General features: G+C 37.9%; 3 protein-coding genes and 1 long non-coding RNA gene across 8 annotated transcripts in view; 3 read left to right on the top strand and 1 right to left on the bottom strand.

The window, feature by feature from the left end:
- Positions 1-10,956: 10,956 nt before the first annotated feature.
- On the bottom strand, positions 10,957-54,169 carry tshr (thyroid stimulating hormone receptor). 5 transcript variants are annotated; one of them, XM_048179591.1, is made up of 8 exons: positions 53,097-54,169; positions 52,853-52,896; positions 20,404-20,478; positions 20,240-20,317; positions 19,776-19,844; positions 18,312-18,389; positions 15,562-15,750; positions 10,957-15,315 (listed from the first exon to the last, which is right to left on the bottom strand). In XM_048179591.1, the coding sequence occupies exons 6-8, from the start codon at positions 18,344-18,346 to the stop codon at positions 13,917-13,919; spliced, it is 1,623 nt and encodes a 540-aa protein (XP_048035548.1). In that variant the 5' UTR covers positions 18,347-18,389; positions 19,776-19,844; positions 20,240-20,317; positions 20,404-20,478; positions 52,853-52,896; positions 53,097-54,169; the 3' UTR covers positions 10,957-13,916. The 5 variants fall into 5 exon arrangements, with proteins under 5 accessions (XP_048035548.1, XP_048035547.1, XP_048035549.1 ...); XM_048179590.1 differs by having other exon boundaries at positions 52,853-54,169; XM_048179592.1 differs by lacking the exon at positions 20,404-20,478 and having other exon boundaries at positions 53,097-53,113.
- A 7,431-nt stretch (positions 54,170-61,600) lies between these two features.
- On the top strand, positions 61,601-64,527 carry LOC125261070. The gene is made up of 4 exons (XM_048179627.1): positions 61,601-62,190; positions 62,895-62,975; positions 63,194-63,274; positions 63,777-64,527. Exons 1-4 carry the CDS (start codon positions 62,039-62,041, stop codon positions 64,366-64,368), a joined length of 906 nt encoding a protein of 301 aa, XP_048035584.1. The 5' UTR covers positions 61,601-62,038; the 3' UTR covers positions 64,369-64,527.
- A 59,364-nt stretch (positions 64,528-123,891) lies between these two features.
- On the top strand, positions 123,892-131,376 carry LOC125261053 (integrator complex subunit 8-like). Its single transcript, XM_048179599.1, has 12 exons — positions 123,892-124,294; positions 126,838-127,022; positions 127,227-127,260; positions 127,363-127,422; positions 127,998-128,059; positions 128,206-128,324; positions 130,126-130,229; positions 130,366-130,416; positions 130,502-130,575; positions 130,658-130,722; positions 130,893-130,936; positions 131,180-131,376. Exons 1-12 carry the CDS (start codon positions 124,217-124,219, stop codon positions 131,294-131,296), a joined length of 993 nt encoding a protein of 330 aa, XP_048035556.1. The 5' UTR covers positions 123,892-124,216; the 3' UTR covers positions 131,297-131,376.
- Positions 131,377-134,022: 2,646 nt separating this feature from the next.
- Positions 134,023-144,179, top strand: part of LOC125261061 — a 10,229-nt gene continuing 72 nt past the window's right edge. Inside the window, exons 1-3 of the long non-coding RNA XR_007183204.1 lie at positions 134,023-139,442; positions 139,586-139,643; positions 141,325-144,179. The exon at positions 141,325-144,179 is cut by the window's right edge and continues 72 nt beyond it. This is a non-coding gene — a long non-coding RNA (uncharacterized LOC125261061). The remainder of the gene's footprint in view (positions 139,443-139,585; positions 139,644-141,324) is intronic.

Here is a 144,179-nt window from a genome sequence, read left to right on the forward strand (position 1 = left end):
AGGTTAGGTAAAGAATCCTAAAAAATGACCCCCACTTAATAAGAATCACAAACTGTGAAGCTGTGAAGTGTTGTAAAATACATGAATACTGTTTTTTATAGGACCAGCACCACATCTTAATGTACCACTGTTTGAAGGATTTATCTTCCAGAATCTGGCAGTAAGGTGTGGGAGTTTATTTTTAGTCCATCGCCTATCCTGAAAAGTCCGTCTTGCAGATATGGAATAAAAATTATCTTCCAAAACTTACTGCCAGATTCTGAAAGATAAAGATTGTCTTGACCTTTGCTGACATTCAGGGATGCTTTGTGGTTGTGTCAGGGTGCAGATCCACCACCTGGTCTAGATATGGATCAGGTCCGGCTCTCTATGGTAACCTCTGGATAAGGATGAGACAGAGAGACTAATGTTACCATATGTGCCATTTCTTTTATAATGTAACAAGTTCATTGAATGTTATGGAAAGTGTTCCCGGATCCGGTTGACCTAATTTATGCAGCCTAACAATCCTTTAAGGGATTTGAGTTATGGAATTGTGATAGAATGTTATGCTGAGTTAAAGATATGGGTATTTAATCTAGATTTAAACTGTCAAAGTGTGTCTCCCTCCCGAACAACGATTGGAAAACAACGATAGAAATTCTGTTCTAGAATTTGGGTGCTAAACAGGAAAAGGACCTACTGCCCGCAATCAATTTTGATATTTTATTATCAATTATCTATTATCTATTACTAGCAAGAATTTTGAGACTGCAATAGATGTGAAGGACAAATGGGATTGGAGTTTGTTCAAGTACTGAAGGAGCTAAACCATTCAGGGATTAATAAATAAATAAAAAAAAGCTTTATGATTAATAAATCAGAAAGCTTTTAAGAGGTATGCAATGCTTAATATGGAGCCAATGCAGTGATAACCAAACCGGGCTAATATGGTCATGCTTCCTGGTTCTAGAGAACTCTGCGAACTCTAGCTGCTGGAGTGTTTATTAACCCTCAGGGGTCTGAGGATTTTTGGGGCCCTGGAGAAGTTTTGACATGCCCTGACATTTGTACTTTTTTCAGTTGTTCATAAACATATTAATGGAAAAAGTGTCATTACACTGTATTCAGCACAAACTAGGCTACAATAATATGTGAGGAACATGTATGTACATGTTTGTATTTTTGAAGGAATTTTTCCCTGGGCGAAGCAAAACACCAAGTTAGGCAAATGTAACGTTAGCTCACAATGTCTTTACTTACAGATTTGGATCATCATTTTGGGCAAACATATACATGAAATCAGAGCTAACATGTCAAAGACAAATAATAGAACAGAAAAATATTTATTTAAAAACTTGACTCAATATTATAATGCAGGAATCCCCACAGCCTCAAGCGTTTTCTCCCGCACCACGTGCACTTCCCGCCCACAGCATTTCAATTATCTTGCGCTGCTACACGGTAAAGGAGGAATTAATTTTAAATTCGATTAATGACGATTCTGTTAGGATTCATGTCCACAAACAACGTTAATGAACTATAAAACACACATTCAAATGCTGCATTATCTAATATATAGAGTAAAATAAATTTCCAAATTCAACCTACCTTTCAGTCCGTGAAAATCGATCGATTCGAGCAGAAAGTTCAAGACGCTCGTGCGTCGTGACGTCAGAAAAACGTCTGACGCGGGATCCTTAAAGTGCAGGTGAAATGTTTGAGTAGTTGTGAATTTAGTGTTTAAGTTGAAGGAGTGTTATGTTATTATAATAATAATGTCCAGCTTTTTCATCTCACTGACTTCCAACTGGTTGGAGTTTATCTACACTTCAGTTGACAGGATTTTTATTTATTTATTTATTTTTTTGTGGGGCTAGAGGGAAGGGTCATGAGGAGCATGAATGCTAATGTGAATAAAGTGTTGAATGAGGGGACAGATGGATTGACATAGTCTAAGTTCCACCAGTGATGAAGCTGACCAAAAATCAACATTGATTCAATGTTGTCATTTTCAACACTGAAAAGCATTGAAATTTCAATGTTGATTCAATATTTAGCATTGAATTTTCAACCAAAATGATGATTCTGATGGAATTTCAACATTGAATCAAAGTCAACTTGCTATCTGGGTATTCATACAGAGGTGGGCATGGCCGATGGCGGCGTGAGTCATAAGACACAACTCAACCATGGAATGAGTCTAGATATAACCAACCCAGCTGGGCCAACACAGAGGCTATTACTTTTAACACCATGTGGCGCCAGCCCGTGGTCATAACAGGGCCCAAGCTCAAAGGGGACCAGCTCTAGACCCTACACGATAACTGTGGGTAACTAGTTACACAACCTGAGCTTAAGCCTACACATTCCAACAGGCAATGTACCCAGTACACAAATATGCTATCGCGGTCTAAGGAAAACCACCTCAAACAACGTGAGCATAAGCCTGAGGCAGTGCTAAAATACGTGAGCAAACTCGCGATCGTAAACCAACAGCGCCCAAAAAACAAGCTGTATTAAGAAAGAGGCTACAATAAAGAGCCAACAATCTAACAGCAAATGCAAAACAGCTGCTGTGGTCATGATCGACTGGGAGCTAACAGAGATCATACTATTCTAACCAGAATAAGACTCTCTACACTCAACCTGAGTGTGCAATCCAACAGGTGATGCACTCAGTGAAACACAGACCCTAACCAGGGAGTACAACAAAACACCACATTCATAGATAGAGGCTAACCACAGCCTGCTATCACAGAAATAGGTGTTAAACTGTGGCAGCACTAGAGTAAGCTCACATATGTATGTAGGGCTAAAGCTTAGAACCTTAAAGCAAACGCAAATGCTTTGTAATACATGCCATCCAAACAGGATAAATGTTTCACAGAACAGATCCAAGATCTGTAATGAACCCTAGAGAACGAAAGCTAAAATATTTAGCATCGTAATGTCAAACTTGAATATAATTCAAGGGGCCCATGTGAAGACATTATAAGAATGACAAAGTTCTAAAAAGTGGGGCTTAGCAGCACTGCATAGCTCATCTTCTCGAAGATAAGGGCCTACCACCTGGGAAAAACAGCACCAGGAAGGCTAATAACAGCCTATAACCTTAGCTGTTAACTTCAGCCATAGCACCAACATTTTCACCAACATTTGTCCTCCACCTTTTGCAAATGCAGATCAGGAAAAACTAAATCTGCTCTGCCCAGTGAGGGCTTTAGACACTTACTTCCACAGAGCTGCCCTGTGGCGAAAAACAGAACAGTTGTTTGTATGTTACGGGTCTCCTAACAAAGGAGGTCCGGCGTCTAAGCAGAGAATGAGCAAGTGGGTGGTCGAGGCCTTCTCTCATGCTTATAAGTTGTCCGGGCAGCCTTCTCCTTTGGCTATCAGGGCACATTCCACTAGGGGTATGGCTGCCTCAAAGGCTTTGATCTCGGGGGTTCCTCTCAATGATATATGTGATGCTGCTGGGTGGTCATCTCAGCATACCTTTATTAGGTTTTATAACCTTGATTTGGGCTCCACTCCAGGGTCCTCAGTGCTGTCATCCTGAAAGATAACAAACAGGCCTAGTTGGGTTAGCGTTCCCAAATCGAGTACGCAGCGTCGATGTTCCCATGAAAGGGAACGTCTCGGTTACGTCTGTAACCCTGGTTCTCTGAATAGGGAACGAGACGCTGCATAGCTTAGCCATACTCCCTGCACGCCTGTGAGCGTCTGCTTCATCCATATCAGAAGCTGGCGTTCTTTGTTCTCAGGAGTGCTTTATAGTTTCCTGGTTCATGACGTCACCCGCTCTGACGTCCCTTCACACTATTGGTTCGATTTCACGAGTTCTTCAAGACGTAATCATACAGAGGCGTTCCCAAAGCGACTACGCAGCGTCTCGTTCCCTATTCAGGGAACCAGGGTTACAGACGTAACCCGAGACGTTTATAGCCTACAGTATAAAAATCATTTTGTCTATTAAGTCCCCATAAAACATGGAAACCCAACGTGTGGTGTGTGTGTAAAACAAATGAATGTCTATGAGACATCTGATAATAATGCATTTTTAAACAATGGCACTTGCAACCATGTATGAATATTACAGTTTTTCTCAATTGCTTAAACACTGTAACCAGGCTTTTGAACTAAATTTTCAAAACCATAATGCCATTTATCAAAAAGCACACCCATTCCCCTAAACTATAAACACTATTTTTTGACACATGAGTCAGATTTGTTGAACTGTTACTGCAAAACTCTAGACACAAATCCCTTTGTTTCTCATTGCCTAGACCATGTGGTCATTTAGAAAGCAATAGCATTCAATATTGTTCACTCAAGTCAGCACAGCTTCAGCTCAATTAGCACATAAATACCCAGGTGGAAACACTAAGAGTCAAAATTTATCACACACCAGTCAGAACCTTCAATAGATAAAAGAGCCCCAGTCAGTTCATTCAGTTTTGGAACAATGGTTCCAGAGTGACGTGATAGAAGAGGTTGAGGACACCAGAGAGGAGGAGGAGGAAAGGGAAAAAGGAAGAGGATGAGGATGAGGATGAGGAGGAAGATGAGGAGGATGAGGAAAGAGAAGGGCAAAGAGACAAGCAGCCTTGGATGAAATTCGTGTCACTCTAGTTGACCATGTCCTTGTTGTTGTTCTTTTACCCCCGCCAATATAGCCTGTGATGTTCACAAGATTCTCTGGCCTGACCCAGACCAAAGACGGGATGCTGGGGTGGAGCAAAATATTTTGTTGTTGTTGTTTGGTGTATTGTACTGTACAGTATATTAAGCAATAAATAAAATGTGAAAATGTATACATTTGTTGTGTCTTTTGTTGTGTTGATCATGTGAAAAATGTTTTTGAGGGGGAGAACCAAGAAACATAACTTATTACTGGTTTTTGTAGTATTGTTTTGAATTTCTCACCAGTGTATAAGACTATGTTGTAGTGTGTGTGTGTTTTTGAGGGCTTGTGTGTCATGTCTGAGGGCAAAGTTTGGTTTTTCACCTAGACTGAAGAGTTTTGAGTGGAAAGTTTTATTTTTTACCTGAAAATATGTGTTTAAGCAATCGAGAAAAACTAATAGTTTCATATTACAGAGAACTTAGTATGGGCTGCTGGTGGTGCTTGAGACTTTATTAGTCATTTTGTGTTTCTGTAAAAAAAAAAAAAGGACTAACAACAATGAAATCCAAGGCGAAGAATACTCTAAAAGTTACTTAGGTGAAATGTGTTTATCTATTTACAACATTACCTTGAAAGATGACTTTCCTTTTTGATCATGTCTTCTCTCCGGGAGATCATGTTTTCTTTCGTGGTTGGATGATGGGCTCATGAACAATTATCGCGTTGTCTGCAGTCGCCTAAACTGATTTGTGGAAATCAAATCGCGGACGGTGAAGACCAAGTTGTGCTCGGTGAGCAATTCCTGCAAGAAATGAAAGTTTTTGATGAAATTGTTAATTTCCTCACCAGATGTCGCTATTTTGATGAGTTTATATTGCAAAACAGTGATCTTCAAATACTTATTTTCAAGTGCCAGGTGCAAGTGGTGCAAACATTATTCCAGACATTTGAACAATTAACATTAACATTTTGGTCAAAAATCCTTGCTTTCAAAAATCTAGAGAAAGAAACATGACTTCACAGTTTTAGCTTACAAATCAAATGTCTTTTGATAAACTGTATATCGAAATATGAATATGAACATGTAGCCTATTTTAAAATGTGAGGCTGAAGTAAGCACACTGAGGAAGAACATTTAAATCTGTTTGTAGATCTGTTACAATATCAATCCTCATAAGAAGCAAATGACAGAATGTAAATTGTTATCTTACATAACTAATAGGATAAATTTATTATAGGCTAAATTAGTGCTTTTATATATCAGACAATAAAGCAACTTCAAGACAAATTGTCGGCTTTATCAGACCAGTTTTGAGAGCTCTGTCGTGAAGAGTCTTTCCAGCCAGGGTAAAGATCTCTTTGAGAGCCCTTTAAGTCCTGAAACTCTTCTCATGTTGTCATAGCAACCTACTAAAGAACCACATTAAATGTTCAGTGTCTGGTTGGAGTATGTACACTTACTAAGCCAAAACTGAACATTACTTATGAAGACAGCTGCATTTCAAAGAGGCAAATGTTTTGGAAGTGATTATTGTATTAAGAGCCAGTCCAGTCTCCTTGGAGATAACACTAATATATTGCACAAATTTGTTCCACTGATTTTATCCCAGACCTCCTGAGTGAAAAAACATATTGTGTGATTTATGCTGCTAAATAACTGCAGTGAAAGTTCCCAGATGTATACATAAACATTAAGAGTTTAGGACATCATTTCAAAATGATATGCCTCCAATGCAAATGTGTTAAGTTTAATATAATAATATTATATAAATATAATTTAATTTAATAAATATAAAAAAAAAATAAAAATAATAATATTGGTACCTGAACATCAATCAAAACTGAAGTTGCGATAGTCTTTTCTTCCCTGTTGTGACTTGTATATTCAAGTGAAACGGCTTCTCGAACAAGTAAAAATGTAAGTCTGGACTGGAATTGATTGCATCGTTGGAGTGTTGTCATTTGCTTTTGCTGTGATCTCATGTGAGTGACAGGTTGTCCCGCCGTCACACCAGTAAACGCATCATTAGAGAAGAGATGTCGCTGCAAGTGGGAGGGGAAGTTATTTTGATTAAAGATTGTGATGGAGCAGGAATTTAAAATGATGTGCATGGATAAATCATTTATAATAAATCTTGTAAAATTCCATTAAAAAACAAACAAGAATTGTCCATTTTGATTTCATTGTGACTTTAATCTGTCATCCAAATTAAAGGGTTAGTTAAAATTATGTCATTAATTACTCACCCTCATGTCATTCCAAACTCGTAAGACTTTCGTTCATCTTCGGAACACAAATGAAGATCTTTTTGATGAAATCTGAGAAATGTCAGTACCTCCATTGACTGCATTTACAACGAACACTTTGATGTTTCAAAAAGTTCATAAAGAGATCGGAAAACTAATCCATATGAATCAAGCGGTTTAGTCTAAATTTTCTGAAGAGCTGCTACTGTCAAAGCGTCAAAGTGTTCGTTGCAAAGGCAGTAAATGGAGGAACTGACGACTCTCAGATTTCATCAAAAAGATCTTCATTTCTGTTCCGAAGATGAATGAAAGTCTTATGAATTTGGAACGACATGAGATATGGGAGTTTTTGAAAAATTGACACTTTCCATTGGCCGTATTTTCAATTTGCAACTTCAACTTGCGCTATTTGAAGCGTAATGGATGAATGAATGAAGCGTCTGGCAAAAGCTGCTATGGTCTGATGAGACCAAATTGACCTTTTTGGACTGAACTCCAAGTGCTATGTTTGGCGAAAAGCAAACATAGCACATTACTCAAAAACACACCATACCTACTGTAAAGTATAGTTATGGCAGAATTGTGGGGGTGTTTCTCTTCAGCAGGGATTGGATGATTGGTCAGGATTTAAGGGAAAATGGATGCTATAAAGAATATCCAAATTCTTGAGGAAAACCTGCATCCCTCTGCTAGACAGCTGAAGATGGGCAGGTCATTCACCTTTCAACATGACAATAATCCTAAAAACCACCAAAAGAACAACACAATGGCTTAAGGACAGGAAAGTGAATGTACTTGAGTGGTCAAGTCCATCTGACTTGAATCTGATGAATGTACTTGAGTGGTCCATCTAACTTGAATCTGATAAATGTACTTGAGTGGTCTATCTGACTTGAATCTGATAGAAGATCTGTGGATGGACTTGAAGAGAGCAGTCCATTGCCGCTCACCACGGAATTTGATTGAACTTGAGCAATTCTGTAAGGAAGAATGGGCAAAAATTTCACAATCTATACAGCTATACAGACATATCCCAAAAAGATTGATGGCTGTAATCAAAGCAAAAGGTTAAAAAAAAAAAATCAGAATTGTTGCCTTTTTCTTTTCTTTTCTTTTCTTTTTCTTTTCTTTTCTTTTCTTTTCTTTTCTTTTCTTTTCTTTTCTTTTCTTTTCTTTTCTTTTCTTTTCTTTTCTTTTCTTTTCTTTTCTTTTCTTTTCTTTTTTTTTGTTTGTTATAGGGCAAAATTTGTAAATAAAGCTGGAAAACATTTTTTTTTTAATTGGGTTTTGATTTCAGGCTGTACGACAAATAAAGTAAAGGGGGGGGGGGGGGGGGGTACTAAGTACTTAGCTTATTAACACTGATTTTTAAGGGGAACATTTTTTTGTACTTCATCCTTTAATAGTCTGAATCAAATCACTTTAAATGGAGCCAGTTTGTAACCCTAAACCCTACTGTAATCCTAACTCTAACCCATATGTAGTTAATTAATATTACTATCACATTGATTGTTCTTTACTTTTTCCTTAGAAACTTTATCTGACTGCTGGCTTTATCTGACTGCATAGCTTACATGATGAATGAGTTTATTTGGAATCTTTGTAAAAGATCTCATTGCTTCAACCTGCCCCAAAATCCAGGACAATTTACAGAAGATATAAACAGACTTCAGCATAAATATACAGGGCATTACATGAATAGCAGGAAATATGTCCCGCATTTTGTGCACCAGCCAAATATGGGGCATTCCTTACAATATATTGCATATAAGTACATAATCTCATTTTTAACAGTGCAATCATCCTTTTACCAAGGTTTTTGTAAGAAAAATTATCCCAAACTAGCTAGTCTCTAATAAGTGCCATCTTAATTTAGAACCCCCCCAAAATAAATAAATAAAAAGTTTAATGTTTCAGTAACAGTCAAGTTTACAAAATATATATGAAATTAATTTCTACATTTACATGTAGGCCTATACATTTCACAAAAAAATCAGCAGTCTGAAGGTGAGAAAACTCAAAGGCATGTCACCAGTGAAAGCACATGTGGGTGTTAGATATTCCATCTGCATTTCTTTGAGAACAGCACAGTTAAAATATTATCCAGATGTGGAATACAACATATTCTCCAAAAAGACTCCTATGATCATTCCCCTTCATTTTGCACCTTTGCTTGTTTTAGTTCTTACTAGCTATGGTTCTAAGAAACTGTTTGACACTGCAAGCTGGTGAGAAAATAGAGCTGTATTTGATAGTTCAAGCCAGGAGAGAATAATATGCCATCTGGAAGAACTGTCACATTCCACATTACATGAAGGGAAACACAGAGTTTATATTGTGAGTTGTATTATTGTACTTGTTCAAATTGGTTCAAAGTGAACAAAAATATAGATTAAATTATTTTTGATTATTCTTTTCAATGTCATTGTAATCTGATCAATTCTTTTAAAATATTGATGTTTTGTGGCACTGCTAATGGCAGGTATTGGATTGATTATAGGTGGGAACAGTTTATTTTAATTCAGGAAGTTTAAGGATTAAATGCAGAAGTAACCATCAATAACAGAAGTATCTGCGATCCCTGTCTACTGTCCAGTTTTGTGCTTTGAATCACAACTCAATAATAACAAACTGATTAAAAATAATAAATGATTTCCCTCAATGGAAAATAAACTGGTATTCACACCCATACGCGATTCTCCAGTCAATTAGTGTCAGCTGGAAAGTTCAAGAGGGTAGTAAAAGTGCAGCCATATGGAAAGAAACAAATGGAGGCCTAAAGAATTAAACATCTGATTGTTACCGTAATATGAAGAAACGATTGCTTTGTTAAGACAGATAGCAAAAATACAAGGTAACACTTTAGTTAGGAGATCAATTCACACTATTAACTTGCTTTATTATTATGCTTTTTTATTAACCACTTAGCATTTTTGTAAATTTGCCTAAAACGCCTAAAAAGGCTTACCCAAAGTAAATTGCATGGTGTTCTTGATCCATTTGGAGATTATGCATGGTTTTGGTCTCTTTTGAAAGGTATGTGTTCTGCGGGCAGTACAGTGGAACACTAAAAGTTTAAGGCAAAAGTCATAGTTAATAGTGAATATGTGTTCCCTAATCTAAAGTGTGAGGCAGTCAAACAGCTTTGAGGCCTCTTTTTTATTTTTTATTTTAATTGTAATTATTCCCTACTGGTTTAAGTTTGAACAAAGCCCTGTTGACCAGTCACTTTAAATTATTTATAATTGTTATAACATCATTATGTAAATTAAGATGTATCATATGGGAGTCATTCTGAGCTGGATATGTGTCATATGGCAAAGCTATCACATGGCTTCATGACTCTTGCAACATATGCTTGTGGTTGTCTATTGTGATTCAGTGATGAATATATATATATATATATATATATATATATATATATATATATAAATTTTTTGCTTTGAATCGACACAAAGCTTTTCTCTTTTCCTTCCTTCACTGGGGGCATTGATTGCAATTTTCCTCCATTTGGGCGATCCTCTTCATGCCCGTAGATCGCCAGAGCATTGTTGCACCATGTTCTGTTTGTCACATGTCCTCTGTTTAGTTTCCCGCCTTTAGTTAGTTGTCATGGTTTCTGATTTGATTATCATACTTAAAAAAATTAAGTGTCCTTGTTTATAAATTTAAAAAAAAGTTGACAGCTTTGTGTGTCTTGTTTATTATCTCATTAGTTCCCTCATTAGTTCTTGAATAAGTATTCCTTGGTTTTGTTCACTTTTTGTCCTGTCACTGTTCTATGTTGGATGTGTTACTCTGCTGTTTGTATTTTGGCTGTGTTACTTGCCTGTTTTGATTTATCATTAAACCTTTGAGTTCTTTTGAAACCTGCTTCTCCTGCCTACTTCCTCCTGTGATCACATACCATGACATTATGCAGAAAGAAAGTAAAAAAAGAAACCATGAGTAATGGGTTTTTATTGTCGTACAATCATGAGCATATCCTAACAGGGTGGAAATATTGTACCGTTCATTTCATACAGATTACCTAATCAAATCTGATATGCTCAAGCTTTGATTCTTGTTTCTCTGCACAATAAACATACAATACAATGTTACAATATTCAAACAATTTTTTATTCAACATTCTATGAGGCAGATGGGGTGTAATTCCCTCCCCAGTCTGTTTGCCGTAGGGCCCCGTGCAGTCCAAGGGACGGCCCTGACTGCTTCTATCCTCCTTGATCTTCAACTTCTTCCTTTCTTATTACAACCGTATTTTCTGAGAGCATATGCAAAAAGGCTATTATACTGCCTGCCAGTAAAGAACAATAGTGGCAGCTACACATAAAATATGTATCATCTGGAAGAAACTGATTTTTGGTCTTTGAGTTATTGATTTTACAAAATATGTATTAAAATTACCCCAAAAAATGGTAGAAAAAATATCAATTGTACAAAAAATATTTCAAAAAATATCATTGTACATCCAAATGTGTTTTCTATGTATTTCCTAGTCTAAAATGATCTCACAATGGAGCCTTGACAGTATGTGACTCATGTCTACACTTCCTTGTTGCCAAAAATATCAAGCGCATGGCAGATTTTAATTTGAATTTGGCTGAAGGGGTATCAAATGATAATACTAAAACATAAATTTTTTTTTGGTTGAATATTATTATTATATTTTAAATACAATTATTTAACTCTATGGTGTATCATCATTTATAAATGACACAGAGAAAATTGCAAGACGTATTGGGGCTCTCCTGGAAGTTTGCTGAGGCCCCCTGGTTGAGAACCATTGTTTCACACCATGTCTAAATATAAATAAGATGAAATGTGCCATTTCTGTGCCACATGGAATTACAAAAATAATGACCAATGTTGAAGAAGTTTCACAAACACTCCTCCTGTTTGTAATTAGTCAGACAAATAGATAGTCCCGGCACAAATCAATGGTTGACCCAGAGTGGCTATGTCGGCTGCTCAAACAAAAATAATAAAGTTTTAATAGCGACACAGTTTCAGTTTACACTATTCAGGATTTACAATGGGTTTTCCAAAGGCTCATTGCTTATATTATAAAATTAGAGCTTGGAAGCTTGGAATAATATGAATAATTTTAACACCAAAACAAATTACCATGCATCACCTTTAAATACATAGAAGTGGCATATTTTATTTTTAACTCAATTACATATGAAGATAAATTACATGAATTTAAATGTATTTAGATGTTTTGTGATTTCAAAGTCAACATTACAGTTTAGAAACAGTGCTACAGGCTAAAAAAACAATATCTAAGCCCACATCAACAAATCTACATGCAAGCTCTTATTTTACAAGAACATGAAGCTTAGCAACAATGTCCATTAAGCCTGTTTCACATAACACACTCACACACTGTGCATAAGCAATGCTATACAGAAAATATACTTTCTTAGTTTCAGCCATGAATTATAAGATGGTTATTGCAGTTGGGTCATTAAAAATTGTTACAATCTTGATTGTGAAATCTAATTTGCATGATGAGGGGTAGCAATACATTCAAATGACAATTAATCTACTCAGAATGGAACAACAAAGAGCAGTTTAAATAATCTGGATTCAGTCAAATTTACTGAATAGAGTAAAAAACAAATAGGCCTGGTTTCACAGGGTTTAAATTAAGCCAGACCTTACTTCAATTAGAACATTTAAATAGCTTTTATAAATGTGCCTTAGAAAAATACATTACTGGTGTGTGTCTTAGGACAAAACAATGGCACTGACATATTTTAAGATATGTCAGTGCAAATTGCTTTCAGTTAAGAGAGCTCAAATGTGCATTTTAGTCTGGGACAAGGCTTAAGCCTTGTCTGTCAAACCGGCAATTGTGTTTTTTTGTGTGTGTGGCACTTGTGCATGCATTGTTTGAAAAAAAGTCAAGTAATGTTGCAAAAATAGGCTCAGTGACAAAACTGTTTTCATCTATGCTTGTATGATTGTGCTGCTTATACACATAGTTTAAATGATTTGTTAGTTGTTAAAATGGGTGCTGGAATAACTATGCATTGCTTTTGTGTGTGGTGTTAAACAGGCTTTAGATTCCACAACCACCAGTGGTTCTTCACACTTTGTTATGCTTGTGTTAAATGAACAAAGCCCAATGATCAAGCAATGACTTTTACCAGTTCAGCATACTATATTAAAGGTGCAATAGGTGCAATAATAATGTTAAACTGGTTGAAAGTCTCCTCATATCCTGATAGCAATCACTATGTTAAATGGTCAAAATGTATTTTTATAAATATTTATCATCTGTGGAATGCAAAGTACCATAAAATGCTCATCCAATCATTATATTCAGTCCGAATGAAATAATACGATGTCCTACCTGCCTGTCAACATATGTTTTTACATACCCTCATGCACCCTGTTTGCGCAGACATCATACGTCATCAGCGCGTTTCATGCTGTGCAGAGTTTATGTAGAAAGATATCAGTCACGCAGTCACTGAGCACCGCAAACAAACAGCAGCCACCTTTTACAGTTCCTACCAGATCAAAACAACAAGTTTGAGCTGCGTTCACGTCATAACTACCATAATTAAGAGATGGCAACCCGTGACGTTCTAACGGGAGCTGTTCATGTCCTCAGACTCGGAATTAAGCGTTTCCATGTATCAACATCGAAATCAATGTGCAGCAGTCAGGTATAAGCTCACTAAGTTGTTTGCGTTCATTACGTTATTGTAATGTTATGTGCTTTGAGACATGAGGTAGTTTAACGCCATCTCTTGTGACGCTTTGCCAAGAGCAGCTGTGTGTGTGTGCCTTCATGTGTTTTGGAGGAGGCGTGGCTTTGAGACACTCTGAAGGAAGGGTGTGATCTTATGATTTGAAAGCTAGCTCTGCTTGCTAGCCTCTCCGAAAATGTCCTATTGCACCTTTAAATATACAAACTAAAATTCACTAATTTTTTTCAATGCAGACCTTTCAAGTAATTCATTAATTTTCTGTGCTGCAATTTAGTTTATTGGACTCCAGCCTACATTCCAGTTGTTGTTGCCTGGACTCATATATATTGTAGGCTTCAAGTGTCCTGCCCATCACTGTCCTCGTGCTGTTGGGTGGCTGGTGGGTTGCCTGGATATTCTAGAAGGGAAACAGGGGTCTCCTTGGCTCCTGTTTGCTCCCTCTCACGTCTGGTGATTCCTTTGCTGCTTGCCTTCGAAGACACAGTCTGACCTCGGAACAGCTGAGCCCGACGTTGACAGAGACCCACTTTACTGAGCAGTATAAAGACATCTCCTTGGAAGGCCTTGGTGAAGATAGCATAGAGGAAAGGGTTAGCACAGGAATTCAGAGGATAAAAAAGCACCAAGAGGATCTTGGAGTTTGACACAGTGATGAGTGGGTGGTGCAACGCAGCTGTAATAGCATACATTGAAATGGGTGCTATGCAGAGGAAGTCAGTAAAGATGAGTACAGCCATACGTTTGGCAATGTTGGTATCTTTGTTGGCAGACTGATGACTTGGGTTGTGAATAGCACAATAGATCTTGATGTAACATGCACAAATGACTACAAAAGCCAGGATGTTAAGAACAAGTACACATAGGATGTAGATCTGGTCTACAAGTGTCTGGGTGTCCATGGGAAGACAAATGCTGACTTTCTGGTAGCTGCTGACCCCAATGAGAGGCATAAGAGCCAATATGAGGCAAAAGATCCAGCCCACTAGCATGATGATTGAGGCATGGGACAGACGCAACTTACGGTCCAGCCGCATGGCATAGGTGATGGCATACCAGCGTTCCAGGGTAATAGTGGTCAGTGTGTAGACCGACAGTTCACTAGCAAAGACGGAGAAGAACCCAGCTAGGTTGCATCCTGGACCTGTTTGCCAATCAATAGCATGATTATAGTATTCAGAACGTGTGTGGAGGTCCACGGAAGCAATGAGCAGCAGGTAAATGCCCATGCAAAGGTCAGCAAAGGCCAGGTGGCACATTAAAAACCTTGAGACAGACAGTTTGTAGTGGCTGGTGAGCAGCACCAACAGTACAAACAGGTTGCCCAACACAGCAAGCAAACTGACAAACCACACAGATACTCTTAGAAAGCTGAAACCCATGATGTCCTCACAAGGGTTGAACTCATCAGGAGCAGGGAAACAGGCAACCTCCTCTCCCTCCTCACACACAATGTAGTCATAGCGACTGTCAAACTCATGGCTGGTGTCTTCCTGGGGGTTCTTCAGTGTTTCACCAAAGCCCACATCATCATCTGGGTGTCCACCAAAGTATGTGTGGTAATGCAGGCTGCTGTAAAAGTCCTGGTGGTCGTAGGTGTCTCTGAAGATGTTATCTCCTGAGTCAATGCCAGGTTCCATGCTGCTGTACAGGCCAGGAAATTTAAAAGTTCCAACAGATCTCTTTTGAAGTTGATTATACCTAGCAGTCAGGTTACAAATGATGTCCTCTAAGTACCTGCCAAAGAGCAAAAATCCTTATGCTTGCATGCTAGAAAATACACTTTTAAAAGGAAGGTCTTAAAGCTTTTTGCATTATCACTAAAACTAGCTTAATATTTAAAATCTTTCATAACATTAGACAACCAATTATGTGACACGACAGTTCAGTCGTAGTCAAAAATACTACAGATCTTTACTCATGTAACAAACACTCATATTTTCTTATTCTCGATTATTGCAATGAATAATCAAAGCCACAAACCCTCTTTTTTTCTTCAAGTTCTTGAATGCACAGCAGTGGCTGGGGTAGGTCAGGTCTGCTGTAATTAGGTGTCTGAAGGTCTTGATCGGTGGTAGTTTTTTGAGGGCCCAGACATTCCGAGCACAGAGTTCACGAATTGACTCCAAGCCTCTGGTTGGGAGGGAAATGACAGCCGATTCTGAAACATCACTAATTAGAAAAAACAAACAAAAAAACAGACTTTTTTTAACCCTTGTATGGCCTTTGATGTTTCCCTCATTAAAAAAATGTTCCCTTCATCTCAGTGGGAGAGATTTTGTGACTTTTGTTACATTATCTATCCAAACACACACACGTTTGTTTTTGTGAATTGTGGGGACATTCCATAGACGTAATGGTTTTTATACTGTACAAACTGTATTTTCTATCCCCCTACACTACCCCTAAAAATACCCATCACAGAAAACTGTGCACATTTTTACTTTCTCAAAAAACTAATTCTGTGTGATTTATAAGCCTTTTGAAAAATGGGGACATGGGGTAATGTCCTCATAAGTCACCCTGTCCTTGTAATACCTATGTCATACCCATGTCATTATACAAATTTGTGTCCTGATATGTCACAAAAAAGAGCGTGCACACACACACACACACACACACACACACACACACACACACACACACACACTTGATTCAGTTGTTCTGAAGGTAGGTAAAAAAAAAAAAAAGTCTTCTGGGTTGGAATGGACCCCGCATTGAAAATGAATGGGAAAGGTGAAATTTTTTTTGTTTTTTATTTTTCATTTTTCAATTAAATAAATAAATCTGGAGGCAATGATCACCTCACATTTTTATGTATTATTATTTCCTTGCCGACACATCATGCTTGTCATGTGACACACTGCAGCCACAATGGCGCTGTGTGACTTTTGTAGGAAATTGGTTTTACATTTTTTATTTCACTTTCCTTTTTTTATTCAAAACATTTCCAAACTTGTAAACTATATCATGAAAGATCTGATATTCCCATTCTCAAATAAGCCTACGTGTAAGTAAAATGTATTGTTATTTAAAACACCACTTGATCTATAATGGGCGATGGGCGCCGCTGCAATTCAGAATCAGAGTTGTCAGATTTACATGTAGGCCTACATTTTACCAATTCTCCCAAAAGACATGAAAGTAAGTGGCCATTGAACTAGGAAAAGAATTGAGTAAACTTTATAATTACATACACAGTGTGTAGCTGTGGAAAAAAACAAAAACAAAAAAAACATGATTATTATATCCTCAAATTATAGCTATTGGAAAGGATTAATATTGCTGCTTCCAAAGACCTCATGTGTGTATTTTATATATTGTATTTTTTTTTTTTTTTTTTCGCTAGTAGGCTACTGTGTATTTAAATATCAGAAGCCTTGTATCTTTCACGGAGGAGCTCTGGGAGCAGATGACAGTGGAGGAGAGAGAACCAGGCCTGGATTGTTTGTTTATTATATAAACAAAAATTTGTGAAACATTCACCGGTTCCCGCCTCCTTCTTCCCTGGACACAAACCGCTTTACACTTATATACATAAACAACAACCATTTCTGATGTTTTCACTGATCACTGATCTTAAAGTATGTAAACAGCAAAACAGCTTTATGAGATGAGATTTTTATGCATCCAATCTGAGCCTTTTTAAAATGTGGTTCGAGACTGAATTCATATCTGGCATCTGGTCTACATGTAAACAGTGTATTTGATTCTCAGCTCAGGTGGAGCATCATAATGGAGGGCAGTCAGTGGAGCTCTGATTAAGACAGCTGTTTATTCAGTCTATGGGTCGATGTAACAATTACAGTACATTAAAGGGTTATATCTTGCTCTATATGAAGACATTTCACTTTACCAAATCAAAAGCAGTAGCTTTTCTAAAGCTTTTGTCAACCTCTTGGCTTTTTGTCAACCTCTAAAGATATTTTTTAAGACCATGGACATGCAATAAAAACATAATATTTAGTTTGATTATATGAGTTTGTTGTTGTTTCTGTTTTAAATTGATGTTCCAACGAGTGTATTGTGCAACATGACTTTAAAATTAAGTAAAAAAAAAATAAAAATAAAAAAATAAAAAAAAACCTTGCAGCCAGCTTGTCTGATTTTGTCATTTTGAAATAGTTAGCCAGTGACCTCATAGCAATGATTTCACACTGATCTGACTCCTGAGAGGGTAGCTGAGGGGCCACATTATTAACTTATTAAAGAACTATGATTTCAGCAGGCCCACATTAGCAGTCAGATAAAACAAATTTCAGATGAGAAGATATTTTTGCACTTTTTTAAGTTAGTAACACCAGTCAATAGTAGGCTAGCTTTACATAGTCTGTATTGAACAATAATACATAATCTTTGTCTAATCGGTATAACAACCAGTTGTTTTGATGTTCCAAGAGTGCAAGCATTAGAAATATGTTTTCCATTAAGAGTCAAAGAATAAAAGTATTGTTTTGATGCATTTTAGTGTCTCTAAATGACTTTTTTAATAAAACATATACCAAATATTTAAAAGTCATCTTTAACAGCTCTACATTCTTATCATAATAGTAAAATCTCATAATTTTTTATAATTATTATCTTTTCTAATCTTATAATTTTTCAGAAACCTGTTCCCCAAAACACAACAAAATCATTTATGGACAAGGGCTGCAAACTCTGAATAAAAGATCTCAGAGGGACCTACAGACACTGAATCTCAAGTGCTTTCAGGAGAAACAAAAGGCACTCACAGGAGCATTGGTCCACTGCTAGTCCCAGCAAACATTCTCTCATCTAGCCTTGTCAGCAGCTTATTTCTATGCAGGTACCTGGAAAGAAAAGGAGTGAAAATGTCCAGTTTGAGGATGATAATATATAATGTCATTAAATGTTACAAGTAAATATTAGATTTTTCTGTGGTGCTTGTTAAGGCACAAACAATCCCACAACCAATCCTTTAAGTATTTAGTAGGATAATTGTTCCCACAATATTTGTGCAATATAAATGAATAATACCTGTGCTGCTTGCAAGAAATGCAAAATTAGATGGTAGATAGTAACAGGCAAACATCCTGCAGACTTATATTAAAGAAGGGATATAACCACACAGGACAAGAATATCATAAAGACTCTTTGGGGCCAGGAAGAAACCACTTAGCAAAATGCCACAATATCTTAGCATCACATTTTCTTAAAAATCTTCAATAATGTTATTCTAAATTATACTATTAACTACACTACACTATTAACAGCTGCTCCACTGCACTACATAAACATTTTAGGATTTTTAGAATTCTGAATACAAGGCTTGCTAGAGGAGCCCACTTTTACAAGCAAATTAACAATCTAGAAATTGAGTTTTACTATTGCACTTTCATTAGTGCCTTTGTCCTGGTTTAGCAGTCCAATGTCAACATGCAAAAGCCCAAAGACATTAGCAAGAGATTACAACCTAAGGGAGATTGAGATATGAGGGGGATTGACACTAATATCCCATATTCTCAGCAGAAAACCCTTAGGAGCAGAGGTTAATGACACACGTATCCAGATTTGTGAAACCTCAATAGTGAGTAATAGTGCCCCCCAAAGTGTTCTTTACTCAAGTAGGCCTTTACACTTTTCCATGGTTCTACTTTTCGATCTTTTTCTCGCAATTACGAGTTTACATCTCGCAATTCTGACTTCGCAATTATATTTTAAATTGTTTTATTCCGTGGTGGGAACAAGCTTCCATGCTTTTCCCATGGGAACTGATTGAGAAGACAATGGCATGTTATCCAGACTATTGAATCAAGTGAATGAATAGTTCATCCAAACATGAAAATTATATCATTATTTAGGCAATTTTTCAGGTGGGATACAAAAACAATATTCCCTCAGCTCATACAGCGACAGTTTAGTGACAGTAATTGTGTGAGCTACAGTCTGCTTTTTATTGCTTTATTTTATTTTATTTTATTGCTGTTTTTGGTGTTTTGGAATGATGTATGGCAAGGATTCTTCAATAATTTTCTTTTAAAAATAAAATAAAATTTTGCAATGAAATTAAGGTGAGTAAAATAATTATATAATTTATTTTTTATTTTTGGTTAAAGTTTTGGTAATTCTGTTAATGATCAATGCTTCATAAATGTGGTGCATCAAACTTGCATTTATATGGTTTTAGATAAACTTTAAGCATTTTGGTGTTATACAAGTTTTATAAAGAACTTTACACTGAGTCCAGCTTTGTGCCATTGAAAGCATGATGTTGGACGTTTGTAAAGCCATTGCTGTAGAGCCTCCTGTTGAATGAAAAGCAAGAAATAACAGTCATGGCCTCATGCAAATTTCTTGCTAATAACAACAGTAATAACTATAATAATAAGTAATAACAAATACTTGGCTCAGATTTTGACAATATATGTTTAAACATGTTTAAAGAGCCGACATGAAGATGCTTGAGTCACTCAGTGTACAGCAAAGCATTTATAATTGTACCAGAAACTAGAACAGGTTTACAAATAGCCTTCTGCTAAAAGGGATTTTTTCATTTAATCAACATAATCCCTCTAATATGCCCTATATAGTTTAAAAAAAAAGAGCCAATAATGGAGGAAATAGACAAATGACAGTTCAAAACATTTTTCTCTGTTAGTATGACAAAAATGTGAAAATGAGGGAATTTGACAAGACTTACACTGACAGCAGATCATTGGTAATGCCAAGAAAAGCATTAGATGGAATTTCAGCAATATAGGGATTATCGCTAATTTCTCTGCAGGAAAAGCAAAAATAAATGAAAAAGAATACCTTCAAAAACACTGTTCTGTATGAAAACTGCAGCATTAGAACACTTCTCACAGTAGGAAGTATGAGTCATGAGCCTGGATATTGGTCAGGTCAGGGAAGATGGTGAGGCCTGTGTTGAATAAGCCTCTGCAAATACAACACCTCCTGGTTATCATTCTATTGTTTTATGCACTGTCCACAAAGACATATTGCTGGAGGTAACTGTACATTTGGTTTGAGTGCCCTTATGTTATTTGGTGGGGTGCATAAAAATGTAACCAATGTGGTTCAAACGACGGATGTGTGCTGCAATGCAACGGTTTCAGGAAACAGCTGTAACTATCAAGTTAAATTCTCCAGCGAGGCATTGTAGTATGCCAGTTCAGCAGTGAGTTACGTCGTTATACAGGAAACTCACCCCAGGACAAGAAAATGTTTGTTTATAAACTATAACATAATATCATGTTGTCTATTAATTTTATTACATGCCTGCATATATGTGTGCAACACGTCAATGAAACTGAACTAGAACTTTTATAGCCTCTGCAGTGATTTCATTGGAATGTGCACGAGTCAGAGGCTATAATTAGATGTGCCACAGGTGCATCGACAAGATATTTTGTCTGAAGACCAGTCCTTGGACATCTTCAGTGCGGCAATGAAGTGTAGCACTGGAGGTGTCTGGACCCCTTACGATTGTGTAGTGTGTGCTCACAAGAACGCGAAAAATGTCTCAGACATGAGCTTGCGATGTCGACTTAAGGACATGAGAGCCCAGAGTGGCATGAACATCCAAACTATAAAATCTTATGAATGTGTGTGGAGAGGACCAGCCTGCCGCATCACATACATGCTGCAGGGGGACACCCCCCGCCAAAGCTCTAGAGGAGGTGACCCCCTCCCCAAGTAGAATGAGCCCTGGCGAAGATTGACCACGTGCCTCATAGGCAAGAGCAAAAGCATCCCTCACCCAATGTGAAATTGTCTGTTTAGTGGCGAGAGAGAGTTACCCAGTAGAGTAGAGGGGACATTGCACTGTCTGTTGGGAGGCAAAGAGGTCCACCTCTGCTTCATAAAATCTTAACCAGATTTGTTTCACTACCTCAGTTAGTGATTCCCCCATCGGTATTTTCTGTCTGGACAGTAAGCCTGCTCTATATATACTGCCCTGAGTGACAGGAACTTGTCCTGCGCCCAGAGAAAAATCTGCCGCACTAGTTTGTTTAGGTGGCGCAAACGCAGACCTCCCTGGTGATTTATGTAAGAGACTGCTGCTGTGTTATCCATCTGCACCAGGAAATTGGCAGCCTCTCAGCTGATGGAGGAAGTATTTCAGGGCCAGAAATACAACCATTAACTCTAGGCAGTTGATGTGCCAATTGAGCTGATGACTCTCCCACTGCCCTTGGGCTGTTGGGCTGGACGGCCCTCTAAGACTGCTCCCAAGCCTGACAGGTTATGCGCCGCAGGCTACATACCCTCGCTATGTGGCTCAGACCCTGGTTTCTAGCCTTGGGTCCCACTCTAAGTATGCCTTGCCATTGCCTTGCATAACCCTTATCTACCTTCGGGGATTGGCCCTTGGATTCATCCTCTGGCTTTGAGCCACAACTGAAACGGTCTCATATGCAAAAGGCCCATAGGGATCACCAAGGACGCAGATGCCATGAGACCTAACATTTGTTGATACTGAAGAACAGTACAATCTTGGCCTAGCCTGACTTTGCTCAGGGTATTGTAACCTGACTCTCTCTTTGGAAGAGGAACACGTTCTATGGCCCCTTTGATCAGAAGAGATTGCAGCTCTTGTGACAGCAAGTGTGCCTGCTCTGGCTTCATGGTAGAGGCAACCACGCCATTGGATTCTGTAACCTATTTCTACTGTCTACTGTCTACTGTTTTTAGAACCCACATAGAAATGCCTGGCAGTGCAGTAGCTACTGGGCGACAACAGGAAACTGAACACCCAACATTTTGCTGGAAACCACTGCCCCCCGAAACCAGAGGCAGCAGGGATGGTACAGAGATTTCTTGGGGGTATCGGGAAGATGCTGGTAGATATATAGTTGCATGAAAAAGTACTTGCAGAATCTGTGAAAATGTGAATAATTTTTAACAAAATAAGAGAGATAATACAAAATGCATGCTATTTTTTATTTAGTACTGTCGTGAGTAAGATATTTTACATAAAAGATATTTACATATAGTCCACAAGACAAAAAAATAGCTGAATTTATTAAAATAACCCCGTTCAAAAGTTTGGGAACCATTGATTCTTAATACTGTGTGTGGTTACCTGGATGATCTACGACTGTTTTTTTTTTTTTTTTTTGTTTTGTGATGGTTGTTCATGAGTCCCTTGTTTGTTCTGGGCAGTTAAATGGCCCAATGTTCTTCAGAAAAATCCTACAGGTCCTGCAGATTCTTCAGTTTTCAAGGATTTTTTGCATATTTGAACCCTTTCCAGCAGTGACTGCATAATTTTGAGATCCATCTTTTCACACTGAGGACAATTGAGGGACTCAAACACAACTATTAAAAAAGGTTCAAACATTCACTGACGCTCCAGAAGGAAACACGATGCATTAAGACCCGGTGCGTGAAAACTTTTTGAATTTATAGATGAAGGTAAATTGTACTTAATTTGTCTTCCGGAAAACATGCAAGTATCTTCTGTTGCTTCCAAAGGGCAGTACTAAATAAAAAAAAAAAAAAATAAAAAAAGATATTTCAACAAAATAAGAAAAATTTAGACATCTTCATTCTGTTCAAAAGTTTTCACCCCCCGGCTTTATTTTAATCAATTCAGCTTTTTTTTGTCTTGTGGACTATATGTAAACATCTTTTATGTAAAATATCTTACTCAGGAGAGTACTAAATAAAAAATAACATGCATTTTGTATGATCTCGCTTATTTTGTTAAAATTATTCACATTTTCACAGATTCTGCAAGTGGTTCTTTTACATGCAACCGTATGTGCCCCGTCCCGAGGGGGCTACCCCCACAGGGCTGGGTGCAAGACCATCAGGATATATATATATATATTTTTTATAGATATAATGGTCCTGAGGTCTTGCCTTTTTGGAGGCTGCTGAGGGTGGTGAGCCGGTCCCCAGTCTTGGCGAGGGGGGAGCTCGACTCGCCACACTCTGTTTCTGAGCCTCACGTTTGGAAGGACCGGGGTGAGGCTGGGTGGCCAGCAGCCCCTTCCCCTGAGTGCGGCGAGGAAGGAATTGCACAAAAGCTCCCCTGTGTTTCTTCGCCTCCCGAAACCTGCTGACAACTGTATTTACAGTCGCCAAATCAAGCAGGAATACTCTGTCCTTATCTTTGATGCCCGTGAGGTTCAGCCACAGATGCCTCTCCAATGGTATCACTCGCACTCAGGTCCTTCAACAGGTCAGCCTGGTATGCTTGTAACACCCGTAACACTGCCATGGTGTGCAGTACTGCACCAGCCTGACCTGCAGCTTGAAAAGCATTGAGTATTTGTGGGGAGTGTTGGTCTCTTTAATGATGATGCCAAGCCAGGAGAGAGATTGCTCACGAGCGTCTCTTCAACTTGTGGCATTATCATGCCTTAGCACAACGATAGTCAAATATGTTGACATCGAAGACACAAAAACACAGGAATTATAAGGTTTCCCCCATGAACGAGTTAACTTGTCATGGAGGTCTTCAAAGAAGGGGAGAGACTGATGTTGTGGTCCCTCCCCCTCGCACAAGCCGAAGAGGTGCATGGATCTGGAGCACGATTGATAGGGACGAACCAGTCTCATGCGTCTCAGCCAGATCCATTCGCGAGTCCCACGGTGGAACAGTGGGTGCTGGCCCTTGGAAGTAACCGAGATGAGAGAGCAGTATCTTAACTGTGAACAGCTCATGCTCGCACTCGCCCTGTTCCAATGCAAGGGCAGCATGCTCTTCCCCCAAACAAATAAAACAGTACTGGTGTGTGTCCGATTCAGCCATTGGACGTGAACACAGAGACGTACACTGTTTGTTTTGTTGATCGCTCATATTTGCTTTCTTTTTCCTTTACTTGTGAGACAGAGTGAAAAGAGAGAAAGTCTCTGTGCACTGCCTATCAAATCTAACTCCTATCAGAAGAAACAGAGAGAGCTTGAGAAGAACACACACACAGTATGGTCTGAAGACAGAAAGACCTTTCGATGCACCTGCAGCACATCTATATATAGCCTCTTACGTGTGCGCATTCTGATGATGTCACTGTTCTAGGTAACAATAATAACAATTCTAGGTCAATTTCATTGAAGTGTTGCACACACATTCACAGCTGGTCACACCAAAAAGTGTTACCATAGCTCTGAATCAAGCACAGCATTGAGTATAGCTTTTGAAAGGTAACATTGAGATCGCTCAGCATAACATATTTCTGTGTTGCAGACACTAATGTCAGAGTAGACGGACCACATGAGCTCCACTTACTCTCATTGGTAGTTGCCTTATTAATTTACTGTTTATTGTTTATTAAATAATGTAGTTAAACTGACCATGCTTTCAGCTACCAATAAGAGTGTGGTACTCTCAACTCTGTTATACAGTGCCCTCCACAATTATTGGCACACTTAGTAATTATGAGCAAAGGCGGCTGTGAAAATAAATCTGCATTGTTTATCCTTTTGATCTTTCATTCAAAGAATTCACAAAATTATAACCTTTCATTGAAGGAAAACAGTTGAAAGTGGGGGGAAACTCACATTATGAAATAAATGTTTTTCTCCAATACATGTTGGCCACAATTATTGGCACCCCTAGAAATTCTTATGAGTAAAATATCTCTGAACTATATTCCCATTCATATTTACATTTTTTAGCACACCAGTGTGATCATGAACATGAAATTGTCCAGCCATGACTTCCTGTTCCACAGGAGAATAAACATGAGGAAACACAGAGGCCAAATTTCCTTAATCATTCATCACAATGAGTAAAACCAAAGAATATAGTTCTGATGTGCAGCAAAAGATTGTTGAACTTCACAAAATAGAAAGTGGCTGTGAGAAAATAGCTAAAGCATTGAAAATCCCCATTTCCACTATCAGGGCAATAATTAAGAAGTTCCAATCAACTAAAGATGTTACAAATCTGCCTGGAAGAGGATGTGTGTCTAAATCGTCCTAATGTGAAGTGAGGAGGAGAGTTTGAGTGGCCAAAGACTCTCCAAGGATCACAGCTGGAGAATTGCAGAGATTAGTTGAGTCTTGAGTCTCAGAAAGCCTAAAAAAATGATCAAACAGCACCTACATCCCCACAAGTTGTTCAGGAGGGTTTCAAGAAAAATCCTCTGCTCTCATTCAGAAACAATCTCCAGCATATTCAGTTGTCAGACACGACTGGAACTTCAAACTGGACCGGCTTCTATGGTCAGATGAAACTAAAAAAAGAGCTTTTTGGCAGGAAACCCACCAGATGGGTTTGGTGCACACATGGATAAAAAGTACCCCATGCCCACGGTTAAATATACTGCTGGATCTTTAATGTTGTGGGCCAATTTTTCTGCTGGAGGTCCTGGACATCTTGTTCAGATACATGGTATCATGGATTCTATCAAATACCAACAGATAAAAAATCAAAATCTGACTGCTACTGCTAGAAATCCAATAATGGGCCATGGTTGGATCTTCCATCAGGACAATGATCCAAAACAAACATCAAAACCAACACATAAATGGGTCACTGAGCACAAAATGAAGCTTCTGCCATGGCCATCTCAGTCCCCTGACCTGAACCCTAAAGAAAATTAGTGGAGTGAACTGAGGAGAAGAAGCACCATCACGGAGCCGGATTCTGAAGGATCTGGAGAGATTCTGCATGAAGGAATGGCCTCTGATCTCTTGTCAGATGTTTTCCAAACTCATCAGGCATTATAGGTGAAGACTCAGAGCTGTTATCTTGGCAAAAGGAGGTTGCAAAAAGTTTTGAATAAAAGGGTGCCAATAATTGTGGCCAACGTGTTTTGGAGAAAAACATTTATTTCATAATGTGAGTTTCCCCCCACTTTCAATTATTTTCCTTAAATGAAAGGTTATAATTTTGTCAATTTTTTGAATGAAAGATCAAAAGGATAAACAATGCAGATTTATTTTCACAGCTGCTTTTGCTCATAATTACTAAGGGTGCCAATAATTGTGGAGGGCACTGTAGCTTGTTTAAAGCATTCCACATGATCCCATGGATTTTCACCCAAAATCAGCACAGAAAATTTGGAGATTGTAGATATGGACATACTCATAACACAAATAATAATATGAAAAATAATTTTGTCCTTAAAGACAAGATAGAATTACACTATATTGCCAAAAGTTTTGGGACACCTGCCTTTACGTGCACATGAACTTTAATGACATCCCATTCTTAATCCGTAGGGTTTAATATGGAGTTGGCCCACCCTTTGCAGCTATAACAGCCTCAACTCTTCTGGGAAGGCTTTCCACAAGGTTTAGGAGTGTGTTTATGGGAATTTTTTGACCATTCTTCTAGAAGCGCATTTGTGAGGTCAGGCAGTTTTGTTGAGATCAGGACTCTGTGCAGGCCAGTCAAGTTCCTCCACACCAAATTTGCTCATCCATGTCTTTATGGACCTTGGTTTGTGCACTGGTGCGCAGTCATTTTGGAACAGGAAGGGGCCATCCTAAAACTGTTCTCACAAAGTCGGGAGCATGAAATTGTCCAAAATGTCTTGGTATGCTGAAGCATTAAGAGTTCATTTCACTGGAACTAAGGGGCCAAGCCCAACCCCTGAAAAACAACCCCACACCATAATCCCCCCTTCACTAAACTTTACACTTGGCACAATGCAGTCAGGCAAGTACTGTTCTCCTGGCAACCTCCAAACCCAGACTCGTCCATCGCATTGCCAGACAGAGAAGCGTGATTCGTCACTCCAGAGAACACGTCTCCACCGCTCTAGAGCCTAGTGGCGGCGTGCTTTATACCACTGCATCCAACGCTTTGCATTGCACTTGATGTAAGATAAGCTGCTCAGCCATGGAAACCCATTCCATGAAGCTCTCTACACACTGTTTGAGCTAATCTGATGGCAACACGAAGTTTGGAGGTCTGTAGCTATTAAGTTGGCGACTTCTGCGCACTATGCGTCTCAGCATGCGCTGACCCCGCTCTGTGATTTTATGTGGCCTACCACTTTGTGGCTGAGTTGCTGTTGTTCCCAATTGCTTCCACTTTGTTATGATACCACTAACAGTTGACTGTGGAATATTTAGTAGTGAGGAAATTTCAACCTCACTACTACCTATGAACCTATCACAGTACCACGATTGAATTCACTGAGCTCCTGAGAGCGATCCATTCTTTCACAAATGTTTGTAGAAGCAGTCTGAATGCCTAGGTGCTTGATTTTATACACCTGTGGCCAAGGAAGTGATTGGAACACCTGGATTCAATGATTTGGAGGGGTGTCCCAATACATTTGGCTATATAGTGTATGTGAAAAGCTAAACTGTGAATGATAAAAATACATTTCAGAGAAATAATTTTATTATTTGCATTTTTTGGGCAAGTTATTTTCTTGATTTATGCATAAACCTCACTAAGATATTTAAAACAAGAAAATCAAAACATGATGTGCAGGCAAAACAAATGACAGTATGTGGACAGTCTTTTGCTCACAAATACTGTAAATTAGGGAGATTCTTTAAAGCCTCTGGATGGATGAATGTCAGATTCCTTGTGTTCCTTATTTCTCTGAAAGAGAGAGAGAGAGAGAGAGAGAGAGATATATTGATTGATTTCATTAATTGAAAATGTACTTCTTGAAGTGCAGTGTGTAATGTCTTCTTTCACATGACTGAAAGAAATATGAGTATTTACAATACCTTTTTACCTTGGTTGGACATTATGCTTAAATGTAATAGAATTTCACAATATTTATGCAGATGATGGGAATAACAGTTCTTTGACCTCATTTGCTCATGTTCAGGTTACTCAGCCACATATGGTAATTGAAAGCACATTTTCTGATACAATAAGAGAAAACCCCAACAAAGAATAGGTACAGAGGCAAGAAAAGTCACCAAAACCTTCTTTGATGGACAAGATAATACCAGATGGATGTATTTAATCAGACACTCAAAAACAACAACAACAACAACAACAAAAAACAAGTAAAATTAAATTTTATGCAACTGTTACATAGCTTCAGTTCATTCATTGAAATTAAATTAAAATGTCATTTACTGAAAACAAATGAGATGTGTGTTTTTTTTTTTAACAAACATACATCGAACTGAATGTGTTCAGTGATAATTAAGTATTTTTAAGGAAATAATTAAGGGAATAAAATTACTTAAATAAAAGTTTAATATAATTGTTACACATTATATTACATTATATTTATGTAACTGTGATGCCAGGTAGGTCTACTGTCAAGTCAAGTCAAATTTATTTCTATAGAGAATTTTACAATACACACTGTTTCAAAGCAGCTTTACAGAAAGTCATACTGTGTATAATGTCTTAGTGCTTTACCATATAGAGCATGTTTTAGGGCTTTTATAACTGTGATCCAATGGCAGTAGTTCACATGTTTACAGTAGTACACGGATAGTAGTTCTCTCTCGAGTCAAGACTCGGTTAATGGTTACAACAGTCACCAGTACTCTGAACCGAGGAAACAGTTTGGACTCGAAGAACCGATGAGCTGTTGACACAAGCATGTGTAAACCAAGCAGTTGTCTTAAATGAGGGAGTGAAATGAAAGGGTTTGTCAAGGTTTTATAATATAATGAATTGTGGGTCCAATATGTGTTAATATGTCATAGATATGGCCAAGAGAAATTTACAGAGAACAATAGGTATAGGCTATTAAAACACATTAGTACTCACTGAGAATATCACACAAAATTTTGTAACATGTAGCCACCCACAGCCTAACCATAAGCTCTACTCTTGAGCAATGGTAACCTCAAAACATTACAGAAACTCTTTTAAATGTGAAACTTAACTGAACAAGTATTTCCCTAAAAAACAACAAAAACAAACAAACAAACAAACAAACACATTAAATAGCAATTAATTTCAACATTTACTCTCCTGATCCAGCCCCATCCACTGCCCAGATTCAGTCAATGCAACAGAAATACTTCATGTTGTCTCACCACAAATGGATTAAGTTAAAACTTTACAACTTCAATATATTATGACATAATAAAATTATGTGCAGATGACAATTAAGTAAAAAAAAGATTTGTGTTACTTTAGCTCCTTTAAAAAAAAAAAAAAAAAAAGTATTATAAAATATGATTGGTTGTCACAGATAAAAAGACTGAAAAAATCGGAAAAGTCTGATGCTCTGGCACACGCCTGACCTTTCACAAGTAATACAATTAAGCTGTGCACACACTTAATGATTGTAAGGCCGATTATGAATGTAAATTGATACTTATGACTTATCGCGTCAGTTGCGTTCAGTCAGTTGCGTTCAGTCTGCGATTACAGTCGGTGTTCAAATTCCATATATAAGTATTTAAATCTGCTTCAGTCGCAGGAAACAATCGCTGTATGTTGAGCACAGTCTTAGAATGTTTTAGCTAGTCGTTAAATGTGTGCCCAGCTTTAGTAACGTCTCTGATTTCAGGTAAAATTATATTTTTGATGTCATTTCTTACAGGGTTACTTATATTGAGGTAAAAAATTTTGGTTACAAATTACTTATATCATGTTAAAGACCACTAAAACAGAGGTAAATTACCCCCACACGGTAACACTTTATAATAACGCTCAGTTATAAGTCATAAGTCTAATAAATTATTAGTTATTGATGAATAAATAATTCATTTACAAAACATGACTATACATTCATAAATGCATAATAAGTGATAAACGAATATTTTATTAAACTAATATTTAACGTTTTGGTAACACTTTCTATGAAGACCATAAATTATAGCTCCATTTATACTTATTTATAAGCAAGTATTACTATTTTAAAAACATATTTACAAAGACTCATTAAGATCTATACCGCATTATAAGAACAGTTATAGATGCATTTTTATTATTTTTATAATTACTTTCCTTTTCAATGCACATGATCATAATCCATTATACACTGATTTATAAGTAAAATTAGTATGGTCGTATGGTTCCATGAATGTATTTATAAAGATGCAACCTGCATTGCTATTGTAGCGTCTGCACAGGATCAGATTAGCAAGTCAACTATAAACTTTGTTTAAGTTTTAACTTCTTGAACTTTTGTTTGTAAATCTCACATTGGCTACGGCCTGGCTGACATTAACAGCTCACTTGACACATTTTATGGCCGTGTCGACGGACCCACGAATCTCTCCCTTGTGATTTCAAATGATTGTGGTCAACTCAGATCGAATTACTGTGAGCCATGCGGCCGCATTCCAGACATCACCAAACTCCAATACACGTAGACGCACACACAGAGGAACATACCAGGACTCTCTTTAAGTCACATTCATTAAATATGTTTAAAATGTAATGCTGTAACCATATATTCCAGTTTTAATCATGTATTTAATATTAAGTTACGACTATAGTTGTGTGAATTGTACCCCAAACCTTTATATGCGAGTGTAAGACTGTATCTATGTCTTTATGTCTTTTGCACCCTGGCATGTTTAGTCTTAAATGAATTCTCCCAGGATGCTTTAATTAACTATTCTGTTACGATACCATGCATTAGTCTATTTCTAAGGTCTTTTGGAGTAAAAGTTACCAATTCTAAAACCATCATAAATTATGTAAATTGAGCCGCAAGACAAGACAAAGAGAACTTTTCCCTCCTCAAAATCCACGCTGGACATTGGCTGTTCACCCAAGGAGGCATTTTGGCTTGTTTGTCCTTAAAAAGACAACCACACGCACGTTCCTTTGTCTCTCGATTGTCTCTCAATTGTCCCTCGCCATCTCATGCACTTCTCTCCCAGACGTCTCGGCGACTGCGCACCCATCACATGCTCCTCTCCTTCTTCGGGACGACCACCTTCGGCGAAACAAACTTTCAAGTTCTCAGTTCGAACTTCCCGCGGAGACGGAAGAAGCCAACGAACTGCACGGACGCACTGAATCTTCACCTGTATCTTTTGAAACTCAGCATGCAAACTCATGCAAGTACCTTCTATCTATCTTAGATGCGCTAAGTTAAACGCCCTAACCAAGTGAGACTGATTCTTTGCTGGCTCTTAAAGGACTGTCTATAAGTTTCGCTGTCTTCTCTCTTTTCCTGTCTTTACTTTCGCTTTTGTATATATGCACTGTAAAAAAAATTACGTAGTTTTTACAAAGTCATGACCTCTAATGCAAACATTAGCCATTAAAGACATAATAACTACGTTGTCAGAGAAGCTTACATATAGAAGCGGCAGAGAAGCGGCAAATAGGTAACAGCTTTTGTTGCAGTTTGACTGTATGTGTCCCCTGAAACAGAGTATTTTTTCATTCATATGGAAGTTGAAAACGCTTGCTCTTCTCCTAGTGCTCCGCACCAGTTTTTTAACCCGTGGGAGGGGTTCTAGCAGACCAATCACAGCGCTTGCGGTCCGCGTAGAATTGACGCATTGTTACATTTTTGGAAAGATGCAGGTAAGGCTACGTTGTAGGCTATGCGTGCTACACACAGTCTACGCCATAGCTACTGCGTACACTCGACGCAGAAGTATAAATCAGCCTTAAGTCTTAAAAAATGTGTAAATCATGAAATAAATTAAACATCATTAGTAGGTGGTTTATCAGTTAATAGTTGATACATTATTTATCACATATATCATTGAATTATTTATGTCAATTGTTTTAGTATCATTATCTCAATAAAGAATTGTTAATCATGAACAAATGATGAACTACGGAAGCCCTGAACCGCATGGTGAAAAAAAAAAAAAAAACTTGGTGGGGAGGAAAAAACCCCCGAAAACTTATCTCGTTATTTCAACATAATAAGTCGTTATAACGACATAATATCTTGTTATTTCAACATAAGTCGTTATAACGACATAATATCTCATTATTTCAAGATATTAAGTCGTTATAACGACATAATATCTCGTTATTTCAACATAATAAGTCGTTATAACGACATAATATCTCGTTATTTCAAGATATTAAGTCGTTATAACGACATAATATCTCATTATTTCAACATAATAAGTCGTTATTTCAACATAATAACTCTTCATTATCTATCAAGTATGATAAAGGACATGCACTTACCAATGTCCTTAGTGGCGCAATGTTAAAGTATTGGACCGCCAGTTTAGCTTTTACTGCGATCGCCGCGGTTTCGAATCCGCCTTTTGCCGAGTTCGTTCTTCTCTAGTTTCACATCACATATCAAAAAAGGCATTTATTTTCAATAAAAATTAAAACTATGTTATAAAAGTGCAAATAACCTGCTTAACGAGTGTTTAATAACATTAAAAGTATTTATTGGGCAGGGTTAGCAGCATGTTCGATATTACCCACTAGGTAATCAATTAAAGAATGCAATAGTTATGTTGAACTACTGTTACAATTTAAATTTATTAGACCATAGTAAATAAAACAATTTACAGTGCAAATGTCAGGGGTGTCAAACTTACAGCCCGGTGTCCAATCTGATTTGAACTATAATAAAACATAGAGATGCACTAGTCCAGGGGCCAAAAACGTTTTTAAGCGGGGTTTTTTTTTATTATTATTCTGGGCTTGCAAAAAACTGCTTTGTAATATTTTCCCAAAATTTCATCTGTGTATTTACGAAGTATGTAAGCAGGACTTTAACACGCTGAATACGGACACAAAGAGAACAGACCCACCAGCAGAGGAACTACTGTACCATGCACAAGCTCACTGTTTGCGAAAAATAGGGAGAATAATATAAATATTACAGTGGGATTGATATGAATATATCTCCGAAGGCAACTGTTTTTAAGAAAAGTTTTGATGGCTTTTCCTCTTATCTCCATATAAAGTAGTAATATTCATTCAGTCCGTCTGCTGATTTTGTTTTGTTATGTAGCATAATTTCACAAAGCTAAAGTCAGACCAGACCTAGTTTTTGCTGTTAATCTTGAAATTATTCAGTAATTTAGATTAAAAACAACTGCTCATGCTCATGTGCATAACATCTTTGACTATGATAAAAATGCCTCTAATATCCAAATGCCAGTGTTTGCCTCTAATGTCAAAGAGATATTTGTTTAAGGCCAGTTTGGCCTGTGAAAAAATAAACAACAAATAAATTTGCTTTAAAAAAAATCTGCAACCAGTATCAGAATCAGACGTTTTGCTTCTTATAAAAATTGAAACTGGCCATGATAAATCAAAATAGATGCTAATAAAAAATATTAAATAAAAAATAATTTTAAAAATAGAATAGTCTTTTCAACTGTAAAAAAAAAAAAAAAAAATGCAGTTTTCTTGCAAATTAATTTGTTGTTCATATGTTTAATATTAATGTAACTATCAGCGCACTAAAGTTATTATAAGAAGGTAATTCGGCCCGCATATGGTTCATTTCTTTCCAGTCCGTCCCTCAAACTAAAATGAGTTTGACACCCCTACTGTAGATGCTATTTACACTAAGTGAAAATACCGATACATCCTATTTATACTAAATGACAATAGCAGCATTTTCACGATATGCTATTTATACTAGGTGAAAATAGCGATATATTCTATTGTAAAAGTACCCTATCAGTTCTTTGCAAGAAGTGTAAATAGTATTTAGATGCTGTAGGCTGGTATTGGCAGATACTATTTGTACCTCAGTATTTTTGTACAGGATGCAATAATATCATATAGAGTCATTATATTTATTAAAATTATTAAATGGATGCTGCATTATTGGGAGAATAAAACCCCTCCACTTTCCACCAACCCTACTCAATGAACCCTTTTAATATTATTAAACACTTGTTCACATTTTATTTCCACTTTTTGAACATTATTTTCATTTTTTTGAAAATGTATATGATGAGAAAATAGGAGTGAGCTCTATTATTGGGTGAGCTCTGCAAAATGCTGATTCGACCCTGCAGCGATCGCTGTAAAAGCCAAAATCTGAAACCCTACATGCTATTGTTACGCCACTGAATACATCGAATTACAACTGTCCCTTTTTAAACTTCAGTGGCCCAACCAGACATTGGAGCTATACTGTAAAGAGTGTTTGCACTTACTGTAAATAGACACTCCGTGTCCTATTATTTCAATATATTAGCACCTATTTTGATTTTTATATCTTTAGAAAATACAAAGCAGTTTGTTTGCAAGCCCAGAATAATAATAAAAAAAAACCCCGCTTAAAAACGTTTTTGGCCCCTGGACTAGTGCATCTCTATGTTTTATTACTTCAAATCAGATTGGACACCGGGCTGTAAGTTTGACACCCCTAATATTTGCACTGTAAATTGTTTTATTTACTATGGTCTAATAAATTTAACCTCAATAAAGGTTAGCCTGGGATGAACGCAAATTCTCATGATAAACCTCTGGGATTTTGGAGCACCAAATTGTAACAGTAGTTCAACATAACGATTGCATTCTTTAATTGATTCCCTGTCTTATTCTGCCCTCTAGTGGGTAATATCGAACATGCTCCTAACCCTGCCCAATAAATACTTTTAATGTTATTAAACACTCGTTATACAGGTTATTTGCACTTTTATAACATAGTTTTAATTTTTATTGAAAATAAATGCCTTTTTTGATATCGGCAAAAGGCGGATTCGAAACCGCGGCGATCGCAGTAAAAGCTAGACTGGCGGTCCAATACTTTAACATTGCGCCACCAAGGACATTGGTAAGTACACGTCCTTTATCATACTTGATAGATAATGAAGAGTTATTATGTTGAAATAACGGCTTATTATGTCGTTATAACGAGATATTATGTCGTTATAACGACTTATTATGTTGAAATAACGAGATATTATGTCGTTATAACGACTTATTATGTTGAAATAACGAGATATTATGTCGTTATAACGACTTATTATGTTGAAATAACGAGATATTATGTCGTTATAACGACTTAATATCTTGAAATAACGAGATATTATGTCGTTATAACGACTTATTATGATGAAATAACGAGATATTATGTCGTTATAATGACTTATTATGTTGAAATAACGAGATAAGTTTTCGTTTTTTTTTCCTCCCCACCAAGTTTTTTTTTTTTTTTTTTTTTCACCATGCGGTTCAGGGCTTCCGTAATGAACAAACCATTAGTATCAGTATATGATTTATTGATGAAGTTCTAAGCTGGTCTGTGTTCAAAAGCACAAATATGCAGGTACGCTAAAGCCCTATTTTTAAGAAGAGTAATTTATTTGCTTGGATAAATATTTATAAATGACTAACAGTCGGGTGATTCAAGTGGGTTCACTCATCGGCACAGACCATAAAGTGAACCTCTGAACCAGTTTTACCTTTTTAACTTTTGAATCACTATAATGATTATAGAGTATAGTGAATAAGGAATTTATGAATTCACTATGTTCGTGTTGTATATGCACTTAGGCGCCTATTGCCAACAAAACAGGCATTTGATGCAGTTTTACTCACCACCTCATGACCGGGATCATTATCACTGTGACCGCTCCATCTTTCAGTTTCAAACGATCTGTAAATCCAGCGTGGAACTGGGCCTTGTTTATGAAACCATAAGCGCCGATCCTGAGGGCTCAAGCAGCCTCGGAAAAACACGAGATATTCTACATTCATTTTAACCAATAAAAAAGTGATTGCAACTTGATCGTTTCTATGGTTATTTTAATAACAAATGTCAAGAGCACATCAATGTAATGCGAGAGCACAAATCTCTCAGCTCCACTTAACGCTGGGTTCTTTAGGAAGCAAGGTTATCTTTCATATGGTTATCACCATACTGACTTCATCAAAGAATTTGCTGATTTTCTATCAGAGTTAGTACTGGCTGCGGATAAAGTCCTTGTTGTTGGTGATTTTAATATCCATGTAGATAATAATAAAGACGCATTTGGATTGGCATTTGCAGACATTTTAAACTCTATTGGAGTTAGACAACACGTGTCAGGACCCACTCATTGTCGTAATCATACCTTAGATCTAATACTGTCGCATGGAATTGATATTGATGCTGTTGAAATTCTACAGCAGAGCGATGATATATCAGATCATTATTTAGTCTCGTGTATAATACAGTTAGCCAAGGCTACAAAACCACCACCCAGCCATAAATATGGTAGAACCATCACTTCTACCACTAAAGATTGCTTTATAAATAATCTCCCCGAGCAGTTTCATCGCCTTAGTATACCTGACAACTTAGAAGAACTCGATGCTGCAACAGAAACTATTGGCTCTCTCTTTTCCAGCACATTAGATGCAGTCGCTCCTTTACGTCTAAAGAAGATTAAGGAAACTAATCCAACGCCGTGGTATGATGAGCACACTCGGGCTCTAAAACGAGCTGTGAGAAAAGCTGAACGTAGTTGGAAGAAAACAAAACTAGAAGTTTTTCGCCTTTCGTGGAAAGAAAAAATGATTGAGTACAGAACGGCTATAAGAAATGCTAGATCTACTTATTTTTCAAATCTCTTAATAGAAAACAAACATAATCCTAGGTATTTATTTGACACAGTGGCTAAATTAACTAGAAACAGAGATTCAACTGCTGACGTTTCCAAAGAGAACAGCAGTGATGACTTTATGAACTTCTTTACTTGCAAGATTGACAATATTAGAGAGAAAATTATAAACATGCAACCGTCTACAGTTTCGCTTCAGACAGTGCACTGTAGTGTCCCTGAGGTAAAACTAGAATAATTCGCCGCTATAGGAGAGGAAGAATTATCTAAACTTATCAAATCATCAAAATCAACAACATGTATGTTAGACCCAATGCCGACTAAACTACTGAAAGAAATGCTTCCAGAGGTCGTAGGTCCACTTCTTGATATAATTAATTCATCTTTAACACTAGGATACGTGCCAAAACTTTTAAGCAGGCTATTATTAAGCCTCTTATTAAAAAACCTCAACTAGATCCGAGAGATTTAGTAAATTACAGGCCAATCTCGAATCTACCTTTTCTGTCAAAGATACTAGAAAAGGCAGTTTCAACACAACTGTGCTCCTTTTTAGAAAGAAATGGAATCTGTGATGATTTCCAGTCAGGATTTAGACCATACCATAGTACTGAGACTGCTCTCGTTAGAGTTACAAACGATCTACTCTTATCATCTGATCGTGGCTGTATTTGTCTATTAGTGTTATTAGATCTCAGTGCTGCTTTTGACACTATCGATCACAACATTCTTTTAAAAAAGACTTGAAAACTATATTGGCATTAGTGGAATTGCTTTGGCATGGTTCAAATCTTACTTATCTGACCGTTATCAGTCTGTAGTAGTTAATGAAGAGATGTCGTATCGATCACAAGTTCAATATGGAGTACCACAAGGATCAGTACTAGGACCGTTGCTTTTCACTCTGTACATGCTGCCCTTAGGAGAGATAATTAGGAAGCATGGTGTTAGTTTTCACTGCTACGCTGACGATACTCAGCTCTATATTTCCTCGCGCCCTGACGAAACCTACAAATTCACAAAACTAACAGAATGCATACCTGACAAAAAACTGAAATTTCTTATTATTAAATTCAGAAAAAACTGATATCCTAATCTTTGGACCAAAAACTTCCTCACGAAAAAACCTTGAATACTCTCTAACACTTGACGGGTGCTCCATTAAATCTTCGTCCTCAGTTAGGAACCTGGGTGTGCTCTTTGATACCAATCTTTCATTTGAAAGTCATGTTTCTAGTATCTGTAAAACCGCCTTCTTCCATCTAAAAAATATATCTAAATTACGACATATGCTCTCAATGACAAATGCGGAACAGTTGGTTCATGCATTCATGACCTCAAGACTAGATTACTGTAACGCTCTACTGGGTGGTTGTTCTGCTCGGCTTTTAAACAGACTACAGTTGGTCCAAAATGCGGCAGCTAGAGTTCTTACTAGAACCAGAAAGTATGACCATATTATCCCAGTTCTGTCAACATTACATTGGCTCCCTATTAAACATCGTATAGATTTTAAAATCTTGCTACTTACTTATAAAGCTCTAAATGGTTTAGCTCCCCAATATCTAAGCGAGCTCTTGGTGCATTATAGTCCTTCACGTCTATTGCGATCTCAGAATTCAGGCCAGTTGATAATACCCAGAATATCAAAATCAACTGAAGGCGGCAGATCCTTTTCCTATTTAGCACCTAAACTCTGGAACAATCTTCCTAGCATTGTTCGGGAAGCAGACACACTCTGTCAGTTTAAATCTAGACTAAAAACACATCTCTTTGCTCTTGCATACACATAACACATTATCAATACATTGACATTTTTCAAATCCGTTAAAGGATTGTTAAGCTGCAATAATTAGGTCGGCCGGAACCGAGAATATTTCCTATAACACTAGATATACCTGTACATCAGAATAAGAATGGCATCTACGCTAATATCAGTCTCTTTGCTTATCCTGAGGTTTGCCGGGTGCTGGATCCAGGCCGTATCCAGATCAGATGGAGAACCTGTGTCTGGACCTGACTACAACGTAGCCCAGGAGACAATGGGCCTACAGATCCAGTTCTGGCTGCATCTATAATTCAGATTTTTAATCTCCGTATCCGCTTACATATATTTATATATAATCTATTTTTAATCTCTATAATAAAAATGTATAATTCAGATTTTGATCTCCATATCCATTTACATATATTATATATATCTTCCAAGGGGTTTTTTCCCTCCTAGGACTTTTTTCCCAGTGTTAGCACGCTGGGTTTTTCTCCTAGGGGGTTTTTTCCACCCCTGGGAGTCAGCCGACATTGGCTTAATGTAGCACCATCTTGTATATGTTACATATTACCATGCTTGCTTGTACAGCTTATTTATAACCACTTCTCTTTTTTCTGTGCTTCTAACATGTAAAGCTGCTTTGAAACAATTACCAATTGTAAAAAGCGCTATATAAATAAATTTCACTTGACTTGACTTGACATGAAAAAAAGACCCTGAATCCTGTAAGGATTTGGAAGAGAATTTTTGGCACAGAAATACTTGTGTTTTGAAACTTTGGCCATGTTTAGCATGAGAATCCAACTCTTTAAAAGTGTAAATAAGTCAGAATACATGAAATAACATTAAACCCCCCCTTTAAAGACTGTGTCAGAGATGACAGCTGTCTATACCCTCACCAGTCAGCACAGTCAACACTGCAGTACACACTACAAAGTCTTCAACACCTGTTGTAGATGATGTGTAAACACATGAATAAATCATTTCATGAGTTTGTGTGCCCATATAATCTTAGCATAAGTGGTAAACAGATTTGGCTTGCTGTCTGCTATAGAGGGGATATTCTACTCAAGCTCCGATTGCCCCCCTATAACAGGCAAAATTGTATAAAAAGGAGGAGAAGGGGAGGAGGAGAGATGCCTAAAGAACTAACAACAGGAAGAGGTAAGATGCTGGTTTTATACCTTGGTATTAATTGTAAGATTAGATGGCTGTACACCTCCCAAAATTACGTTTATTAACTTCACTTCACGAGTTCTTGTGCCCATATAATCTTAGCGTAAGTGGTAAATAGATTTGGCTTACTGTCTGCTATAGAGGGGCTCGGAGAGAATATTCTACTCGAGCTCCGACTGCTCCCCAAAAACATAAATGCTCTCCAAGCTGTCCAGTAGGATTGTAATTTTCTGGGTAAGATGGCGTGGAATATTGAATCCAGAGATGAGGTGTGGAGATGTTTGAGTGGGTGAGTTACAGGAAGTCTGAATAGGGAGGAACTGGGGTTGGGTCTGGGTCTGCCTCCGGGGCTAATGCTCTGAATTTCTGAAACGAAAATGAGAGAGTACGTCAGCGATTTGGTTTTGGTGGCCTAGAATATGAACGGCTTTGAGATGAACTGTTGAACAGATGAACAGGCGGATAACCAGGTGAGGCATCTCAAGAGGGGCATGATTTCAGGGGAATTTGAACGGCCTTTGTTAATGCAGTGAACAGTGGCCAGATTATCACAGTGGAATTCTATGCTTTTAGAAGACCATTCGTGACCCCACAAAAAGGCAGCTATAACGATCGGATATAACTCAAAAAGAGCTGAAGATGTGGCACATTGATTTGACATGGAGAGCTCAGGAGGCCAGGTTGAAGTGAACCAATGTCTCTTGTAAAAACCTCCAAAGCCTACTGAGGGAGCGGCATCTGTAAACAGAGGGAGATCACTAGAATAAGATTGAATGTCATCGTAAAAGAAGGTAAGGCCATTCCATTGTTTTAGAAACATGATTCATAGATTCAGATCGGCGGGGCAAGATGGGGTTAGAGATGTGGTATTATCTTATTCCTGAATGGAAGATGCAAGAGACAGCAAGTGGGAGATGAAAGGGCATCCTTGAGGCACTATACACATGGCGTAGTTTAAGTGGCCAAGCAGGGATAGCAAATCTCGTTTGCTGCACTGATGTGCTTTCAGCAGATTGGAGGAGATGGCGATTGTCCTGTCTATTTTGTCTTTGGGAAGGGAAGCTTGGAATTTAACAGAGACAAGGTTAATTCCAAGGAAATCTAGGGATGTGGTAGGGCCTGATGTTTTCTCTGGCGACAGTGGAACTCCCAATTTAGAAAAAACTTCCTGAACGGTGGAAAGGTGAGCAGCTGGAGGAAAGAAGCTTGAGGAAATGGTAAGAAAGTCATACAGAAGATGCACCAGGTAAGGGACTGCATAGTTGTTTTGCAGGATCCAGCAAAGTGCTTCTGACAGCATGTCAAAAGTTTTTGGCTACTTTTGCAGCCAAAAGTTAAACGCACAGCAAAATATAATTTTGTTTTCCAGCGAATGCCAAAAAGGTGCCAAAAATCTGGATGACTGGGCATGACTTTGAATGCTGAAGTAATGTCAACTTTTGCTAACCAGGCTCCATAACCAGCATTTTTAATTAGATGAATGGTTTGGTCTATGTTATGGTAGCACAAGGAGAATTCTTCTAGCGGGATGAGGCTATTAATGCTTGGATTAGTGCTGTTGTGTGGAGCAGAGAGATCAATGATCATTCATCATCGCATTTTCCCTAAAAATTTCCTTGTGGCTACACCGATGGGACTTGTCCAAAACAATTTGAAAGGAGGGGAATCAAAGGGGCCAATCATGAATCCAGACTCTAGCTCTTTGGCTATTAAGGTGTCAACTGCTTCAGGTTCAGCTATTGCAGACTGTAGGTTTTTGCAAATAAGGCTAGTGGTAGGTAAGCTTTCCAAACCAGGGTTAAAATTTTCCTTTAAACCTGTAAGTAGATACTGTGTGAAGTTTTGGTCTGGGTGATTCACCAGTTTGTGTGCTAAAGAGGAGACAATGATAGGAGAAGACAGATACTTTCTCAATTCTTTATTGGAGTTTGCTGAGGAGCGATAGACAGGGCATACAGAGCGAGCATGAGCTCCGCCACAGAAATTACACACATGTAGATATTTGCAGCATTGTCTAGTACAGCCAAACTGATTGAAATTATTATTACACACTTGTCTGCCTGAAATGAACCTGAAATTGCGGCTTTTGGAATCGCCCCTGGACTGTGGTACGTAAGATGTGGAATTTAGAAATTGAGAAGTGCCTGGATTAGTGCCCAGATTGCTTGGAGGGGCGGGATTGAAAAGGGGGCAAGAGGACGGCTCATGCGTGGCGGAATTACACAAAATGCAAGAGATGCTACAGCAACCTAGAAAAACCTTATTGTACAGCTCCAGGTCAAGTGCCCCCCGATAAGGACATTGATTCCACTGGGTGACTCGAGCTGCGCATTCGGCTGGACCTTTGCGGAGGCGACCTCGCGCTTGGGTCTGCTCCGATAGCGGAGGAGAAAGGAATGGAAGAGAGGGGGTAAGGGTGCCGTTTGCAAAGGTAGCCTCAAATTTTGATTTATTCCATGGCTAGATGGATTAAACTGAGACTGAAAGACAGGAGGAAGAGAAATATTGGAAGTGTGGACAGAGGAAGCTGTGAGAGACTCACCTGTGGGAGGAGGAAAGGTAACAGTAATGGTCGGAGAGGACGCGGAACTATCACGAGCGGCCGCGATAGACTGCCGGCTGAAATGAGCGGCGGACGAGGAAGCTGTGGCCGCGGCTGCTGCGGGCTGAAACTGAGGCGGGTTGGAGGCGAACCGTATGGATTGTGCTGCTGTTTCATTTGAAACTTGGCGGGACGGAAGGGCTTGATGCTGAAGAAGATGATGATGATGATGATGAAGGACGAGATGCATCATGAAGAGGATCGGCCAAGCCCCGTGATGAATCTAGATGGAGGAGGAGAAAGAGGTCTTCTTGAGCGAGGTGTGTTGAGCTGGCTTGTGGAATGGTGAAACCGGCAACCTGGGTAATCAACAGGTGAAATATGAAGTGAAGGAGGATCCAACCTGTTTGGGGAAAAACGTGCAGGTGTTTCTTGCACATTAGAAAGCTTGTCGTTGGAGGGAAAGTTCGATTTCCTGGAAGTCAGTCATGATGCAGGTTTGGGAGGGCCAAATGCCGAAAGAACTAACAACAGGAAGAGGTAAGATGCTGGTTTTATACCTTGGTATTAATTGGAAGATTAGATGGGCGTACTCCTCCCGAAATTACGTTTATTAATTTCACTTACAAAGCTTTCTGCATCACCTAATCACCTTTATTTATATAGCGCTTTTTACAATGCAGATTGTATCAAAGCAGCTTTACATTGATACATTGATAATTCTCTTCAAGAATAGTGTCAATGTAGGCAGATCAAAGCACTGTTGAATAAATGTCAAGAATACTGTTGAATATCAAATGTCAAGTCAAATGTCAAGTGTCCCCAAGTAAGCAAGCCAAAGACCTAATCTAAAGTGCAAACTATTCATCACTTGTAAATGTGTTACATATCATTTGCAGACCTTTCTTACCTGTTACAAATTATTTGTATATGTATACAAATCATTTATAATGCTTTCTGCATCCCCTAATCTAAAGTGTAAACTATTCATCACCTGTACATATCATTTGTGCTTTTGAACACAGACCAGCTTCATCAATAAATCATATAATGAACATTTTCTAATGGTTTGTTCGTCATTTGTTCATGATTAACAATTGTTTATTGAGATAATGATACAAAACAATTTTGACATAAATACTTCAATGAGTGATAAGTGATAATGTATCAACTAATAACTTATAAACCATCTACTAATGATCTGTTTGATTTATTTCATGATTTACACATTTTTAAAGATAACTTACAATACATTTGTAAATCGTTAGCATACCATTAATTAATCATTTATGAACATATAGTCATGTTTTGTAAATGATTAGTTCATCATTAACTAATAATTTATAAGGGACTTATAACTGAATTAATAAAACAATACAATGTTAACATATCACTTATAAATCATTTATAAATGTATAGTCATGTTTTGTAAATGATTAGTTCATCATTAACTAATAATTTATAACTGACTTAAGACTGAACGTTATTATAAAGTGTTACCGCTGTAGCGTCTGCACAGTGTCGAAAGTGAGCAGATCCCCCCATAAACTGCATGTAAGCCTCAATTCAAGAAACTTTGGTCCATAAATATGTTCTCCCGACTGCCCTGAATCATCCATCGCCCACTCACGCACGTCTCCCCCGACGTCACGGCGACGTGCTTCCATCGCGCTCATCCCGGGACCACCATCTCTTCGGCGAAACTAACTTTCACGTCCCCAGTTCAAACCCTCCCGCAGAAACGGAAGAAGCCAATGAACTGCAGCAGCTCTGAACTGAAACCCAGCAAGCAAACTGACGCAAGTACCGTTTCTGAATCTTAGATAATGAAACTGATTTCTGTGCTGGCTTTCAGACTGTTAGGTTTTGCTACTTGTTTTCTCTCTTGACTTTCACCCCTGTATATATGTGTATATTCTGTATAGCCGTATAACCTCTGTAGTCGTAGTTTGCATATATAAAACACATTATTCATGCTCGATTGTTCTTTTTGTTCCTTCAACAAAAACCAAGTCACTTTAACGTTTAGATCCTATCCTTGCTTTACGTTTGGATGCTAGAATAGGAGGTCCTTCTTATGGCCAGAGAAAAACCTTCCTTTGATAATATTCTATGAGGAGCTTAGTTTGCAGTTTCTCTAAATAATTATTAAACCAGAACTAATCATATATATAATTGATTATAATTCTTTATAATTAATTCACCATATATGGTTAATTCCCCCTTGGGTCGGTATGTGCATAATAATTATTCATAAAGCTTTATGAATTATTATATTCATATTCCACCCATAAATTTATTAATAACTGTACAACCGCTACACCGCCCACTTTAAGTAAAAAGGCAGCTGCTAGAAAGTCAACACATAATGAAAGCCAGAGTCGACCGTGGCAAGGAACGAAAAATTCCATTTTGGTGGTAGCATGAGGAAAAAAGAGAACCCAGGCTACACTGGGGGAGAGTCTTATCTTGCATCTGGAAACCAAAACCTTTAATGAGCCAATTTTATTTACTCTGTCTCTCCCTGAATTAACTTTTTCATCTGCTGAAGCTCAAACCCAGTCTCGGTACTATTCATCTCACTTTAACTCTGATTTTAATGTGTTACACAATCTGATTTTAATGTGTTATACAATTATTCTTGGATTCGCCACTTCCTGATCTGGATGTCAACCAACATCTCAAGTTGCTAAATGATGCATGGCTGGACATTTTAAATGTGACTGCTCCTTTTAAGCTGCTTAAATCAAAACCAAAATCTGACTGCTGGCTTACTTTTGACACTCGCTTGCTTAGACAAACCTGTAGGAAAGCAGAGCGAAAATGGCAAAAGGACAGACTCTAATCCTCCTATGACTCATTTAAGGTCTGCCTTTGGGACTTCCAGAATGCGGCGAAGGCTGCAAAAGCTGCTTATTTTTCTAATTTAATCTCTATCAACTGTCATAGACCTAAGGTCTTGTTTTCTGTTATAAACCCTCCTGTTAACCATATTCCTAATTCCTCCAATGCTCTTTGTGAATCCTTTTTGCGTTTCTTCATTGATAACATTTCAAATTTTGGATCGCAGCCGATATTTTCTCAAAATGAGCCTTGTGCTCCTACTCAGCCACTTGCTTTTCGATTCTATATCGTTACCTTATCTCACTGAAATTATTGCCTGTTACATACAGAGGAGGTCGGAGACACAGGTAAGGTTTACAATGTTTATTGAGACAACCAGAGCAGTGAGCAGGTGAGTGAAGCCAGATAAAGTTAGTGATGATCGATGACAGAGATACTGATACTTGATTTCTTCTAGGAGTTGTGGATGGCGGATGGTCCTTGGAGCTGAAGACACACAGAGACACTCACGGGAGACAGGAGAACACGGAGGATCTAGGAAACACACTGGAGACAGGTAAGTCGTCGTTCGAGGAGTCCGTAAGGTAAGCATTCGGGTAAATATGTGTTAACGAGACCGGACAATGACTGTGTGGCTGTGAGTGTCTTTTATAGTGCTGCTGATTGGGATGGTGATGAGTGTCAGGTGTGTGTGATCAGAACTCTGGTGAGGGAGTGCGCCGTGATTGGGTGAGTGAAGAGCCTGGCGTGTCTGTGACATTAAACCCTGCGTTAATCTGCGTCTCCTGAAGGCCCGTTGAAGTTGAAGATGAGCTGAGTCCCAGACCCTCTCGCTCTCCCGGAACCAGTAATCCACTGCCGGGACATCTGATGGTTCCCCATCCCAGGGGAGGAGTGGGGGCTATTAGCCGAGTACGCACTGGAAAGGGGTGAGACCAGTGGTGGACTGACAGAGGGAATTCTGGGCGTACTCGGCCCAGCCCAGGAACTGGCTCCAGGAGTCCTGGTGGCCATGACAGAAGGTATGCAGGAAACGGCCAATCTCCTGTATCTTCCGCTCCGTCTAACCGTTCGTCTGGGGATGGTATCCAGATGAGAGGCTGATGGTCACATCTAGGAGTTTGAAGAAGGATTTCCAGACATGGGATGTAAATTGAGGTCCTCTGTCAGATACAATATCCTCAGGCAATCCAAAGTATCTGAAAACATAATTGAAGATAAGCTCTGCTGTGACCATAGCCGTTGGAAGTCCTGGGAGAGGAATCAATTGACATGACTTGGAGAACCACAACCATCACGCAAGTGTGTCCATTGGAGACCGGGAGATCTGTGATGAAGTCCACTCCTAGATGTGACCACGGGCGAGTTGGAACGGGCAGAGGTTGTAGTTCTCCGGAGGGAAGATGACGAGGGCTCTTGGATATTGCACATTCCCTGCACCCCTTTATGTACCTCCTGACATCCGCTGCTATGTTGGGCCACCAGAAGCATTGTTTTAACAACGAGAGGATTTCATTGACCCCTGGGTGGCCAGTGCCCAGTGACGAATGAGAGGAGTGAATGATGGGAATGCACTGTGTCCTTGGGGACAACCTGGCGGGGTGTTGGTGGAGGCATTGGACTCGGGCAGTGTCTCCTCTGACCAGGTTATGGGACTGACAATGAGATTCTCTGGAAGAATGGACTCTGGATCTTCAAAACTTTCTTCGGGACTGTAGATACCAGGATGATAGGAAATGGTAAAGTTAAATCGAGTAAAGAACAATGCCCATCTTGTTTGACGTGGGTTCAATCTCTTTGCATCACGCAGGTACTCCAAATTCTTATGGTCTGTTAATACCAGAAAGGGATGACGGGCTCCTTCGAGCCAATGCCTCCACTCCTCCAGGGCGAGCTTGATGGCAAGGAGCTCTCTGTGGCGCCACGGAGATGTTCCAGCGCAGATGGAAAGGAAGAGGGTATCTGAACTTGTCTATTATTTTATTAAGGGCTCTGTAATCAATGCAAGGCCGCAAGCCTCCGTCCTTCTTGGCAACAAAGAAGAAGCTGGATGCAGCAGGGGAAGTAGATGGGTGGATTTAACCTTGTGATAGAGCCTCAGTGATGTATTTCTCCATGGCCTTCTCCTCCGGGATGGACAAGGAATAGATCTTTCCTCTGGGCACTGGCTCACCGGGGATGAAATCAATGGCACAGTCCCATGGCCGATGGGGAGGCAGTTTGGAGGCCTTCTTCAGACAGAAGACGTCACTGAAGTGGGAGTAACAGTCAGGAATATCTGTGGAGCGTTTTTCTAATGGACTCTCAATAGACGTGACACAGACTTGGATCTTCTTAGAGCTAGGATAACTTGGAGCAGAACTTGGAGCAGGACTTGGAACTGGACTTGGAACTGGACTTGGAACTGGACTTGGAATTGGACTTGGAATTGGACATGAACCTCTTCCTGATGCAGAACACCGATCTGTAGTTTCAGAGGTCCCACCATGTAACGCACTTGACAGAGAGGACGACCCGTTACTGAGTGGATCTGGTAGACTTTCGGCAAACTGATGGTCTTGAGGTTGAGCTGGCGACAGAGGGCTCCGGAGATGAAGTTTCCAGCTGACCCAGAGTTGATGAAGGCGTTAACTGGAATACAAACATCAGCAGCAGTAAGGTTGGCAACCATAGTGAGTGGATTTTGATGATTCAACGAAGGCAGAATGACACTCACCATAGCTTGCACTGGACGAGTGGGGCATTCAACTCTGAAATGCCCAGGATGGCCACAATATAAGCATAAACCCTGGGTCAGCCTCCTCTGTCGCTTCAGCTGGTGAAAGACGTGATCTGTCGATCTGCATTTCATTGCTGGCTGGTTCTGGGGAGCTGATGGATTCGGGCTGGCGGAGGAAGGATGGAAAGAGTTGCTGGTTTTGGTGCTCTTCAATGCACAGCTGCATACGAGTTGCGAATCTTATAGAAAGTTGGATGAACTTCTTGAGCCCGATGGTATCCTCGTATGCAGCGAGATGCAACCGTACACATGGATCCAAACCTTGACGATACCTGGAGATGAGGGCTTGTTCGTTCCAACCACTCGCTGCCGCTAGGGTTCTGAACTGTAAAGCATAATCAGAGACAGATAATGAACCTTGTTTTAAATTACATAGTCTCTCACCAATGGACGAGTCCCATGCTGGCTTTCCAAAGACTTCCTTGAAGTGACTTATAAAACTTGAGAGTGATTGCACGACGGGACTATTCTGAGTCCAAAGTAGTTCTGCCCAGCGGAGTGCTTTACCATCTAGTTGCTGAATTATGAAAGCGACATTTGCTTTATCGTTAGGATATATGTGCGGTTGCATCTCCAAAACCAGCGAAAATTGCAGGATGAATCCATTGCAATCCTCCGCCGAGCCAGAGAAGGGCACCGGTTTGGCTATGGGACTGGCGAACACAGACAGCGAAGAAGTTGCAGCGTGGAATGCGGAAGTGCCACCCTCAAACCCACTTTTTGTCCTCACCATCTGATACATCCCCGGTATTTTAAATTGGTAATAGAGTCCGTTGGCCCTGGATTGTTATCCTTTCTGAATAAATGTTTATTAACTGGTTCAGTTCCAACTTGCCTGAAAGTGGCCACTGTTACTCCTTTACTAAAGAAGCCCTCTTTAGATACCTCTGTTTTAAATAACTATCGCCCAATCTCTGTGGTTCCCATTTATCTCCAAGATAATGTAAAAAGTTGTGTTGTGCCAACTTCAATCATTTTTGATTCAGATGATACTCAAATCTACTTGCCAATGAAAAGAAATGACCCTTCTGCTTTACATATTCTATTTTCCTGTCTCGACGAGGTTAAACTCTGGCTAGCCAATAACTTTTTAATTCTCAATGACTCCAAGATGGAGATTACTGTCTTTGGTCCATCTGATAAATTCGAATTTAATAATTCCACCCTGGATAACCCGTCTGCTTTTAATTCAAACTGTGTACGTAATCTTGGTGTTCTCTTAGATAGCCGGCTTACATTAGAAAAACATGTCTCCACTGTTGTTGCTTCAAGCTTTATTCAGCTTTGCTTACTTGCTAAAATAAAGCATTTTTTATCTGAAAAGTCTCTTGAGATAGCTATCCACGCTTTTATAACTACGCGGTTGGACTACTGCAATTCTCTGCTCTACGGTATCTCAAAGACCCAGGTTGCTCGTCTTCAACTGGTGCAAAATGCTGCAGCTAAATTTTTAACAAATAGTCAAAAATACGACCATACCACTCCCATTTTACAAGCGCTCCATTGGCTTCCAGTTCAATTCAGGATCAATTTAAAAAAAAATTTATTTGTCTACAAATGCCTAAATAACCTCGCTCCAAATTATCTGTCCGATTATCTGTGTCCCTACAACCCTCCCAGAAGTTTAAGATCTGGTAATCTTAACTTACTTTCAGTCCCTTGTTCAAGGCTAAAACGCAGAGGAGATAGAGCCTTTTCGGTGGTAGGGCCGAGACTGTGGCCCCAGAGACTGTGGCTTGCCTGTCCATCTTAGACCATCTCCTTACTTATCAGTTTTTAAATTTCTTCTTAAAACTCATTTATTTTATTTAGCCTTTAATACTTGTTAATCTTTGCTTGTGTTTTGTTTCTATTATTTTTTATTACTTTTGTTGTTTTTATTTTTTACTCACGTACAGCACTTTGGTCAGTCCTGTGGCTGTTTTAAAGGTGCTTTAAAAATAAATAAACAAACTTAATGTAAATAATTCTCAGTTTGTACTGTAAGTGAATAAATCTCTTGTGTTATGTTTGTGCATTATTGCAGTTCCTGTGTGTATTTGTTTCATTTTATCCTGTGTTTTAAAGTGAAGTATGTAATTTATAAACCTATAAATGGCTTAATTTTAACTCTCTGGAGTCGGGTAACGCGTCGGCACATTTGCAGGATTTTTTTCACATTGCAGCAAAACAGACATAAAATACTCTGTCATTTTTTTGTCATAGAGACATAAATAATATATCAATTGAAACTATAGAATATCTTCTTTTATTTGTGTACACTCAGAGTAAAAACAAAATGTTGTGCTTTTTGTAAAATAAAGAAAACTAACATGATGCGTGATCTCTCGTCTCCCTCTGAAAGAAGTCCAATCTGATAGTTCTCAGAAAATGAACTGTAACTTAAATATTAATGACAAAAAAATTAGACTTATGTCTAAAGAAACATTGAAATGCCAGGTTTTAAATCGTGTAAGTCAAATCAAAAACAAAAGATCTCTGTTTATGTAATCTTTATGAAAAGAGAGCCATGTCAGAAGTTCGCGATTCAGCTCATTATCCGCTAATGCGGCCACGCCCACGGAGCCAGCGCTATTCTGAGGCAAATTCTGAGGCAACACATGCATACATCATCTCAATCGTGTATTTATTGTCTTGAAAAGTGTTTATCTGGATGTTAAAGCCATGGTTAGCGACCTCTAGAAGACATGCCGTTAGTTCCTGGTTCCTGTTCTTCTTTAGATGAATTTGTGGACTAAAGGTGCACAGAGCGCCCTCTGGCTGCAAGTATGAATTGAAAACACAGTATTCAGCGCTCATAGTGATGACAATAAATATTGAATAAATATTACTCCTCTGTATAGAAAATTGACAAAAATATGAGAATCCACCAATATTTCTCCAAATGTGCATGCTTTTAAGCTAAAAGCCTATATGAAATGCCATAGAGGTAACATAACTGTTCAGACACTTTGCATCACAGAAATACATTATATTTTAAAGTATATTATAGAATACCATTATTTTAAATTGTAATAATATTTCACAGTATTGCTGTTTTTTCTGTATGTTTGATATACACCATGATGAGCTTGAGACATGATCACATTTTTTCACAGCCTACCTGACTGAAAGGCCTCATTATTATGCAAGTCATTAGAGGTTCTTTATGCGAATCTTTTGTCTTCTCAGGTGTAAATGGCCCATTATTTGTTATGATTCACGCCTCCACGCATACTGTGTTTCTTGACAAAAAGTGTCTTACAAAAACTAAATCAATATATTGTTTTATATGAAGAGTAGGCAGCATAATTTTTACATAATTTTGAAGCAAAAACTCTAGTCTACAACCTCCAATACCCAGAAGTCTTGTGAACACAGATTTAATATATTTTTTTGGCTTTATTTCAGTGACTTAAGTTTTTTGTTTTTTTCGATAACCATGCATAAACGTTATTCCTTCCAAAACACAAACATGTACATACATGTTGCTCACATATTATGGTAGCCTAGTTTGTGCTGAATACAGTGTAATGGCACTTGTGTCATTAATATGTTTATGAACAACTTAAAAAAGAACAAATGTCAGGGCATGTCAAAACTTCTCTAGGCCCCAAATCAGCCTCAGACTCCAGAGGGTTAAGTTTCTGCATAATATGCCGGGATAGGATAAGGATGTTACACTTTTTTCAAATTGCTTAGACACTAAACACAGTTCTTTACATTAGACACATCACTCAAAACTAACAGCTCTTGTGTTTCATTTGGGAAACACTGCCATTTAAATACCACAATAATTTCCCAATTACCTACACCCAACGATCATGTGTGAAAACTCTTATACATAATAAGTTCACTTAGAAATCAAAACTCAGTGTTTTGAGAAAGAAAGACATTTTTTTACCCCCCTGCATTTCTGTTTATAGTGTAAATATATGTGTGTATATACAGTATGTATATACACACACACATAATTGCCATCGGCCAGACAGAGAAGAGTGATTTGTCACTCCAGAGAGCACGTCTCCACTGCTCTAGAGTCCAGTGGCGCTGTGCTTTACACCACTGCATCCAACGCCTGGCATTGCACTTGGTGATGTAAGGCTTGGATGCAGCTGCTCGGCCATGGAAACCCATTCCATGAAGCTCTCTATGCACTGTTCTTGAGCTAATCTGAAGGCTACACGAAATTTGGAGGTCTGTAGCTATTGACTCTGCAGAAAGTTGGTGACTTCTGCGCACTGTGCGCCTCAGCATACGTTGACCCTGTTCTGTGATTTTACGTGGCCTAGTTGCTGTTGTTCTCAGTTGCTTCCACTTTGTTATGATACCTTTAACTGTTGACCATGGAATATTTAGTAGTGAGGAAATTTCACGAATGGACTTATTGCACAGGTGGCAACCTATCACGGTTTCACGCTTGAATTCACTGAGCTCCTGAGAGTGACCCATTTTTTCACAAATGTTTGTAGAAGCAGTCTGCATGCCTAGGTGCTTGATTTTATACACTTGTGGCCATGGAAGTGATTGTAACACCTGAATTCAATGATTTGGAGGGGTGTCCCAATACTTTTGGCAATATAGTGTATCTTAATATCCTTTTTAGATTCTAAAGTTTCTTCCTTTTGGTATCTTCGTTTTAAAGGCCCTCAATGGTTTAATCCCAGAGATATGGAGATCTTAATGCAGCTCCATGAGTAAATTGGTAAATTGTACACATTTTCAGTGATCGAAAACCAAATGTGGTTCACTTTGCATACAGCTGATCCTTTTTTTCTTTTAAAGAAGAATATCTGATGAACAAATAATGTTGAAACTAGAAATGTATCGTGTTTGTCTATCAACACAATTGCATAGAACATACCTGTCAGAGTGTCATAAATATTCCTTTTCCAAAGTTGCCTGTAACTGTAACAGAAGGGAGTAAACTGGAGGCGAGCGTAGTGAGAACCCAAGCGCAGTTTAATGAGAATAATCCAAAATACAAACATAAACATGAACAGGAACAGAAACGTGGCTTGACTTGAACAGACTTGAACGACTTGACAGACTTGAACAGACTTGAACAGACTTGAACAGACTTGAACAGACTTGACTAAATGACTCACCGACAGCAGGTTACATTGATAATACACAAACAAGGAACATGGGGAAGATAATGGCTATAAATACAAGAACTAAGAGAACACATGACTAAGACAACCAATGGGGAAGTGACACAAGGAACATGAGGACCAATAAAAGAACAGAACTGAAAACCACATGACCATAAGCAACCAATCAGAACATGACACATTGACTAAGGGAGAACATGAGGAGCAAGGGAAGCATGACACAAACAAGCAACATGAAACAAACTACAAAATAAAAGACATGAAATACAAAACATGAATACAAAACCAAAACACCTTTGACAGTAACTAAAAGTATTCAAGATATCTTAATATCCTTCTAGATTATCATTCTTAATAAACTTTACTTTTTGAAATCTTCATTTGCAAGGCCCTATATAGTTCAGTCCCATAGATATGGCGATATCAAAGTAGCTCAATGTTCAAATTGTTGAATTTTACCTATTTTCATTTTCGAAAACCAAATGTAGTTCACTTTGCACACAGCTGATACTTATTGCACATAAAGAGGAATGTCTGAAGAATAATGTTTAAACTAGAAATGTAACTTGTTTCCCTCTATCAAAAGAATTGCATAGAACATAACTCTCTGAGTACCAAAAATTCACTGAAATTGGTTCAGGTTAAGTTGAGGCTCTTAAAAGTGTATTTAAAAGAATCTATATTTGAATCAGTTTTAGGGATATTTGGAAGATGGGATTTTGTTCATTTTAACAGAAATGAAGCTACCAAGAGTTCAAATACGCAGTATCATAACTACACGTTACCACATTGACATCCCTATATCTATAAGACTGAATTATACAGGGTTCAGTGGTAACACTTTAGAATACTGTATCGTACTTACTGCATAACTAATAAGGAATTACTGCAGAATTAATCGGTAGTTCTTCATTAACACTCAAGTAACTACTATTAACTACTAAGGAATATGTGTTAACTAATCAGTATGTCATAGCGTTTTTTAATTGTGTTAAGTAACTATTAGTTAATCAGTAACTAATCAATTCAGTCATGCCTCCTGAAGAACTACGATTAAGTAACTATTAATTCAGCTTCAGGAGGAATAACTATTAAGTAACTATTAATGAACTGTGAAACTCAGTATCAGGTTATGGCCCTTTCTTCTTTACTACTAATGTTAGTTGATTTACTTAGATTTATGCCTACTGTACTGATATATATATATATATATATATATATATATATATATATATATATATATATATATATATATATATATATATGCTCTGCAAATATTGTTAAACATTCGTTCATTTGCGCCACTGTATGTTTCTGTCGGTGGGTGCTATAATTTTGCACGTCTTGCATCACATGCAGGTCAAAGTTTGAGCGCACACATGTAATATCTGTGAGTTTTGTAATATCTCCCGTTTTGCAAGAGAAAAGGGACTGGGATTCCAACTGTCAGCGGAGAGGTACATCGCTCTCGCATTATAACAATGAGCTGGCGACACTTAAACTAAACACTGTAGCTACCACATTAATGAACTGTAGAATTAGAAGAAAGTTGTTTATTCATTTATGTTTTTTAAACGAATGGTGAATTCTTCGTGTTTTTCCTCGTGCTCGACCATTTCCGTGGATGGCGCTTGAGAGTGTTAATTTTTTTATTCAAGTGTTGTCTGCAACCAGAAAATCAGGATGGATCCGTGACCTGCCAATACCTCAGGTATGTTTATGGCCTTATATATATATTGTGTCTGTTTTTACTCAAGATATTTCACATTACTATTATAAAGTGATGCCAAATGAATTCTGTATTTAAGGCAATGATCATTACCACATCATGCTCAAAGAATTACTTCAAACCCACTGATAATTAATAAAGAATTACCACATCATTCTCAAGGAATTACTAAGAACCTGGAACAGTATTCTAAAGTGAAAACAATGGGAACCCATTGATAATTAATGAAGAATTACCACATCATTCTCAAGGAATTACTAAGAACCTGGAACAGTATTCTAAAGTGAAAACAATGGGAACCCATTGATAATTAATGAAGAATTACCACATCATTCTCAAGGAATTACTAAGAACCTGGAACAGTATTCTAAAGTGAAAACAATGGGAACCCATTGATAATTAATAAATAATTACCACAACATTGTCAAGGAATTACTAAGAACCTGGAACAGTATTCTAAAGTGAAAATATCCTTGTGCATAAGTAATAAAGCCTAAAGTAATACTAACATAAAAAATGTAATTTCACTTTAAAAGATGACACATTTTAAGAACATTTACATTTATTGCAGTGTTAATAACATTTAAAAAAAAAAAAAATTCTATTTCCATACAACAAAACAATGAAAAAAGTGAACACTAAAACAAGAAAACAATACCAAAATTTTACATCAGATTACTAGGAACTTACCAATGTGCACAAGGAAGAATGGCATGCTTATTGACCTTTGCCAGAAAAAAAATAACATGAATTAGATGTATTAGAGAACCATTGGCTGAAAGTTGAAGTTTAGGCATACACATATTTGCTGTCTTCTGTTGTTATGGTATTATTGGTATGTAAAATTTTGGTATTGTTTTCTTGCTTTAGTGTTCACTTTTTTCATTGTTTTGTTGTATGGAAATAGATTTTTTTTTTTTTTTTTTGAAAATGTTATTAACACTGCAATAAATGTAAATGTTCTTAAAATGTGTCATCTTTTAAAGTAAAATTACATTTTTTATGTTAGTACTACTTTAGGCTTTATTACTTATGCACAAGGATATTTTCACTTTAGAATACTGTTCCAGGTTCTTAGTAATTCCTTGAGAATGATGTGGTAATTCTTCATTAATTATCAATGGGTTCCCATTGTTTTCACTTTAGAATACTGTTCCAGGTTCTTAGTAGTTCCTTGAGAATGATGTGGTAATTCTTCATTAATTATCAATGGGTTCCCATTGTTTTCACTTTAGAATACTGTTCCAGGTTCTTAGTAATTCCTTGAGAATGATGTGGTAATTCTTTATTAATTATCAGTGGGTTTGAAGTAATTCTTTGAGCATGATGTGGTAATGATCATTGCCTTAAATACAGAACTCATTTGGCATCACTTTATAATAGTAATGTGAAATATCTTGAGTAAAAACAGACACAAAATATATATAAGGCCATAAACATACCTGAGGTATTGGCAGGTCACGGATCCATCCTGATTTTCTGATTGCAGACAACACTTGAATAAAAAATTTAACACTCTCAAGCGCCATCCACGGAAATGGTCGAGCACGAGGAAAAACACGAAGAATTCACCATTCGTTTAAAAAACATAAATGAATAAACAACTTTCTTCTAATTCTACAGTTCATTAATGTGGTATCTACAGTGTTTAGTTTAAGTGTCGCCAGCGCATTGTTATAATGCGAGAGCGATGTACCTCTCCGCTGACAGTTGGAATCCCAGTCCCTTTTCTCTTGCAAAACTCACAAAACTCACAGATATTACATGTGTGCGCTCAAACTTTGACCTGCATGTGATGCTGTGATGCAAGACGTGCAACATTATAGCACCCACCGACAGAAACATACAGTGGCGCAAATGAACGAATGTTTAACAATATTTGCAGAGCATATATATATATATATATATATATATATATATATATATATATATATATATATATATATCAGTACAGTAGGCATAAATCTAAGTAAATCAACTAACATTAGTAGTAAAGAAGAAAGGGCCATAACCTGATACTGAGTTTCACAGTTCATTAATAGTTACTTAATAGTTATTCCTCCTGAAGCTGAATTAGTAGTTACTTAATCGTAGTTCTTCAGGAGGCATGACTGAATTGATTAGTTACTGATTAACTAATAGTTACTTAACACAATTAAAAAATGCTATGACATACTGATTAGTTAACACATTTTCCTTAGTAGTTATGCAGTAAGTACGATACAGTATTCTAAAGTGTTACCGGTTCAGTCTCTGTGGGACTGGACTATATACAGTGGGTACGGAAAGTATTCAGACCCCCTTAAATTTTTCACTCTTCGTTATATTGCAGTGAAGGGATGGATTCTGGAATCCACTGCCGCTTCAATATATATCTTTTAAGTTATTAATCAACATATATCTTTCTGTTAAATTATTTGAATGACTTCTTCAATGTATGTTAAAGCATCTATTTTCCTCTGTACCTCTCCCTGAGAGAAAAGTACATGTTATCAGTATGTTTTGGGGAAAGTTTCCTGCTCAGAGCAGAGCTCAGATCAACTTCAACCTTGAATCATGTATCTGTGTATGTGCGCTAAGTGTTCTGTGCAGATCCTTTGTTACTGGACAACTGGCACTCTGCTTAAGACCAGCAGACGTCATGTTGTGACCCCAAAAGGACATCCAGTACCTAAATCCAGAGTCCCCTCGTCAGCATCCTGACGAATAGAGATATGCTTCTTATTATCTGTCCACATGTGGAAAATTTCTAATCTTGTCTAATTTTCTTAGCCAATCAGAATCATCCATCCTGAAGTAATGATGTAGTTAGTTGACTCTGTTAGAGTATAATTGTTATGGAGATGTGAATGTATGCGGAGCGGCCTACAAACTCCTTGAGAGACTTGAAGCTGGCTTCTGCTGATGAAACTGCAAACTATTCTTCATTAAATTTTTCTTCAATTCATTATTTTTTTTTTAAACTTTGACTCCGGGTCTTTATTCAACATATCTGGTTTCAAGGGTCCTAAACTGTTTATCCCCAACAGTTTATGGTGGAGAATGCGGGCAATCATTCTTCGGTGACATCCCTGGCTAAACAACAAACAAGGTAGGAAGGTGTTTTATTATTTTGTTAGGGCTGTCTGGTTGGAAGGGTTGAGAGAACTGGGAAGTGAGACGGTGAGTTTACGTACACACTCAGACGTAAGTGTGGTGCACCAGATCATTGGATACAGGCTGGTGTCACGCCATCTGAGGGAGATGGTGGGTGATAACTCCACTCCATTGAAGAGTTGGAGGACTCCACTCCATTGAGGTAGTCGGAGGAACACTGGAAACCAGAGGCAGAAGGTGTTGAAATAACTCCTTCCTATTGAAGGGTAGGAGGTCACTAGTAAGCCAGTTTGCTACTAGTGTCTCATGAACCAAAGTTCTCTGACTCCTCCATTCAGAAAGGGCGCCCTGTTTAGTGATTCAGGAAGTTAGAGATGAAGCTTTTAGTTAAATGCGACTAAATAGAGATAGGGATAGGGTTGGTTGGTCAAGGATGCATCAGGAACGATCCTGACGAAAATAAAAATTTTGTGACCCTAATTGGCTTGGACCAGTATGTAACTGTGATTTTGGAGTATACTTTGCAGTGTCATCAAGCAGAAGCCAAAGCTGTGTTGTTTAAAGATCGCCGCCTCCATCTATTTCAGGTGAGTATTAACTTTGACTAAGATATGGCTGACAAATTGAGTAAATTGATCAGTAACTTGATCAGTCCTTATACAGATAATGAGACAGAAGAGAGTAAACACTGTAAACAGCTCTGCTCTGAAGCTCTCACTTCAAAGACATTTGCAGAGATTATTAAAGGTGCTTAAGAGGATGTTTTGTTTTATACATTTTTGCAATATTACTTGAAACTGTCTTTACTAACTGATAAAAGACTATTTATTAGGTGCACTGAAAGGAATAATATTAATATACATCATCTGTGTATAGTGAACAGTACATTCTAGGGCCCAGTTTATGGCCGGGCCCCTCTCTGTCCATAACAGTGGACAAAGGTTTGCTACATTTTGATTGGATCTTGGTGGACTAACACAAACAAACTGTCCAACGCCATCAGATAAAGATGTAAGGACAACATCCAGACCTCTCTTAGAGGGTAAGAAGAAGACCTCTTGTACCAAGCCTGGGAAGGACAAGACTTCTCATTGGTCGACAGGCAGTTACTGCCCTTCACCCATCTAGACACTACTTCCTAAGGTTGGCCAGAGACTGCCATAAAAATTCCTCGGGACCTTAGCAGCAATGGGTAAAACAAAGAGAGATCACAAAGATCCATCCGAATCCATTCAAAACTATGTTTGAAAACCTTAGAACTGATGCAAACTACACATCCATTTCATACTTATTCACAGAAATAAGTATTCTCAGTGACAGCTATTTGTAGTGCAACCTCTGATGCAAATTCAGCTGTTAATGTACAATTGAATGACAGTTCAATCTTTTTCCATCATGTTTAGTCTCTATTTGTTTAGAATATTGCCATCTGGTGGTGGTTTGGAAAGTGAGAAATGCATTGGTAAACTTTAAAGACACTGTAAAGACTTCCAACTTTGTGCTTTATGCAAATTAGTTCCACAGGGGAGAGAAGGGTGGGCCACACTGTGTGTGTCCCCTCTGATGTCAGCAGCCAATCACAGCACTCGAATGGAGAAGCGCCAGAATGCAATCTCCTCCTCATCGGAAAGGGATAAAGGTACCCTTTCTACAGACACTCCTCGTTCTGAGTCTGCCCGTCAAAGGGTAAAGACACAACAGTTACATGGTTCTGGGTCCCAACTCTGTAAGGAGTGAGACATTAACAGATATTGTTCTGAGTCTCCCATCGGAGGAGACATAACAGATATACCGTTCTGAGTCCCAGCTTGCAAAGCTGAGACACATACATCGTTCTAAGTCTGCCCTGCGAAGGGAGAAGACATAACAGATATACCGTTCTGAGCCTCTGGTCCATCCAGAAGAGACAACAACAGATCCCGTGATCTGAGCCTACAGCTTGTGAGGCAGCAACAGAGACGACCACGTTCTGAGCCTCTAGCTTGTGAGGAAAGAGACATCAACAAACACTACGTTCAGAGTTTCCGTCCAGTGAGACAGTGACGACATCTGCAACAAGGTTAAGCTCAGGAGAGCAAACCTTCACTCCAAGGTACCTTCGTCTGCATGTTCCAGATTGTTAAGGACCTTCTGCACCTACACTAGGGCCTCATCTGCGTGTTCCAGATTTTAGGACCCTTTGGTGCTCCAGGAGATCAGCATCCCACAGAGCTTTGTGTTCAAGACTGTTGAAACAGATTCTGGCTCCTCTCCCCACTGCACTGTCGCCCAGCACAACCAGTGGAAGACGTCACCATCATCGGACTCGACCAAGTGGAACGTAAATATCACTTAACCAAACCTCTTTCCAGAGACCTTGGCATTGTTGTATATTATCAGTATATAACTTCCTAATTTCCATTAGATGTAATATAGCTGATGTTAGTTAATAACAAATACTCTTTCGTTTATTTGTTTGGTGCATAATAAGGTTCTCCACCTTATTATTTTCAGAGAAACAGTTTATCTTTCAATAAGATAACGTAACTCTTCCATAGCCACACCCAACTTAATCACTTGTATTCTATGTAGCTTATGCACTTTATTCCTTTATCATTCATAGTATTCATTTAGTAGTTGTGTTAGTTATTCTTGTTTATCTTTTTGTTAATAAAATTTATTTTTATTACACTTGTGTCTTCCTTGTGCTGATAATACAGAAAAGGCTCTACAAGTTAGCAATTTCACCAATCTTTCAGATAAATCAGCTGACCACTTTACAATAATTCTAAATGAATGAAAGCCCCTGTTGGGAGTGCTCTCATACTGCCAAGGTGAAAGACATTGACTGGTGCCCTGAACTAGGGAAAGAGGGGAAAGTGGTCATCTGATGTACTCATAACCACACCTTAAGAGACGTGTGATCCAAAAATCACAACATCAGCGGTGACGTGAGTACCAATCCCTATTTTACTTCACGTCCTTGGATGGACAAAGTAAAAATCACTACATGTGCATGAGGTAGGGCCTTAAAAACATCAACCAATCGTTTACGTGATCATCGCGTAAACAATTGGCCCTCTGGCTTGTCAATCACTGCCATTACGTTCCTTGTAAGAGACGTGCGTGGATTGGCCCTCTGGCTTGATAATCACTGCCATGACGTTCCTTGTGCGAGACGTGCGCGGCTGCGCGCTCCAGTAATGCGGCCACGCCCAAGGAGCCAGCGCTATTCAGAAGCAAATTCTGAGGCAATACATGCATTCATCATCTCAATTGTGTATTTATTGTCTTGAAAACTGTTTATCTGGATGTTAAATCCATGGTTAGCGACCTCTAGAAGACATGCCGTTAGTTCCTGGTTCCTGTTCTTCTTTAGATTAATTTGTGGACTAAAGGTGTACAGAGCGCCCTCCGGCTGCAAGTATGAATTGAAAACAGTATCCAGCGTTCATAGTGATGACAATAAATACTGAATAAATATTACTCCTCTGTATAGAAAATTGACAAACATATGAGAATCCATCAATATTTCTCCAAATGTGCATGCTTTTAACACTCTGAGGTCTAAAAACGCGCGTTTTGGAGTTTTTTTTTCACATTGCAGCAAAACAGACTTAAAATACTCCGTCATTTTTTGTCATAGAGACATAAGTAATATATCAATTGAAACTATAGAATGTCTTCTTTTTTTTGTGTACACTCACAATCCAAATAAAACTTTGTGCTTTTTAAAAATAAATAAAATATACAAGGTGTGCTGTCCTGCCGTCTCCGTCTCTGCAAACATCATTCTAAAACGTCACTAAAAGTAACTCAAATAGATGGCTTATACATGCTACATGGACATGAGAGATATGTCTTTGGAAAGCTTTAAGTATCTACTTTTAAACAAAACAAATAAATTCTAAAACAAATATTCTCCCTTTATGTAATCAGTATAAAAGTAAAGAGAGGTACTGTTTCTCCTGTCTGACCTAATTATCTTTAATGTGTGCCCGCCCACGCGCAGAGCGCTCTATTCATAAGATAATGTGCTGAGGCGATCTATGCAAACTGTAAACGCCCCTAACAGCGTCTTAAAAAGCATCAAGTTTCATCAGATTCATTCGCTTTCCTTCGCGTTTGGAAGATGGCACACTACACAGGTGAGCAGGCTCTTCAGATGGTCCTGGACAGTGAGGAAGAGTTCACTCTTTCCTCGGAAGAAGAACACGACTCTGACGATGAACGTCTGCATTTTGAAGAGCGACTTGATCCAGCTGAAGATACAGTTTCTGATGAGTAAGTGATTTAGTTTTACTTAAATTATTTGACGTGTTTTTTTCTATATAAGCGTACATATATATTTGCCTTATATTTACATCTATCTATATAACTATATATATATATAACTTTATCTCATAAAAACGCTTATAAATAGAATGCTTTTCTGTTGATATAGGGCCTACTTAAATTATTTATATAAGCGTACATCTATATTTGCCTTATATTTACATCTATCTATCTATCTATATATATATATATATATATATATATATATATATATATATATATATATATATATAACTTTATCTCATAAAAATGCTTATAAATAGAATGCTTTTCTGTTGATATACTTAAATTATTTGACGTGGTTTTTTTTAATATATAAGCGTACATCTATATTTGCCTTATATTTACATCTATCTATAAATATATATATAGCGTATCTAAGTAGCGTATATGATAGGCGTGAATGTGCTAAAATATGCTTGGTTGTGAAATGCGCGAACATGTTGCTATTTGCTAAATGTGCTAACTGATATAGCAGACTGTAAACGTTTACACATTCGCACACTTTGTCCGGTAATGGCCAATTGACAGACATATACAGCATGCTTGTATACCTGTTACTTTCCTGTCAGTTATGCATAGCTAATGGTATGAGAGTATTATCTTATATGCTAATAATAACAGTTTTTTTTTTTTGACAATTTTTTTTTTAGGAATGTGGATCCATCACTCTCACATTCACCTGCAATTCCCACTAGGAGGGCACGCAGCAACACAGGCGGAAATGAGAAAGAGTAAGTACACGTTTACCCACTATATGTGCAAACTGATATAGCAGACTGTAAACGTTTACACATTTGCACACTTTGTCCAGTAATGGCCAATTGACAGACATATACAGCATGCTTGTATACCTGTTACTTTCCTGTCAGTTATGCATAGCTAATGGTATGAGAGTATTATCTTATATGCTAATAATAACAGTTTTTTTTTTTGACAATTTTTTTTTTAGGAATGTGGATCCATCACTCTCACATTCACCTGCAATTCCCACTAGGAGGGCACGCAGCAACACAGGCGGAAATGAGAAAGAGTAAGTACACTTTTACCCACTATATGGTAGGCCTATATACACTACCGTTCAAAAGTTTGAAATCTGTAAGATTTTTCATGTTTTTAAAATAAGTTTCGTCTGCTCACCGAGGCTGCATTTATTCAATTAAAAATACAGTAAAAACAGTAATATTGTGAAATATTATTACAATTTAAAATAACTGTTTTCTATTTGAATATATTTCACAAAGTCATTTATTCTTGTGATGTCCAGCATCATTACTCCAGTCTTCAGTGTCGCATGATCCTTCAGAAATCATTCTAATATGATGATTTGCAGCTCAAGAAACATTTATTGTTTACAATTGTTCAGAAATGTTTCATAAGTAGCAAATCATCATATTTGATGATAATATTTGATGATAATATTCATAAGATTCATATTTGATGATAATATATATATAATATATTTGATGATGATATATCATATATATGATAAATCATCATATATCTGTCTGTTCTACCATCCATGCTGCTTATAGTGGAGACACTGTGCAGAGGAGGGTGAAATCACAAGGTACATGGAGGACAAAGACATTTCCGTGTCCTGCACCTGTGACTGCATACAACCAACACATGGGGGGTGTCGACCTGTCTGATCAGCTGACACAATACTACACAACACAACACAAAACAATGAAGTGGTACAGAAAGATCTTTCTACACTTCCTGGACATTGCTGCCACAAACGCTTTCATTATACACAAAGACCTATACGATACCATGACCCATAAAGAGTTCATAGAACAGCTTATTGCAGAGCTCTGTGGTGTGTCGTCACAGAAAGCAGCTCCAAAACAGACCAAAAGTGACCATGTACCGGTTCCAGGAGCAGAGCTGACATCAGATGCAAGGAATAATGCCACCGCTGGTCGTCGGAACTGCATGCTTTGCAAAGTACAGCTTGGTAAAAGGCAAGACACACCTTGGAAATGCCAGGCATGTGACATTTACTTGTGTCTTCAGTTAAAAAAGGAACTGTTTTCAAAAATGGCACACAGATGTGTGACTGTTCAGATTCTCTGTTCACCACCTCTCACTGACCATTGGGCTGCAAAGATTATCTATATGTGATCAAGCAGGTTATGTATAGGGTGTAAAAGTGGGCTTTTTTTTATAAACCTTACCTTTATTTGCCTGTATACACAAAATGTGCCTTTGACCCTAGTTTATATGTGGATTATATTGTTAACTTTATTTTAAATAAAAAAGAAAAAAAAACAATGATATGTCTTGTCTTTGCATTTTCTTAGTTGACTCAGTCACATTCCTGACTGAATGGCTCATTATGCGGCTCATTAGGGGCAGGGTCTTAATCTCCCCAGGTGTAAATCACTTCATTATTCATGAAGAGTCACACCTCTTCGCATATGGCCTACCTAAACAAAAAGTGTCTTAGAAATTTAAAATCAATACAATGTTTTATGTGTCAGAGTAGGGAGGATCATTTCCACATCATTTTGAAGCAAAAACTCTACACTAAAATATACAATTCTCAAAAGTTTTGTGAAAAAACATTTAGTATGCATTTTGAGGTATTGTTTCAGTTACTTTTTGTTTTTGTTTTTTCAATAACCACGCATAAACATTATTCCTTTAAAAACACAAACATGTACATACATGTTCCTCACATATTATGGTAGCCTAGTTTGTGCTGAATACAGTGTAATGACACTTTTGTCATTAATATGTTTATAACCAACTGATAAAAGCACAAATGTCAGGGCATGTCAAAACTTCTCCAGGGCCCAAAATCAGCCTCAGACTCCAGAGGGTTAAGCTAAAAGCCTATATGAAATGCCATAGAGGTAACATAACTGTTCAGACACTTTGCATCACAGAAATGCATTATATTTTAAAGAATATAATAGAATACCATTACTTTAAATTGTAATAATATTTTACAGTATTGCTGTTTTTTCTGTATGTTTGATATAAACCATGATGAGCTTTGAGACATGATCAACAGAGGGTTTTTTCACAGCCTACCTGACTGAAAGAGCTCATTATTATGCAAGTCATTAGAGCTCTTTATGCGATTCTTTTGTCTTCTCAGTTGAGAATCACCCATTATTCATGATGATTCACGCCTCCACACATACTGTGTTTCTTGACCAAAGATGTTTTAGAAAATTTAAATCTCTCTATTGTTTTATATGAACAAGCAGGCAGCATAATTTTTACCTCATTTTGAAGCAAAAACTCTAGTCTACAACCTCCAATACCCAGAAGTCTTGTGAACACAGATTTAATATATATTTTTTTGGCTTTATTTCAGTGACTTAAGTTTTTTGTTTTTTCAATAACCACGCATAAACGTTATTCCTTCAAAAACACAAACATGTACATACATGTTCCTCACATATTATTGTAGCCTAGTTTGTGCTGAATACAGTGTAATGACACTTTTTCCATTAATATGTTTATGAACAACTGAAAAAAGCACAAATGTCAGGGCATGTCAAAACTTCTCCAGGGCCCTAAAAATCCTCAGACCCCAGAGGGTTAAACAACAACCAGACTAAGGGCCCTTACGGTGACTATAAAAGACAAGTAAAAAGAAATCCTGGGTTGGGAATCATTTACAAGGACAAGTGTGACCCAAGTCAAACAAAAACCTGGTAAAATCCCCTTAGAATATGTTGAGCGTTTCCATGCAGCTTACGAAAATTACTGTGCTGCTAATGATAATGATGAAGATTATGATTCGGCTATTTTGATTGAATCCGCCACTGGTGGACTGTCAAAAGAATACAGAGAACTGCTTATCAGTGGTTCTGTTGACATTCCAAAAATGGGACTCGCTGCTATCATGGTGTGCTGTAACTTGGAGCCGTTTACAAGATCACAAAGATCAAAATATAGGCAAATTGTCAGCTGCTGTGGTTAAAGCTGAAACCCATCGACAAGATGACATGAAATGTTACCAGTGCAATAAGAAAGGGCATATTGCTCGTTACTGGTACGTGAAGCTTTTTAAATGCCACAAATGTGTGTAGCGAATTAACTCAAAGGGGAAATATTAATAATTATTCATAACTTAATATGATTTATTAATTATGATTAATTATGAATATGTAAATCTGTTAATCAGATTTACTGGATATAGCTACATTAATCTCAATATTACAATCAATTAACCTGTTGTCCAGGGAACACTTAGTGTTGATTGTTTAATAATTCTAAGAAATTTTCATTTCCAGGTTATGGAAAAATAACATTCCTATTGCACCGTGCTACTTAGAGCATAGGTTCGGGATCTAAATCACTTCAGAGGCAATTAATTAGCAGATGGAGTCAGAACCAAACATATATTGTGCACAATCTTTATTAACTAACTCACAAACACATAACATAACTATAGCAGCCATATCACCCTGTAGCCCAAGACTGGTTGCCCACTGAAGCTAAGCAGGGCTGAGCCTGGTTAGTACCTGGATGGGAGACCTCCTGGGAAACTAGGTTGCTGCTGGAAGAGGTGTTAGTGAGGCCAGCAGGGGGTGCTCACCCTGTGGTCTGTGTGGGTCCAGCTCCAGTATAGGATGGGGACTATACTGCAAAAAGCATTGGTGGTTAAACCGGTTGTGGTCATTAAAAATCCCAGGAGTCCTTCGAAAAGAGTAGGGGTGTAACCCCGACTTCAATTTGCCCATGTCTGTCCAATGGCCTCCTAATCATCCCCATACACTGATTGGCTTCATCACTTTGTCTCCTCTCCACCAATAAGATGGTGTGTGGTGGGCGTTCTGGCGCAATATGGCTGCCGTCGCATCATCCAGGTGGATGCTGCAATTCGTGGTGGTTGAAGATTCCCCCTTCAATATGTAAAGCTTTGATACAGAAAAACGCTATATAAATGTAAGGAAGTATTATTATTAATTAATTAATTAATTAATTAAACTAACCAACACATAACATACAACAAAGGTCACACACACATTCACACATTCATACACACACACTTGGTTGAACCGGAGGAGGTACTGTTACTAGAGCTATAGGAAAAGGTCAAAGACAGTCTGGAAAGGAATCATCAGTTTCTTCCGCAATAGCAAAGGTAAGTCTTACAAATTAATACTAAATCGCTGTTTAGTGTTAAAATGTACGATACTTGCAAGACGCCCTTAGGCTGAGGAGCATCGGCTCTGCCATCTGAGGAGAGATCTTGAGGATTCAGTCCGAAGTTGTAGCCAGTCTTTTCATGTTGGATGATGAGCACATGGCTAGTTTGTAGGCCGAGGGCGACAGGCCTTGCAAGTCGGGCCTAGAGAGGCCAGCCGCAAGGAGACCCGTTCGGTCGTCCAGAAGCAAGGAAGAAGAGGGCGGCAGGCATTGCAGGCCGTGCCTAGAGGAAGGAGAGGGAAGAAGGAAGAAGAGAGGGAGTGGCATTTTTCGCTGGCTTTTAACCTCTGGTCAAAGTCACACCTCTCAGTTGTTGACCGGACCAATGAAGATGTTGTACTTCCGGGTGACAACACCCCTCCTGTCAGGGCTTTTCCAACCCAGAAAGATTAACAAGCTGAGTTCTTGAATAAGAACTATTAAAGATTCTTGTAATACTGATGTGTTGCACAGGTATGGACATACCGCACAAACAAGCATTTAAATCTTCCCGCTACGAACGTATAGACACTAAACATGGCATGATTGAAGTTACCTTAAGTGTCATAAAATGTAAAAATCATAAAACATGTAAATACAATGACTGCAATACAACACAGTAATAATAGATACCATTTCCTGAGAATATGCCTGTTCATTTATAGAATTAATGCAGTAACGTCTTTGTTCTGTGTGGAAAATGCAGGGAAGATGCAGATTTCCTGTGTCTCTTCTCTGCTCTCAATGTGGCAGCATGGTGCAATAAACTTTTAACTGAGAACTTCTAGGGGGATGGGGACAGTCAAATCCCAGAGTGAGCTTAAAACTATTGGTGAACTAACAAATAATTGTGTCTGATTTGTCTCAGTCATTAACATAATTCTCCCCTTTCGCTCGTTGTTGTCTCTCTTATGGCAACAGTGAGCGACGTTGAAGGTGCATAAAGATCAGACACATCACTGACACACAAGGCTGGAAGGCTGTAATGGGCCCTGGTTGTATGTGTCTCCTGGAGTGGTGGTCGTTCCCTGGCGGTTGATGCAGACAGTGGGCAAGCTAAATTCTCTGAGCTGGTGCTGCAGGAATCGAGGCATCCAGTGCCTTGATGGTGTGTCACCTGTCACCCTAAAGTCAGTTAGTGCGGGCGAGACGTTTGCTGGTGGCAAGGTTCAGGTCTTTGGGCTTGCTCAGCAGGTGTCGAGGTATCAGGTGCCTTGACAGTGTGTCACCTGTCATTTGGACACCCGTGAAGCAGGTGGTTGCAGGAAGAGGTTATGGAAGTTGTAGTGTGAAGAGTGTTTAGGACTGATTTGGGATTGATGACAGAAGGAGTCTGAAGTTTGTTGTGTCCCGCTGATCTTGTGGCGGCGCCGACTTGAGCAGGTCTGAGTGGTGTTGTGTGAGTGGTCAGAAGTTTGTGTTTCTGAGCACTCCTCAGATAAGTGCTGTTCAGGGAGCTACTACTAATGTTAGAAGCTCCTACAGGTTCGATGCAGGCATTTCCAGTTGCCCTTGAGCAGCCTCTGGGTCCGGTAGAAGTCTTTGGCTACTGGAGGCTCTACTGCTGATTCCATGTGGGTGAGAGCGATGTCTCTCCTGCCGTGGTTTTTTCTGCTGCGGGTAAGAGTGTCTCAATTCTCTTTGGGTCATGTCAAGTTCATCTTTGGTGTTGTCAGCTGCTTGGTCAGAGCTTCGGTCCCAGACATCCAGGTGATATTTACAGGCCCTGATTCTGGCGTTCAGAATTTGCTGTTTTTAGCAGTGACTCTTTCTGAAAAAGTTCCTTTTCCTTTTTTTTCAGGTACTCTCTGGCTGTCTTTTCAGCTGTCAGAGCGTTTTGAAGTCTGTGGATTTTCTCCTGTGACTCCAATCTGCCAGGGACACTGTCTCTGTCCTGAGTCTCTCCTTTCTAGCTGGTCTATGCAGGCTTTTAGCATGTGTCAGCTCCTTGTGAGATCCTGCAATCTGAAATTTGAGGTCGTTTACCTCCTGTTTCAAACATGTGAGGTTGTGGGACAGGAAGAAGTTGGCTTCAGCCAGATTTTTGTGATCATACCTCGGGTTGGAGTAATCTGCCTTTACTTCGCTCCCATCGTTGTCCAGTTGCTTTTGGCTTTGGTGCTGCAAGTGATCAGCAGCCCTGGTTAGGAGGGTGTTCCTCACGACCCTTAGCCAGTCCTTTAGTCTGCCATCTGGGCAGTTAGGCTGAGCATTCTGCAACATTTTGGCACACTTGTGGTGAGAGTAAGGGCAAGGGACTAATACAAGATCAAACAGAGTTTGGAGCTGAAGGCACAGTGTGCAGCTAGGTGTATAAAATACAGCTAGGTTAATAAATGACTTAAGATGGTTCTTAATGTCAAATTATTTATCATAACTTACTGATGGCTCACAACAGGCTCGACCTCTGAACGAATGGAAGAGAGAAAGGGAGAGGAAGAGGAGAGCTTTCCCATTGGATTGTGTTCATTAGTGGTGCTCAAAATTATGCCATAGCAATCGTTCAGATTACTTTTGTAACTGGCTCATAAAATTGAAGCAACTGTTATAAATTAACAAAATCAAGAAGGAAAGTATGTCTAGATACTTGTGGTCCTATTGGGGAAATTAAACCACACGAGGAGAAAGGAAAATGTAAATAAATCACATAGATGAAAGAAATAATACTAATAAAAATTAATAGCTGATGGCTATAATGATTACAAATCAATACAAAGATTTAAAGAACTGATTAATACAGCAGAATGACCACCAATTGGGAATAGTCAATAGCACTAGTGATTAACAGCCGCAGCATGTTCAGAACCAAACCATTTGTGTTTTGAAGTTTAGTTTAGCGTGCTATTGACAAGTCTCAATAACTCCTAGAATTCTTCTTTAACTAAATAGTTTACATGTAATTAAATTTAGATTACCCTAGTAACTGCAGATTTAGCGTAACAGTGTTCAGGGAGAAATGCAACTAAGTGCAGATGAAATTAGCTGAGAAGAATTCAAGGTAAGGGAAGTGAAAGGTCAGAAAACCATTAGCTTAGCTCTCCAGCCTGGTTTGTTTACAATATGATGTCACAAGGTGTTGAGTTTGTACTTCCTTTGACAAGTTGCTGTCATGAGAAGCAGTGCATGTCCGAGCAATTCTACAGTTCATGAAGAATGTCTGCACATTTGAAACGAGTTATACTTCAATAATTCAACCTTAAATTCAGTCAGATGCCAGTATGGTTTGACATTTGTAAATTTTACTCATGTAAAATTCTTCTCTCTACTTGAAACATCTTTTGACTAATTTAAAGAGTAGTTACCCAGATTTGATGCGAATCAAACTGGTCTAGGCGCGCAGAAGTCTCGTCTTGTGAATAGATACTGATGTTTCTATTGGCCAATGAAACATAGTATTGATCACCCGGTGGTTATGCTTGTAGATGCAGCTAAAGTTTAGATGAATGAGTCTCTCTGACTATAATTTCTAAGGCCTTTGCTCTGTAGAAAGGATGCCGACATCTAAATCTACATTCATATAACACTGTACTGAGATTTTTCATCAGACACAGATTTAGCAATTCTGCAATTGGTATTTCTTCAACCAAAGTAGAATAATTACTGGTACAGTTTACATGCTGCTGAGCTGAGATTCCTTCGTCAAAACAGACTTACGCTCTAATACTGAAATTAGGTTGTCTTCGCTAAAATCAGATTAACTTTACAATGATACCATTTGACCTATTCAAATGTGGCAAGCCTCTCTCTGTTACAGCAGAGGTGTCAATTCAAGCTATAGTTTTATCTGCATCTAGCAAGCCAGAACCACCGATCTACATGCGAATCGAACGTTGTGTCAAATGTCATTTCGGAGCTATACATTATTAAACACTCTTTTAGTTGGACGGTGGTTTAAGCGAGTGGCGTTAGGCCGTGCTAACTTAACCAGTTAAATCTAGTGTCATAGTGCCGTAGCTGGAGTTACCATTTCCTTTGACAAGTTGTTGTCATGGAAATCAATGTACCGTGTGCTTTATGCATTATGCTAACTAGGAACCTTTGTAAAAGCTATGTGGAAGGCAGTGTGTTTGCAGTTCAAAGTCATTGGGGTCTTGAGAACCCCTTTTGAGGGGCCTTGTGTGTTACAGGCCTTTTGCGTTAGGTCACATGAATGGCATTGTGTGAGGGCAGGTGGTGCTGCCCAAAAAGATGACTAACTGGTATAGGAGGTAAAGGTCTTGTTGGTGTTGGCGATGTGGTCTTCTAAGCTGCAGGCTCTGGCCCCTCCCCCCTTTGTGTAGGGCTGGGGGAGCTTTTGTTGCTGCTGCAGCTGCTGTGAAGTCCATCAGGTTGCAGGTTCCTTGTGTGGTCCATTTGCAGTTGTTCGGACTGTTTCAGTTCTTTTCGGACCACAATGTGTTTGTCTCTCACGCTGCTGAAATGTGGAGTCAGTGTTTGACTTTCAGTTCTGCATGCGGATGGCCTTCAAGGGCCTTAGCTTTAGTGTCTCTTTAAATTCAAACAGTTCCTTACGTTCTTTAAATGGCAAAGTTCAACAACTGTCCGAGTTTCCTGAAGAGTGGTGACCTCCCTCAGTTGCTCTACTCTGTCATGGTCCTTGCATCTGTCCTGTGACTTCTCACGCTGAGTGGGTTGGTTCTCTGTGGAACTCAGTGATTTTCAGTGTTCGTTCAATTACCTCCTGTTGGAAGCCCTTATGAGCATGGGCTAAGGAGAGGATGAAGCTCTTTGTGGCTTAGGCCAGGTGTCCAGTGTTCACTGGTGCTGCTGATCTTGCTGTCCCTTGCTCTGCTGTTGCAGGTCGTTGACTGCTTTAGCTGAAGGGCAACCATCACATTGTTCCGCTGGGACTCCAGGGGGTCCTGGATGGCAGGGCTGGATGTCCGGGGCAGACTGACACACTTTGGGGACATGAGAGAGAGATGGCACAGGCAAATGCAAGTTCGTACAGCTATGTGGGCCATGTAGGGAGTGAATGGCTGAAGTGGGGGAAGCCGATATGAGACTAAGGGGTTTAACTATCTTGGATGACGGCTGTAAGCTGTGTTGACTGATGACGGGGCTGGTTCACGTCATTAAACTATTACTCAGAATACTGATGGTTCCTTTGCAGAAATTATCACCATAAGGTAAATGAATAGAACAAACTGGTAGAAGAGAAAAAAAAAGAAAGAGGTTTTTACCTATTTAGTTTTGCTAGGAAATATGGTTAAGCAGGTGTCACTGGTTCAAGTAATGACCTAATCTCTAGGCTAACAGAGAAACGCCAGATGCCTTGAGGTCAGAGGAAAAGAAACATGGGAAGAGTTTCTAGTCCTTTCCGGAGCCAAAAGTGCACTGGACGGCGGCCGTACTTCATGTACTCAGCACTAAGGAGTGAGGAGGGGTAGCTAAGAGATAGACATTAGGATAGTAATAACCTTTAACTCATTATGCCTCATTAAGGAAACAACAGTTTCTAGAACTACTGTAATCCTATAAAAAGAGGGAAGATGGTGATGGTAAAATAACAAAAACAAAAAAAAATAGGGTAAAAACAGAAGATTGGGAAGGTGAATACCCAAGTTGATTTAATTAAATGCTACGTTTAATTAACCCTCTGGAGTCTGAGGCTGATTTGGGGCTTGGAGAAGTTTTGACATGCCCTGACATTTGTGCTTTTTTCAGTTGTTCATAAACATATAAATGACAAAAGTGTCATTACACTGTATTCAGCACAAACTAGGCTACAATAATATGTGAGGAACATGTACGTACATGTTTGTATTTTTGAAGGAATAATGTTTATGCGTGGTTATTGAAAAAACAAAAAACTTAAGTCACTGAAATAAGGCCAAAAAAAGTATATTAAATCTGTGTTCATAAGACTTCTGGGTATTGGAGGTTGTAGACTAGAGTTTTTGCTTCAGAATTATGTAAAAATTATGCTGCCTACTCCTTCATATAAAACAATAGAGAGATTTAAATTTTCTAAGACACTTTTGGTCAAGAAACACAGTATGCATGGGGGCGTGAATCCTCATGTATAATGGGTGATTCTCACCTGAGAAGACAAAAGTATTGAATAATAATGACCTGAAATGACTTGCATATTAATGAGGCCTTTCAGTCAGGTAGGCTGTGAAAAAACCCTCTGTGATCATGCTGATAACAGGATTAAAGTCCACTCAGGACAAAAAAAAAAAAAAACATGATTTTTGTGATCTCATGCATGCACGTATTATTGCACATGATATGAAGAAAATTGTGTATAGGCCTATGTTAAATTACACTACCAGTCAAAAGATTGAACACATTGCCATTATAATGTTTTTAAAAGAAGTCTCAAGTCTCTTACCAAATAATGGTTTTCTATTTTAATATACTTTAAAATATAATGTATTTCTGTGATGCAACGCGTCTGAACATTCCTACCTCTAGGGCATTTCATATAGGCTACTATATTTGTTATATTATAGAGCCTAAATGTTGATGTGCAGTTTACAAACTATACATCATTAAAAAGATCTAAGACTCAAGCTTCACATTTTGACTTAAAATCTTATATTGACCATAATTTCTTAATATGCTTAAAAGCATACACATTTGGAGAAATATTGATGGATTCTCATATGTTTATATCAATTTTCTATACAGAGGAGTAATATGTATTATTCTATATTTATTGTCATCATTATGAGTGCTGGATGCTGTGTTTTTAATTCATACTTCAGCCGGAGGGCGCTCTGCCCCTTTTGTCCACAAATGCCTCAGTAAAAGAAGAGGCAAATCATGTGACAATCAAGGAACTAACAGAGGCAAGAGATCGCTAAATATGGCTATTCAAAACACTTTTCAAGACAATAAATACACGATTGAGATGATGTATGCATGTATTGACTGAATTTGCGTCTGAATAGCGCTCGCTCCGTGGGCGTGGCCGCATTAGCAGATAATGAGCTGAATCACAGACTTCTGACATGGCTCTCTTTTCATACAGATTACATAAACACAGAAGGTTTGTTTTCGATTTGACTTATATGTTTTAAAACCTGACATCTTAACGTTTTTTTAGACATAAGTGTAATTTTTTTGTCATTAGTATTCACTAAGTTACAGTTCATTTTCTAAGAACTATCAGATTGGAGTTCGTTCAGAGGGAGACGAGAGATCACGCATCATGTTAGTTTTCTTTATTTTACAAAAAGCACAACATTTTGTTTTTACTCTGAGTGTACACAAATGAAAGAAGATATTCTACAGATTAAAATGGTGTATAACTCTTAATTGTATGTGCAACATTGACGGAGTATTTTGAGTCTCTTTCACACTGATAAGAAAAAAACCACAGTGGTATCGCCGGCGATACCTTCAGACCTCAGAGTGTTAAAACCAACTTGGCCGAATAGAGATATTCAGGCTTAAGCAAAAGAAGAATGAAACAAAATGACACAAAGAGGAGGAATAAAGTCGAAATAAAAATGAACTTAGAATTTCCTTATAGATTTAGGAATCTAAAAGGAAAGGTAAATAGACAAAATTGATTTGATTTAATTAAATTTTCAATTTTAACTAAATTCAACTTGGCTGCATAGGGATAGTCAGGTGAATGAAGTATTAGAATGAAGTGGAAATAAAATAGAGGAATAGGGTAAAAAAAAAAAAAGAGTAAACTTGGAGCTCTAGGAGATTGGAAACTGTACAAATTGATTTAATTAAATTTTAAATTTAATTTAAATTAAACTTGACTGGATAGAGATACTCAGACTTAACACAGTGAGTGACACCACACACACACACAAATGGTTTAAACCAGAGATGGGCGCCTTTGAGGTGTGCCTTGTGAAGCTTCGGACGCCTGTGAATCATTTGTCTTGAACCAGTGATTTGGAGCGTGTGTCGAACTGCTAGTCATGTGATTTCAGTAAACGAGGCTCCATGATGCGTCATAGCGGTTTCAAAGTGATTTGAAAGGTCTATGGTTCATCTCTAAGTCCCATGAACCCATGTCTATACCTGATTTGTATATGAAATGTGTTTAACACATTTAAATGACGCATTTGACAACGACAGGAGATGTATTGTCATGTTTGTCTGGTATAGTCCAGTTTTCATTAACAAGCTCTACAGTTTACTGAAATATCATGTCTTAACAGAAACCTCATGTTTAAGGATATTGGATGATTCATTGATCACTTTTAATTGATTACAACTTCAATAAAACATTTGTGAATGGTTTATTAAAGATGTCTCTTTAAGTCTTCGCTACGCTTACTGTTCTGACTCGCAATTGGCGGTTCAGTGAATCATTCCTGACTCAAATGATTCGTTTGATTCCGAGCTTCACAATGCTTCGTGTTCCCATCAACAGTTCAAATCAAAATCCCTTCTAAAAGGGATCCCAAAGTCTATAAAGTCTTCGGCTTGAATGCTTCACGCTTGCACCCGTCTAGGTGCTAGCAGGGTGCTAGCAGCTTTTAGTCGAGCTAAAGGGTTTTAACTTGTAGGGTGTACGTGTAGGATTTCTATAGAGCTAGATTTGGCTACACGAGGTTTGTTGTTTGCACAACAGTCTGTGATGTGGGTGCTGTTATCAGACTTTCAGAGGTGTCTGCTCTCCACGCTCTGTTGTCATGCGTTGCCAGGAGACCAATGCCAGCCTGCAACACGATCAGAATAGAGCAGAATTCTAACCGTGCTGCAAGTCCGCATTGAGAACTCCAGTGTTGTCATGCATAACTCACAAATCACAACAGCACATCACTTCACAGACAGTGGTGATTGCTAGTTAGCTAAGCTAGAATTTACACCACAAATTCGTTGCGTGTGTTTCATATGTGCGGTCCAGTGCATTAATATGAATACAGTGACGTAACGAATAGTAAAAAGGCATTTAATCGGTGAATGGGGAGTCTTGCCCAGAACACCATTACAAACTCTGTAGTGACATTTCTTCGTCACACAGGTAAATTTATGATGCTTAATCTGGAATTCCGTAATCAGAAAAAGGCTTATGCATTTACCGCTGAAAATGGGGATTTCTTCGCCTAAGATCAGGGTAGTTTATTTGTTCGTTCTACTAATCTGAGATTCCATCGTCAGGGGATTTCTTCGCCCAAGTTCAGGTAGATTTATTCTAATACCCTTTGTATGCGCTGCTAATCTGCGATTCCGTCGTCAGAAAAGTCTTACACTCGTTTAGCAACTGAAATTATGATTTCTTCGATAATTTCTGGTTAGCTTCTTCGTACAATTTAAATATGCATTATAGCATTGAGGAACGTTCTGCCATTCAAGGGAATGCGCATTCAAGCCCCAGTTTTGCTGATTTTATCAGAAATTTGTATGTGCATGTATAAGATGTCAATAAAGATTATCAAAACACATGATTGATTACTGGTCCATCTGCAAACAATTGCTTAAAATGATACCGCATTCTCCACCATTTGTAGCAAATTAGCTCAAAATAAATATGAATAATTAACCATAACTAGTTATAATTAATTATTAATATTTGAATCAGTTAATAAAATTAACTTAATGTAATAAAATTAATATTACAATCAATTAACCTGTTGTCCAATGAACGCACAGTACTAATTGTTTATTAATTCTAAGAAATGTTCATTTCCAGGTTATGGGAAATAACAATCTTATCGTACAGTACTACTAAAAGCCTGTAGTCAGGATCGACATGAATAGGGACTCCAGTATATGAGCGCAAAACACAGACAACTTTACGTGTGACATGAACAAGACTTTATTAACTAGACTAAACACTTAACTACTCTAACATACACACACATACATGCATACAGTTTACCAAGAGAGAGAGAGAGAGAGAGAGAGAGCTAAAGCAGAGTACAGGAAAGCAAGAAGTTACAGCATTGTTAGACATTCAGCAGATCAACAGCCTTGAGCAAACCATCAGTTTAGTTTTAACAGGCTCTTCTTTATAAGGGGTAAGGATACTCAATGTATCCGATAATGAGACTAAGTTTGATACTTGCATGTCTCTCCAAGTTGAATTAAAACTGTCCTGATGCAATTTGTGGAGGCTCCAGTTGAATCTTTGCTGATATTGTCTTGATGAAAGAGAACCAGTTGGATTCAGAGGATCTTTGGTGAATGGAAGGTCTAGGCCGAGGCCTGGCACAAGCTTGGGGTTCCTTAGAAACTTCTAGCTAATTAAAGTGTCATCTTGACATCAGCATTTGTCAGTAAAAGTAGGTAGGTATTGTAGGCCCACAATGGCGGTGGCGCGCACAGACGCAGCAGCTCTGAGCTCTCTCGATTGGCGTAAGGTTTTCCTGGTGTTGTTGATATGGTGCATTTTCTCACACATCCATCTGGCTGAGGTACAGCCGTGCTGAACTCCTAGAACTCAACATTGGGGACACATGTCGTTTAAATGCGTACTTGTTTTTTATCCCTCCTGAGATCGTCAGAAGACCTTTCGGGACACTCGCAGCAGCAAGACCGAGAAGGAAACGCTGCGAGCGGCGGCAGAAGAGAGGTAAGCGGGCCGGTGTGTTAACTAGGCTAAAGGCTAACCCGTTTAAGGGCCCTACCATCTTCCTCTCTAACGCCCGATCAATCCGCAATAACATGGATGAGATTCGACTGCGACTGACAATGCAACTGTTGCAGCATGATCTTCACGGAAACCTGGCTGGATTACACCACCCCAGGCACGGCTATCGAGCTAGCCGGCCTTACCTCCTACCGAGCCGACAGAACAGTTGATTCGGGTAAGAAGATCGGCGGAGGCCTGTGTATTTATATCAACAACTCTTGGTGCACAAATGCCACTGTAGTTGAAAGACTCTGTTGCCCTGACGTGGAGTTTATGATGCTTAAATGTAGGCCGTTTTATCTCCAGAGAGAATTTTCTGCTGTATTCATCTGTGCTGTGTATATTCCCCCTGACGCTAATGCCAATTTGGCTCTAGCACAGCTACACGACAGCATTAATAACAGCCTGGCTGCACATCCCGACAGTGTCTTTATAGCAGCAGGGGATTTTAATCATGCTGACTTGAAGACTGTACTCCACAAACTCCACCGTAATGTGAACTGTGCAACTAGGGGAGACAAAACACTGGATCAAGTGTATACTAATGTGGCCAATGCTTACAAAGTCCAGGTATATCCTCATCTGGGTTTGAGTGATCATATATCCCTCAAGTTTCATTCTTGGTATATACCCATTATTAACCCTCTGGAGTCTGAGGCTGATTTGGGGCCTGGAGAAGTTTTGACATGCCCTGACATTTGTGCTTTTTTCAGTTGTTCATAAACATATTAATGACACAAGTGTCATTACACTGTATTCAGCACAAACTAGGCTACCATAATATGTGAGGAACATGTGTGTACATGTTTGTGTTTTTGAAGGAATAACGTTTATGCGTGGTTACTGAAAAAACAAAAAAACTTAAGTCACTGATATAAGGCCAATAAAAGTATATTAAATCTGTGTTCACAAGACTTTTGGGTATTGAAGGTTGTAGACTAGAGTTTTTGCTTCAAAATTATGTAAAAATTATGCTGACTACTCTTTCATTTATAACAATATACTGATTTAGTTTTTGTAAGACACTTTTTGCCAAGAAACACGGTATGCGAGGAGGCGTGAATCTCCATGAATAATGGCTCATTCTCACCTGTGAAGACAAAAGAATTCAATAGTAATGACCTGAAAAGACTTGCATATTAATGAGGCATTTCAGTCAGGTAGGCTGTGAAAAAAAACTTCTGTGATGTCTCAAGCTCATCATGGTATATGAAACATACAGAAAAATTTTATTACAATATAAAATAATGGTTTTATATTATACTTTAAAATATAATGTATTTCTGTGATGCAAAGAGTCTGAATATAGGCTTTTAGTTTAAAAGCATGCACATTTGGAGAAATATAGGATTCTCATATGTTTATGTCAATTTTCTATACAGAGGAGTTATTTTTTATTTAATATTCATTGTTATCTCTATGAGCGCTGGTGTTTGCAATTCATACTGCAGCCGGAGGGCGCTCTGTGCATTTTAGTCCACAAATTCACCTAAGAAGAAGACGATATTCCATGAATGGTGTTTACCAATTCATACTACAGCCGGAGGGCGCTAAAGAAACAAAAACTCACTTAAAAGTTATCAATAGAAGAAAACAAACAGGAATTTACTGAATGTCTTCCAGAGATCGCTAACCATGGCTTTTTCATCCAGATAAACAATTTTCAAGGCAATAAATACACGATTGAGATGATGAATGCATGTGTTGTCTCTGAATTTGCCTGTGAATAGCGCTGGCTCCGTGGGCGTGGCCGCATTAGTGGGTAATGAGCTGAATCACGGACTTCTGACATGGCTCTCTTTTCATACAGATTACATAAACACAGAATGTTTGTTTTCGATTTCACTTGCACGATTTAAAACCTGACATTTCAACGTTTTGTTAGACATAAGTATTAATTTTTTGTGATTAGTATTCACTAAGTTACACTTCATTTTCTGAGAACTATCAGATTGGACTTCGTTCAGAGGGAGATGAGAGATCACGCATCATGTTAGTTTTCTTTATTTTACAAAAAGCACAACATTTTGTTTTTACTCTGAGTGTATACAAATAAAAGGAGATATTCTATAGTTCCAATTGATGTATTACTTATGTCTCTATGACAAAAAATGACAGAGTATTTTAAGTCTGTTTTGCTGCAATGTGAAAAAAAACCTGCAAAACGCGCCGGCGCGTTTTTAGACCTCAGAGTGTTAAGACTGCTGGGCCCACAGTGAAGCCAGCTAGAATTTGGCCAAAAAATGCTATCCCTGAGCTACAGGACTGCTTCCACCACACAGACTGGGATGTCTTCAGAGACCGGGAATTACTAACACGCCAGGCCCTAGATGAATACACCACAGTAGTTATGGATTATATAAATTTTTGTGTGGACAGAGTTACATCCTGGAAGCTGTTCCATGTTTTTCCTAACCAAAAACCATGGATGACGCATGAGGTTCAGGATGCTACTTAAAGCCAGGGATGTAGCATATAGGTCTGGAGACAGAGAGGCCTACAGTACAGCCAGGAGTGCTCTTAAAAGGGGCATCAAGTCCGCCAAACTGAATTATAAAAGGAGGATTGAAGCCCATTTCAACATCTCCAGGAACTCCCGGCAGGTGTGGGAAGGAATAAGAGCGATCTTGGACTACAAGTGTATAACATCTGCCTCTGTAAATGGTTCTTCCACTCTAGCAGAGGACTTAAACCTGTTCTATGCCCGTTTTGATAGGGAGAACAAGGACACATTGTGGTCCCTCCTGCCCACCAACGACAACACTGCACCGGTCCTGAGCCTTCATGAAGTAAGACTCTGCCTGGGTAACATCAACCCCAGCAAGGCACCTGGACCAGACGGAGTGCCGGGCCAAGTGCTAAGAGACTGTGTGGACGAGCTTGCAGAGGTCTTTACTACCATCTTTAACCTGTCTCTGACCAAGTCATGGGTCCCAGCTTGTTTCAAAGCAGCCATAATCATTCCTGTTCCCAAACAGGCCAAGGTCACATGCCAGAATGACTATAGACCTGTGGCACTTACACCTATCCCTGCCAAATGCTTGGAGCGGCTGGTTGTGAAACGCTTAAAAAAGGCCTTACCAACCGCTCTTGACAAATACCAGTTTGCATACAGGGAGAACAGATCCAGAGGATGCCATTGCCATTGTGCTCCATATGCTGTTGGAACACCTGGAGCACAAAAACACCTATGCAAGACTGCTTTTTATGGATTTCAGTTCAGCCTTCAATACAATCCGGCCAAACAAACTCCAGCTGAACCTCGGTCTGAACAACTCATTATGTAATTGGATTATGGATTTTTTAACCAACCGCTCTCAATGTGTGAAAATAGGCGAGCACGTTTCAAACAGCATATACATCAGCACTGGTGCCCCTCAGGGTTGCGTGCTCAGCCCATTACTTTACACACTTTATACACATGATTGTTCTGCCTCATCCCCCACTAATTACATCATTAAATTTGCAGACGACACAACTGTGCTCGGTCTCATGACAAACAACGAGACGGCATACAGGGAGGAGATTGAACGTTTGGCAGGGTGGTGTAAAGAATATGATTTGACTCTTAACATCAAAAAGACAAAAGAAATCGTTGTTGACTTTTGTAAATCAAATCATCCTGGACATTCACCACTCTACATTAATGGAGAGGTAGTGGAGAGGGTGCATAGTTTTAAATTCCTGGGTCTCACTGTGTCGGAGGATCTGTCCTGGGGCAGTAACATCACCTCAGCTGTAGGAAAGGCCCAGCAGAGACTCTTTTACTTGAGGAAGCTGAAGAGAGCCAAACTCCCCCAGAGGCTCATGATAAACTTTTATAACTGTGCAATCCAAAGTGTGCTGACTTATGGGCTGTTAGTGTGGTTTTCTAGCTGCACAACAGCTGATCTGCAGAGGATTCAGAGGGTGGTTAAAAATGCCGGGAAGATCATCGGGACTGTTCTCCCGGAGATTTCTACTGTGTACACCTCCCGCTGCCTGCGCAGGACACACAACATTATAAGAGACCGGTCACATCCAGCACACAGTCTGTTCCACCTGCTGCCCTTGGGTAGGAGGTATAGGTCCCTCCAGGCCAGAACATCCAGAATGGCCAACAGTTTCTATCCCCAGGCAGTCAGACTGCTGAACAAACATTGTCCCCCTCTGCCCCCCTCACTCACTTAAAGTATAGTAGGTATGATGCACCATCTTCCAATGACTGCAATAACTATGAACTGGACTTTGCATTGCTGCAGCACACTCAATTTACACTTTTTCCGGTTATTATAGTTTATTTATCTTATATATTACACTCCTTGTTTGCTACATGTTGTACTGTTCTGTATCACGTACCACCCTCCAACAACTGCAATAGCTGAAAATCTGGACTTTGCATTGCTGCAGTACACTCAACTATACACATTTTTCCTGGCTACTAGAGGTTATCTATCTTATGTTTTACATTCCTTGTTTGTCACATGCTGTCTGGGTTATATATTGTGCTATTGTAGATTTTGTACACCTTATAAAATCGATTGAATGCTCTAATGTAATCTCGTTGTATTCTTATAATGACAATAAATTATTATTATTATTATCATTATTATTATTATTATTAAAAGAGAAGAAGAGAAGGAAGAGCCAGTTTGATCTTGTGATCAGTGAATATAAGGGGTGAAGATGTCACACCCTCTTAAGGTGTCTGAGCCAATAAGGAGTTGCCCCCTCGGAGGGAAGTTTTACAAGTCTTTGTTCTGTAGCAAGATATTAGCATAAGACACTGGATTGGATGAATGAGAAAAGAACCCTCTAGATTCTTATAATACTAATGTGTCACAGAGTTAGTAACATGTAACATAAATTGCCAAATAGGAAACGAAAGTTGGAGTCCGTAGATACCAAACATGCTACTAGTGTGATTTCAGTTAACTATACATTTGCAACTATGGAACATTAATGCCAAAATAGTTCAAAAGAGAGAATTAATACACAGAATAAAGCCTATAAAAGGAAAGTCATGAGATGGGAAAATTGAATACATGTTTATACATTTCCCAAGTGGTTATATAGAGAATACATAGGATTAAGAGAGTTTATTTGTCATAGAATGAGTCACTAGTCTCTATAGCATTCTTGCTGATCATAAAAGTACCATATATCTGTAACAGGACAACTAGTTGTGCCTGTGTGCTAGCTACATTTGGGATGCTGGTTGCAGTTTTAGGGGGATGGGTTCACAGAACTTTGATAAAGTGAGTTCATAGGTAATTCATTAAATATATTGAATAATTTTGTGTGCCTGATTGATCCAGACGCTACATGTGGAAAACTTGGACATATTCGAAAATATTGTAAACAAAAGAAAGGAAAGAAAGAAACAAAAAAAGAGACTTCCACTCGGTCTGAGAATGAGCTTGTGAAATTGAGAAATAACAAGAGATAACAATAAGGTCAAAAAGATTGTAGTCTTAAGGAATTACTTTTGAAGGAAATATCTATAATAATAAGTTTTATATTGAATGGACAAAATCAGGCTGATGTAAAATTACAGAAAATAGCCAAAAAATATATATTAAATCTTTGTTCACAAGACTTCTGGGTATTTGAGGTTGTAGACTAGAGTTTTTGCTTCAAATTGAGGTAAAAATTATGCTGCCTGCTTGTTCATATAAAACAATAGAGAGATTTAAATTTTCTAAAACATCTTTGGTCAAGAAACACAGTATGTGTGGAGGCGTGAATCCTCATGAATAATGGGTGATTCTCACCTGAGAAGACAAAAGAATCGCATAAAGAGTTCTAATGACCTGCATAAATAATGAGCTCTTTCAGACAGGTAGGCTGTGAAAAAACCCTCTGTTGATCATGTCTCAAATCTCATCATAATGTAAATCAAACATACAGAAAAAACAGCAATACTGTGAAATATTATTACAATTTAAAATAATGGTATTCTATTATATTCTTTAACATATAATGTATTTCTGTGATGCAAAGTGTCTGAACCTCTATGGCATTTCATAATGCCTTTTAGCTTAAAAGCATGCACATTTGGAGAAATATTGATGGATTCTCATATGTTTGTCAATTTTCTATACAGAGGAATAATATTTATTCAGGATTTATTGTCATTACTATGAGCGCTGGATACTGTGTTTTCAATTCATACTTGCAGCCGGAGGGCGCTCTGCCCCTTTTGTCCACAAATGCCTGCTAAAGAAGAATAGGCAATCCAGGAACTAACCGAACTAACAGAGGCCAGAGATCGCTAACTATGGCTATTCAAAACACTTTTCAAGACAATAAATACACAATTGAGACGATGTATGCATGTATTGACTGAATTTGCATCTGAATAGCGCTCCTTCCGTGGGCGTGGCCGCATTAGCGGATAATGAGCTGAATCACGGACTTTGACATGGCTCTCTTTTCATACAGATTACATAAACACAGAATATTTGTTTTCGATTTGACTTACACGATTTAAAACCTGACATTTCAACGTTTTTTTAGAGATAAGTCTATTTTTTTTGTGATTAGTATTCACTAAGTTACAGTTAATTTTCTGAGAACTATCAGATTGGAGTTCGTTCAGAGGGAGACGAGAGATCACGCATCATGTTAGTTTTCTTTATTTTGCAAAAAGCACAACATTTTGTTTTTACTCTGAGTGTACACAAATAAAAGAAGATATTCCACAGATTAAAATGGTTTATAACTCTTAATTGTATGTGCAACATTGACAGAGTATTTTGAGTCTCTTTCACACTGGTTAGAAAAAAACCGCGGTGATCACGCCGGCGTGACCGCCGACCCGAGGGAGTTAACATGCTCAAAAACTCCTGAAAATTGGCACACACATTGGAATCTGCGGCCATTAGGACGCCCCAGAAGCTGGTACCCGGGCGTGGCAGGGGGGCTCGACAGCGCCCCCTTGAAAAAAGGCTGAAATCTTTGTCCATATATTTAACACACTTGCATGTATTAGTATGAAACTCGGTACACATATAGACCTCATCGGGCCAAACAACTTTCATGCTCTAAGTTAAACGCCACCCCAACAGGAAGTCAGCTATTAAGGGTTGTTTGAAAAACGCATGCTCTGGAATTTGATATACTCCTCCTAGGCGATTAATCCGATCACCACCAAACTCGGTCAGGATGAAGTCAAGACACTGATGATGAAAAATTGCCAGCGGATTTTTGATATCTCGAACGGTTTGGCCGTGGCGAGGCAACGAATTTATGGCGAGAAAAGAGAAACAGGAAATGTGAGTAGTAATATGATGCACCTTGTGTCAAAATGATTTATGGCCCCTTTGATTGATGACTTGACAGGTGTGACCTTTTGCCCTTCCGTTTCCGGACTGTGTTTATGACAGGAAGTGTGACCTTATGCCCTTCCGTTTCCGGACTGTTTATAACAGGAAGTGGAATGGTGTTGGGGGTGTTTATACAGGTGGTGGGCAATTTGACGATTGCACTGGGTGTGAAATGGTGTGGGAATGTTCATACAGGCAGGGGCAATTTGATGATTGACCGTTTTGAATGTTTTTGTCAGAATGTGCAGCATCCAGCCATAATGTCTGTGAATGAAACAATACAAACAAGATTAATAAATAAGAAGCACTGTTGTTAAATGAATCATATGAAAGTGTTTATATGAAACAGTATTAAAGAAAGCATTGAAAAAAACCTAAAGCTCATTATGACTTCTCCTTAAATAAAGGAATAATAAAATATGAAATAGTGTTTATATGAAATAAGATGAAATAAACTGAAATTATTATTATTAAACCTTTATTTAAAATAAAACTTGAGATTTAAAATAAAACTTGAGATTTAAAAAAGGAAATAAAACTTGAAATTTAAAATCTCTTTTACAAGAGGGCCAAGAGGCAGCACATTTAGTTGAACATATAGCAAAATACAATAATTTACCGAAATACACAAAATCACTCAAAAACAATTACAATCAAATGACTCAGAAACTAGATCCTTTAAAATACCCTTAAAATCATTTAGTGATACCAACCCTTTTAAACGTAAAAGAAATAGAAATTATATGAAAAAAGTATTTTGAAAGCTTTCAGAAGTTTGTTTTCCAGCTTATAAAAATACTGATGTTAAATAATGCAGTTGAAATATCAATTTTATCAATTAAGATAAAATAATGTTTTTGAAGCTTTAAGAGATTTTTAACTTTAAGAAAAGTATGATGAATGATGATAAATGAAACATATGAAAGGGTTTATATGAAACAGTATTAAAGCATATGAAATAGTGTTTATATGAAATAAACTGAAATTATTATTATTAAACCTTTATTTAACCAGGAAATAAAACTCTTGAGATTTAAAATCTCTTTTACAAGAGGGCCAAGAGGCAGTACATTTAGTTGAACATATAGCAAATACAATAATTTACAGAAATTACACAAAATCACTCAAAACAATTACAATCAAATGACTCAGAAACTAGAACCTTTAAAATACCCTTAAAATCATTTAGTGATACCAACTCTTTTAAATGTAAAATAAATAGAAATTATTATATTAAATATATGTATTTTGAAAAGCTTTAAGAAGTTTGTTTTCCAGCTTAAAAAAGTACTGATGTTAAATAATGCAGTTGAAATATCAATTTTATGAATTAAGATAAAATAATGTTTTTGAAGCTTTAAGATATTTTTAACTTTAAGAAAAGTATGATGATAAATGAAACATATGAAAGGGTTTATATGAAACCGTATTAAATAGTACTGATGTTAAGCAACGCAGGTGAAATAGTAATTTTATGTAATAAGCTGAAATAGTATTTTAAGGCAACTTACTAGTTGAGTTGAGATGCATGCAGTCCATTTGCTAAACTGAAAATGAGTTTGTTTCCCGTATTGCTGTGGGCCGGTCCAACTCTGTCTGCGGATGTGATTGGTTTGCAATGTGTCAAACTATTAAAAGTGAGTTAGGGTGGATATAACACCTCTTATGGTTTATTATCGAGGGATGAAAGCTAAATCTTCCTTCCTTCCTTCCTTCCTTCTTGGCTCCCCTGACACTGACAACCTGGGAGACCCCCCAAAAAATGACACCTCATTTCTGACACCTACTGAAGATATTCCATTTGTTTTATTTTGTTTTTATTAAGACTTTTACTCTCTTTTTCTATTGCATTACATATTTATAGTTTACATGACAGAGATCTTACCAAACATTTTAATCTTACAGTTTTTAAATTGTTTACACACTAAAAGTGTTACTCTAGGCCTGCTCAATGAATCTTGTCAATACCTTCTCGCTATGTTGCAAGTAACAAAAATAAGATTCTAATGAAGAAACAGTCAGATCAAACCATAAGAGATATTGTGGTCATGTCCAGACATGTAGGGGTTTCCATGTTTCCACATTTCAAGTAATAAATAGTTCAAATAAATAAAATAAATAAATAGATTTTATAAGCTGTTTTGCTCATGGGACAAATTTCGCTCAGTTAGCACAAACACACACAATTGGTTCTATAAAAAGGAATTTCTCTCTAGTTTAAATTAAATGAATATAAATAAAATATATAAGACAATGAATAATAACAAATATGTTACTAACATTTATTTAAACCTTTATAGTTATAGTTTTAGCTAAATTAAAATATAAATACAAATAAATAAATACCATAACTTTAAAATGTTACATCAAAAAGTTCATTCAAAAAACATACACTTCTTTTAAACGATTATAAATATTATTTATGATTGTATATAACACTCCCTACAATAAACGTGCTACTAAAACAATGTTAAACATTTATTATAGTTTTTAGTTAAATAAAAGTATAAAAGATCTTATGTTTTCAGAGAGTTGAAGATGTAACTCCTTAGGCTATATGATGTATATTTATTGAATGCAATAAGTTGAAACATAAACTCTCTCGTTACCCTATCTCTCTAACCACTTCTCACACCAAGGTGTGGAATGTGAGACAGTCACAGCAGTGGGGCAGGGAACAATCTGTGGATACTTCCACATGTGGGGATTCCATGTTTTATGGGGGGTTTTCCATAGACATGATTTTTTGTAGTGTAACTGTATATTTTAGCCCATACACAAACACACGAACCCTCACAGAAAACTTTCGGCATTTTTACATTTAAGTAATAAATAAATAAATATATTTTAAAAGCTGTTTTTCTTATGGGACAAATTTTGCTCATGGGTAAAAATGGGTGGTATTACTATACTTTTGGCCGCATTTTGTCCACACAATTAAAAGCAATTCATCTCTATTTTAAATGAAATGATTATAAAAAAATATATAAGACAATGAATAATAACAAATATGGTACTAACATTTATTTAAGCCATTTTAGTTATAGTTTTACCTAAATTAAATATATATATATATATATATATATATATATATATATATATATATATATATATATATATATATATATATATATATATATATATATATATATATATATATATAAATATATATAAATATGAAAACAACTTACATTTTCAGAGAGCTGACAAAGTAGTCCTTTATGCAAAGATAAAAAATAAAATAAATAAATAAAATAAAAGTGAAATAAATAGTTGTATCATAAACAAGACACTCCCAGATCCTCCCATGCAGGGATAAACTCCAGTGTGAAATGATGCTTCAGACCCTCACATGGACGGGTGGAGTCAGACTACATGAGCCTCTGTGTCACAGCATATGTTAAGACCGCCAACTCCTTTCCAGTGAATGTTTTTGTACTAAATTTATTTCAAAGCACAATCTTAAATATGATCTTTTAAATTGTAAAAGGTTGTTTAAATCCAGTCTTTAAAGTTTTAATTGAATTCAAATATTCTTCCTAGAAGTCTGCTGTATAAAGATAACAACTGACGAACGATGGTAATAACGATTTGCTTAAATTTTACCTAAAGTATTATTTTTATTTTTATTAATCAAGAACTGTAAAATGTTGAAATCATAAACCTGTACTTAGTTGTCTTAGATCTTATTTCTCAAAGATTGAAACAGTATTTTCGTCCATGCAACACACAAAGTTTTTGAAAAATCTGTGTTTTTAAGATAAACTGTGAATGTTTAATTCGATTTTTAAAAATCCAAATGTGAAGGTGTCTGTGTGTTTGATGCCTCACAACTCTCACGTAACCTCGAACGAGGGCTTAACATTGCTCTTGTTTAGCTTAAGTTGTATCTTTAAGAAATTCACACATATTCAAACAGAGACCAGGTGTTCCTCTGTGCTGTTCCCATGAAAAAATTTGTCTTGAGTGAATATTTAATTTTACTCGTCTTAATTCGAAGCATTATATTATTTTAAACTTCAAATAAAAAAAGTGGTCATATGTTGTCATATTCTTATGGTGTGCCTGAACTCAGCATCTGACATAAGTGCAATACTAGATCATGGCTACTGCAAAATAAGTTACATTCAAAAATTAACTTTCACTGTGTTAATTTCACTCAATCCATCCCTGTTCACATTACTAAAAAGAACTACATGTTAATTTAACTGTTTTTACTAAAAATGAATATTGTCAGGTTTACTTAATAAGTGTTTGTTCAGTCAACTTAACATTGCTGAGTGAAACACACAAATTAATGTAGACATAACTAACTGGGCAGTGGATCCATAGTTCCCGGCATGCTTTGCAAGGGTCTGCATTGGGAGAGAAAATTTTCCGTTTTCAGTAAAGGGAAATATGTTGGTTGTTTATGATAGTGTTTAATGCTCAGTTATGTTGGACATTTAGAGAAGTTTCTGTAATGTTTTTGAATTTTGTGGATACCATTATGCAGAAGAGTGTCGCCTGTGTTTAGGCTGTGTGCACTCGTATATGCATGTTTAGGATGGAATTCTTGCTCGCAGTTCAAACGAGTTTGATCAATGAGTTAATTTTGAGTGCATTTTGTATAACAAATAGGTAACTCAATAAGGTAAATTAAGTCAAAAAATGTATTCACCATACATAATAAACATGACATAACAATAAACTGCACATATATATTATGTAACTGACAAATTCAAATGATTTGTATTTACGTTCTGTCAGCTTTAAATTGTTATTTGTAATATAGCTGCAACACTTTTTATTTTTATTTATTTATTTTATTTTTGTAAGTAAAACCAGCAGTTCAGTTTTTGAATGTGGTCTTTATCAGTGTGGAAACATACCCTTTACTGAAAATATACAAAGATGTATAATATCGGTTATCTACTCAAAAATAGATGTAGAATTTTAAAAATGTTGATGCGACAGTTTGTCTGTTGGTCGCAATGATGACTCTAGCAGGAAGAATGCCCTTTGACACCCAACGCTTTTGCAGGGTGTTAAACACCCTACAAGGTAGTCATTAATTTCAGTTGTTTATATATTTATTTTTCAACTGAGTGAATTCACACATGTGAGGTCTTTCAGAAGAGTTCCTGAGAGAAAATTTAATTGTGCTTAAAAACCAAACATTAGGCCAAATCACTACCTGGCATGTTCGCATTAGACCCTGATGTACTGCAATAGAATATATATATATATATATATATATATACTGTACAGTATATTCAGAACAGTATATATATATATATATATATATATATATATATATATATATATATATATATATATATATACTGTTACATACTAGTGTATGATGTCTGTTAAATATGTTTATTTGTGTTTAAAAACCTTACATTTAAAATTACATTTTAAGGTGACGCAGGTCACACAAAGCCACCTGATTTTACTTTTCTTATTTCTACAAAGTTTCAATTCCTAGTAAATATTAATTAAACATGATAAAACAAAAGAATAATGTTGACAAATATGTTTTTAAAGAAATAGGGATTACCATAGTCCAAACAGTTCCTCACATAATGACATTAAGGAAGGTCGACACATCTACTGTGTGTGTGTGTGTGTGTGTGTGTGTGTGTGTGTGTGTGTGTGTGTGTGTGTGTGTGTGTGAACGGACGTGCTGGCCAGATGAACTGCCGCTGTCCATGAGTAGCTAGTTTTACCCCAAATCAAATATTTTATTACACTTTTTCTTTATACCTGCGTTCTGACACAATGTCATTAATTAGTGCTTTTTGTTTTATAAAATGTTCACACTACTTTTATCAGCCTGATAAATATGGAGTTAATACATGATGAAACAAGAGAATCATACTACCAAATTCTTTTGACACAATGTTTTTAAGAATAAAACACAACTAAACCAGATAGCACGTCATTTTTCTTTTTGACAAACCCCCATTTCAGATGCAACCGTGAAGTGGAATAGGTCTTATTCTCAAAGTTTTGGAATTGATGCAAACATGTGATACAGGTATCTGGCTAAAACCTCGTACTAAACAAAGAAGGGAATATGCCTCAGCATGTATAATACAATATTTTTACACAAAGTATCATGGTTTCAGACCATTTTTAAAAGGTTTTAGTACGATGTCTACATTTGGTCTCTTTGTAGTTTTTAGATGAAGACTACTCTTTGAGCATGGTAAAACATGCATAGGCATTAATGAACAAATACAGCATAAGAAAATTGAATGGCAGTCCTTATACATTAGACACCTTATACATTTTGTTTTGTTTTTTACATATATGACTTTTACACAAGTTACAAATTACAAGTCAATGATGTCACGGACATACAATTTGACATGTTTGTCTTAATAACTTGTTCTTCTTTAAGAAAACCAAAATGTTTTAACATATCGTAAATTTCAATAGTTAGCCAGCAAATGCAAGTGAACTGTTTATTACTGAGATAATTTACAGTTATATGTGAAACAAGCTCTGTCACATCAGAGTTGAATTCTAGTTGAACATTGTTATTTCCCCCACATGTTTAACAATGCAAGTGTTCTTGGACCCATCTTATCTACTTTCTAAATGCATGTCATGGATCTATTGCAACAATTCATAAGTGCTTGTTTTTGTTTTGTTTGTTTTTGATAATTTTATTTTATTTTTTTAAACTCGTATAGAATCAGGATTGCATGTTGTGTAATACTGTTTTTAATGAGCTCAGACATGGTCGTAAATAACAAGTGATTCAAACTTTATTTCAAAGTTGTTGAATATACATTGAAGAAATGACATTACATACATAAAATAAACAGTAATCATGAAATTACAGGTGATCTAACCATAAAAGAAAATCTCTGCAGGCTATCATGTTTCGGTCTAGGACGTGATTGACCAGCGTTTCGACAATTTTGCCGATGGTGGTATCATCAACATTGTTTGAACGCAGTGAGACACAAACATCTGTTACAATTGTACACATACAGAGAACCACAGTAACTCCTATCTGTTCGGTACATTCAGACATCACATCCAGAATTTTTCTTATTATTACACAGATTGGTTCTTTGATGTAAACACACATTCTTGTAACATCAGAATACCATGAATTTGTCAGGCCTCTTATGACATGGATTTCCTTCTTGAGATTTGTTACACGCTTGGTATCCCCCTCACAGTCCTTATTCGAATCAAATGCAGCATCAATGATCTTGTGCATCAGCTGAACCATCGGTCCTCTGAAATAATCTTTAAACATACAGTCCAAGATCCCTTTTAGTGGGGCCTCATTGCCTGTGGCGCACTGGCACGCAGGTTGTCGGTGCACAGCCTCATCAGAACTCAAAGGTGGGTCGTTCTCCATCAGCTTTTGTGTAGACATTTCAGAAATCCTCTGCATTGAAGATGGATTTTTCAGAACTCAACTTGGTGCACGGTATAAACTTTGTCCCCTATTCTATGCTGAAAGATTCTAATAGTTCCTGGAATCTCCTGTGAGTCACTCCTTAAGCCTAGGCCTTGTGCATTCACGGTTTGAAGTTCAGGTTTTTGGGTCTGATCTCCCAAAGTGTGAGTCAAAGAAGCGTCAGGCTCAGACAGACAGGAATGTTGATTTTGGCGGTCCATGTAACAACCAGACAATGTTCCCTCAAATTTTGCTCAAAGAGATGTTGCAGTAGAATAGCAGTCCACGTTGGTACAGTTGTCTATAGGTTGCAGCACCAGCTCCCGCACACAGATCGGTTAGGAAACTCAGGTTGCTTGCGATAACGATGATTTAAACCGTCATTTTATTAAATCAACCAAATGATTACGAACAAAGAGATGCAGAGAACACCTAAAGTTCACTAACATTACAACAGATTCTAGGAAACAGTTTTTCGGTCAAAATGGAATGGGTAAAACGATAAAGGAAAACAATTACAGACGAAAGAAGAATGGTGATGTTAAAAATGAACCCGTGGTAAAACGGTGTGTTTCAGAAAAATGTAAACAAAATCAAAGAAACATAAAAAACACAAATGTCTGCAAACTGTTACATGCTAATATTTGGTCTGGGTTCAGAGCCAGTATGCTACAATGAGAACTTTGTGACCAAGAACACTTGCATTGTTAAACATGTGGGGGAAATAACAATGTTCAACTAGAATTCAACTCTGATGTGACAGAGCTTGTTTCACATATAACTGTAAATTATCTCAGTAATAAACAGTTCACTTGCATTTGCTGGCTAACTATTGAAATGTACGATATGTTAAAACATTTTGGTTTTCTTAAAGAAGAACAAGTTATTAAGACAAACATGTCAAATTGAATGTCCGTGACATCATTGACTTGTAATTTGTAACTTGTGTAAAAGTCATATATGTAAAAAACAAAACAAAATGTATAAGATGTCTAATGTATAAGGACTGCCATTCAATTTTCTTATGCTATTTTCTTATTTCGTATTTGTTCATTAATGCCTATGCATGTTTTACCATGCTCAAAGAGTAGTCTTCATCTAAAAACTACAAAGAGACCAAATGTAGACATCGTACTAAAACCTTTTAAAATGGTCTGAAACCATGATACTTTGTGTAAAAATATTGTATTATACATGCTGAGGCATATTCCCTTCTTTGTTTAGTACGAGGTTTTAGCCAGATACCTGTATCTCATGTTTGCATCAATTCCAAAACTTTGAGAATAAGACCTATTCCACTTCACGGTTGCATCTGAAATGGGGGTTTGTCAAAAAGAAAAATGACGTGCTATCTGGTTTAGTTGTGTTTTATTCTTAAAAGCATTGTGTCAAAAGAATTTGGTAGTATGATTCTCTTGTTTCATCATGTATTAACTCCATATTTATCAGGCTGATAAAAGTAGTGTGAACATTTTATAAAACAAAAAGCACTAATTAATGACATTGTGTCAGAACGCAGGTATAAAGAAAAAGTGTAATACAATATTTGATTTGGGGTACAAACTAGCTACTCATGGACAGCGGCAGTTCATCTGGCCAGCACGTCCGTTCACACACACATACACACACACACACACACACACACACACACACACACACACACACACACACAGTAGATGTGTCGACCTTCCTTAATGTCATTATGTGAGGAACTGTTTGGACTATGGTAATCCCTATTTCTTTAAAAACATATTTGTCAACATTATTCTTTTGTTTTATCATGTTTAATTAATATTTACTAGGAATTGAAAGTTTGTAGAAATAAGAAAAGTAAAATCAGGTGGCTTTGTGTGACCTGCGTCACCTTAAAATGTAATTTTAAATGTAAGGTTTTTAAACACAAATAAACATATTTAACAGACATCATACACTAGTATGTAACAGTATATATATATATATATATATATATATATATATATATATATATATATATATATATATATACTGTTCTGAATATACTGTACAGTATATATATATATATATATATATATATATATATATATATATTCTATTGCAGTACATCAGGGTCTAATGCGAACATGCCAGGTAGTGATTTGGCCTAATGTTTGGTTTTTAAGCACAATTAAATTTTCTCTCAGGAACTCTTCTGAAAGACCTCACATGTGTGAATTCACTCAGTTGAAAAATAAATATATAAACAACTGAAATTAATGACTACCTTGTAGGGTGTTTAACACCCTGCAAAAGCGTTGGGTGTCAAAGGGCATTCTTCCTGCTAGAGTCATCATTGCGACCAACAGACAAACTGTCGCATCAACATTTTTAAAATTCTACATCTATTTTTGAGTAGATAACCGATATTATACATCTTTGTATATTTTCAGTAAAGGGTATGTTTCCACACTGATAAAGACCACATTCAAAAACTGAACTGCTGGTTTTACTTACAAAAATAAAATAAATAAATAAAAATAAAAAGTGTTGCAGCTATATTACAAATAACAATTTAAAGCTGACAGAACGTAAATACAAATCATTTGAATTTGTCAGTTACATAATATATATGTGCAGTTTATTGTTATGTCATGTTTATTATGTATGGTGAATACAATTTTTTGACTTAATTTACCTTATTGAGTTACCTATTTGTTATACAAAATGCACTCAAAATTAACTCATTGATCAAACTCGTTTGAACTGCGAGCAAGAATTCCATCCTAAACATGCATATACGAGTGCACACAGCCTAAACACAGGCGACACTCTTCTGCATAATGGTATCCACAAAATTCAAAAACATTACAGAAACTTCTCTAAATGTCCAACATAACTGAGCATTAAACACTATCATAAACAACCAACATATTTCCCTTTACTGAAAACGTAAAATTTTCTCTCCCAATGCAGACCCTTGCAAAGCATGCCGGGAACTATGGATCCACTGCCCAGTTAGTTATGTCTACATTAATTTGTGTGTTTCACTCAGCAATGTTAAGTTGACTGAACAAACACTTATTAAGTAAACCTGACAATATTCATTTTTAGTAAAAACAACTCAGTTAAATTAAGTTCATGTAGTTGCATGTTTTTTTTTTTTTTTTTTTAGTAATGTAAACAGGGATGGATTGAGTGAAATTAACAACAGTGAAAGTTAATTTTTGAATGTAACTTATTTTGCAGTAGCCATGATCTAGTATTGCACTTATGTCAGATGCTGAGTTCAGGCACACCATAAGAATATGACAACATATGACCACTTTTTTTATTTGAAGTTTAAAATAATATAATGCTTCGAATTAAGACGAGTAAAATTAAATATTCACTCAAGACAAATTTTTTCATGGGAACAGCACAGAGGAACACCTGGTCTCTGTTTGAATATGTGTGAATTTCTTAAAGATACAACTTAAGCTAAACAAGAGCAATGTTAAGCCCTCGTTCGAGGTTACGTGAGAGTTGTGAGGCATCAAACACACAGACACCTTCACATTTGGATTTTTAAAAATCGAATTAAACATTCACAGTTTATCTTAAAAACATACAGATTTTTCAAAAACTTTGTGTGTTGCATGGACGAAAATACTGTTTCAATCTTTGAGAAATAAGATCTAAGACAACTAAGTACAGGTTTATGATTTCAACATTTTACAGTTCTTGATTAATAAAAATAAAAATAATACTTTAGGTCAAATTTAAGCAAATCGTTATTACCATCGTTCGTCAGTTGTTATCTTTATACAGCAGACTTCTAGGAAGAATATTTGAATTCAATTAAAACTTTAAAGACTGGATTTAAACAACCTTTTACAATTAAAAGATCATATTTAAGATTGTGCTTTGAAATAAATTTAGTACAAAAACATTCACTGGAAAGGAGTTGGCGGTCTTAACATATGCTGTGCCACAGAGGCTCATGTAGTCTGACTCCACCCGTCCATGTGAGGGTCTGAATCATCATTTCACACTGGAGTTTATCCCTGCATGGGAGGATCTGGGAGTGTCTTGTTAATGATACAACTATTTATTTCACTTTTATTTTATTTTATTTTATTTTATTTTTTATCTTTGCATAAAGGACTACTTTGTCAGCTCTCTGAAAATGTAAGTTGTTTTCATATTTATATGTATTTTTTTATATATATATATATATATATATATATATATATATATATATATATATATATATATATATATATATATATATATACATTTAATTTAGGTAAAACTATAACTAAAATGGTTTATATAAATGTTAGTACCATATTTGTTATTATTCATTGTCTTATATATTTTTTATAATCATTTCATTTAAAATAGAGATGAATTGCTTTTAATTGTGTGGACAAAATGCGGCCAAAAGAATAGTAATACCACCCATTTTTACCCCTGAGCAAAATTTGTCCCATAAGAAAAACAGCTTTTAAAATATATTTATTTATTTATTACTTAAATGTAAAAATGCAGAAAGTTTTCTGTGAGGGTCGTGTGTTTGTGTATGGGCTAGAATATACAGTTACACTACAAAAATCATGTCTATGTAAAACCCCCCATAAAACATGGAATCCCCACATGTGGAAGTATCCACAGATTGTTCCCTGCCCCACTGCTGTGAGTGTCTCACATTCCACACCTTGGTGTGAGAAGTGGTTAGAGAGAGATAGGGTGAGAGAGAGTTTATGTTTCAACTTATTGCATTCAATAAATATACATCATATAGTCTAATGAGTTACATCTTCAAATATAAGATCTTTTATACTTTTATTTAACTAAAAACTATAATAAATGTTTAACATTGTTTTAGTAGCACATTTATTGTAGGGAGTGTTATATAGAATCATAAATACTATTTATAATCGTTTAAAAGAATGTATGTTTTTTTAATTAACCTTTTGATCTAACATTTTAAAGTTATGGTATTTATTTATTTATATTTATATTTTCATTTAGCTAAAACTATAACTATAAAGGTTTAAAGAAATGTTAGTAACATATTTGTTATTATTCATTGTCTTATATATTTTATTTATAATCATTTAATTGAAAATAGAGATAAATTACTTTTTATAGAACCAATTGTGTGTGTTTGTGCTAACTGAGCGAAATTTGTCCCATGAGCAAAACAGCTTATAAAATATATTTATTTATTTTATTTATTTGAACTATTTATTACTTGAAATGTGGAAACATGGAAACCTCTACATGTCTGGACATGACCACAATATCTCTTATGGTTTGATCTGACTGTTTCTTCATTAGAATCTTATTTTTGTTACTTGCAACATAGAGAGAAGGTATTGACAAGATTCATTGAGTAGGCCTAGAGTAACACTTTTAGTGTGTAAACAATTTAAAAACTGTAAGATTAAAATGTTTGGTAAGATCTCTGTCATGTAAACTACAAATATGTAATGCAATAGAAAAAGAGAGTAAAAGTCTTAATAAAAACAAAATAAAACAAATGGAATATCTTCAGTAGGTGTCAGAAATGAGGTGTCATTTTTGGGGGGTCTCCCAGGTTGTCAGTGTCAGGGGAGCCAAGAAGGAAGGAAGGAAGGAAGGAAGGAAGGAAGGAAGGAAGATTTATCTTTCATCCCTCGATAATAAACCATAAGAGGTGTTATATCCACCCTAACTCACTTTTAATAGTTTGACACATTGCAAACCAATCACATCCACAGACAGAGTTGGACCGGCCCACAGCAATATGGGAAACAAACTCATTTTCAGTTTAGCAAATGGACTGCATGCATCTCAACTCAACTAGTAAGTTGCCTTAAAATACTATTTCAGCTTATTACATAAAATTACTATTTCACCTGCGTTGCTTAAAATCAGTACTATTTAATACGGTTTCATATAAACCCTTTCATATGTTTCATTTATCATCATACTTTTCTTAAAGTTAAAAATATCTTAAAGCTTCAAAAATATTATTTTATCTTAATTCATAAAATTGATATTTCAACTGCGTTATTTAACATCAGTGCTTTTTAAGGTGGAAAACAAACTTCTTAAAGCTTTCAAAATACATATATTTTTTCAAATAATTTCTATTTATTTTACATTTAAAAGAGTTGGTATCACTAAATGATTTTAAGGATATTTTAAAGGTTCCAGTTTCTGAGTCATTTGATTGTAATTGTTTTGAGCGATTTTGTGTAATTTCTGTAAATTATTGTATTTGCTATATGTTCAACTAAATGTACTGCCTCTTGGCCCTCTTGTAAAAGAGATTTTAAATCTCAAGAGTTTTATTTCCTGGTTAAATAAAGGTTTAATAATAATAATTTCAGTTTATTTCATATAAACACTATTTAATATGCTTTAATACGGTTTGATATAAACCCTTTCATATGTTTCATTTATCATCATACTTTTCTTAAAGTTAAAAATATCTTAAAGCTTCAAAAATATTATTTTATCTTAATTCATAAAATTGATATTTCAACTGCGTTATTTAACATCAGTACTTTTTAAGGTGGAAAACAAACTTCTTTAAAGTTTTCAAAATACATATATTTTTTCAAATAATTTCTATTTATGATTTTAAGGGTATTTTAAAGGTTCTAGTTTCTCAGTCATTTGATTGTAATTGTTTTGAGTGATTTTGTGTAATTTCTGTAAATTATTGTATTTGCTATATGTTCAACTAAATGTACTGCCTCTTGGCCCTCTTGTAAAAGAGATTTTAAATCTCAAGAGTTTTATTTCCTGGTTAAATAAAGGTTTAATAATAATAATTTCAGTTTATTTCATATAAACACTATTTCATATGCTTTAATACTGTTTCATATAAACCCTTTCATATGTTTCATTTATCATCATACTTTTCTTAAAGTTAAAAATCTCTTAAAGCTTCAAAAACATTATTTTATCTTAATTGATAAAATTGATATTTCAACTGCATTATTTAACATCAGTACTTTTTTAAACTGGAAAACAAACTTCTGAAAGCTTTCAAAATACTTTTTTCATATAATTTCTATTTCTTTTACGTTTAAAAGGGTTGGTATCACTAAATGATTTTAAGGGTATTTTAAAGGATCTAGTTTCTGAGTCATTTGATTGTAATTGTTTTTGAGTGATTTTGTGTATTTCGGTAAATTATTGTATTTTGCTATATGTTCAACTAAATGTGCTGCCTCTTGGCCCTCTTGTAAAAGAGATTTTAAATTTCAAGTTTTATTTCCTTTTTTAAATCTCAAGTTTTATTTTAAATCTCAAGTTTTATTTTAAATAAAGGTTTAATAGTAATAATTTCAGTTTATTTCATCTTATTTCATATAAACACCATTTCATATTTTATTATTCCTTTATTTAAGGAGAAGTCATATTGAGACTATAGTCTCTTTTTCAATGCTTTCTTTAATACTGTTTCATATAAACACTTTCATATGATTCATTTAACAACAGTGCTTCTTATTTATTAATCTTGTTTGTATTGTTTCATTCACAGACATTATGGCTGGATGCTGCACATTCTGACAAAAACATTCAAAACGGTCAATCATCAAATTGCCCCTGCCTGTATGAACATTCCCACACCATTTCACACCCAGTGCAATCGTCAAATTGCCCACCACCTGTATAAACACAGTCCAGAAACAGATGGTCACACATCCTGCCATAAACAAAGTCCGGAAACGGAAGGGCATAAGGTCACACTTCCTGTCATAAACACAGTCCGGAAACGGAAGGGCAAAAGGTCACACCTGTCATATCATAAATCAAAAAAGCCATAAATCATACTGACACAAGGTGCATCATATTACTACTAATGTGTTATAATGTCTGCATACACTGATTGATGTTTATGAAACTTCAGCTGTGTGTTCGTTATAGGAGTCTGATCACATGGATGTGACTATTGTGAGTCAAAGTTATAGCGCCACCAACTGGCAGCAAGAAGTGTGGCACTTTTACATGATTTTGCCATAATTCTCCTGTATTTACTCGCTTACATGCATGTTGCCCACTGTTCGCTGTTTTCCTGAGGCCAACGGGTGGTGGTGAGCCCGGGTGCGAGGGCCCTTTCATCGCTGCTTGCAGCTTTAATTATTATAATTATTATTATTAGGGCCCGAGCACCGATGGTGTGAGGACCCTATTGGAATTGCTCCGTTTATTATTATTATTAGGGGCCAACTTTCCCGCAAGCGGTTCTATGGGCTGCCACAGACTTCAAGAGCGGAAGAAGAAGAAGAAGAAGAAGAAGAAGAAGAATCAAAAATAAAAAGAACGCCAAGAACGGCACCTATTGTATCTGTTGCCGTTCTTTTTATTTTTATTTTATTTTATTTTATTTTATTTTATTACTTGGTATGGGTCATCAGCACAATGCACTGAAGGAGCCTGAGAAGTTTCGGCACTGCGCCACCTTGTGGTCAAAAGTTATAACAAAATTTACAAAAATGCTAATAACTTTTGACTATATTTACCGATTGTAATCAAACTTGTCTCAGTAGATTGCTGAGAACATAGATATCAAATTTGCCATAGTCAGCTGAACTTCCTGTCCGCCATATTGTTTTCTTTAAAAACCTACTTTTTCGAACTCCTCCTAGACCGTTGCTCCGATTTTCACCAAAATTGAATCTTATCATCTTCTGACCATGGCGACAAAAAGTTATGGATTTAAAGTCGATATGTCAAACCGTTTTCGTATACCAGAGCAAAGAATTTGAGGCATGATGAAAAAACGACTCTTGAAGCTGTATCTCTGCAATGCTTTGACATATTGACACCAAACTTTGCAAGTGTCATTGTCACCTCACTCTGACCATACCACATTAATTTGGTCACAGCGCCATCTATTGGTCAAAAGTGATACACCAGTAAATCTTTATTATTGACTGTATATGTGATTTTTTTCCCACAGCTCTTTTGCCTAAAATGATCCTAATAGGTCTTTAATTGCTCACTGTTGCAGTTGGACTGATGCTCTCGGCCGTGTTGGCTGGCTTGTTGTGCCGCTTTTGTGCTTGGCCCCGTAATTGCTCCTTGCAGCTATATTTATTAGGGCCCAAGCGAAAATTCGCGCAGGGCCCTCTTGATCCCCTAAGGATTATTATTATTAGGGCCCAAGCCAATGAAATGGCGAAGGGCCCTCTTGTTCTTCTAAGGATTATTAGGGCCAAAGCCCTGTAAGGGGCTGAAGGCCCTATTGTTTTCTTTAGGATTATTATTATTATTAGGGCCAAAGCCCTGTAAGGGGCTGAAGGCCCTATTGTTTTCTTTAGGATTATTATTAGGGCCAAAGCCCAAGGGGCTGAAGGCCCTATTGTTTTCTTTAGGATTATTAGGGCCAAAGCCCAAGGGGCTGAAGGCTCTATTGTTTTCTTTAGGATTATTATTAATAGGGCCAAAGCCCAAGGGGCTGAAGGCCCTATTGTTTTCTTTAGGATTATTATTAGGGCCCGAGCACCGATGGTGTGAGGACCCTATTGGAATTGCTCCGTTTATTATTATTAGGGCCCAAGCACCGATGGTGTGAGGACCCTATTGGAATTGCTCCGTTTATTTAGGGCCCGAGCACCGATGGTGTGAGGACCAATGTTCCCTCTAAGCTGCGCGCGTGCGCAGCCGCGCACTTCTGAAGCCGAGGTCGCGCAGAAAAAATAATTGCCGCACAGAGAACAGACATGAAAATCATGTGTGGGGAAATCCATTTGATTGTAGTAGTTTAAATGAGAAATAATTGAAGTGCTCTGGACAACCGCTATAGAGTTATTGTCGCTATAGAGTTAGAACCGGTGAATGCGGTTTACAGGTTTCATAGAAAGAGAACGATTGAGCGCGTGGTGTGAGCTGGCTGGCCCTGAGCCAAATAAGTCGCGGTAAGAATACTGTAATGTTTGCGGACTAAATTACCTCAATACGAGAGGCAACGCGAAACGAAAAGAAATGTGAAATAAAACGTCATATTTTAATGAAAAGTGGCGGAAGTAACGGATGATGGGCACAGAATGCTAACAAAACTCTGAGACATTTACAATCACACACCCACCACAAGTGTAGCTTGCAAACTCAAAATACATCAGTGATATACCTCAGTTTAAATAGATTATTGTGTGTGGTGTGGGTTTCAGGGATGTTTAGATAACTATAAAAGAGTTAACGTTCACTTTTCTTAAAAATATTTAGCTATCAGATCTGTTTAACCCTCTGGAGTCTGAGGCTGATTTGGGGCCTGGAGAAGTTTTGACATGCCCTGACATTTGTGCTTTTTTAAGTTGTTCATAAACATATTAATGACACAAGTGTCATTACACTGTATTCAGCACAAACTAGGCTACCATAATATGTGAGGAACATGTGTGTACATGTTTGTGTTTTTGAAGGAATAACGTTTATGCGTGGTTACTGAAAAAACAAAAAACTTAAGTCACTGATATAAGGCCAATAAAAGTATATTAAATCTGTGTTCACAAGACTTTTGGGTATTGAAGGTTGTAGACTAGAGTTTTTGCTTCAAAATTATGTAAAAATTATGCTGACTACTCTTTCATTTATAACAATATACTGATTTAGTTTTTGTAAGACACTTTTTGCCAAGAAACATGGTATGCGAGGAGGCGTGAATCTCCATGAATAATGGCTCATTCTCACCTGTGAAGACAAAAGAATTGAATAGTAATGACCTGAAAAGACTTGCATATTAATGAGGCATTTCAGTCAGGTAGGCTGTGAAAAAAACTTCTATGATGTCTCAAGCTCATCATGGTATATGAAACATACAGAAAAATTTTATTACAATATAAAATAATGGTTTTATATTATACTTTAAAATATAATGTATTTCTGTGATGCAAAGAGTCTGAATATAGGCTTTTAGTTTAAAAGCATGCACATTTGGAGAAATATAGGATTCTCATATGTTTATGTCAATTTTCTATACAGAGGAGTTATTTTTTATTTAATAATTATTGTTATCTCTATGAGCGCTGGTGTTTGCAATTCATACTGCAGCCGGAGGGCGCTCTGTGCATTTTAGTCCACAAATTCACCTAAGAAGAAGACGATATTCCATGAATGGTGTTTACCAATTCATACTACAGCCGGAGGGCGCTAAAGAAACAAAAACTCACTTAAAACTTATCAATAGAAGAAAACAAACAGGAATTTACTGAATGTCTTCCAGAGATCGCTAACCATGGCTTTTTCATCCAGATAAACAATTTTCAAGGCAATAAATACACGATTGAGATGATGAATGCATGTGTTGTCTCTGAATTTGCCTGTGAATAGCGCTGGCTCCGTGGGTGTGGCCGCATTAGTGAGTAATGAGCTGAATCACGGACTTCTGACATGGCTCTCTTTTCATACAGATTACATAAACACAGAATGTTTGTTTTCGATTTGACTTGCACGATTTAAAACCTGACATTTCAACGTTTTGTTAGACATAAGTATGAATTTTTTGTGATTAGTATTCACTAAGTTACACTTCATTTTCTGAGAACTATCAGATTGGACTTCGTTCAGAGGGAGATGAGAGATCACGCATCATGTTAGTTTTCTTTATTTTACAAAAAGCACAACATTTTGTTTTTACTGTGAGTGTATACAAATAAAAGGAGATATTCTATAGTTTCAATTGATGTATTACTTATGTCTCTATGACAAAAAATGACAGAGTATTTTAAGTCTGTTTTGCTGCAATGTGAAAAAAAACCTGCAAAACGCGCCGGCGCGTTTTTAGACCTCGGAGTGTTAAATGCTTCAGTTTGTTTTCACTTTATAATATATTAAAACAAATGGAAGCATTTAAACTGATATAATACTGTATATCAGTTTAAATACTTAAATATTATATTTTATTATATTATAATGTTAGCCTAATAAAAAAATGATCTCACAAGGGGATTGTTTAGGGCTCCTTGCCACGAAAAATCTTGAAACCTCCAGGTATATAAAATCTGGGAAATTCATAAGCAATAAACATGTAATTTTGATGGTTTAACACTGTCTGTTGCTAATAATTGACTGTACAAAAACACATTATGGTTGTCCCAAACCATCATTGTAACTGCTCATATTATATTATTATAAAGAATTGAACTGTCCTGCAGGAGGACAGAAATTATTTTTTAATAGAATTTCTTGGTAAAGACTGGTACAGTTAATACAACAATGTGAAAAAATCTCAAGTAACCTAAAATGTGCTTAATTTAGTGACTGCACTGCTTGTTTTCAAACATATTATTTAATATATCACTAAGTTACATCAAGGGTCAAATAAAATAGAAACGGCGCACTATAGTTAAATGTTACGGTAGCATGATAAAACGTCTAGGTTACTAGTGTAACCCCCGTTCCCAGAAGGAGGGAACGGGGGTTACACTAGTAACCTAGACGTTTTATCATGCTACCGTAACATTTAACTATAGTGCGCCGTTTCTATTTTATTTGATTATGTTCCCAGAAGGAGGGAACGGAGACGTTACGTCGATACTGACGTAATGGGGTCTCGCCTGGGAGCCCAATCACCTCCAAGGGTACAAAACAAGCCAATGGGAATTGGCCTGTGAGATTTACATGCCGGGCCCCTCCCCCGGCATCCGGGTATAAATAGGGCCGGCATACTCACCTTCATTCATATTTTTGCTGAGGAGCCGAGATAGGTATCTGGCCGCTCAGCGGTGACTCAGAGCTATGGCAGGGGAACGTAACGTCTCCGTTCCCTCCTTCTGGGAACGGGGGTTACACTAGTAACCTAGACGTTCCCATTCAGTCAGTCACGTTCGACGTTACGTCGATACCTACGTAATGGGGTCCCGTGGAAAGCGCCATAGCAACTGAACCACGTTACGAGTGTTAGGGAGGCAGATGCTGGCAAGCCTTAGCGTGCCCAATGCAAGTGCGGCCCATACTCGCAACCCTCCAGCGCCCAGAGTAAGCCCAGGAATGTCTTCCATACCAGTGGAATGGAGAGGACAGGGCATTACAGTGGAGAGGTCGAAGCTGTTGTTCCTTACCCACGGGGAAGAGTGCTTCGGAACTCAATTCCCACGTTTTTCAGCCATGACCAAAACGCCAGGAAAGCGTTCCCCGAGGAGGGGAAAGTTATGGAGACCACACCCTGCCCGAAGGGAGGTAATGTGTGGAAAACACATATGGACTGGCCTGAAGACAGTAACGCATATGGAAGATCTCTGATGTAGGTCCTACCTTCCGGGAGGAACACACTAGCAATCAGAGATAGGGCAAAACGAAGCCGCCCAGGGAAAGACACGGGTTTACCGTTAGGGAAACCGTACCGTGGACAAACACATATGGGATTACCCGCAGGGAATCACAGCATATGGGCATCTAGCCCAGTACAAGGGCAGACCAATTGGGCATACACACGAGTACTGGACCTAGCGCCGGACGCCTCCGCCGCGTCTGGCTGCCGCAGGATGCAGGAGGAACTCCACAGGGTTCACCGTTACGGGGAACTGAACTGAGGAGCGGGAAAAATGCTCGCATTCCCTCTCCCGAGGGAAATGGCACAGCAAGCGAACACCCATGGCTATCTACGACTAGACAGCACACGGGTGGACACCGGTTCCACTTGGAGATTATAATATCTCGCGAATGTATTCGGTGTCGCCCAGCCTTCAGCTCTGTAAATATCTGCAACAGAGGCACCGTGCACCAACGCCCAGGAAGAAGCAACACTCCCAGTGGAGTGAGCTCGCAACCCAAGGGGGCACGGCTCGCCTTGCGACTGGTACGTCAAGGCGATGGCATCCACTATCCAGTGGGCCAACCTCTGTTTGAAGACAGCCTTCCCCTTCTGCTGACCTCCAAAACAGATAAAGAGCTGCTCAGAGCTTCTGAAGCTCTGCGTGCGGTCCACGTAAACGCGCAGAGCGCGAACGGGACACAGCAACGCGAGGGCTGGGTCTGCCTCCTCCGGGGGCAGTGCTTGCAAGTTCACCACCTGGTCCCTGAAGGGAGTGGTGGGAACTTTGGGCACATATCTAGGCCGGGGTCTCAGGATAACATGAGAGTAGTCCGGCCCAAATTCCAGGCATGAATCGCTGACCGAAAATGCCTGCAGGTCCCCAACCCTCTTGAAGGAGGCGAGCGCGGTCAGGAGCACTGTCTTAAGAGACAGATGTTTCAGCTCAGCTGACTCGAGGGGCTCGAAGGGAGCTCTCCGAAGGCCCGAGAGGGCGATGGAGAGGTCCCAGGAGGGGATGAGGCGAGGCCTAGGGGGATTTAACCTCCTGGCGCCTCGGAGGAACCTGATGATCAGGTCGTGCTTTCCTAGTGACTTGCCATCAAGCACATCGTGATGCGCTGCGATGGCAGCCACATAGACCTTCAGGGTGGAAGGGGACAGCCTCCATTCCAAACCCTCTTGAAGGAAGGAAAGCACAACACCGACCGGGCATTTCCGGGGGTCCTCCCGGCGGGAGGAACACCACTCAACGAACAGACTCCACTTCATGGCATAGGCGCGCCTCGTAGAGGGGGCTCTGGCCGAAGTGATGGTGTCGACTACCGCGGACGGTAGGCCACTCAAGTCTGCCGCGTCCCGTCCAGGAACCACACGTGGAGGTTCCACAGATCGGGCCGCGGGTGCCATATGGTGCCCTGCCCCTGAGAGGGAGGTCCTTCCTCAGGGGGATGCGCCAGGGATGGGCTGTCGCGAGGAGCATGAATTCCGGGAACCAGGTCCGGTTGGGCCAGTACGGCGCAACTAGCAAGACCTGCTCCTCGTCCTCCCTGACCTTGCACAGTGTCTGTGCAAGGAGGCTCACTGGGGGAAACGCATATTTGGGTAGGCCCCGGGGCCAGCTGTGTGCCAGTGCATCCGTGCCGAGGGTCCCCTCGGTCAGCGAATAAAACAACTGGCAATGGGCGGATTCCCGAGAAGCGAACAGGTCCACCTGTGCTTCCCCGAACCGGCTCCATATCAGCTGGACCGCCTGGGGGTGGAGTCTCCATTCCCCCGGGAGCGTGAGCTGTCGTGAGAGCGCGTCGGCCGCACGATTGAGCTCGCCCGGGATGTAGGAGGCGCGCAGTGACCTGAGTCGGCGCTGACTCCACAAGAGGAGATGGCGGGCGAGTTGCGACATGCGACGGGAACGTAGACCACCCTGATGGTTGATGTACGCTACCGTCGATGTGTTGTCCGTCCGGACCAGTACATGCTTGCCCTGCAACAATGGTCGAAACCGGCGCAGCGCAAGGAGTACTGCCAGCAACTCGAGGCAGTTGATGTGCCAATGGCGATGGGGTCCTGTCCAGGAGCCCGACGCCGACTGGCCACTGCATATGGCACCCCAGCCGGTGGTGGAGGCATCTGTTGTAACAACAACATGCCTGGACACTTGTACTAGGGGCACCCCGGCCTGTAGAAAAGCAAGGTCCGACCACGGGCTGAATGTGCGGCGACACTCCGGTGTGATGACCACACGGAGTGAGCCACGGTGCCATGCCCACCTCGGGACTCGGTCGTGAAGCCAGTGCTGAAGCGGTCTCATATGGAGCAATCCGAGCGGCGTGACCACGGCTGCGGATGCCATATGCCCCAGGAGCCTCTGAAATTGTTTCAGTGGGACCGCTGTTTTCCGCGAGAATGAGTTCAGGCAGTTCAGCACCGACTGTGCACGCTCGTTGGTGAGACGCGCTGTCATGTTGACCGAGTCCAGCTCCACACCGAGAAAAGAGATGCTCTGCACGGGGCAAAGCTTGCTCTTTTCCCAGTTGACCCGAAGCCCCAACTGGCTGAGGTGACTGAGCACCAGGTCCCTGTGTTCGCACAATTGCTCTCGGGACTGGGCCAGAATGAGCCAGTCGTCGAGGTACTTGAGGATGCGAACGCCCACTTCCCTGAGCGGGGCAAGGGCCCCCTCCGCGACTTTGGTAAAGACGCGAGGAGACAGGGACAGCCCGAAGGGTAGGACCTTGTACTGATATGCCCGCCCCTCGAACGCAAACCGTAGGAACGGTCTGTCGAGGAAGGAACGAGACATGAAAGTACGTGTCCTTCAGGTCGATAGCTGCAAACCAATCCTGGGTGCGAACGCACGTGAGGATGCGTTTCACCGTGAGCATCTTGGACGGGAGCTTGTGAAGGGCCCGATTCAAGACACGCAAGTCCAGGATCGGTCGTAACCCCCCGCCTTTCTTGGGTACTATGAAGTAAGGGCTGTAAAACCCAGACTTCATCTCGGCTGGAGGGACAGGCTCTATTGCGTCCTTCGCCAAAAGAACCGCAATCTCCGCCCGCAGGACAGAGGCGTTGGGACCTGTCACCGAGGTGAACAGAACGCCGCTGAACCTGGGGGGACGCCTGGTGAACTGAATCGCGTAGCCGAGTCTGATTGTCCGAATGAGCCAACGGGACGGGTTGGGAAGGCGTAGCCACGCCCCCAAGCTCCGTACGAGTGGAATCATCCGGACAACAGAAGTACCCACGGGGGGGCAGCATGGAGCACTGTGGCCCAACTCGGGAGGCAGTGCGTCCCGAAGTCGAGGCTGTGAGTGGGATCCACTCACATGGCTCCGAGTGGGCAGGGTGGCGTGGGAAGGCAGTGCGTTCCCGGGGCGCCAAGACCCTGCCCGTGGCGAAGGAAGGAGTGGCTGAGAGAGAGGGAGCGAAGGCTTGCTCACCCCCAGCGCAGACCTTCTTATATGACCCAGAGGTTTTTGGAAATTGCTCTTTTGTTGAAATTGTGGGTACCGCTGGCACTGGGGCCAGCGGCGGAACAGAACACAGGATTCTCCCCCGGGCCCTCTCCCGGGGGAAGGAGCGGTGCGGTCACCGTCTCCCACAGAGCAGTCTCCAAAACCACTGGGTCTCCCGTCTCAGGGCCGCTTCTTGCCTTTCTTCTTCTTAGAAGAAGGCTTGGCGGTCTGGGCGGGGGGCGTGGCCTTCCTGCGGGAAGCTCGGGGAGGATGGGACGAGTCCGATCTCCCGGAAGCCTGAGCCGCAGGAGGACGCCCTCGGCGAGGAGCAGACGGAGGTGCATCCCGTGGCGGATTGGTGGCATCATCACGCCAGGGCAGGATGTGTTTTATGGCCTCTGTCTGCCTTTGCACTGCCGAGAACTGCTGAGCGAAGTCCTCGACAGTGTCGCCGAAGAGGCCGGCCTGGAAGATGGGGGCGTCCAGAAAGCGAGCTTTGTCGACCTCCCTCATCTCAGCCAGGTCCAACCAAAGATGTCGTTCCTGGACCACCAGGGTGGACATCGTTTGACCCAGGGCGCGCGCCGTGACCTTCGTCGCCCGGAGGGCGAGGTCGGTCGCCGTGCGTAGCTCTTGCAGCAACCCTGGATCAGCACTACTCTCGTGCAGCTCCTTAAGAGCTTTCGCCTGATGGACCTGCAAGATGGCCATGGCGTGCAGGGTGGAGGCTGCCTGTCCAGCAGCTGAGTAAGCCTTGGCCGCGAGAGCGGCCGTGGTCTTACCCGCCTTGGACGGGAGACGCGGACGGTTCCGCCAGGTGGCCGCGGACCGCGGGCACAAGTGCACCGCAATCGCACGTTCCACCTGCGGGACCTCCGCGTACCCCTTGGCAGCCCCACCATCGAGGGTAGTGAGAGCGGAGGAGGCAGAAGAACGGTTTCTGGCCGTGTGAGGGGCCATCCACGTCTTCTGGAGCTCCTCATGCACCTCCGGGAAGAAAGGCACTGGGGCGGGACGCGGCTGAGCCCAGAAACCAATCATCCAACCGCGAGCGCTCGGGACACGGTGGAGGGTTCCACACGAGACCGATGCCTGCGGCGGCCCGGGCAAGCATGGCCGCCAATTCAGAGTCCGCCTCAGACTGAGCGACCACCCCTGAGGGTGGAAGCTCGAAGTCTTCGTCTTCCTCTGAACCAGCAAACCCACTCCCCGATGCAGCGAGCGACATCTGATCCACCTCCGGAGCACCGAAAGTGACACGAGGCACCCCCGAGGAGGGCCCCGCGGCAGCAGCCGGCAGCTCGACGGCACATTGGCTTGTTTTGTACCCTTGGAGGTGATTGGGCTCCCAGGCGAGACCCCATTACGTCAGTATCGACGTAACGTCAAACGTGACTGACTGAATGGGAACCATTTTTTTGTGTGTGTTTACGTTGATTGTACAGGTCTGATATAAAATATGTTTTTGCTCAGGTGGCCAAAATGTGTGCTCAACAGAGAAAAGTTTTGCTCAGCGAGAAAAAAAATTAGAGGGAACATTGGTGAGGACCCTATTGGAATTGCTCCGTTTCTTTTTATTATTAGGGCCCAAGCGAATTAGCGCGCAGGGCCATCTTGTTCTTCTAAGGATTATTATTTTTTATTTTTTTATTTATTTATTTTTTTTCCGTCTTCCGGGGCTTTTTGGGGTCCTTAACATGCTCAAAAACTCTTGAAAATTGGCACACACATTGGAATCCGCGGCCATTAGGACGCCGCAGAGGCTGGTACCCGGGCGTGGCAGGGGGGCTCGACAGCGCCCCCTTGAAAAAAGTCTGAAAATTTGGTCCATATATTAAACATGCTTGCACGTATTAGTATGAAACTCGGTACACATATAGACCTCATCGGGCCGAACAACTTTCGTGCTCTAAGTTAAACGCCACACCAACAGGAAGTCAGCTATTAAGGGTTGTTTGAAAAACGCATGCTCTGGAATTTGATATACTCCGATCACCACCAAACTCGGTCAGCATGAAGTCAAGACATTGATGATGAAAAATTGCCAGCGGATTTTTGATATCTCGAACGGTTTGGCCGTGGTGAGGCAACAAATTTATGGCGAGAAAATGGAAACAGGAAGTGTGTTATAACTTCTGCATACATTGATTGATCTTTATGAAACTTCACAAGTGTGTTGGTTGTAGTAGTCCGATCACATGGATGTGACTATTGTGAGTCAAAGTTATAGCGCCACCAACTGATAGCAGGAAGTGTGTCACTTTCAAAATGCTTTGAGATCACCATCTTATTTTTATCCGATTTGCTTCAAACTTCACCAGAATAATGTTAAGACATGGTGAATCTAGACCTTTGAAAAGAATAGTGATATCACAAACACTGTTGCCATGGCAACGCATCAAACTTTAATATTAGTTTTGGGAGCTTTTGAGACTCTTAACATGCTTCAAATTGCATGAAACTCAATGCACACATCAGAGATATCAACCAGCAGACATGGGCAAAACCGTAGAAACGGGTGGGGGAGCAGGGCCTTTATAGCGCCACCTTTTGACAAAAGTGGGGGGTTAGTTTATCCTACAGTCACCAAACTGGGTACACTTATTGTTCTCATTAAGCCGGATAATTTTCTAATTTACAGTCATTAGCTGCGACCAACAGGAAGTCTGCTATTTTGGTTTGAATGTGGAGTTTTTGATAAAACAGGCTCTGAATTTTAAACTACTACTTCTAACGAGTTTATTCAATTCAGACCAAACATTTGTTACATGTTGCTAAGACATTGAAGATGTTAAATTGAAAAACAGATAATGGATATCTCGAACCGTCTTGCCATGGTAATAGATTGAAGTAATGTAAAAAAAAATAAACGGAATGACTCATATTCTCTATTAAAAAAAACACTATACACAATTAATTTATATATAGAATAATATAGATGTTTGAAATAAACACATTTTATTCATTTTCTTCCAATTCAAAAAGCATGTGTAATTAAAAATAGGCAGATTAATCCATTTTTCAGTCAAATATAATTAATGTCATACATAGAGTAACAACTAGAGGGCAGCATATACCTATTTTTAAAACAGGGTTGGATAAATCAAACCTATATAATCACTATGATATATATAGAACAAATAATTTGTTTTAATTATACTGTTTGTGCAGGTATATTTAAAAAATTATCAAAGACTACTTTGTCACAATTAAGATTTTGTTTTGTTTTGTTTGTTTGTTTAAAATGATCTTCTCAGTCTGTCTCAGTCTCTCTACCTCTCTCTCTCTGTCCTCCCCCATACTAGCCCAGGCTCATTGGGTGTGTGTGTGTGTGTGTGTGGGTGGGGGTGGGGGTAGGGGGTGTCTGTGTGTGGGTCTATGTCTGTGTCACACTGTCTATATATATCTTTTTCTTTCTCTGTGTATGCATATGTATGCTTTACAGTCTTATTTTTTTCTAAATATTGAGTTATTTATTTTTAACAATTACAATGAGAATTTTTGAATTATTTATTTACTGATATAATTCAAATTTATAAAAAAAAACCTGTAAAATTTCACATGATTATGAATGTGGCTGTTTAAAATAAACTTGCATAAGTGAGCAGAAAATTCAAGACATGAACCTTATTAAAGGGATAGTTCACCCAAAAATGAAAATTTGATGTTTATCTGCTTACCCCCAGTACATCCAAGATGTAGGTGAATTTGTTTCTTCAGTCGAACGCAAATTATGATTTTTAACTGCAACCGCTGCCGTCTGTCATTCAAATAATAGCAGTGGATAGGAACTTCAACTATAACAGTAAATAAAACTAGCTTAGACAAATCCAAATTAAACCCTGCGGCTCGTGACGACACATTGATGTCCTAAGACACGAAACGATCGGTTTGTGTGAGAAACCGAACAGTATTTATATCATTTTTTACCTCTAATACACCACTATGTCCAACTTCGTTCAGTTTCCTGTTAGTGAGGTCAAAAAACGCATTCTGATGACGGAAGTGATGTCTCGGCCATATACTTCAATGAGCGCGAGACATCACTTCCGTTGTCAAAACGTGACCAGACCTCACACACCGGAAGTTGAACGGAGTTGGACATAGTGGTGTAATAGAGGTAAAAAATGATATAAATACTGTTCGGTTTCTCACACAAACCGATCGTTTCGTGTCTTAGGACATCAATGTGTCGTCACGAGCCGCAGGGTTTAATTTGGATTTGTCTAAGCTAGTTTTATTTACTGTTATAGTTGAAGTTCCTATCCACTGCTATTATTTGAATGACAGACGGCAGCGGTTGCAGTTAAAAATCATAATTTGCATTCGACTGAAGAAAAAAAGTCACCTACATCTTGGATGCCCTGGGGGTAAGTAGATAAACATCAAATTTTCATTTTTGGGTGAACTATCCCTTTAATACCTGAGACTGACATTAAAATTGTCTTTGCAGGTTCTGTGATTTGGCTCTATTTATTATTTATTATTTTTCCATTTTATTTTTTATCTTATACCACACATATTAAAATTAAATGAATGCATGCTTTTGGTGCATAAGATTGGTGCACAAACAACAGCTCAGGGAGGTCAAAAAACATATGAGAAGAAAGAGGATTATACAACATCAGCAATCACAGATTCACATTTTGGCTGGATTAGTTATTTCAGAGCACTGTGGAGTTAGCACAAATAACAGTATATAATTTGGTCTAGAATTTTTATAGGGTTTGTCTTGAAGTTGTTTGAGTTCAGACTGCTCGATTTTCAGTCGGTGTTGTGTTCAAAATGCATGATGGATCGGCGACAGAAGGTTTCACACTGTATGAATTAAGAATAGGAAGAATCGCAGACAACTCTGTCTGGCACACAAACTATGTTTCACAACCAAACCCATGGGAAATGTGACAAGGAAACAACGCAATATCACGCATGCAAGACTGGAGTTCTCAAGTGAGACTGGGTTTATTATTAAAAACGGTAACCCGCAAGAAGCTAGCAATACGAATGGCCTGTGTGCTGATTTTCAGCGAAAATCACAAATCACAAAATCACAAATGCCTATGATTTCGTGCATTTTTCTGCGATTTCACAAAACCTGTCTGAGAGCTAAAATCGGGGCTAGCTAAAAATCATGCAGCCTGAACTCGCAATGAGAAAAAAACCCAGACATTTAAGATTATGATGATATTCTGCACTAATTTGAAATAGACGTGTAACATTCTGTGACATGAAAGTGATCTCAATTTAAACTCAATTTAATCTCATGCATGTGGCTTTTATGGTCAGTAAATGTGGTTTAACCGTTTTAAATGCACATTGCCCGCCGTGCACAGTTGACCTGAAGCCACCGGGGTGGTGGTGCCACCGGCTTTGGCCCGTCATCGCTGCTCGCAGCTATATTTAGGGCCCGAGCACCGATGGTGTGAGGACCCTATTGGAATTGCTCCGTTTATTATTATTATTATTATTATTATTATTATTATTAGGGCCAGAGCACCGATGGTGTGAGGACCCTATTGGAATTGCTCAGTTTATTATTATTATTATTATTATTAGGGCCCGAGCACCGATGGTGTGAGGACCCTATTGGAATTGCTCCGTTTATTATTATTATTATTATTATTATTATTATTATTATTAGGGCCCAAGCGAAAATTCGCGCAGGCCCTCTTGTTCTTCTAAGGATTTTTTTTTTTTTTTTTTTTTTTTTTTCGTCTTCCGGGCTTTTTGGGGGCCTTGACATGCTCAAAAACTCTTGAAAATTGGCACACACATTGGAATCCGCGGCCATTAGGACGCTGCAGAGGCTGGTACCCGGGCGTGGCAGGGGGGCTCAACAGCGCCCCCTTGAAAAAAGTCTGAAAATTTGGTCCATATATTAAACACGCTTGCACGTATTAGTATGAAACTCGTACACATATAGACCTCATCGGGCCGAACAACTTTCGTGCTCTAAGTTAAACGCCACGCAAACAGGAAGTCAGCTATTAAGGGTTGTTTGAAAAACGCATGCTCTGGAATTTGATATACTCCTCCTAGGCGATTAATTCGATCGCCACCAAACTCGGTCAGCATGAAGTCAAGACACTGATGATGAAAAATTGCCAGCGGATTTTTGATATCTCGAACGGTTTGGCCGTGGCGAGGCAACGAATTTATGGCGAGAAAAAGGAAACAGGAAATGTGTTATAACGTCTGCATACATATATTGATCTTTATGAAACTTCACGAGTGTGTTNAGGAAGTTGTTGTAACTCAGACAAACAATGTCGGATCTGCCCCAAACTTCACATGCTTTATTAGAGTCCTGACCTGAAGACATCTTCATAACAATATTCAGTTACAGTCATAGCGCCACCTGCAGGCAACAGGAAATGACATGTTTTACACTGTGATTAACTCCTCATGGAGATTTAACCAGATCAACATCATATGTTGTCAGTCTAATCTTAAGACCTTAGCGATGATAAATATCAAAGATCTTGAGTTTTCGGTGAAGGGCGTGTCCGTGGCGGCCTGACAAAGTCTGATGTTTCGCCATGAAAGAGGAAACTGTTGTAACTCAGGCATACTATGTCCGATCTGCTCCAAACTTCACATGTGTGATAAGAGTCCTAGCCTAAAGACGTCTATATGATAATATTCAGTTAGTCATAGCGCCACCTGCTGGCAACAGGAAGTGGCATGCTTTATACTGTAATTCACTACCAGATTCACATTTCATCATGCCACGAAGTACCAGACATGCTAGAAACACGTTAAATCATGCAACACTTGGCTGAGTGCTAATGTATGCGATTTACGCCACGAAAGAAACAGGAAGTTGTTGTAACTCAGGCATACAACGTCCGATCTGCTTCAAACTTCACGTGTTTAATGATAGTCCTGGCCTGAAGACATCAACATGGCAAGATTCAGTTACGGTAAAAGCGCCACTTGTTGGCCGCAGGAAGTGTGGCATTTCGAAATGACTTTGGCATAATTCTCCTGTAGTCACTCACTTAAATGCATGACGCCCACTGTTCACTGTTTTCCAACGGGTGGCGGTGAGCCCGGGTGCGAGGGCCCTCTCAACGCTGCTTGCAGCTTTAATTTTAGTTAAAGCTGTTAAAGGGATAGTTCACCCAAAAATGATAATTTGATGTTTATCTGCTTACCCCCAGGGCATCCAAGATGTAGGTGACTTTTTTTCTTCAGTCGAGCGCAAATTATGATTTTTAACTGCAACCGCTGCCGTCTGCCACTCAAATAATAGCAGTGGTGAGTGAGGTCAAATCGCGCTCTGACAACGGAAGTGATGTCTCGCGCTCATTGAAGTATATGGGCGAGACATCACTTCCGTCATTAGAACGCGTCTTTTGACCTCACTAACAGGAAGCTGAACGAAGTTGGACATAGTGGTGTATTAGAGGTAAAAAATGATATAAATACTGTTCGGTTTCTCACACAAACCGATCGTTTCGTGTCTTAGGACATTAATGTGCCGTCACGAGCCGCAGGGTTTAATTTGGACTTGTCTAAGCAAGTTTTATTTACTGTTATAGTTGAAGTTCCTATCCACTGCTATTATTTGAGTGGCAGACGGCAGCGTTTGCAGTTAAAAATCATAATTTGCACTCGACTGAAGAAAAAAAAGTCACCTACATCTTGGATGCACTGGGGGTAAGCAGATAAACATCAAATTTTCATTTTTGGGTGAACTATCCCTTTAAATTAGGGTTGAGTCTCATATATGTTCCTTTTGTGTTTTATAAAAAGACTACTAGGAGGTGCTCTAGGGCTAGGCATATGTTTTTCTTTGATTGGTTTTCCCTGAAGATATATTTGTCATCTTCATTTATATAGCGCTTTTCACAATACAGATTGTTTCAAAGCAACTTCACAGTGATGATAGGAAAATTAATGGACAGAGATTGTTTTGGCTTTACAGCAGCTCTAAGAAAAAGTTATCAAGCTAAAGTAGGTTTTTGATTGAATCACTTCTGTTGTAAAAAAATGTTTATTAACTTAGGGCCTGCTTAAATGACACCTTTCTAACTGAAAACAGAAGACTTGTTTACATGTTACATGTCATTTACATGTTTAGTCTATAGATTTGTGCATTTAAATGTGTATGTGCGCAGACACTTAGTCTTTTTTACAAAGTGACATTGCCAAATTACTTGTCTGGCCCGCATAATACACAAAAATTTTGTGACGTGTTCCCGGTTCCGGCTGACCTAATTTATGCAGCCTAAGTAAGTCAATTTACATGACTTGAATTATAGAAGTAGATAATGTGTTGGGCAGTAACGCATTACTAGTAACGCGCTACTGTAAGGCAGTTACTTTTGACACTAACTAATACTGTAACGCATTACTTTTTAAATAAATTAACTCTGTTGCCGTTACCATATGGTGTGTTGTACGTTACTTTTTTAAATTAATTTTGGCTGAAGTGTAGCCTACAGCCTAACCTGTTTACAGCAGCGACGCATTGTAGGATTGGTGGATGCCAACCACTGTAAACACGAAGACGCACTGTGGACGTGTTTCCGTTTATTCAAGTATGTGCGGCAGTCATGGCGAGTCAAGGCGAGAGCAAGACGAGTTTCTCAAAGTGGAAATATGCTCATTATTTCACTTTAGTTGAGCATAAAGACAAAAACCTTTTAGTCAAATGTAAGCTGTGTCTTTCTGGTTCGAAGGTCCTATCTACTGCGATAAACGTGACATGCTGGATCGAAAATATGTGAAATAAGTTTTTCTAGTTGACTAGTAGTTGATTATTTAAGCCATTAGTTGACTAATCACATTTATATTAATTTAATTTCTTAAATACTGGAGAGAATAAACTAATAATGAGCATTTATTTAATATAGGCTATGCACTCAAGCGCACACATAACGCTTGCCATAAAGAACCGGCAAAAGTAATGATTATGAATATGACAAAAAACAGCAAGGAGACATTTTAATTGTTTATTAATAAAGTAATGTTTTCTGAATCCGTGTCGGCTGCAAAGATGAAGTTGACATTGCTGACTCTCATCATCTCTGCATATACTGGACACGCCTAGAGAGAAAATGCACATTTCATTCGGATTACATAATCAGAGTAGACTCTTTTCGTTCTTAATTATTTTGTTTTAAAGTAGACATTTCAAGCTTTCTATAGATATATTTCTCATGTCTGCGAGGCAAGCAGCCTATACGCTGAGTTTTGGTTCATTTAGCTTATAAGTGATCGCGCCCGTGCATCCATGATTATATTGCCTGCTATATGTGCTTCATATTTATTAAATCCAGGCAATTGGTTGATGAAACATTGATTAAAATTAAGATACAATTTTTACAAAACGAAATTCACTTTAAAGAGAGGCTTTCTATAAAACAAAACTTAATGAAATGGTCAAAATAATGTCTGACCCACTCCATGTCTCCCGATATATTACGCATCTTATGATGCATCTTACTCATGGTGTTCACTTTTCATAATCAAGTAAATGAATTTAAAACATAACATAGGACTATTTAAACATATACAGGGAGTGCAGAATTATTAGGCAAGTTGATTTTCTGATCATATTTTTTTCCCAAGCACATTTTACCAATTCCAATCCACATCAATCTTAATAACTACTATTAATATTGTTTTTAATCATTTATAAGTGATATATAATTGTTCATGAAGGCTGGAAATTAAAAATGCCTTATATTCAGGTGTGCAGAATTATTAGGCAAGTTTTCTTTTACAGGCAAAATGAGCCAAAAAAGAGATTTAACTCAGACTGAAAAGTCAAAAATTATTAAATACTCATGAGAAGGACGCAATACTAATGCAATACTAGAAATTGCAAAGTTAAAGCATGACCAAGGGACAGCAAAATGCTCATTGGGTCAGCGGGGTCAGACAAAAACAGGTGGAAAAGAAAAGACACGTTAACTGCAAAATAATTAAGAATTATGTGTGAAACCATCAGGAACCCTTTAGTCTCCAGCGCCACCATTTTCCAGAACTGCAACCTACCTGGAGTCTCCAGAAGTGCAAGGTCTCAGGATCTCAGAGACTTAGGTTAGCTAAAGAATCCTAAAAAATGACCCGCACTTGATAAGAATCACAAGCTGAAGTGTTATAAAATACATGAAGACTGGGTTTTTATAGGCCTTATAGACAGACAGATTGAGAGTGACTCCTGAAGGACCAGCACCACATCCTCTTGTACCACTGTTTGAAGAATTTATCTTCCAGAATCTGGCAGTAAGTTTTGGAAGATCATTTTTAGTCCATCTCTGCAAGACAGACATTTCAGGATAAGAGATGGACTAAAAGTGAACTCAAACACCTTACTGCCAGATTCTGGATAAATTCTTCAAACAGTGGTACAAGAGGATGTGGTGCTGGTCCATCAGGAGTCATTCTCAAGCTGTCTGTCTATAAGCCCTATTAAAACCCAGTCTTCATGTATTTTATAACACTTCAGCTTGTGATTCTTATCAAGTGCAGGTCATTTTTTAGGATTCTTTAGCTAACCTAAGTCTCTGAGATCCTGACACCTTGCACTTCTGGAGACTCCAGGTAGGTTGCAGCTCTGGAAAATGGTGGCGCTGGAGACTAAAGGGTTCCTGATGGTTTCACACTTAATTCTTCACCTTAATTCTTAATTATTTTGCAGTTAACATGTGTCTTTTCTTTTCCACCTGTTTTTGTCTGACCCCGCTGACCCAATGAGCATTTTGCTGTCCATTGGTCATGCTTTAACTTTGCAATTTCTAGTATTGCATTAGTATTGCGTCCTTCTCATGAGTATTTAATAATTTTTGACTTTTCAGTCTGAGTTAAATCTCTTTTTTGGCTCATTTTGCCTGTAAAAGAAAACTTGCCTAATAATTCTGCACACCTGAATATAAGGCATTTTTCATTTCCAGCCTTCATGAACAATTATATATCACTTATAAATGATTAAAAACAATATTAATAGTAGTTAGTAGTAAGATTGATGTGGATTGGAATTGGTAAAATGTGCTTGGGAAAAAAATATGATCAGAAAATCAACTTGCCTAATAATTCTGCACTCCCTGTATATGAAACTACATTTTCTTTAATGACAGTACAGAGAAATTTCATAAGCAAGAGTGGATCATGAGTCACGAGTCGGATCAAGAATTATTTATTCTTAGACTTATATTTCAAGCGAGCAGGGCAACCACCCAGTAGAGCATTACAGTAATCTAGCCTTGAGGTCATAAACGCATGAACTAACTGTTTCGCATTTGTCATTGAGAGCATATATTGTAGTTTAGATTTAATTTTATAGATGCTAGAAATGTGGCTTTCAAATAAAAGATTGGTATCAAAGAGCACACCCAGGTTCCTAACTGATGTCGAAGACTTGACAGAACAGCCATCAAGTGTTAGACAGTATTCTAGGCTATTACGTACAGAGGTTTTTGGTCCAATAATTGTTTTTTTCTGAATTAAGTTGTAGGATATTACTAGTTATCCAATTTTTTTTTATATCAGCTATGCATTCCGTTAATTTTGTGAATTGGTAAGTTTTGTCAGGGAGCGAGGAAATATAGAGCTGAGTATCATCAGCATAACAGTGAAAACTAACGCCATGCTTCAACCACGATCTGATAAGAGCAAATCATTTGTAACTCTGAGAACCGTCTCAGTACTCTGGTATGGTCTAAATCCTGACTGGAACAGATGCCTCACAGATACCATTTCTTTCTAAGAAGGAACATAGTTTTGGTGATACTGCCTTTTCTAGAAAAGGTAGATTCAAGATCTGCCTGTAATTGACTAATTCTCTAGGATCAAGTTGTGTTTTTTTTAATAAGAGGTTTGAAAATAGCCAGCTTAAGTTTTCTCTAAGTATCCTAGTGATAAAGATGAATTAATGATATTATTAATGATATTAAGAAGAGGATCTATGACCTCTGGAAGCATCTCTTTCAGTAGCTTATTCGTTATAGGGTCTAACATGTTGATTTTGATGATTTAACAAGTTTAGACAATTCTTCCCCTCCTATAGCAACGAATTAATTTTTCCTCAGGGATACTACAGTGCACTGTCTGATGCAATACTGTAGTAGACGGTTGCATGGTTATAATTTTCTCTCTAATATTATCAATCTTGTAAGTAAAGAAGTTCATAAAGTCATTACTGCTGTCCTGTTTGGAAACATCAGAAGGTGAAGCTTTATTTCTCATTAATTTAGCCACTGTATCAAATAAATACTTATGTTTTCTTCTAAGAGATTTGAAAAATAAGCAGATCTAGCAGTTTTTAAGGCCTTTCTGTACGCAATCATGTTCTCTCTCCACGAAATGTGAAAAAATTCTTGTTTTATTTTCTTCCAGCTGTGCTCCATTTTTCTGGCTGCTCTCTTGAGGGCCTGAGTGTGCTCGTACCACGGCGTTGGACTAATTTCCTTAATCTTCTTTAAGCGCAAAGGGACGACTGAGTCTAGTGTGCTGGAAAAGAGAGAGTCAATAGTTTCTGTTGTAATATCGAGTTCTTCTAAGCTATCTGGTATGCTAAGGAGATGAAACTGATCAGGAAGATTATTTATAAAGCAATCTTTAGTGATGGAAGTGATAGTTCTACCATATTTGTGGCATAGAGGCGGTTTTGCAGCATTGGCTAAATGTAGTATACACGAGACTAGATAATGATCTGAGATGTCACTCTGCTGTAGAATTTCAATGGCATCAGTATCGATTCCATGACACTGCTAGATCTAAAATATGATTACGACAATGAGTGGGTCCTGACTCCTGACACATGTTGTCTAACTCCAGTAGAGTTTAGAATGTCTGTAAATGCCAATCTCAATGCGTCTTTTTCATTGTCTACATGGAATTAAAATCACCAACAATTAGGACTTTATCCGCAGCCAGTACTAACTCTGACAGAAAATCAGCAAATTCTTTGGTAAAGTCTGTATGGTGCCCTGGTGGCCTGTATACAGTAGTGAGCACAAATGTACATTACATAACATTACATAAAGCATCATCACTTTGAATGAATTATATTTTAAAAAGACTTTTGAGTAATACTCAAGATATTACTATAAATTACAGCAACGCATCCCCCTTTGCCTTTCAGTCGAGGTTCATGTTGATAATAGTAACCTTGAGGCGTGGACTCATTTAAAGTAATGTAATCATCTGGTTTTAGCCAGGTTTCTGTCAAACACAGCTAGATTATTGCCTGTGATATAATTTACAATAAGTGCTTTTGAAGAAAGGGATCCAATATTCAGCAACCCAAGCTTTATCATTTATCAGTATTATATCTGTTTTTTTATTTGTGGATCATCAATTAAATTTTTACCCTTAAATGGGTTTGGGAGTTTTTTGTATTTACTAATTCGGGGCACAGACACAGTCACTATGTGATGGTATCTAGGTGAAAGAGTGTCTGTGTGTTAGGATTTATCTGACTTCTTTGACATATGACAGCCAGCAGACGGTCGGTTTAGCCAGTCTGTCTGCTTCCTGACCTGGGCCTCAGTTTGTCATGTTTCAGCCCTAACGCCTGTTTCACACTGCAAGCGTAAGTGGCACGTGAGCAGCGCATATTTTTTTCGGCTTGCATGTTAAACGGATGCATTCACACAGGCAGCAGGAGCAGCGCAAGCTTCAAGCAGCATCAAGCAGGAGCGTCGGTTGAGCAGCAGTGAAGCGGGAGTTTTGGCGCCGAGTCTATTTTTGCTGCGCAGCTGATGCTCAATTAAAGTGAAAGCACACTTTTGATGGACAAAAAAAATATAATTTCACACAAAAGGTGTTCAAAATGCCCAGAATAAGCATGTGTAATGTGTTTTAACAAGAATTTGAGTATGACAGAAAAGAAAATTAAGAATCAAACATAATAATAGAAGATTTTTAACCAAATTGTTTTTAATTATTCAGTTTGGGTTAAAGTATGGTGTAGTATAAAAAACTAAAGTTAAACTAGCCAGAAAATATGATATATAAACATTATTTTAGTTATTGCACAGATAAATATATATAGGCTGCAGCATACCAAAATTAAACCAGAGTTTGCTGGCTTTTTTCGCCGAGTTTTCTGTGTTGTAAACGTGCACGCGGCAGATGATGTAAAACACAGCTTACCTCATTCGTGTGCAGCAATGGATGACACGAGGCTTTTATTTATTTATTTTTATTTATTAATTTATTTACGTTTATATGCGAATGTTGTACACCTCCCCATGTTAACAAACTTTCAAGACTATCAAGTTTATAAATGACCAACTTATAAAAACAAATTTATAGTTGTCTTTGTAAAGAAATCCTCACTTTATATGCAGCTTCGAGCCACTGCTGTGATGCTGTACAAATGCTTCCAGTGTGAATACTCGCATGTCTCTGCAGCTGCAGTGACAATGTAGTTACGCTCACGCTCACACTTAAGCTTGCAGTGTGAAACAGGCGTAAGACTGTGCTATATTACTAGAGAGAAGAGCGGCACCATCCCAGAGATATGAATTAGAGATTTCTATAAACAGTGCATTCTTGTAAAATTGATTCATTCTGCTCTAAACACTTATATTAAAAAGAGAAAATTCTTCAAGTCTGACAAAAAGATGTTAAGGTAGGTTTGGATTGTACAGGTGAGTGCCAGTTCAGCTCTCCAGATTTTGTCCTGAAAGCCCACCCGCCCCCATTAGTCTCTCATTGTCCATTTACTCAGGATGTGATCAACCCAAATTATGCAGAAACAATAAAAGTGTTGAGTTTATTCTTCTGACACAAAACAAGCTCTTTGGGTTTTGTGATTATTTTAATGAAATCAGATGAAGTGGATGAATCCATATTTTAGGAGAGGGTTCTGTAGTTCTTACAGTGTTCTTCACGCCCACAGATCTCCCGCTGCGTCAGATTGTTGGTGAGGAATGTGTTGTGTTCATGCTTAACTGGAGGGAGAATGAGTATCTGACACTGCAGGTGCCCCAGTCACTGGTCAACAACAACCCATATGTAAAGGTATCTGCACTCTCCCCACACACCCTGTTGCTCATACTGCATTAAGATGAATTTATATAGAAATTATATACTGCATCAGGGTATCTGCTGGGCATTAAAAAGCATTAAAAGTCATTAAATGGATTTTGCGAAAATTAAGGCCTTAAATGGCTTTTTTTTTTTTTTTTAGATAGTTTTGAAGAAAAATAATACTACCAGTTTATTTTGAATAAACCATAAATAATTAATAACTTTGATTTGCTGTCGCAAAATATGTACATTGGTGTGATACGCACACGGAACCAGTTTGGTAATTGCCTCCAGCCGGTGCAAAATTGCCGTACGCCATTTTGGACAGCGGCAGGCTGGGACCTGGAGACAGAAGGCTGCATCAGTGTTGCCAACTTAGCGCCTTTTCAGGCCCTTTTTGAGACTTTTTTCTAAGAAAGCTTGTTGACGAATATAGCGACTTGATCTAACCTGATCTAATTTCCGAGACCCCCTTGTACTACCGCACGAGCGCGAGATCTTGCTTTCCTGCCGCAGGCGCACCTCTCTGGTTCAGCAGCACATTCAGTTTAAGCTGTGCGCTCTGTCAGAGAACAAATAAAATGGATACTATTGCTTATAATCTGAGTGATCATTTTACATGTACATATAGCCAAAATCACAGTAAATGTCTTTACCTTATGTGTATGGTGATTTAATCAGACAACATCTCAATTATAAATCAGGATTTTATTGCTGGTTTAACATGTCAGGGGTCGAACTTTACTTGCCTGGCTGGACAAGGACCTAAATAAAAAGACGCGTGAATGACTGATTTTATTACATATAGTGTAAGTGGCGATGATAGTGGATAATAATAGGCTGTATAATGTAGTGATGATAACAAGGTTGTGCTGTTGAGGCTCACGCACCATCTCGAGGAGAAATGAAAACATGAGTGAAGCACACACAAAAAGAAACTCTGTTAAACATACTGCGGTGTAAATTCAAAATGTGGAGTTTTTATAACTTGATACTGGTAAGCAAAATCACACAACCAAGAATGCTGTTTTCTAAATAGGCTACCATCACGATTAAAAACGTGACACTGATTTCATACAACAGTCCAAATATGTAGTTAATATCAAGCCACTTACATTTTAGAAGGAACATTGACTGTTTTTGTTCTATTTTGGCAGCAAAAATAGTTTCAAACAAAGATCACAGCAGTACCAAAGCGCAACACTCTGCCTTGTTTTCATTACTGAATGATTTAGCTTTTTGAATGAATCCGTTGAGTCAAAGATTAAATGACCCATTCATAAACAATTACCTAATTCTTGAATGAATCAGCCATTGGTATGAATCGTTTGAATGAATGAATCAGTGACCCACTCAATAAGACGGTTACTTGCCACCACCTACTGGTGGTTTAGTTTCATTTCACCGATTTACGTGTGTCCACATGACAAGGCTTAAAGGGTTAGTTCACCCAAAAATGAAAATTATGTCATTAATGACTCACCCTCATGTCGTTCCAAATCCGTAAGACCTCCGTTCATCTTCGGAACACAGTTTAAGATATTTTAGATTTAGTCCGAGAGCTTTCTGTCCCTCCATTGAATATGTATGGTATACTGTCCATGTCCAGAAAGGTAATAAAAACATCATCAAAGTAGTCCATGTGACATCAGTGGGTTAGTTAGAAGTTTTTGAAGCATCGAAAATACATTTTGGTCCAAAAATAACAAAAACTACGACTTAAACTGTTTCGAAGATGAACGGAGGTCTTACAGGTTTGGAACGACATGAGGGTGAGTCATTAATGACATAATTTTCATTTTTGGGTGAACTAACCCTTTAAGCCTTGTCATGTGGACACACTAACCCTTTAATGTCGAGCGCTGTATGTAATCTTAATGGGCCGCATTTCAGTCACCATTTCATATTGTCTTACAACAAAAACAGAAAAAATATATAGATGAAACAATTTTATTGGGAATTTGGCTGTATTAAAATATATTATGTGAGTAAAAGGGTAGCAGCAGAGAAGCAAACAAATGTAAAGGGCTGACACTTGGCAGAATGCGAATACAACAATGACATGATGAATTTTCTAATTGCCATATGTCGTCAGCTATCGACATTTAGTGGCATACATATGGCATTAAAAAATTTAAAAATTGGCATTAAAAAGCATTAAATTAGATTGATGAAACCTGTAGAAACCCTGTGCATACAGAAAACGAAGCCCGAAGACTATTACAAATTTTTAATCATCGTCTTTTTTTTTTCTTTTTTTTAAATTATTTGTGATGATTCTTATTACTGTAATGGTCATTTATTTCGGTATGGAGAACAATACTGTAATAGTCATTTATTAAAATAGTCAACAAAATGCTACCATACTGTATAAATGCTTACAACTTAAATAATATATTTAACTTTTTTCAGTACAGTAATGAGAATTGGGGAAAATGTGCTTAGTTGCTCATTTTCAATATTTAAATCTATGCAGGTCTCCATATTTTACCCAAGTTTGTTATATTTTGTTCTTCACCTTGTAACTCATGCAGCTGGGGCAGCTGATAGCATCCACCTGTAAGGAGCTGCCAGGACCTAAAGAGAGCAGACGCACAGCTAAGGAGCTCTGGGAAGTGGTGGTGCAAATCTGCAGTGTTTCCAGCCAACACAAACGCACCAATGAGGGTAGAGTGAGCCTTCTCAAACAAAGGGAGTCCTCACTCGGCATTCTTCCCCGGTGAGACAGAGGGCATTTACTGCAAGGCCACTATATTGTACATGGGAAATTAGTCAGGATTCATAAATCCTGCCCTAGATGAGGGGAAAAAAATCAGCTGTTTTAGTGTCTGCAATATGCTGTAATAATATACTATATGTTAAATAATTCTGCATGTCATGTTAGTGCGTTTTGTTTAATTTTTCCTTTTGTTTGTGTTCTTAGGAGCAAATTCATGACTTTTATGAAGAAACTACGGGTAAGTGAAACATAGCCAATACATAGTAGTACATAAGTCTAATGTAAGTACAGAGAACTTCCAGAATCAATATACAAATTTAATTTAATTTTATTTTTTTAGGAGCCACTGGTTTTGACAACACTCATCTCTTTGTTTGTGCGGCTGCACAGTATTGTACGGGTATGTGCTATTGGTGTAGAGGAAGTTACTCCATAAGAGTACTAATTACTTTTTCTAGATTGTAATTAGGATTATAAAATGTACCGGTACCAGTCGGTATTAATAAAAAAAAATTGATGGTACCTGTTATGTTCTGTACCTGCTGCAGGGCGCTGCTTTCAAACGCTCTCATTTGTGTTTGTTTGAGCGCTCTGAGCATCAAAGCATGATTTTTCAAAGTATGCATTTCCAGTATGTTTTTAAAGCACTGTAGCGAATCACAATTATATCCATCGAGCATGTGAAAGTATCGAACTGAATACAAGTTTCGTTATTCATGCTGGTAAGTACACGGCAAAGTTTCTGGATTGACAACCATATTTGATTGCGTGATTGAATCGGAAACTGAGATGATTGACAGTGGTAATAAATTACAGAATATCGTGAATATTGAATATTGTTGAAAACAACAACATTGTTGGTTTACTTTCTGAAATTTACTGATCAATGTTGGTTCCATGTGCTAGACATTCTGCATGGAAGGCTCATTCATGTGGACTGGAGTCATTATGCATATGATGTTTTGTATTTCCCAGGATGATATAGTGAATGAAGTGACAGCTGAGCATATCTCCATATGGCCTTCATCTCTCGCCAAGTATGTCACAACAAATCAAATGCCATTAGTTGAAGAAATGCTGTGTTTAAATCTGTTGAAGTAACAATAATTTGTGAATTTATAAGGTTTGTTTTGATGGTGTAATCTTGGTGTCAAATGTTCTGATGATGATGGTGTCAATGCAGTTTGCAGTCCGTGGATGTTGAAGCTGTGGTCGTCACGTTAAAGGAGTTGGTTAACTATGCTCTCACCCTCAACCCCAACAATCAGTCGTGGCTCTGCACACAGGCCGACATTTACTTTGGTAAGTAGAAGCAAATGTATAAATTTAAATCCTATGCTCATAGTGTAAAGATTAAACACGGAGGGATTATTTCAAGTCAATTCATATTATTTTTATAGTACTTTAAACAATACACGTGTTTCAAAGCAGCTTTACAGAGGCTGCGTTTACACTTGGCATTTATATGCAATCACTGTAGCGTAAAACAACTTTCACTTTAGCCTCTATCAATGCAGTGCACACAGCACGGAATTTTTGAAATTTATTCAACAAATGTACAATCAATCACAAATAGAGTACTTAATCTGCCAATTTAGGTTTCCCAACATTAATCTTGTATGATGAGAAGATTAAAAGTAATTATTCCAATGCATTTCATGATTGAAAGGAGCTTGCAAGCATTTATATTGTTTGTGTAAAATGTAGAAAATGGCAGAATCTGAACACTTTATATTAAAGAAATAAAAGAACGCATGTTGCATTAAAGAGCATTAATTAGAACTAAACAAGGGTAGGCTATACGACACCAGATTAAGAGTAAACACGATACAAATTAATCAATTTCCCATTGCTTTCACTCACTTTTACTTTACTTTCCGATGCAATCTCCAGTCTTAGATCAAATTAAGTTTTTTTAAATGAAAAAATACTTGTTGATCATACAAAAATAACTGGGTTGATGATGTTAAAGGGTTAGTTGACCCAAAAATTTAATTTCTGTCATTAAGTACTTACCCTCATGGTGTTCCACACCCGTAACACCTTTGTTTATCTTCGGAACACAAATTAAGATATTTTTGATGAAATCCAAGGGTATCTGATCCACACATAGGCAGCAACGTCAGGTAGTTAAAAACATGGTTAAAATAGTCAACGCGACTACAGTGGTTCAACCTTAATGTTATGAAGTGACGAGAATACTTTTTGTGCGCAAAAACAAAACAAAAATTACGACTTTATTCAACAATTTGAACTGTTGTCATATGTAGTGAACTGGCTTCCTTGTTTACGTCAGAATACCGGCTTATTATTGGCTGGATCCTGTGTCAGCATCGCATGCATTGCGTTGCTCACGTGTTCAGCTTCGGCCAATACTGAGTCGGCACTGGGCGGGAATTTATATGACATCGCCCTCTGAATGTAGATACGCTGGCTGGATTGCGTTTACATTACACAGAGATCCGATCACAATGCATCCTCGACTACCTCCGAACCAGGATGTTGATCGGATAACATTCTGATCACAAATGCGTTTACAGTTGTCTTTTCAATGCGTATGTGGACAACATCCAGATACAGGTCGCACGTTAATTCTAATCAGTACTGTGAATTCGGACATACTACTTTTTCACATACTGTTTTTCACCTACAATGCCTTCCACTAATATTGGCACCCTTGGTAAATGTGAGCAAAGGCAGCTGTGAAAATAAATCTGCATTGTTTATCCTTTTGACCTTTTATTCAAAAAAGTTTTCACAGTCGCCTTTGCTCATATTTACCAAGGGTGCCAATATTAGTGGAGGGCACTGTTTGGTAATCTTTTTATACAATTTTTTTTTTCATGCCAAAATTCAGCATTAAATAGGTGTTAATGCTAAGAGAATTATTAATACAGTACTTCTAGATTTTTGTAAGAACAGGTTATAAATTCAGAAAAAGCATTTAGAAACATAACTGTGACTAGACTACAATAATTTAGGTTTTTTTTTTTTTCACAATTTGATGTATACAAAAACACATCAAAAATGTAATTTAAAATTACTTCAGTTACAGCACTTTTCATTTTTAATTTTATTTTATATTCTTCCTTTGTTTTTTCAGTGACCAACCAGTATTCTGCAGCGATGCATTATTATCTGCAGGCAGGGACTGTGTGCTCAGATTACTTTACTAAACCAGTTCCTCCTGATGTCTACACTGACCAGGTGCTGCAAATTTTCTGAACATTGTGAACAACTGAAAAGAAAATGTTTTATTTCTACTTTTGTCTTGTAATAAAATGCCCTCTAAAGATGATACTAGGATATTGTCAGGACTGACACATGCTGAATGTCTCTGCAGGTTCTGAAGAGAATGATCAAGTGTTGTTCTTTGTTGAACTGTCACACTCAGGTAACAATCCATCATGTACATCATTAATCTCGTTTTAGATGATTGTAACTTGGTAATTCATGATGTGATTGTGTACACTCTGCAGGTGGCTGTTCTATGCCAGTTTCTGAGGGAAGTGGACTACATGACTGCATTCAAAGCTCTACAAGAGCAAAACAGGTGAACTCGAAATGCATTCTGTATCAGTACAGCTTTACAAAATAGTTAAGAAGTTGAATTTTTTTCCTCCTCATTCCATCAGTCATGACTCTATGGATTCGTTCTATGACTACATCTGGGATGTGACGATTCTGGAATATCTGACATGTATCCTTTTTAAAGAACATTACATTTCAGACCATCAACAATCTGTAATCAGGAGTTATCATTCTTAAGCTCTACATCTGCAAATGTATTAATAAAAAGATTTGAATAACCTTTTTTTTCCAGCATGTCTGATATTCTAGCCATTGTTAAACCTTAACATTTGCCCTCGGACATGCACCATAAACGAGGAGAGAGTGACAAAAGACAAGTTGCGGTAAGCTCATTTGTTTTTTTCTATTGATTCAAGAATCACAGTTACAATGTGTCTAAAACATTTATTGCAGATAGTGTAGAAATGCTAATTTCTAGCAATATCTATAATTTCAGTGCAGTTTTAATGCAAATTCTGTACAGAAGTATCTTGATTTTCAGATGGAACATTTGGCCATCACAAAAGAAACTAATTAGCTCACCACATACATATTAAGCTGATGATGGTAAATCTATTTGAACACAGATCAAGGCCATCGGACAGACAGAGTTAAACTCCAGTAATCCGGAGGAAGTCCTGCAGCTTGCAGCACAAAAAAGAAAGAAGAAATTCCTACAGGCCATGGCTAAACTCTACTTTTAAATTCACTCCAAAAGAATGCTTTTTTTATACTGAAAAATCAAAAACAATTTTCAAATAAATATGGTTAAGCTGATCCAAAATAAGTTTCATAAGTCTCATACGTTTATACAAATACATACAGAGGTGTGTGTGTGTGTGTGTGTGTGTGTGTGTGTGTGTGTGTGTGTGTGACACACAAGCATACACTATGCCGGTTAACCTATCATACACAGGAAATTTTTACATTTTCAGGTCTTATGAACACCAAAGAGAAATTGGTTGCACTTTATTTTACATAAGTACTTATTATAGTGATTACAATAACTGTAATAACTAGGTACTTACCCTGAACCTACAGTACCCTTAAACCTGACCTTAACCCATGTAGTTGCCTTATATTACCCAGTAATTTCTTATAGGTAAGAATGCTGATAGTACATGAAAGTGCATGTACTGTAAAATAAAGTGCAACCGAGAAGTCTTATGAACACCAAGGAGACAAAAATAAAATAGAAAAAATACAAAAATTCAGCCTACACTATAGATATCTTGATGTCTGCTCTTATTTTTGCACAATATTTTGTATTATAAAGTGTAAGAGAACCTCAACAATCAACATCAACAATTGGAAACACAAAATTGTCTATTCAGAAGTAAGAGAACCTCAACAATCAACACATCAACAATTGGAAACATAAATTGTCTATTCAGAATATAAAAGAGTGCAGTTTTTGTTACTTAAATGGCAATTCAAGCCCTTTGCACATACAGTAGTATATATATCACAGTTGCTTAAATGATGACCTGAAAGTCTAGAACTAGATTGATGGTTAAATCACAATACACTTAAGGCACATTCAATGGTCCTGTCATATGAACACTAATATTAACTGGTTTTCTCAGTGATGCTTGGAGGTAAGAAGGGCTCCAGGTTTTCTGACTGCTTCATCTGAGCCTCTTTCTGTAAATGAAAACATGACAATGATTTAAAAACACTGAAGTGAACCTGGCCAAAACACTGCTGCAGAAACAAATGAGCATAACATGTTAATGACTTCATTCATTTATACGGTAAACAGTGTCTGAAATCAGCCTCTTACTTAGTGTTATACATGTAGACTATTTTTAAGTAACTAGCTTGCAGTTTTAGAAACATCAAGAGCTAAAATAACAGTAGACCTTGTGAATGAAAATCTGTCTATCAACATCAGCTGACATAAAGTGACAAAAAGCAGGTGCTGTTAACAATCCATATTCAAAGTCCAAAGAGTTTGTCAAGGATGCACAAATCCATGAGCTGCGACAAAAAAGCATAATATTAAAATAAAATCTTCTTTGCACAAATGCACTCTTAGATGCACAGTAATTGTCAAGATTTTTTTATTAGATCATTTAATATTTTATAGAGTGTGGGAAACTATCTACATGTGATTTGAATGCAAGTTTCCTGAGATAATGATAGATTGGTGAAGTCATACATTGATGCGATCTGAATGTAGAGCTTCATCCACGAGGTGACCAGTTCTGGACACAGATCCCAGTTTAGTGCCTTTAGTGCCAGACATGTTTAAAGAACATACTTATTACTGCGCCCAAAAAAAAACCTTCCTGAAAGTTATTTTTTTAAGATATAAACCTAATATTTGGCACAGAACTAGTTCAGATATTTAGTTTTGATTTTCTTGCAGTTTTAGAGTTGGACATGTTTTGTAAAATACATATTTTATATTTTAAATTTTCATAAACTTCTGTAACTTTTTTTAAAACTTGACTTTTACAAATATTTTGTACTTTTACAATCTGTTACATTTTGCCTTTAAAAAGATACCAAACTTAAAGGTGCCCTCGAATGAAAAATTGAATTTATCTTGGCATAGTTAAATAACAAGAGTTCAGTATATGGAAATGATATACAGTGAGTCTCAAACTCCATTGTTTCCTCCTTCTTATATAAATCTCATTTGTTTAAAAGACCTCCGAAGAACAGGCGAATCTCAACATAACACTGACTGTTACGTAACAGTCGGGGTGTACGCCCCCAATATTTGCATATGCCAGCCCACGTTTCCAACATTATAAAAGGCATTAGACAAGGGCAGCCAGTATTAACATCTGGATGTGCACAACCAAATCATCAGACTAGGTAAGCAAGCAAGAACAATAGCGAAAAATGGCAGATGGACCAATAATAACTGACATGATCCATGATAACATGATATTTTTAGTGATATTTGTAAACTGTCTTTCTAAATGTTTCGTTAGCATGTTGCTAATGTACTGTTAAATGTGGTTAAAGTTACCATCGGTTATTACTGTATTCACAGAGACAAGAGAGCCGTCGCTATTTTCATTTTTAAACACTTGCAGTCTGTATAATGCATAAACACAACTCCATTCTTTATAAATCTCTCCAACAGTGTAGCATTACCCGTTAGCCACGGAGCCCTATCAAACTCATTCAAAATCAGAAGTAAACAATATAACAGTATACAATACTCACATAATCCGACGCATGCATGCCGCATGCATGACGAACACTTTGTAAAGATCCATTTTGAGGGTTATATTAGCTGTGTAAACTTTAAGGCACTGTTCAAGGCAAGCGCGAGCTCAGTGGGCGGAGAGCACGGGATTTAAAGGGGCCGCAGCATAAAATCGGCAGGTGTTTATAATGATGGCCCAAAATAGGCAGTTAAAAAAATTAATAAAAAAAAAATCTATGGGGTATTTTGAGCTGAAACTTCACAGACACATTCAGGGGACACCTTAGACTTATATTACATCTTTTAAAAACATAATCTAGGGCACCTTTAAGTCTGTGCTCTGAAGTATTCAAGATCTTTAACCATTTAAGTTGGAAAAGTCATTTTCATGTCTTTGCTCAAAAATTGGGACAGACAGTTAACAGGTAAAACAACTTTACTTTTTAACAAACTTTGGAAATAAAAAGTTGTTAAACTCAGCAAGACACTGGCACTTCAGGGCTAGAGTTGATGGGCTCTGACATACAACAAAGTGTTTTGTATTTTGGGTCTGTACAGTTTCTTTTAAATAGCTGCCTATATGGGTCAAATTGACCCATGACCAGCAAGATTATAGAAAATTTATCTATGCACATTTCACAACACATCAGCGTGCTGAAACTTTGCATGCATGTTCATGATCCTAAATGAGAAAAGGTCACACAATTTCAAGAAAAACATAGGTTAAATAATATTTCAGAAATGATAGCTAATTTTTACCATCTGTGGCTGAAAAAATATTTCTAAGTATTGAAATAAGTGGAAAAAAGCTCTTTTTACCTTTACCAGGCTAGATAAAAACCAACATAACAAAATATAACCAAAAAAAAAAAAAATCTTACTATTTTGGGTCTGTACAGTTAGCTTAGAAGAGGGTCAATATGATGGTTAAATTGACCCACGAACATCACAAACGTAACAGTAATTTTGTGTGTACAGTCATGGCCAAAGTTTTGAGAATGACACAAATATTTATTTTCACAAAGTCTTCTGCTTCAGTGTTTTTAGATTTTTTTTTTTTTTTTTTTTTTTTTGTCAGATGTTACTATGGTATACATAAGTATAATATCATAAGTGTCAAAAGCTTTTATTGAAAATTGCATTAAGTTTATGCAAAGAGTCATATGCAGTGTTGACCCCTTTTTCAAGACCTCTGCAATTTGCCCTGGCATGCTGTCAATCAACTTCTGGGCCACGTCCTGACTGATGGCAGCCCATTCTGCATAATCAATGCTTGGAGTTTGTCAGAATTTGTGAGTTTTTGTTTGTCCACCCACCTCTTGAGGATTGACCACAAGTTCTCAAAGGAATTAAGGTCTAGGGAGTTTCCTGGCCATGGACCCAAAATGTCGATGTTATGTTCCCTGAGCCACTTAGTTACCACTTTTGCCTTATGGCAAAGTGCTCCGTCATTCTGGAAAAGGTATTGTTTGTCACCAAACTGTTCTTGGATGGTTGGGTGAAGTTGCTCTCGGAGGAAGTTTTTGTAACTTTCTTTATTCATGGCTGTATGCTTAGGCAAAATTGTGAGTGAGCCCACTCTTTTGGCTGAGAAGCATCCTCACATATAGCTTCTCAGCCAAGTATTGGCTGATGCTGTTTACATGAGCGGCACGATGCATGAGTGTGATGCTGACGCAGGAGCTGGCCAATAATGGCCGTTCTCAATATGCATTCTTTCAATTCACATTTATTTATATAATGCTTTTCACAATACATATCGTTTGAAAGCAGCTTTACAAAAAATGCATGTCAACATTATAATTTTGAGTGATCTGTTATCACAGGTGCAAGTTGTGTAATTTCAGAAATGTACATATACAAATCATGCAGTTAGCTAACAATCTATTAATTTAATGTATTAATTTAAGGCAGAAGCAATGGGCTCATTGAAGTAATGAATACTAGTCCAGGTGATATGTGAAAAATGTTTTCACTTTTTCATAAAAGCATGAAGTTTGGGGCCCTGAACATTTTCAGAAATTGAGCCATCACAAAAAGCCATCGTGGTCGCCATGGCAACCACTTTACTTTCCACCATAACCAAATTATGTATTTTGTATCATATCCTCTGAGTCAAACATAATAACACAGAAAAGATCATGTCTACCCCTATGTTTTGATCAAGGATTACAATGATATTATATTACTGTTCATGTGAATAGTTAATGCTGAATTCAGTGACGTGAGAAGGAAATCACAGTATCTGAGAACTGTAGAACTTGTAGAATTAGTTTGCTTACTATAAAAGCTAGAAGTGTTTTTAGGCCTTTTGGCCTATGTAACTGTAAGGGTCAGACAAGTTTACTTGGCCACTGAGCATATTTTGTTGGTAATTTTCCACCAGACAACAGTTGGCTGTGAAATGAACAAGACCATCATTAAAGGGTGTCACGTGAAGGCTTTTTGCCTCCAGGGAGTATTGACTGTTTTGATACAATGTTTCATTTGGCCAATGGGAAGGGTTGACCATCAACTGACAGAAGGCCATGAGAGATTAAGGTAAAAGATGTACAGTGGTTGGTAGTCGGCCACCCTTACTAAGAAAATTGTCTCTTACATAAGCAACACCTGCAATTATATTAGTGAAATGACTATGGCAGAAAGGTCGGGGAGTACATTGGAAGGAGGTGTGGGAGGAGAGCTCGTGTAAGCGAGAATATGGGAAAATGTAAGGGTGAATATTACCAGCCAACGATACTACTTTGGTGTGTTATACGAGATAAGAAAAATGTATAAAAACTGTGCCCCAGCTAAGAGAACCTCAGATGTGGGGCTGTCATCTCACTTTGTTGCTTGACAATAAAGTTAAATACTTTAGAACTAAAGTTCTGGAACTTAGACTCTGTGAGTTTTTCTTCGAGACCTGACCTGAAGGGACAAAGAGACATTAAATCTGCCATGACACAGTCAATGGAAACCAAAATCATGATCATTAAAACTGACATTTAACAAGAAGAGACAGGGTTGTGTTTTAAGTCATATTTCATTTTATTACATTGAAGATCATCAGAGTAGGCTATATTTATCCCTAATGTATTTGTGAGGTAGTTTATTACATTATATTGTTTAAACAAAGACGTTACAGAAAGGTGTTTATGGTTGAAACATTTGTGAGTATTATATATGCTTTTTATGCATGGCTCTCAAGTTTTATCAAAGTTTGGAGTCAGATTACATCTGTTAGGGGAGGAGCCACTCAAAAATTTGCAGCAGCAGCCCCTCAGCCCCACCCAATTCTCTCAAGTTTTTGAGAGCAGTTCAATTTTACCTATTGTTCATAATTGACCAGCACAAATAAAATTATTCTGCTTGTTGACTGTTCTTTGTCCTGATGCCCTTTATGTTTTATATGCCTGTTTGTTCACATCTGTCACACCTTGATGGGCACATGAGTTCTCCTGTCTGCAAATTGAACACTAGTAGGAGCTGGTGGTGCATATGGTAATGAATGGCCATTTGATTGACCACTCACTTTTAAAAGTACACCTGATGGCTGCTCCACATAATGCTTTTTTCTTCTTCCCTGTCTTGTCCACTGTCTCCTCTGGTCTCTGCTGCTTTCTCCCCAACTGTCTCCCTTACCGTCTTCTCCACCGTCTCTGCCTCCACCTCTTCCACTGTCTCCTCCTCTGTTCTGAACCTTTTTAGGGGACTGACCCTTTGGTTCCCAGACTGAAATAATACTCTCTTGCTTTTTACCTGACATATTTGAAATAAACAAATGCAATGATTAATGTATGCATTGCCAGGATATTAAACATTACTGAAATGATAGCCATAGAGCTCTGCTTTAAGAGATGAAAAGAGTATTAATACAGTAGATTTTGAAACAAAATAAAGAAATATATATCTAGTACTTTCCTTAGTTTCAGGTAGCCAAACTAAGCTAAAGCTTCTGGTTGCAAAGCAGTTGGAGAGTTTTTGACTGCATCAATAATAATGTAGCATGCATTTGGCTATATTCCCCCTCTATCTTTGATCATCCTGTCATCCTGATGTTTCCTGTCATCAAGTTTTTCCTAATATCTGTCATTATTAGAACACATTTTACACATGGGGAAAACCAATTGTTTAGTCAATAATTCAAGAAGGTTCAGACTTTAAAGCTCTTGTCTTGATTCTAACTTGTACTTGGCCTTATGAAAAAGTATAGTTCTTGTAATTGTCTCGTAATTTAGCACTTGATACAATAAGGATATAATTACAGGTAATAGTGAAGAAGATTAGTATTAGTATAGAATAGTTGCGGTCCACAGAAAAGTAGATAAAATAAAGGGATGAGTGTTGTGAATGTGAGAAAGAATGAGTTAAGATACTAGGTTTGCAAAATAAACTAGTAATAAAACAAATAATTTGTGTAGCTGCACAAAGAAAGTAAATAAATAAAGAAAGAAAGAATAATAGAAAAAGGTTCATTTAATTTTATTGGTTAAAATTTATAAAGAAATTTGTCTATGAAATTGTGAGAATTGCAGGAAGAAAGGAAAATATTGCAAGATATTAACTTAAAAGAATAAATAATAAATAAATAATAATAATACAGAAACAAATAACTGAATAACTAAATGAATAATAGTAAGTTTGCACATGCTTAAAATAATGTCATATATCTGCAGATGTTAAAAATTTGTATCTTGTTATTCCAGGAGGACAGTATGAAAAATGATTCCATTGCAGAAATTTAGGTTTGTGTTAAACCTAATAACTTGTGCTGAATGAGAACAAGAATGGATGACCAAGGTATAAGAAATGTTGCAATAGTCATAGACATTTTACAGCTATCTTAGTAAATGAGACTTGTTTATTAAAATGAAAGGAATTTCTTGATGATGGTTGAGGAAAATTTTATTCACTATATTAGATTATTTTGATCCCAGCATGTGAATATAGAAATGAAAAGACTGAAGTCTGAATTATAATAGGAAATTTTTTTTAATTTAGTATACTTCGATAATCAAAGATAGATTATTACTGATAGATTTTTGCATATTGCAAAGAAGAATTAGCTTTGCTTTTTCCTGCAATAAAGAAGAACTTGCTTCACTATACCCCAGAATGAGGGAACTGCTGTTTTCAACCAGTGAAATTTTTGATATAAAAGATTTAGTAAATTTAGAAAAAGAGCTGATTGCTCAGATATTATTTAGATTAGAATTTACAAAAGTTCAATTTGATTCATGCAGATTTCTCAGTGTTTCAGATGACTTCTGTGCCTGTGCTGTGACAAATGAGCTACAAGTGGAGAGAGGGCAAAGGTCCCCAAAGACACGACTGCACAGAGAAGAAGAGAAATGTGGGTGATGAGCTTTCAGCTACCCTCCTGAAAGGATGATTCTACACTTCAGCATGGAGAAAGACTTAATTCAAGAAAATGATTTAATTCAAGAAAAAGTGAAATGTTCACTTGAGACTTTTCCTGTGGACAAAGAGAATGTCCTGAGATGCAAAACTGTGGCAAGAAGAATCCACAGCGAAACACGAGAAGAGGCAAAGAAACAGCAGGGCCTACATTCCACTCCAAACCACCATGCCTTTGAGTGACATCATAGGCAGACGACACAGGCAGAGCAACAGCCAACAGCTTCAACAGACTGATGGTCTGAACCGAAGGACTTCTGACAATCCTTTCCTTATGGGCACAGGTGTGGCATCTTCACACAATCACTAGAGACCATTCCAAATGTTAAGTATTATATATTAACTTAATTCATCTTGAAAAATCACTGGTCTTATAGCAGTTCTTTGTATTCTCTGCTAAACTAACATTCTCTGTCTTCTTTTATAGTAGGACCCAATCCAGCTTGTGTAAAAAATAGAGAGAGGAAGTTCATTGGAAGACGGTAGTAAGTGCTTGACTCACAAATGAATTAAAATTAAGGCTGGATTTGGTATAGGGAGGGCTATTATATTAAAAACATAAATGTTACATTAAAATTATAATTAAAGGAAAAGCACAATTGAATTAATCTTGGGGGAAAAAAAGAAAAAAAGGGATAGGGAATGCTTCAGTGTCTATGTCCTGTAGTTTTTTTTTTTTTTTTTTTTTTTTAAATACAAAGATGTTGGAATTCCACTGCTAAAAGTATATGTTCCCTATTTAGATCATGATTTGCTGTGGCAGAAACAAAAAGATGAATGATGAATGGGGTGTGTGCAAGAATGTGAATGATGGTATGAATGAGTGAGAGAAGGTGTCTGAAGAGACAATGAGGCAAATCAATTATTTTGCCAAAACAGCTGTGTATAAATTTGTAATATATGGGCCCACAGGGCAAATTATGCCCATTAAAAAATAAAAATAAAATAAGACCATGGATGAATTGGGTCAAGTATCCTGGTCAGTACCTGGATAATTGTTGTGGCAAAAATAGAGCAGAACAGAAAAAGCAATGCCACACTTACGCAGCGTATAACATGGGAAAGCAGATCAAGCAAGCTTGCTCTGTTCACCCCACATCTAACTTTCTTTTCAGCATATCATGAAGGAGCTGAGTTTTTATCAGAAGAATAAAATAGTGTTTTAACTGAATCAAAGTGAGTTGAGTGTTTAACACATGTTTAAGAAATTATGTAGTGAAAATAGAACTCAATACAGATAATTCAGAAATTATAAAAATGCAAATTAGAGGATAAAAATCCATATTGTGTAATTGGTTTGGTAATAAAAGCAGAGAGCCCCAAACAGGACCAGGATAGCATTCAGCCCACATGAGCATTCCACAGGTTACATCAAGAAGGACAATGAGCCAAGCAAAATATTTCTACAATAGCATATGCTGTATGCCTGTATTTACTTGAAGCAGTAGGAAAAAGAAATGTGTCAAATATTGAGTGATGGTATTCTCAGTCAGTATGCTGAAAAATAGGTAAATTAATGTCTGATATGATGCTACCAAAACGATTAACAGTTCTCGTGTGTCAAACTCATAAAAAAGGAAATGATTTGAAATTATTTCAACAACAAGCAGGCCCTTACAAACTCTCTATATGGCATCAAAAAAGAAGCTATAAAGAGGCATAAGATAATTGATGGTCACATGAAGGACAATTTAATTGTTGCGCCAATTGTATTTTTAAATATTTTTATTTTAGATGCGAGTGGTGTTCACCACTGCGCAAGGGGGGAAGTGATAGTTTAAGGAAAATTAAACAGCATGAATATTGGTCTGCATATTTATATGCAACGGTAAACAATTGTTTGTCCACATGTGAAGTTTGTACCAAAAACAATAAAAGGAACGGAATATCAACATCAATAGGCCACAATTGCAAAGAATTAAAGAACAGATTAATGGTACTTAATAAAATATGGGGTGATGCCTTGCCAATGGCACTAATGAGTCATCGCATGCAAACTAATAAAAGTACACATCTAACACTGCCTGAAATGCTTACGGGTCGACCCATGCCTGTCCCGTATTGCAGAGGTTCTAATGAAGGTTCTCTTTAAAAAATTAATTACAAATGGAATTAAGACCTTACATGAAGAAACTAAGTGCCATACATAAAGCTATATATTTACAGGAAACGAGAAAGCAGCCTAGTGAAGAGACAGAGACTTCTTGTCCAGTTGTTCCAGGGGACCAAGTATATCTGAGGGTCTTCAGGAGAAAGTGGAATGAACCTAGGAGAGAGGGACCGTACACAGTTGTGACAGCAACTCCAACAGCAGTTCGAGTGGAAAGAAAATCTGCCAGGTATCATCTAAATCACTGCACAAGAGTTCCCAAAGAAAGGAAGGAAAGAGAAGAAGAATAAAGTGAAACAGGTGATACAGAAAGACCTGAGGCACAGAATGAAAGGATGGAGAATGCTGAAAGCTCAGAGCAAGATGAGCAGGGAGCTGAGCACAGCAGAGAGAATCAACAAAGTGAGAGCAATACGTCCACTAATGCATCTGACGATCATCATATGCTTATTGCATCTGACGATACAAGCTAAAGCTCAAGATCTAACAACTCAATAATAACCCCAATAGAAAAATAATTAGTTAATGAGCAAAAAATATCAAAGCAACACAGAAATGGTAAAGATGAACAAATTGATATTTTCTGGGAAATAGCACAAAACAATGAATGGTACAGATGGGCAACATTTACAGTAATAGAGCTAGGAATGGATAATTGTTTGTTATGCTTTAAAACACCTTTAAAAATGGTAATAGTAGTTCCAAATTCACATGACTATCAAAAATGTGCTGTATTTAATAGAAACGTTTGCCATGCAAGTGCCTCTATTAGACCTTATTGCTCAGTTGAGTGTTTAGGTTTTGTAATTCTGTACATCAGAATCGTTTTAGTAGAACCACATTGGGGAGATTGGTGTAGATATTGGGATGTAAATACAATATTAAATTAAGAGAAGAAAAAGTAGAAATCCCAAAATGGTATAAAATAGATTATAGTAAACAAAATAGAACCAAAAGAGCTTATGAACCAGACCCTAAGGTGACAATAGATCTAAATGGTCAACCTAGAGGAATACCTGAAAAATATAAAGCAAGAAATGAAATTTTATCAGGATTTGAATCAATAATTATATGGATATAATCAGCAAAGATTTATCTGATGATGCTTTAACTGCATTAGGAGAACAATTACATGAAACAAGTAAAATAACATGGCAAAATAGACAAGCTCTTAATTGACTGTTAGCAGACAACGGATGTGTTATGTTTGGAGATCAGTGCTGCACTTTTATACCAAATAATATTGCACCAGGAGTAAAGTTTAGTGAAGCTATGCTTAAAATAAAAAGTTTAAGAGCAGAAGTTACAGAAAATGCTGGAAGAGATGAAAAAGTATGGTTAGATGTAAAATTTGGAGCATTGGGAGCATGGTTTGTTAAATTAGGAATATTTTAGGAGTTGCAGTAATAATAAGGGGGTTGTTATTTTGTTGTATACTTCCTAGTATACTTCCTATATTACAATCATTAGTTGTCCAAGCCACAACTAAGCATATGGAAATGCTAAAACCACAAGATGATTGTAAAGCAATCAAAGCATCAGGATTGGCCTGACAAACTAAAATGGATTCTACAAGATGCTGATTCAAGTACCTGAAATAAGGATGAAGAAAATAATTTACCTAACTGCTCCCCAAGAGCAGCCCTCTACGATACGCAAAGTATCTGGGTTGAAGATGTCACCTTTCAAGAATTTTTAATAGTTTAATGCATGGAGTGTCGATTGATATTTCATAAATGACTGTAACAACCACAAGCAAGGCTGAACAAATTACACACTCATGTTTATTACATAGAATTGTTTTAAAAGTAAAGGTCTGGAAGCCTAGAAATCTTTTACTCTCTTCATAAAACAAAAAACAAAGAACATCTGAAAAAGAAAAAAGAAAAAACTGGGGAGAGATGTTTGGTTCTATGGCTTCTCCAGAGGATGGTAGTATGATTCAGTTATTGGTAACGGGACTGGATGACTTAATTTAGTCACTAGGTAGCATAACTAAGAATGCTGGATTTTGAGATTACCCTCTGGGAAAAGAATATTAAAGTTAGGATTTTTAGCCTCAGAGGGAGGAAATGAAGAAGATTTTGTTATGGTAAAATTGAGTATAATATAGTATAATATTATGTGCTTTATTTTACAATTAAAATCATATGTGTTAGGCCTGTACATGTGCAGAAAACATGACAGCATGTGTTTCCAAGAAAAGGTTTGCTGTACACAAAAGAAATTTGAATCTTAAAGAATCTGTCTATGAGTATGGGAAATTCTATTCCAAGCTGAAGAATGTTTCCAAGAATATCTATAGAATGTATGGCAAAGGGCGTTTGCCTGGATATATAATGAGACAAAAGCAAAAGATTGGGAGCGGTCTCCTGAAGAGGCTGTCTCCTTTGTTGTACAATAAAGTAATACAATTTCTGGAATCAAAGATCTTTAAGAAGTGATTTTTCACATAAAGTAGAAACCACAACAATAGCAGCCTATACACATAGAAACAATAGCCACAAAATGCCACAGTTGTAATATAAATCTTTAGTGAAAAATCAATTCCCTTAACAGATAATCTATTATAAATTCTACAAGTTAGTCAATTTACCACAATAAACACAATAGAATGTGATAAATTCTATTTCTAGTAAAGGTGGTCATAAATGCTTTCTAATTTATGTTGGTGCAGGATGATGTTTTCTCAGTGTCGCGATAGGAACGGCTCGCACAAATCTTATCATACATTTTGAGCGCGCTGGTGAATGCACGCAGAGTATACAGCCATTCACGTGCCACGCATGCACAATTAAATAAACTGGGCTTCAGTCATGTTAATTGGTCTGTTAATTGGTCAGATAATTGGCCCTTTCCGTAATTAGGAAGCATGGTGTTAGTTTTCACTGCTACGCTGACGATACTCAGC

Source organism: Megalobrama amblycephala, unplaced genomic scaffold (assembly GCF_018812025.1).
Source record: "Megalobrama amblycephala isolate DHTTF-2021 unplaced genomic scaffold, ASM1881202v1 scaffold253, whole genome shotgun sequence".
NCBI classification, from domain to species: Eukaryota; Metazoa; Chordata; class Actinopteri; order Cypriniformes; family Xenocyprididae; genus Megalobrama; species Megalobrama amblycephala.

Coding starts and splice junctions, on each gene's coding strand:
- LOC125261070 (XM_048179627.1), top strand. CDS start 62,039: ATGGCACACTACACAGGTGAGCAGGCTCTTCAGATGGTCCTGGACAGT. Junction 62,191..62,894: donor GAAGATACAGTTTCTGATGA/GTAAGTGATTTA, acceptor TTTTTTTTTTAG/GAATGTGGATCCATCACTCT. Junction 63,275..63,776: donor ACAGGCGGAAATGAGAAAGA/GTAAGTACACTT, acceptor TGCTGCTTATAG/TGGAGACACTGTGCAGAGGA.
- tshr (XM_048179588.1), bottom strand. CDS start 20,507: ATGATAACCAGGAGGTGTTGTATTTGCAGAGGCTTATTCAACACAGGC. Junction 15,751..18,311: donor AGCAGTGGACCAATGCTCCT/GTGAGTGCCTTT, acceptor TTTTCTAATTAG/TGATGTTTCAGAATCGGCTG. Junction 15,316..15,561: donor AACTTGAAGAAAAAAAGAGG/GTTTGTGGCTTT, acceptor GCTCTTTGGCAG/GTACTTAGAGGACATCATTT.
- LOC125261053 (XM_048179599.1), top strand. CDS start 124,217: ATGCTTAACTGGAGGGAGAATGAGTATCTGACACTGCAGGTGCCCCAG. Junction 127,023..127,226: donor TCACTCGGCATTCTTCCCCG/GTGAGACAGAGG, acceptor TTGTGTTCTTAG/GAGCAAATTCATGACTTTTA. Junction 130,230..130,365: donor CTGATGTCTACACTGACCAG/GTGCTGCAAATT, acceptor ATGTCTCTGCAG/GTTCTGAAGAGAATGATCAA.